At 34.1% G+C, this 144179-nt stretch overlaps 6 protein-coding genes and 1 non-coding gene across 9 annotated transcripts; 2 read left to right on the plus strand and 5 right to left on the minus strand.

Moving 5' to 3' along the window:
• Window positions 1-1362: 1362 nt before the first annotated feature.
• Window positions 1363-7715, minus strand: LOC136031665 (neurotrophin 1-like). 2 transcript variants are annotated; one of them, XM_065711339.1, is made up of 3 exons: window positions 7583-7715; window positions 4001-4251; window positions 1363-1940 (listed from the first exon to the last, which is right to left on the minus strand). In XM_065711339.1, exons 1-3 carry the CDS (start codon window positions 7598-7600, stop codon window positions 1601-1603), a joined length of 609 nt encoding a protein of 202 aa, XP_065567411.1. In that variant the 5' UTR covers window positions 7601-7715; the 3' UTR covers window positions 1363-1600. The 2 variants fall into 2 exon arrangements, with proteins under 2 accessions (XP_065567411.1, XP_065567410.1); XM_065711338.1 differs by lacking the exon at window positions 7583-7715 and adding an exon at window positions 7384-7464.
• Window positions 7716-16404: 8689 nt separating this feature from the next.
• On the minus strand, window positions 16405-16476 carry Trnad-guc (transfer RNA aspartic acid (anticodon GUC)). The gene has a single exon. It is a non-coding gene; the product is annotated as a tRNA-Asp (tRNA).
• Window positions 16477-18318: 1842 nt separating this feature from the next.
• Window positions 18319-24455, minus strand: LOC136031666 (neurotrophin 1-like). Its single transcript, XM_065711340.1, has 3 exons — window positions 24307-24455; window positions 21001-21272; window positions 18319-18895 (listed from the first exon to the last, which is right to left on the minus strand). Exons 1-3 carry the CDS (start codon window positions 24334-24336, stop codon window positions 18556-18558), a joined length of 642 nt encoding a protein of 213 aa, XP_065567412.1. The 5' UTR covers window positions 24337-24455; the 3' UTR covers window positions 18319-18555.
• Window positions 24456-40079: 15624 nt separating this feature from the next.
• Window positions 40080-73072, minus strand: LOC136031668 (neurotrophin 1-like). Its single transcript, XM_065711341.1, has 5 exons — window positions 72989-73072; window positions 68773-68927; window positions 62907-63018; window positions 48785-48927; window positions 40080-40327 (listed from the first exon to the last, which is right to left on the minus strand). The coding sequence occupies exons 1-5, from the start codon at window positions 73010-73012 to the stop codon at window positions 40141-40143; spliced, it is 621 nt and encodes a 206-aa protein (XP_065567413.1). The 5' UTR covers window positions 73013-73072; the 3' UTR covers window positions 40080-40140.
• Window positions 73073-73311: 239 nt separating this feature from the next.
• On the plus strand, window positions 73312-92183 carry LOC136031671 (uncharacterized). The gene is made up of 5 exons (XM_065711347.1): window positions 73312-73403; window positions 78481-79112; window positions 83703-83881; window positions 87318-87444; window positions 90249-92183. The coding sequence occupies exons 1-5, from the start codon at window positions 73386-73388 to the stop codon at window positions 90418-90420; spliced, it is 1128 nt and encodes a 375-aa protein (XP_065567419.1). The 5' UTR covers window positions 73312-73385; the 3' UTR covers window positions 90421-92183.
• Window positions 92184-104962: 12779 nt separating this feature from the next.
• Window positions 104963-112743, minus strand: LOC136031669 (neurotrophin 1-like). 2 transcript variants are annotated; one of them, XM_065711343.1, is made up of 3 exons: window positions 112628-112743; window positions 109991-110413; window positions 104963-105490 (listed from the first exon to the last, which is right to left on the minus strand). In XM_065711343.1, the coding sequence occupies exons 1-3, from the start codon at window positions 112643-112645 to the stop codon at window positions 105029-105031; spliced, it is 903 nt and encodes a 300-aa protein (XP_065567415.1). In that variant the 5' UTR covers window positions 112646-112743; the 3' UTR covers window positions 104963-105028. The 2 variants fall into 2 exon arrangements, with proteins under 2 accessions (XP_065567415.1, XP_065567414.1); XM_065711342.1 differs by having other exon boundaries at window positions 112502-112636.
• Window positions 112744-131020: 18277 nt separating this feature from the next.
• Window positions 131021-138923, plus strand: LOC136031670 (uncharacterized). Its single transcript, XM_065711344.1, has 3 exons — window positions 131021-131117; window positions 133054-133418; window positions 138511-138923. The coding sequence occupies exons 1-3, from the start codon at window positions 131103-131105 to the stop codon at window positions 138845-138847; spliced, it is 717 nt and encodes a 238-aa protein (XP_065567416.1). The 5' UTR covers window positions 131021-131102; the 3' UTR covers window positions 138848-138923.
• Window positions 138924-144179: the final 5256 nt, after the last annotated feature.

The following is a 144179-nucleotide window of genomic DNA, read 5'->3' on the forward strand; positions in this document are numbered from 1 at the left end:
TATTCAGACACAAAACTTCACAATATCGCCTATAAGTAAAGGAAGAAAATACGAGTTTCAATATTAGTCAATTATATTTTGTTTTTACTTTATTAAATGTACTGTTTTGTTCTTATTCATTTATTCTTTCCTTTTTTTTATACTGCTAGCAATTTTCCTACGTAACACAGAGATGCCTAAGTACCATTAGAATCCACAATACTAATTTCATTAAAAAGTAGGGTTGCCAACTTCTTGGTTCATGAATGTGTCCCCTGAATATCCGAAAATCTGTCTTTTTTGTCATTTAATGTGTCAAAAACTAGATGTTTTTCTTACCAGTTGCATTATTGACTAAAGCACCCTTTGTAAACCCCCTTTCATAGCGGCCAGTTAACATCAAACATAATGAAAAATGAAAAAAAAACAAAAAAACAACACATACACCATTCATATAAAGTGACTAGAGTGCGAAAGAACGAAACTCATATAAACATGCAAATTCCTTACTTTGGAGAAAATCGTTTACTTACGAAATCAATGGAAAAATCTAAATTCCAAAAAAAAAACAAGAAAAATCTTGTAATAAATGACATTATTTTACCAAAGCATATATCCAGCAGGGAAATGTTCGGTTTTCTATCATTAACTTACAAAATGTGTCCTATTTGCCCTTTTGTATCCCAAGCTTCTAAATTATGATTACTTTTAGCCTTTTTATGTCATTCTGTCCCGGCACCTGAGAATATGTCTTTTGGGCATAAAACGGGTCCAATTGGCAACTCTGTCGTATAGGAACATGAGAAAAAAAAAGGCTTCACAACTTAATCTTCTATAGTTAATCCATTTTCTTCTTATATCACAAACCACCAGGAATTTTATCACCAGGTCAATGTTTTGTCTATTAAGTTCTTCTTTCGAATCTAAATTATTTAGGAAGTTCTGATTTTTCAGAACAAGACTTGATTTTAGATGAGGAATCCATGGTGCTGAGCCGAAAAAAGTTCAACTTGACTCAACAAGCTTTTCATTTAATTTAATGGTTATTTGACAAGTTTTCTATTTCTATATATAAAAATTTCGAAATGTATTTAAGTGACTTATGAAAAATATTTAAGAAAAAAGTATTCAAAGACATTTTCAAATGCTTAAAAAGTGCTTCAATACGTGTTTAAATGCTGGAATTTAGATACACATACAGCACTGTTTCTTGGATTTAGTTTGAGCCATAGCTATCTGGGAGGAAGGGACAATTTACACCATTATCAAAGGAAATTCTCTTTCTCTAAGAAAGGAACGAAAAAAACAAGCGAAAATTCTCTTGGCAGTCACAAACACCTGTTAACACCTAAATTAATCTAAAACTAAATTGTATATAAGAAGTTGATTTACAATATTTTTAATTCAACTGCGAACTTAATTGAGTTTACAAAAATTGGACATGTAAAAATATACACTTCAAGCACTGCTTTCTTGAAATACCGCCTATTAGCCAAAATCCCAAGGGGATAGCAGAGCAACGATATCCCATTGAGAATTTAGTTTATCACAGAGATCAACGATTATAATATAAAAATAAAGCATTCATAGAATTTGGGACTACATCATTCAGGACTACATCTTAGTGCAAGAAAGCATCGAGGAAGCATGAGCAGGAGGCGGGGAGCTTAAAAGATTCAATGGCAAATGGGAAGTAATAGTCATATGGGTCGTAGACGAGGAAGCGGTGGTAGATATTTTTCTGGATGCATTTTGAGCCATAGCACTCTGGGACAAGAGGACAGTTTTCACCTTCAGCGGTGCACTCTTCAACGCGGACATTCTGGTCGAATTTGTAATAGCGAGCTTCGACTTTGTTGACGACGACTCTCCATTTTCCATCGGTGTTCTTGGCTCTTAGAGGCTGAACATAAGCAGTTGAAGAGGGACACAGGTAGGTTTCTTCTTCAATCTTTTTTAGCCTAGAAATAAGGTTGAAAAAAAAAAATCAGATTTTGCTTCAACAGAAATACTCTTTTAACACCAACAAAATTTTTCACTGAAAGATTTCAAAGAAATTTAGTCCCGTATATATTTGCGATGTTAAAGAAGTGAATCCCCTGTCCCTCCCTGCTCTTTTTTTGCCTTAAAATCGTTTAATGATTGTTTTGTAAATTTTGAGATTTCTGTTTGTAGTCTACCTTTTTTTTAAAGCTAAATTGTGTCTCGTATTTTTAGTCAAAAGACCAAACTTATGCTTGCGTTTATTTGGTTTATTTCCTTCTTGTTTGTTGTATTTTAAGTGTTTTCGAAATGTTCGAAAGGTGTTTACAACCTATTTGTCACATGAATTTTATTAGCAAAGAGATAGCACTAAAACAAGATACGATTTCTGACAAAAAGCGTATATTTTTTTAGTGCCTATGCAATATCGACAAAGTTGTTTATTCTTACTAGGTTCTTGCTAAGAAAATGACTTACTGTAAGGCTCCGTTTAAATCGGCGAGGCGGCTTGTGAGCTGGAGAGTTTGTTTTAATTTGAAAATGCGGGTAAAATAACTGTTTACTTTGGAGGGGAAACAGGAATAAAAATAATAGCCTTAACTATGCTATAGTAGAATACGGTTTATTTTTGTCATTCATCTTACTACTAAAGTAATACCTTCATTGGTATTGCAGTATCTGTATTGGTTGGTATATCCTATCTATATTGGTTGTATATATATATATATATATATATATATATATATATATATATATATATATATATATATATATATATATATATATATATATATATATATATATATATATATATATATATATATATATATATATATATACATTGGTAATATCAATATCTATATTGGTTGGTATAGCAATATTTGGTTTCAAAGGAGGGAGAAGCGTTGTCTCTTCCAATTTTCTTTACGTCATCACTAGGAGACTACCAAGTGAGAGTTAAACGTTATCTCCATCCCTGAAGCAACTATCATATACTAAAAAGGTTCCAAATATCTAACCCTTTGCATATTTTTCTTATTAGTACCTCTTTTTTTTTTATCAAATTTGGAACAGGTCATCCCAGTTGGGACCCTAATGGTAGCAATTCTCTTCAACCCGCTCCTTCTTTGCTCAACCATGCTACTTTTGAGGCTGCCATCGTTACCAAATTGCAAGGGTTTTTTGTTGCAGCAACGGTTACTAGTTTTTGGTACTTATTTCCCGGGAGTACGTGGTAAGGTAGCTTGGGGTATGTGACAAAAAATTAATAATTATGAAAATTTGACCCATTTTCATCAACCATATTCCGATTTTGTCCTAAAATTAGTGGCTTAACACATTTTATAATTTTTCATGCAAGACAATTTTGCAAATTTTTTATTTTTTTTAAGGAACTGAATTTGTTAACTTAAATGCTAAGAATTACACAATTTTAAATGAATGGTAGGCTGTTACCGAAATATTAAAATCAGGGATCGTAATAGGAGGGGACTGAGAATGAATCGCTTGCCTTCTAAATTTTAAAAGAGACTTTCTTTTGATATTTTAAGTTAAAACAAAGCCAAAAAAGACAAAATACATCAAGCAATACTAAAAAATCCCTAACCCCCCTACATTTTTGTGAACTGGTGGCAATATTACACATCCCTAAGAGGCTGTAATAATTGGTATGTTAGTGTAGTATGTTAGTGTATGTTAGTGTAGTTGTATGAACTGTAGGATTTAGTGTAGTGTGGATTTAGTTTGCAGTATGGATTTAGTTTGTAGATTTAGTGGATTTAGTTAGCGGTTTGTAGTTTGTGGATTTTGTTTGTAGTATGTTAGTGTAGTTGTATGAACTATAGAATTCAGAGGAGAACTACGTCCACGCACGTCCTGCTTGACATAAACGTTAACAACCATGAGCAGTTAAAATTTTGGACATGTTTGAAAATTTTAAATACACTAAATATGCATTTCCAATGAAATTGCCTATGGGCATTGGGGAAAAAATTATCACAAACTCAAAATTAACTCAAATTTTATAGGAATTACTTACGTTTCAACTGAGTTCTCAGTATGGACTGCTTGATCCTTGTATAGGGCCAAAACTGCGTCATAGTGGTAATCAAGTGCATACTCCAAATCGTAAGTTGGATATTCAGAATCTTCAAGGCACCAAGGTTTTGTTGTGTTCTTTGAGCATGCTGGAATATCGTCATATTTTTTTTCGTATGGTTGAGGGTGGTAGCCATAAGGACGGTTTGGCTCTGGTTCCGCCAAAGCGGCAGCTGCCACACAGAAGATTGCCTGAAAAAATGTATGATGTAATGGTGCTAAAATATGAAGACGCCTATGAAATGAAGGCTTCTAAAAAGGCTGATCAATAATTGTTGGGCTTAGCACCTTTTACTATGAATTGGTTTCTTTCTAAGCGAAATGCCCCAAATATCTACTTATTATTACTTTGACGTATTATTACGTATTATTTACTTTGAAATGTATAGATGATATTAGAACAAATTATAAATTCAAGAACCTTTTGTAATTTGTGTTATTTGGTACCTTAGATTATTTGTTTCATGAGTTCTGAAGATTGAAAATGACACAATTTTGTGCTCTTTAATTTTATACCATTTTGTATTTTTTCTTTTTTACTTGGTTTCACTTGCTCCTCAAAGGCTTTATTTATGTTAAATATCAAAATTTAGTCTTCAATTTTATTAATGCGAAACGCACTAATGACTTTGAATTGGTATATAGGATATTAGAAAAAAAAATACAAATACAAAAAGCCTCGGTTATTTAGGTTTTTATCGCCCAAAATTTATTTTGTTACATGAGTTCTTAAGATCGAAGATGACACAATTTTGTGATCTTCATTCTTATACTAATTGTACGTTAATTTTTTTTTCTATTTTTGTTACCTGTACTCCTCAAAGGCTTTATTTATGCTAGATATTAAAATTTAGTATTTAGTTCTTTTGAAATTTTTTGAAATTGCTTTACATATTTTAAACAGCAAAATGCTGTAGAAAAAGATGCAACTTTTTTTAAATTCTAAGGAGTGACAAATATCATCTGATATTGCCTTCTATGTCACTGGAATAAGGTTACTGACCTGTTTTTTTTATTAGTTTAAGGAACATGCCTATCAATTGAATATCGGGCTACTAAAATTCTAACTTTCGATTGTGAGAACTTCACTTTCAATCAAATATACTGGCCGAACCACGCATGATACCGACATTTCGCTAGGTGGGATTTACCGTCTTCTGTCAGAACTTACATTTACGGTATAATAGTATACAATCTATACGCACATATCTTGCAGTAGCTATTTAATGAACATGGTAAAATAAGACTGACCGACACCTTTTTGGGTATTAGTGAGTAAAATCAAAGCCCAGAGAAGGAGCTTTTCCCTGGAAAGTGGACTGAAACATTCAAGAACCTTGTCGTCTATTCTATATGTTCTAAAAATTTTCATTTAATTTTTTTAAAAGCTTTTTCTACTATGATTGATCGCTAGTGATTTTAGGCTATTATCATTTTATGCTTGTATGTGGAAACACTGTTGACTACAAATTTCCCGTTTGAAATACATGAAAAGGTGTTATTTGACAAATGGAACACCTGGGTTACCATTACAAATTTCAAGCAGCAAATTCTAGTTAGCCTACGTTTTCGTATTTCTGCTTTGAAAATGGTTAATTTGTTTTGTTGTTGTTGGTTTGTTATTTCCTTATGTCTCTCTATCTTTGTTCTTTGGTTTTCAGTTTTCCACTACTCCACACTGTATTGTCCATTTTCTCAGTACTTCTTATGGGAGGCTATAAATAAATTAAGACTTAAAACACCAAAGACAATGAAGGAGGAATGGGAAAGCCATCCTTGATTTAAAGTCAGGAAATATATTAGTTTTTCACCCCTTACTTCCCTTTTTTAAACATGGCACCTAAAATTTACTAAAAATTTCCAGTTTTTTCAGTTGGCAGTTTTACGTAGACAATTTTACCTGCAAATTTCTGCTAGAGCGCAAATGCGCATCTACTGCTCGAATCAATTCAGTCTCCTTTCGGGAACAGAATGTTAAAATTGTTATTGTTATATCTAGTAACAACAAAATACTTAAATTTGAATTGCTTTGTCCCAGCCGAGCAGCTGAAACAGACGATAATGTAGTTAAAATATATTTGTTGGTTTAGTTCTCATTGCTTTGAAAAAAAAAAAATGTCATTTCTCTGAAATTCAGTTTCTTTTTGAAAGTACCAAGGACTTCAAAACAAAAACATTTTTGCCCTCTGATGCTTCTTTGGTCTACTTACGGTTGAAAACAGGATTTCCTGGAAATTTTATTTTTATGTTTCAAATTATAAATTTAAATGGCAATCTATATATGTAAAAATAAGTTGTATGCATGTTTGTTTTTTTTGTAAAAAGAGGGTTTGCATATGACGTCATTATAAATATATAAGGCTTTGTATATGACGTCATTATAAGATGACGTTACAGACCGGAACATCGGGACACAGGGAATATAAATGACGACCGGGACACTCAAAGAGAAATTACAGACAGGGACACCGGGACACAAATGACGACCGGGACACAGGAAATATAAATGACGACCAGGACACAGGGACACAACTACAACGGGGACGTCGGAAGGGCACAGGGGGGATATATAAATGACGACGGGGACACAGGGAATAGTCGATCAACAATCGCCATCAACAAAGCTCTAGGGCAATCATTAGAAAAATGCGGTATAGATCTGAATGCGGATTGTTTTTCCCACGGAAAATTATATGTTATATGTTCAAGAGTCGGTTAACCTGACAATCTATTACACAACTACAATGGTGCGTAACTAATACGGCGCGTAACGATTTAGCGCGTGGGGGGGCTTGGAGGGGCACGAAGCGCCCCTACCAACTAGTTGTTGGTACACCAACACACCAACAGCTAGTACTAAATATGTGTCAGTGTTGCCACTTTGAATTACGAAAACAAATAAGCAAAACTGATAAGTTAAGTATGGAAATGGTTTTTGTCTATAAAGATTCAAACAACAGCAATATACTGCTTCCCGAAGACAACTACACCATCTCTGGAAAGCTCTACACCATCTCTCTACACCATACTCTTGTAAGCTGCTTGGTGTCATATATTTTTAGCTACTCTTTGCTGATTTTCATCCAAGTTCCATTTTTCAATTTGGTACCCTCTAATACCAGAAACTACATAGGATATTGAGGTCTTTTCATTGGAATTAGAATTTCCGATTTTTCCCTAGTTTTTCGGGATATACAGTTGTATTTGCTCTTAACTAATTCAAATAATCAGATCCTATTTTCACTGTCCTTGGTAAAAAAGGATTCAAATTGGATAGTAAAACGCGCTTAAACTATGATGATGCGTTAAAAAAAAACGGGTAACAAGAAATTTGAATGCCAGGTTACTCCAAGCAAGGAGGATGAATTTGTAGCGCAGATCAAAATACATGGTATATGATATATGTATTTGCATTCTTAGTTGACCAAGAAAACATATGGTCTATTGGGGGGCTCTTTTATAGCCTTTTTTATAGAGAAAATCGTTAAAGTCTGATTGTGCATTAAAATAAATTTTGACTTACAAGAAATTTGAAAGCCATGTTACTCCAAGCCCAGAGAATGATTCTGTGGTGCAGGTCAAAATTTATATATACATTTCTATTCTTAGTTGACCATGAAAATAGTTACACCCATTACAGATCTAAGGAACACTTTATTAAAAATATATGGGTTATGTATTTGGGCACAATGAACATTCATGTTGAGCTGGTCAGGGTGGCTGACCTTGGCCTGGAGTTCAGCAGATACTAAAAAAAGAGAATGTCTTATCAGTGGCCCTTCGTGAAACTCCGACGGGGCTTATTCCACTGATGGACTAAAATCTTTATCAACAATAACTATTTTAATTGGAAATTCGTAGAAATTAAGATGAATGACTGGGGAGTTGGCAAGAAGTGTAATTTTCATTTTCAACCCTTCCAAAACTCAAAAAACAGCTAATCACACTCCTCATTAAAAATGACGTATGTTTGAAGAGGATAAAGTTAGTTGAAGAGGATAAATATACTTTTCAAGTTTGGATTTTTCCCGCATCTACATTGCCAAGGAGAGCTTAAATCCACTGTGCTACCACAGGATTATCATCTCCCATATAGTTTTTAGAGAAATGATGGTGTCTGTGCGTGTGACTCAAACCACCGTTAACTCAGTTTTGTTCTATTCAGCCCATTTAACTCAACCCTCGTTCGACTCAAAACCCGTTCAAACCAACCATCACTCAATTCAATTCAGATCTAACTCAATCCTGTATAATTCAAACCCCTTATAATTCAACCATCAGTCACCTCAACCCAATTCAGCTGAAACCCCGGCAGAAATGAATGCCCACTAAACTCAAACCCATTTAGTTAGACTGCCAAGTAACACACCCATCATTTTACTCAGCCCTTTTAACTCGAGCCCAATGCAATTCAGCCCCCATTTTTATTCAACCCCTGTTTATTTCATCATTTATTCAAACTGGCCTGAGCAGCGCCAAGTAGAAGCTCCAAATTTGCTTCTCACTTCGCTTGATGTTTCCAACCTATTTATGCATGTAGGTATATATTTTCAAAAAAAGCCATCAGGCCATAGGAAAAATAAAACAAACAAACAAAATAGAACATAAACATAACAAAACTAATAAGAAAATTACAAATAAATTAAAAAGAAAAAAAATATTCTGCGATGCCTTAAACATAAAAACGGGCCCAATGCTTGAATAATTTTACAGGATTTAGGCTTTAAGCGAATCAGGCCTTCTAAGGTATTTTGGTAAAGTTATGACGGAAAATTTGTCAAAATCTCATTTAATTAGGACCAACTGAAGGACCAGTTAATGGACACCTTTTTTGGTGGGGCAAACAAAACCCTAATTCTGAGAACCTTGGATAGTTCTGAGAACCTTGGATAATTTCCTTGTAATTCTGAGATCCAGTGACCAGCTAGTGCTGGAAACAAAAGAAAAAGAAGACAAATCTGGGTTTCAATCTCTTTGTCGAAATTGCTAAAATTCAGCTTCATAATTAATTTTACTGTTAAGATGAAAATAAATAGAATGTATCATTAATGATTCACTTGGCAGTTTTTCTAAAGCTTCTTTTTTTCCACTTGCAAAGCGGCTTGAAGGTGGAATATACAAGATGGAAATTGTAAAGGCCAAACAAGGGTTTTCGATCAAGGAGTTGTCAGTGGTAGACTGTTTTTGGTTTCGAGCCATTTTCACTCCGATACTAAAATCCCATTTTGGTGCCATATGGTATTTTATGACAGCGTTGTCCCGTGAAATTACAAAAAAAAAGTAAATTTGAGCATTAGGTTTAAAATGACCTCTTATGGCCGAGGTATGTTCTGTATTTGTATTGTTCTGTATCTGTATGTTCTGTATATGTTCTGTACAACAGGATGTACCTGTTACTGCAAACATAATTCAATTGCATTCGTGCGTGGGCATGCTATGTTGTTTTCACTGTCTTATATAGTATTAAATCAAAAAACAAGTTTTTTTAACTGCAAGTAAGAAGCGACATTAAAACTTGAAACCAACAGAAATTATTTCGTATATGAAAGGGGTTGTCCCTCCTCAAGTACCTTCTTTTCCCTCTCCAACCCTTCAGTAGAAGAGCCATTGGAATTCAGTTTAGCGTAAAGGTTTGTGGGACGGACGAAAGCCAACTTTCTCCAATATGCTTAGGACTTTGCATGTGTAGAGGTTTAAACAGAAACTAAGCACATTTAACACATTTGACATATGGAACATTTATGTTTGTACATTTGACATAGCATTTTACTATGAGGGGGATTAAAGTTAAAAACGGTGAAATGCACAAAATTTGACATCGCGGTATTTCTTTACATCTCAAAACTTCATAAGTTGGCATGGAAAAGGATTGAGCTTTACTGCCGTATACGGTTCCTCACGGCCCAACAGTGCTATTTCATTCCTGAAGTCAAATAATTTTTTTTCCTTCGTGGTTTTATCTTATTTTAATTATATGAAATTTGTTTTAATTATTTTATGATTTTCATCAGCTCTATTTTATAATTAAATAAAAAAAACTATTTTTTTTTAGCTGAAAGTAAGGAGCGATATTAAAACTTAAAACGAACAGAAATTACTCCGTATATGAAATGGGTTGTTCCCTCCGCAATCCCTCGCTCTTTACGCTAAAGCTTTTAATTGTTTTAAAAAGTAGAATTGTGGCAAAGAGTCAAACTTTAGCGTAAAGAGCGAGGGATTGCGGAGGGGACAACCCATTTCATATATGGAGTAATTTCTGTTCGTTTTAAGTTTTAATGTCGCTCCTTACTTTCAGCTAAAAAAAAATAGTTTTTTTTATTTAATTTCTAAACGTTTTTGAATTAATGCATGTTTGGTTTGGCTCTCAGCACATGAATTATTAAAATGAAATTTGTATATTAATTCTTTTTTTGGCTAAATGGCTTTCTCTTAGTTTTGATCAGACGATTTTGAGAAATAAGGGGTGGAGAAGGAGGCCTAGTTGCCCTCCAATTTTCCGGTTACTTAAAAAGGCAACTAGAACTTTTAATTTTTAACGAACGTTTTTATTAGTAAAAAATATACGTAACTTAAGAATTAACTTACGTAACAAAGTTTCATAATCTTATATTTTTATTATGTATACAAGGGGGTTTGTACCCTCGTTAATACCTCGCTCTTTACACTAAATCGTTACACTAATCGTTCTCCTCCTAAATACCTCACTCTTTATGCTAAAGTATTTTTAGAACCCCTCATATGCGTAATAATCTCTGTTCGTTTTAAGTTTCAATGCTACTCCTTCCTTTCATTTGAAAAAACGTTTTCATGTTTATTTTTCATTGTTTTCTTATAGTAATGCTAGAAAATCCTGCGCCCTTTTCATTGAATTTTTCTTCCCCCATGACAGATTCCTCCAAGGAAAGATCCTCCAATATAGCCCCCTCTCCTCAGCCCCACCCCCGAACAAAATAAAATCCCCCTGAAAACGTCTGTACACTTCCCAATAACCATTACTATATGTAAACTCTGGTCAAAGTTTGTATTTTGCAGCCCCTCCCCCAGGGATTGTGGGGGAGTAAGTCATCCCCAAAGACATAGTTATTATGGTTTTCGACTATGCTCAATAAAATGGCTATCTCAAAACTTTGATTCGTTGACTTTGGGAAAAAATGAGCGCGGGAGGGGGCCTAGATGCCCTCCAATTTTCTGGTCACTTAAAAAGGGCACTAGAACTTTTCATTTCCGTTAGAATGAGCTCTCTTGCGAGATTCTAGGACCACTTGGTCGATACGATGACCCCTGGGGAAAAAAAAAACAAAAAACAAACAAACAAATAAACACGCACCCGTGATTTGTCTTCTGGCAAAAAATACAAAATTCCACATTTTTGTAGATAGGAGCTTGAAACTTCTACAGTAGGGTTCTCTGATACGCTGAATCTGATGGTGTCATTTTCGTTAAGGTTCTATGACTTTTAGGGGGTGTTTCCCCCTATGTTCTTAAATAAGGCAAATTTTCTCAGGCTCGTAACTTTTGATGGGTAAGACTAAACTTGATTAAACTTATATATATTTAAAATTAGCATTAAAATGTGATTCTTTTGATGTAGCTATTGGTATCAAAATTCAATTTTTTAGAGTTTTGGTTACTATTGAGCCGGGTCGCTCCTTACTATAGTTCGTTACCACGAACTGTTTGACTCAGGTATGAAAGGGTGCCTTAATTAGCTGGTTCTGCCAAATAATTGCTATTCTGCGAGGAAAGTCTTTTTAAGGGCTTTCTTTTTTGTAAGCAAGTTAGTAGTTGGAAAACAAACTATGATTTTAACTACGTATCTTTGACCCTAATAAGAGAACATGATTTTTTTTTATCATTATTGTTTAACTGAGTAACAATGAGGTTTTCAAAGGCAAATTCTGAGGGGAGTTTAATTTCAGTCCAACAGTCAAATTTTATATCACCAAATGAAAATCATAGAGCCCTTAATGTCTGGAAAATATTCGATTCCTAAATCTATCGGATCAGAGTTAAAAATTTTAGTCAAAAAATTTAAGTTGGGGATATATTTTATTTTATTTAATGATCCATTGAGATATTTACATATAAATTCACTGCATAAAATTGAAATCTTGGTGATTAAGGCTATTTGTCAATTTCATGTTAAGGCCGAATCTTGATAAATCGGAGCCTGCCTCAAGCGGAATAATTTCCCCTGTCGTTTAATATCCGCCTAAGACATGTTTCACATTTTTGGGTGATTGATCAAATATGTCGGGCCTATCACCTTGTTTCATATGCTTTAGAGCTTTTTCAGAAGAAACATATTATTTTGCTTCAAAAGCCTAGAGACCAAAATACGCGTCGAACGCAATGAGGTTTTTTTGAAATTAGAGACTGTGTTGTCAATCTCAATTGTCCGTAGAGTTAGTCGCTTGACGACAACCATATCAGTTAAAACCAACTGTTCTGTCTGTAGCATTAATTGGGGGGGGGGGTCATTCTCCCTCCAAGATGTTTTCCCCTCCCCCAGATTTTGAGAGCTACTTTTTGGTATCTTTGTTGAAAAGTTTGTTTTGGTATTTTCATTGAATAGATGAAGAAAATTCAAAAAGACCCCCCCCCCTAAATTAAAAATGATTTTTTGCCTCCATCCCTCAATACCTCTTTATGTACTGACACTGCTGGTGTCTATTGGCTTCTTAGAAATTTTTTGAAAAATCAACACTTTTTTTAGCCTAATATCTGACTCTGCTGTAGGCTACTACAGAGCCAGAATTCCCACTAGAACCTTTGGCTCTGGCTCATAGAACCTTTTACACTAGTATAACTTAAGATTGCGTTAGGTTATGAAATCTTACGGACCGAAGTTTGTCGGTTACGCAGGCAATGTCAGGTCGACTTGAGCTCTATTCGGAATTTTACGTTATGTATGTTTATGTACAATAGGGGAAAGTTAGCATACCAGCAACAAAATATAGTTTCGGAATAAGGAATGAATTAATTTTAAAAACATATTAATAAGCTTTTCATAGAAAACAGTCCACACTTGTTGACTTTAATTTGCGCTTTACTTTACTTATAATGATAGTCTCATATACCATAAAATTTTCTTTTCCTATAGAAAAGTTTTGATCTAGAAGTAAGATTGTAGATAAATAATTTCTTAGTAAAAACAAACCAATTGTAGCAGTTGAAGCATTTTGATAATCTCCCTAAGGAAGTTCCCTTTCGGGAAAAAATTAGTAATTATGTAGCTACTGATTACTAATTACGTCATTGCTCTTAGTATTACCGAATATTTTGTAACACTCGAACTATTCTAGCATTAAAGCTTATTTTAGAAGCTGATTTCAAACGTTTTTAATTCGACTACAAGTTTCATTTAGGTTTAAAAAACTAAAAGTGTAGCATTGTGCACTGTTGTATTTAGCCAACCAATCAGTGGCGGCAATTTGCCAAAACAAGTCAGATTGGGGTTGGGGCAAAATGTATTTTTGAAAATATAGGGGGGAAGCGAATATATTTTTCAGTATCTTGGGCAAGTGTGTATGGCAATGTTGGTGTTTATGATTTTTTTTTCAATGAAAATACTAAAACAAGATATATTTCAAATGCAGGGGGCCTAGATTTTTAACATCTAAGGTGGTTAATTGCACCAATAAAGACAAGGAAAAGATATGCACTTGAACCTTAATACTCGTATCAAGACTCCTTATACCTGTTATAGTACCTCTGTTACCTATAAGAGACACAGTTATGTTCATAAAAGAGCCAGGCAGGGCCTGTCACTTCTCCTACTCTGTTTATTAATTTTGGACGGACGGGGAAAACGCCTTTCTTCATGTAATTTTCACCGAATCCACATATTGTTTGTCTTATATGCTAATGATATTCTCAACTCGGTTGAGCTGATCTCTAGAATCATTTTCCATTTATTTGATGTACGCTACAATCTTGGCCTAGAATTCAAGTCATAGAAAACTAAGAAGGTTTTTTTTTTTAATTGTTATGGTGATTACCCATCACAGCCTGTTTCCCTTGCTACTTTGGTCATTAAGACCCTTAAACCGTATCTCATACTCGGATTGGCACCTCTATTCGCCACACTCACAGTCTTTTGATCCCTCATTTTTCTATACGAAAATTTGCCTCCTTATCTTTGATTTTTCCAAATAAACTTCATTTCTACCGTTTTTACGTCGCCAGTCTTGGTAACATTGTCACGCTGCCCCATCTTTTTGTTTGTTGGGCCTTTCTGGAAGATAATCCGTTCCTTCTTCTTCCGTTTTGCCAAATATCTGCTTCACATTTTTTGATTCTAGGCGTTTACCCCACGGAAAATCCCCCCAAAGAAAATACCATCCTGGACAATACTCCCCCCCTGGAAAATACCCCGGAAAAAGTCCCCCTGGAAGATTCGTATTTGGACATCCCCTTCCCTCAGAAAATACCCCCCCCCCACTGCAGCAGGGTGGCCTCCAGTCACTTCTGACTAATAAAAAGGATTAGAAATCTCAATTTTCGATCTGATGAGCATCCTCAGAAGTTTATGTGACCATGAACTGTAAGTGTGGATGAGTAAGGGGCAGTTTCCATCCTATAGGAAATAAATTCTGCTCATTTTGGGGTTTAAGGTTACTCTTTACTTTCATAATAACAACGTATGCTGTAATTCCCAGAAATAATCAGGAAGTAGATATAATTTTACATTTTAATTCGTATTTTAAAGTTTCTTTTGTAAAGTCTCCCCCCCAAAAAAATCCTGGTTACGGCCCTAGGAATTGTACATCAATTTCTACCTTCACCCTCCCTCGTCTCTCCCTTAGAACAAATTTTGGATTTATCCGATGGTTCAATGAGAGCTGGGATATTTTGGCATTACAATGCATTGTTTGAGGTATCTTCATCCCTCCCTAACTAAAAAACTATCAGAGAACCTCATTTTAAAAGTTTAAATGCCTTTTTAAGTTGCATAATTTGTAATATGCAGCAAATGACCGTAAAAAGAAAAATGCCAAGACCCCCATGGTTTAGAACCCTTAGTTATTTTATCTATAATTTGTTAACTTTTTTTTCTTGTTCAATATTAATTTATTAGTGTTGCTGTAGCTGCTTAAAGTGAAATTGTTTTTGCTTTCTTTTATCTCTTTTTTATGCCCGGTCCTTTTGCTTGTTTTATTAGACGGGATTTCCATTAACTGAAACTAAATTTAATGCTCGAAAAAGTTTTAAGTAGTTTCTACAAATATCTTAGGAAAAAAGAATTCAAAGAATTCTTTAAATGCTCTTTCCTTTATATTCGTACTTAACTATTTAAGTTTAAATGCTATTACAATACTTTTTCTGTATGTAAGCTTAAAGAAAGAGCCAGGAGCTCAAGTGGCAATTGTGACGAGGTCGGAGCCTAAGATTAGACTCGGTACAAGAGTTATCGATTTGATCGTACCAGCACGTCGAGAACCTAGCACGTCAAGAGGGATTTTTCCAAATTCTTTGCTTCTATCAATTTCTCAATAATTTTCACATGGAAGTTCACAGATTTTCACTCAGTTCATCCATTTTCCTTTCTCCTTTTTTCAAAGTAGTTCACCTCCTTGGAAGCCAAGCGTATTTGTATGCTTATCACATTTTGTTCAAAAGATAAAGTTTTTTGTCCAGCTTTAGATTTTATCTTCTTTAGATTATTTTCTAATCAAATCCTTCATAAGCCAAAGCCCACCAGATTCGACCTTTTCATCTACCAGATACATTTCACTCAGGTTATAGCTATTAAAAGACAAAAGCCAAGAGCTGATATGGCAATTGTGACGAGGTCGGAAGAGCCAAGAGCTAGGAGCTCATATGGCACTTTTAACGAAGTCGGAAGAGGCAAGAGCTCATATGGCACTTGTGACGGGGTTGGAACCTAAAATTAGACTCGGTACTAGAGTTATCGATTTTGCTGTTCTTAGTTTATTGGCAATTATTAAAAAGATAAACTTGCAAATACAGTGTTCCTGTAATCTATTCTTTTTTTTATTGTTTCATTGTTGTATTCTTGTCTAATTTTTCTTTTTGATGTTTTACCTTTTTTAGCACATTTGGAAAAGTGATGAAAAACTTTCAGAAATTAGACTGAAAAAACAGTCCTTTTTAAATGAAAGTAAGGAGCGACATTAAAACTTAACCGAACAGAAATCATTCCGTATATGAAAAGGGCTTTCCCGTCCTTAACATTTCGCCCTTTACGTTAAAGTTATATTGTTTTAAAAAGTAGAGTTGTGACAAAGTCAAACTCTAGCGTATCAAACTTTCATATACAGAATAATTTATCCCAATAACTGTATAAAATGGAATTCTTCATTTAAATTTAACTCAAAAGTCCTCCCCGGCGGGGAATCGAACCCCGGTCTCCCGCGTGACAGGCGGGGATACTGACCACTATACTACCGAGGACATGAATTTTGAACCGCATATTATTTTTTATAACGAATTCTTATCTACAAGTAATTTTTAATAGTGAACTCAAGCGACAAGACTGACGAAAATTTACAACATTCAGTGGCAGCACTCAAGGAAATACAAAAAAAAAGAAAAAATAGTAAAATTCTAGTTAATTGACTTCTTGCTATCTTGGAAAGGGTTTAAGTTAGGAGAATGAAACTTTAAGGGATGGGTCTACAGGCTAAAGTATGTCCTGGGAAGGTGTTTTAAATTACCCACCTCCAATCCTTATCCTTCTTGAGGGCCCTGAAATTTGCCTACATGACAGATCTTTTACCTATCGAAATTTTCACAAAGCCACATTTCACCTGAAATTTCAGTTACTAGTTGCTTTTTCTCTGCCTTTAGTGCTGAAGATGCAATTCCTGTTATTTGAATAGAATTTTGAGCCATATCAATGATGTTTTTTTTTTTTTTCAAAATTTAGAAAATGTATTTGCATATCTTTAAAATCTTATAAAATGGAATTGAGCATGGTTATGAAGCTGAAAACAATTTTGTTGTACTTCAATTAAGCAGAAGATCTATTTTGCAAGGCTCCACTTTTATAACACACAAGTTTTAAAAGGTCATCAAAGGTCAGGGCCCTCTAGAGGGAGAAGAATTAGAGGTAGTTGCTTCAAAATAACCTCCCGGGACATACATTAAAAGTTTCCTAACCCCTGGAAGATCCCTGAAAGTTTCATTTTCCTAACCTAAACCCTTTCTGAGATAGCAAGAAGTCAATTAATTAGAATTTTACAAAAAATATATATATATAGAAGGGAGGGGTAAGCATTTTTCGATTCTTTCTTTAATGAAGACACAAAAATAAATATATTTTCTCGAAGCCTAGAGTTGGGGCTTTTTTTAACAAAAATGCCCAAAAGAAGAGATTATTTCTAAAATATGGAGGAGGCGTAAATTACCTGCTCTCAAGATTTCCGAGTTTTCAAGATTTCTGTTTCCCCACTCCGCCGTCCAATGTTCCCTAATCAGATCCAAATTGAAAATGAAGCATCTGAGACAAGAGATCTTTCTATATGTCAAGTTTCATAAAAATCCGATCTCCTATTCGTAAGATAAATATACCTCATTTTTAAATTTTCCTTCCCTCCAGCCCCTCCAGATGGTTGAACGGGGAAAAAGACTGTTATCAATTCTATTTGTGTGGATCCCTGACACACCTACCAATTTTCATGGTCCTAGCACGTCCAGAAGCACCGAACTCGCCAAAACACTGGAAATCTCCCAACTCCCCCAAAGAGAGTGGATCCGGTCAGGTTATCTGAAAAACGTATCTAGGAGTTGTTCTTTTTCTTCCCACCAAGTTTCATTCCGATATCTCCACTATAAACATTTTCCGAGATTTCCTGTTTCCCCCTCCAACTCCCACCAATGTCGCCAGATCTGATTGGGATTTCAAATATAAGTTCTTAGACACGAGGTCCTTCTAAATATCAAATTTCAATACGATCCAATCACCCGTTCGTAAGTTAAAAATCCCAAATTTTTTCTAATTTTTTTAATTAACCATCCCTCCACCCTAGATGGTCGAATAGGGGAAGAACCTATTTCTACTTTAATCCGGTCTAATCCCTGATATGCCTGCCAACTTTCATCGTCCTAGCTTATCTGGAATTAGTCGAACTAGCAAAACCGGGACCGACCGACCGACGGACGGACAGAAATTGCGATTGCTATGTGGCACTTGGCCGACGGGCAAGTGCCATAAAAAGAAAAAAAACAGCTATCAAAGATTAGAAGTACTTGGTGAGACCTAAATGAATTCAAAACTAAACGTTATATAAGAAATTGATATTCACTATTTTTAATCGACTGCGAGATTGATTGAGGTTCACAAAAATTAGACATATAAAAATATACACTTTAAGCACTGCTTTCTTGAAATACCGCCAGTTAACCAAAATCCCAAGGGGATAGCAGAGAAATAATATCCCATTGAGAATTTAGTCTATCACAGAGATCATAATTTACACGATTTTAATAAAAAAAATAAAGTATACGTAGAATTAGGGGCTATGTCTGAGTTTAATGCAGGAAAGCTTCGAGGAGGCAAGAGCAAGAAGCAGGAAGCTTGAAAGACTCAATAGCAAATGGGAAGTATTGATCATATGGATCGTAGACGAGAAAACGGTGGTAGATATTCTTCTGAAGGCACCTTGAGCCATAGCAGGGTGGCACTAGGGGGCAGTTTTCACCCTCAGCAGTGCATTCTTCAACACGGACATTCTGGTCAAACTTGTAATAGCGAGCTTCAACTTTGTTGACAATGACTCTCCATTTGCCTTCGGTGTTAATGGCACGAAGAGGTAGGACGTAAGCGGTGGCAGAGGGACAGAGGTAGGTCTCTTCTTCAACGCTCTTCAATCTATAAGAAATTTCTTTTTACTAAAACTGAATAATTGGAGGCATTTATTTAAATAGTCTGTTATTGTGCATAGAAGTAATAGATTCGTTGATTCTAAGTAAGCCAGGCTTCATTTTATGCACTTCCTTGTACTCTAATTTATCTGTGAATTTTCTTGAAATTGGCATACTACCATGTTCAGGTGAGAAAAAAAAATTTAAATAGGTCACGACATGAATTCATTTAAGATCCTAATTTTGTGAATAAGATTTTTTATGTGAATGACAGAAATACTTGAAGTAGTTACGATGAATTTTGCTAAAGACGAGTGTTTGTCCTAAATATTTTGAAAAGCACATTACAATATAATTTCATTGTTGAAAATATAGAATAATTTGTCAACATTATTATACAAAAAGGTTTTGCCGAATAAAAAATAAAAATAAAAGTTATTTTTGAAAAAGAGGTTAGAAAAAATATCCTTCGTTTCACCGAGCGAAACTCGTTTCCCATGTACTTCTTTTTACGTATGGATAAGTTCAGTTCAATTAAAAGAGGTCACGTTACTCGAGACTAGTATAAACAGCTGGATAATTTTATAATATATGTGTAGACTATGATACTTTGGGCTAGATTAAGGTGACACTGAGCACACTTTCTAGTTGTTTTCTTGCAAATCATATGACATGAGAGGTAAAGAAAGCTTTTTTATGCAATATTTTTCTCCGGGTTTTGGCACAAAAGACGAGGCATTAGTACTGACAAGGGTGAGATAAGTCACTTTTCACTTTTATTAAATTTACACGACGTTAAGAAAAAAGAGGAAATAGAAGAGCCAGAGGAGCAATTTTAACCATTATTTTTCATTTACTCCACATTTGCTCCACATGAAGATGCTAAGGTTCTTTTTAACGTTAATTTTACTTTGAACCAGCTATACAATGCAAAAAGGATGAAACACCAATTCTACTACATTTTTTAAAGTCTCTACATGTTCTGGGGAGATTAAAAAAAGATCTGTTCCTTACAGCACGAGTTGATACGCTATGCCTACTTGGAGTTGACTTCTTTTCTAATCTTTCACAGATTGAACATCTCAGTAAAATTAGATCCTCTTGCTCCAAAAGTTACCCTAAGATGCAAAAGTCTCCTCCCCGTTGAGCCTATCCTGCCACTATTCATTTCGTGCATCTGACCTTGCATGGAATGTGTACGTCCTCTCATCGCTGGTGCACCAAGAAGCTGCATCACTCCGCTCCAACGGATTCAAAATTGAGCAGGTAGTGCAGCAGCCTCTGGCCACATGATAGAACCCCACAGTTGATCCATGAACGCTTCAACGTGGCGTCTATGTCTGCAAGTACGTGTATAACCCTCCGTCAGAGGAGCTATCGAAGCTCGTTCCTGACAGAGCAAAGCCCTTGCGATCAACTCGCCAAAGTACAGCTCGTCAAGTCTACCTTGAGCGGGGTACTCCCCACCAAGAATATCTCAAAACAAGTTTCGTCTGACGATCGGTCGCCACATGGAATAACTTGCCGGCAGAGGTGATCCCAGAAAATCCTTTCCTTGACACGTTCAAGAGAAGGTACCTGTGAAGCCTGTAATAATAAAAAAAAGAACCGGACTATAAACCTCTGTAACCATATTGATTATTGCATTTCTTTAGTGTCTTTCTGAATGCGACCACATAAAACAAACATTAAAAAAAAAACTTAATTATTTTCAAAAAACTTTATAACATTCTCAGCTTTTGTTTCTCTGTTTTTTTTCTTAATTAAAAAAAAAATAAAACATGAACCACACGTGGAAGGAGTTGGCAGTCCACAGTTTGAAGTGTACCATACATAGTGTAGATAGGCGTAGCGTGGCAGGAGTGAACTCTACCAAAGTGGCAGAAAGAGGGCAGCCCTGTCAATAGACGTATAAGTTAGATGCTGTTGTTCAGGTTCATTAAGAAAAAAAAAGTCGTATCACCTAAGCAGAACTCGAAAAGACCAATATATAATCCCTTTCGCCTCTTTTAATTGATTTGAGCTAGTTCAATTAACTTGATTTTTTAAATTTACTGCTATCTATCTCTCATCCCCCTAGATTCAAAGGGATATTAGCACTAAATGACTTACGTATCTACAGAGTTTTCAGTGTTGACAACTTGGTCCTTGTACAGCCCCAAAACAGCATCATAATGATAGTCAAGAGCGTACTCAACATCGTACTTTGGGTATTCGGAATCTTCTAGGCACCAAGGCTTGGTTGTATTTTTTGAGCAAGCAGGTATCTCGTCATACTTTGGAGCAGGATATTCCTCGTGATGAGGTTCAGCCTTATATCCGTGATTATAGGCAGGTTTTTGGTACCCAGATGCTGCAGCAACAGCAACACCGAGCGCAAAGATCTAGAGTTATACAGATTTCGATAAAATCAGATAGAACGAACTTTTATAAAACATGTATAATAATTTGATGATAAATAATAAATGTAAAAGATAAATAATCTTATTTAAATTGAAGATTAGTTTAACTTTCGATTAAAGAAACACCTTTGGCAGTTTTTTTTTAACTTGTGCCTATTTATAATATTTCTTCAACAAGCTCCTCCTTGAAGGAAGAACTTAGTTAAGTAATTTAAAAAAAAAATAAATAAAGTCAAGCGAGAATACTTGGCAACAGACACAATTATTAATAATTAAATATTAATTTTTTGGAAATTAAAATATTAATTATGAAGTAGGTACAGTGATGTTTGTTAAGAAGGAAAAGATGCCAGAAGGAAAAAAAAGGAAAAAATCATTGAAATGCCCTGAAATGACCTTTACACGAAAATTAGTTTACTTATAAAACATGCTATCCAAACTAAAGAAGACAAATATTAGTCCAGTTCTTGAAAGGGTGGAAGAAGCTCCACCTAATTTGCTACTGATTCAAGGTGAATTTGTTAATGATGAAATAAGTATCACGACTAAATTTGCTGAGTTTTTTTCAAGTGTCGGGCAAAACGTACATGCGCAAGGGTTGGTGAACTTCAATAATGATTTAATGAAAGATGAATTTGTGGATGATAGAGGAATCGTGGAGGCGTCTATTTACTGTGTTAATTTGGCTGAAGTTACATAGTTTTTTCTTAATTACTCTGAAAAATACACATGTTCCTATATGTTACTAAAAAAATATGTCGTCACATTTGAAAAAATATGTAAGTAATATGTTACTATATGTTACTGAAAAAATAGATATGAAAAACAGATCTCCTAAAATTGGATTGAAATGTTTTCCAGGCTCTAAAATATTCTTTCAAGCTGTTTTACGAATCCTTACGTGTTGCTAAAGCCGGTAAGATTTTATTTTGAGTCGATTTTAAACCATGGTCTATTTTAACCTGTAAGAAACATCTATCGACTTTCAATTTTTAGATTGTTTTTTGGCATTGACGTTAACGTATTGTTTGACTCCTTGCCTTGTCAACTTACCAAAATTTTTTGAAGAACAAGGATGATTATCTAAAAGTGAACAAAAAAAGCTTTTTATCTGTCGAACACAGAACGAAGTTATCGATCGAATACAGAACGAGATTATCGATGCCAATTTGGCTACACCATGATGAAATAAATTTGTGTATACTTTATAATCTGAGGCTGTTCAATTGCCGAAAATGCCAAAAACTAATGTCAAAACGAATGTCAAATCAAATTTCAAAACGAACATCGAATCAAAAACGAGTTAGCAACTTAGAATAACGACATTTTTTTCGGCAGACAAATGCTGTTTTTTCTTCTTTTTCTGCTCTTTTCTAATATGTTTCCCTATGGTCTTCCTTTTTGTTTTGCCTTTTTTCCAATAATAAAGGCTTCAGAATGTGAAGCCTAAATATTTGGATTTATATTAATATTCCTTTTTATTTTTTTTTCGAAGTATGTTGTCTTAAATTAAAAGTTTTTCTGGTTTTTATAGTTGGTTTCATACCATGTATAATTAGAAAGGCAGTGTTTTCCAAGATAACATTTGCAAAAATAAATTTTCAGAAAAGTTAATCTACTTTTCGTCCTTTTTCTGCCTTTTGTTTACAAAAAAATTCAGTTTGTACTCTCTATGGTTCATTCGAAGAAGAACCAGTGGGGCTGTGTCTCCTCTTCAAAAAGAGGAAAGCCACTATATAAAAAAACTGGAAATAAATAACTATGTAACTTTAAAAAAAAAAATGTAAAATTAAACGCTGTATAGAACATGGTAATATCTAGTTTTATTTTAAACTTCCATTCTTCCTTCAGAAATTTTTAGGCTGTTACCCCCCTCTCAACCTACATGAAACACACACCCTCCAAATAAAAGGAGAACTGTTTTGTTCAGGGGATTGACAAAATGAAGCTCATGGAAGCATGAAATTAGAAACTAGTGCCACGCACAATTTAAAAGAATATAAACAGATATATATATATATATATATATATATATATATATATATATATATATATATATATATATATATATATATATATATATATATATATATAGCATAAACGGGTTCAAGATTACGCAAGGGAACACATGGTGGTGTATCATCATTCTTGGTAATCAGCTAGATTTTTCAGTCTTTAGAAAATCTCCCAAAAATTGTAAAAAAAACGCGCTGCAAAGACAGTTCTTTATCTTTAACTTCTATATCGGAATTGCGTGAGATTAGAAAACAAATGCATTTTAGCTAAATCTATCTCAAACAAAAATTTGTGCTAAGAAGTGCTAAAGCCGAAAAATTCACGTGGCAGCACTGCTCTTGCTACTATAATTTAAATCTAAAACAAACATTTTACATTACTATAGTTTAAGTTCTTGCCTATTCCTCGTGTCGATTGTTTAGTATTTTCTGAACATATGGCAGCTATTATAGCTAACAGCTTGGAGGAGTTGGTTCTTAGTATATATGATATAGTTTGTAAAAAAAAAAGTCTACTTAAAATAAGTACAACGCCATGAAGTGTAGAATTTAAGTTTTGAGCTATTCTAAAATAAAGTTACTAAGGTAAATCAAAAATATTATTTAATATTGAATAGTGACATATTAGAAAGGAGATAGCAAAAAGTTCCTTATATATCAACTATCAATACATTAAGAGAAAGAGAAATTTATTTTCTTCACATACAAAACCAAAACACATCTTTTAAAAAGGGCTGCCGCACCAAGAAAAACTTAAATATATATTCCATTAAAAATCACAACATAACCATAATCAACTCAAACTTCAAATGATTCTCTCTTATTTAAAAAAAAACAATATTTAACCTCCCCTCCCTTAACAAGAAAAACACAAAACAGCCCCCAAAATCGCCCTATACCACACTCCACAGACCATTAAGACTTGTATTTAATGCGACTAAATTAAAATGAACCTAATGGTTTTTGATTTGGTAGAAACGTGTACAAGAAATGACACTCACCAAAAAATGAAAGTGAAAATGAAATTCCATCCTGAAAAGTGATCTTTTTTAGGATGTCAAAGGAATCGAGACTTGTACTGCTAGCCTATTCTCACAGATTGATGTTTTATATACTCATCATAATATTCCGCCCATAGTTCATCAACCTAAGGAAGTCAAGGACTTTTGATAGGCGTCTTCAAGAAATAATTGCGCTGGAAAATGATAATTGAAGCAAAGAAATATCGGTCAAATCGGTCAAATATCGGTTAACTCAGTAAAGCCTTTGTTTTCGCAAATATCGTTGAACTTAAAAAAAAGCCAGGACAAGGAATTCGACCCCTTGTTTTAGCACAAAAAAAAACTGAATTAGCGGAAAAAAATTGTCAACGAGACAAACATACTTCAAAAAATTTGATTTAAGCAGATCAAGCCCAGATTTTTTGTAAGAAGTAATTTTTTTCGGATACATGCCTCTTTTTATCCCATTTTTAAGGCTATGTTAGGTTGTATGCACAGCCTATTCTATGTCTGATTTCTAGTTCTATAATGAGAGAAAAGGTGAAATTGTTAGGACACGTTCTGCAGATGAAGGATGAGGGATTTCTAAAGATCCCCTTGTCGGCCAACCAGTCATGGCCTAAGGTGGCTTGGTGATGCAGTGAGTTGCTAGTAGTAGTTACAGTATTCTAATACTTTTATTTCTAGGGTGTTTCGTAATAATATGATACAAGCGATTAACAAAAATGACAAATATGAGTTTTTTGAATCGCTTAGAATTTTTGATTCTAGGCCATGTCTTGTAGACGAAGGATGACCAACTTCCTAAGAGCTTGCCCCTTGAATTCCCCCTCCCTTCTTCCTCGATATGACCAAAAGCTATACGCAAAGATTTGCAGGTTTTATTGATTTGCATTACCTTTTGAACTTGTTTCTCGAACACAGTTTGATCATATTTCGAAAAAATACTAATTTGATAAAAAACCTAGAAAATCATCAAAACGTTGTAAATAGCCTCGGCTATATCCAGGCATTCATAAAGGGGGGGGTCAGGATTTATAACTGGAATGCAGTTAAACTGGAAGCGACTCTGAAAGTCCAATAGACATACAGTTTCAGAATTCAATAAAGTAAAAAATTTATTTGTGTATCGTTTAGCTCAGAACAAAAAATGAACTGCTCTGTTTTTAAAGAAACAACAACCGATGAAGTATATGTTTGCACAGGATTTGTTTTTCTTTTCCTATGTTTCGACTTGATGGTACAATACGAAAGGGGGGAGGGATAAGCGTTTTACCCTAGGCTCAGTAATTACCCTCGTTTACCTTTATAATATATATATATATATATATATATATATATATATATATATATATATATATATATATATATATATATATATATATATATATATATATATATATATATGAGCCGAACATGGTCATACAACACAGTATTTGAAAATTCAAATCGCACTTTTGTAACATATTTCTACTCTTCCCTGCTGGCAAAAGCAAGAACTACAAAATAACACAAACTTAAATTAGTCTCCTTTCCTTACAACGTCAATATTATTTATGTATTATAACTATATAATTGATATATATCAATTTATTTTTCTCATTATACCTCCCCCCCTAAAAAAAAACATGCGCTACAATTCTTTCTTTACCACTTCATTAACATATTACACACCTGGGACCTGGCCCCTTTTTAATTCGTCTGCAGAATCTCCGGTAGCTCAAGGGTATTACCTTCAAAAATTTACCTCTTAAATCAGAAAGCAGCTGACTCCCAGCCAGAATATATACAAAATCCTTAACTCGTGTATTGCATACGGAGAAAGAGTAATTTGTATATGAGGCCACCCTTTTGCTTTCAAAAGATTTCTTTCTATTTTTTAATAGTAGGCAATTCGCTCGAATACAAAACCTGGTCCCTAATATCTTGGGTGGTAAATCTAATTTGAAATATTATTCGAAACCAAAATCATCTTTAGACTAGACATAAGACTTCAGCATATCCAAATTCCTTACAGCCTGGCTCCCTCTGAATTCCCTGGATGAATTCTCTCCTAATGTTCTAGAGCCATTAATTAAATACGGTCACATATAGGATAAAGAACGAACAAACAAACAAATAAATTAACACGCATTAATGGTCATCCTTCTAATAAATTAAGTAAAAAAAAAACTAATTTTTTTAGCTGAAAGTAAGGAGCGACATTAAAGCTTAAAACGAACAGAAATTACTCCGTATATGAAATGGGTTGTCCCCTCCGCAATCCCTCGCTCTTTACGCTAAAGCTTTTAATTGTTTTAAAAAGTAGAATTGTGGCAAAAAGTCAAACTTTAGCGTAAAGAGCGAGGGATTGCGGAGGGGACAACCCATTTCATATACGGAGTAATTTCTGTTCGTTTTAAGTTTTAATGTCGCTCCTTACTTTCAGCTAAAAAAATTAGTTTTTTTTTATTTAATTTCTGAACGTTTTTGAATTAATGCATGTTTGGTTTTGGCTCTCCGCACATAAATTATTAAAATGAAATTTGCATATTAATTCCTTTTTTGGCTAAATGGCTTTCTCTTAGTTTTGATCAGATGATTTTGAGAAATAAGGGGTTTTTATTAACGGGTTTTATAAACGTTTTTATTAGTAAAAAATATGCGTAACTTAAGAATTAACTTACGTAACAAACTTTCATAACCTTATATTTTTATTATGTATACGAGGGGGTTTGTACCCTCGTTAATACCTCGCTCTTTACACTAAATCGTAAGTTTTGTCCCAATTCTTTAAGAATGACCCCTGAATCAGAAAGGCCGTAGAATAAATAGTTGAAATTACTAAAAATACTTTAGCATAAAGAGCAAGGTATTTATCTCCTCCTAAATACCTCGCTCTTTATGCTAAAGTATTTTTAGAACCCCTCATATGCGTAATAATCTCTGTTCGTTTTAAGTTTCAATGCTACTTCTTCCTTTCATTTGAAAAAACGTTTTCATGTTTATTTTTCATTGTTTTCTTATAGTAATGCTAGAGAATCCTGCGCCCTTTTCATTGAATTTTTCTTCCCCCATGACAGATTCCTCCAAGGAGAGATCCTCCAACATAGCCCCCTCTCCTCAGCCCCACACCCAAATAAAATAAAATCCCCCTGAAAACGTCTGTACACTTCCCAATAACCATTACTATATGTAAACACTGGTCAAAGTTTGTAACTTGCAGCCCCTCCCCCAGGGATTGTGGGGGAGTAAGTCATCCCCAAAGACATAGTTATTATGGTTTTCGACTATGCTGAACAAAATGGCTATCTCAAAATTTTGAACCGTTGACTTTGGGAAAAAAATGAGCATGGGAGGGGGCCTAGATGCCCTCCAAATTTTTTGTTCACTTAAAAAGGGCACTAGAACTTTTCATTTCCGTTAGAATGAGCCCTCTTGCGACATTCTAGGACCACTTGGTCGATACGATGACCCCTGGGGAAAAAAAAAACAAAAAAACAAACAAATAAACACGCACCCGTGATTTGTCTTCTGGCAAAAAATACAAAATTCCACATTTTTGTAGATAGGAGCTTGAAACTTCTACAGTAGGGTTCTCTGATACGCTGAATCTGATGGTGTGATTTTCATTTTAGGGGGTGTTTCCCCCTATTTTCATAAATAAGGCAAATTTTCTCAGGCTCGTAACTTTTGATGGGTTGGACTAAACTTGATGAAACTTATATATTTAAAATCAGCATTAAAATGCGATTCTTTTGATGTAGCTATTGATATCAAAATTCAATTCTTTAGAGTTTTGGTTACTATTGAGCCGGGTCGCTCCTTACTACAGTTCGTTACCATGAACTGTTTGAAAAAAGTCATTTGTACATTCACGGTAAATGAAGCTGGGGAGATCAAGGATTTTCTTTAGGGGGGGATATAATAGGTTGCTTCCATAAACTTGCGAACAAAGAAATACTCGCAGTTTAAAGGGAACCTCGACAATTATGTGTCGTAGGTATGTAGTGGAAATGGTCGTAAATTTAATCTAAAATCTGGCGAGGGTTAAAGTTCTAATAAATCTGCTGAAATTAAAATGGTATAAGAATATTGATACAAAAAAGGTAAGTTATAAACCTCCCCTCCACCATAAAAAATAAAATAAAAAGCTGTTCACCATCTATAAGAAAATTATGATATTTAATGTTTTCTGCATATTTTTTGGTCTTTGTATTTCTGACCACTATAGCGAGTGAGTTAAGTTTTTTATTGTAAAAAAAAAGGTCTTGAACCATCTTTTGGGATCAGCTACTCTTTGTGACAATTTGTATAGGTCAAACTATTTTGCATGTTGCCTAACTTTGTGGCATCACTTAGTAACTATGATAGTATTATTTCCTCTTCTATTCATTCTAAAAAATTTTCGAATGAAGAACAAAATCTTCAGAAAAATATGAACTCTAATAAAGATATTTGTAGGTATGTGCTTCAAACTAAGTATATGAGTCAAAATGCTCTTTAAAAAACAAATAATTATGTGTTTATTGTCTTTGTATTTGATAGGCATAGATTGGCGATTTAAATTCTCAGGGTTTCAATCTATGGATATTTTCAATTATTTTTTTTTAATCTTGGGATTTTCAGACATTCAATTCAAACGTTTAAATCTCGATGTGCCTGCTGAGCACACAAATAAAATTTGAAATTTGACTCAGATTTAGTATTAAGTGAGAAACTTCCTCTAAAAATTTTGATTTATAAGCCACTAATTGTGGAAATATGATTGGATTAGTAAATGTTTGAAGCATAATCGATGCCATTCCACCAATTCAAACTGAAAGTTCAGAGACACATCTATACCAGCTAGATAAAAAAAAAATAATTATTTGCCTTCTTTTATAAACAATTTTTTGAAAATCTATTCTTCCTAAATAATTACTCAGACCTTTGAACAAGTATTTAACTCATATACCTAGTTCTTACTTATACGTACCTTTCTTAAAGTTCTTAAGAGTTTGGCCTTTATTTTAATGTTTAGGACGAACAGAGGAGGTGATATGTCATATAATGCAGAGCTTTAATTAGATGAAAAGGCAATAGAATCGCCACCATTTACTCACCAAAATCCAAAACTTAAATTAATTATTTTTGCAATTTTCATACATTTACTTTATATTATACAAATCCCCTAAAAAACAACAATGTTGTAAATACCGCCGCGCTTAGCAAAAAAAGCTAAACCCAAAAAACCAAAAAGTTCACCTCAGTACCATAGCGAGACTCGAAAACAAATTTTTGACAGTAAAAAGAAGTAAATATTTTGCTTTTCAGCCCTGTTGTGACAGCAAAATCCTGAAATATCATTTTGACAGCCGAAAGAAGTTAGGATTTTAAATTCCCCCTCCCTGTTATTACGAAATGAAGATTTTTGCCTCCCAGTTGGCTTTTGTGGTAATACGGACAGATTCCCTTGATAAACTTAAATTTAATTAAATTCTTTTTGGCAGTATGCGTCAATAGTAAAATCTAACAGAGGCGGCACAAAGTAACTGAAATCTTGTTTCAAACTTGTTTGCAAAAAGAAACAATCTTAATAATTAAAATCTTATTAAAAACTCAACTATTAAAAACCAATTAAAAAACTTTCGTTCCAACCCAAACCACAGCAAGCGGTCCCAACCACTTATCCACCACTAATTAAGGGGGGCACCCCCCGCACCCCTACTGGATCTGTCACTGAAATGAAGGCTAAAAACCACTGCAGTTGGATTTTCTGATATATTTAATTTATTTGTATAGTTTTCACTTAGATATGTTTTTCGTCCAGATCAAGTTTTTTCAGGCTTTTAACTTTCGATTAGGTAGTTTATGCTTGAAAAATTTTACACATTTGGAATAAAACAGTACGTAGTAACCAACTTTAAAAAGGAGCGACTCAAAACAAAAGTAACCAAAATTCTAAAAAAAAAAGGATAACAAAGGATCTGATAACAAAGGATCTGATAACAAAGGATCTGATAACAATTTATTGCACCAAGATAATCAGTTTTTTTTATGACGATCCCAAATATATAGAATTCATCAAGTTTAATGCTGCTCGTAAGAAATTAAACGCCTAATTTTAAAAATTTCATTAATTCGCCTGACTTTCAAAAAGGGATGAAATGCCCCTAAACAGTCAACTAATCTTCATGAAAATGGCACAATTGGATTCAGCATATTAGATAATCCTATAATGGAGGTTTGAGGATCCTATAAAAAAAAAATGTGGAATTTTGAATTTTTTGTCGGAAGAAAGATTATAGATGCGTGTTTACTTTTCTTTTTCTCAGAGTGATCGTATCCGTATCGAACCAAGAGTCATAGAACTTAGGTAGACGACTCATCCCAATGGAAATTAAAAGTTCAAGTACCCTTTTTGCGCAACCAAAAAGATTGGAGGGCAACTAGTCCCCCCCACGTCCCTTTTTCTCCAAAGACAGCCGATGAAAATTACAAGATAGTCATTCGATTGGGTATAGTTGAAATATTCAGTAACTATGTCCCTGGGGATAACTTGATCTCTCGCAGACCCTGGGGAAAGAGCTAAAAGCTATGCAATTTGCCCCTTAGTTAAATCTAAAATTTGTCATTTGGAAACATTTGGAGATTTTTGGAGGGAACTTGCTGCAGGGGAGTTTCCGCAGGGGGAGAATTGTTATTGGGGAAGAGTTTCCAGGGAGAATTTTCCACAAGGGAGATTGCAATATTGGGACTTGAGGGTGGGATTACAACATATTTTGAGGTTAAACTTTAGCATAAAGAGTGAGAGATGAGGAAGAGCTGGTCTCTTTCATAAATGAGGCAATTTCTAATCGATTTGAGTTTTAATGTTGCTCCTTTGGATCAGTTGGAAAAAAATTGTCTTTTTTGAAGTTTAATCAAGCTAAAAAGCTATTTTTCTTGGTATGTATATTTAAAAAAAATGTCTTATATTTTGGGTTACTGTTAGTGCTAACCTCTCCTAGAGTTCACAACCTCAAAATATTTAACTATAAGGCTATGAAACACACATAAGTAATGTTTTATGAATGCAACATCCTCCAAACTTTTGATATAAAAAATTAAACAGAAAGTACATCTGTACAATTCTAAAACGATTAAAAATCACTTCATATTTCTTCAGAAGGTAAGAGGGGGAGGAGAGAAATATTACATTTATTGAAAACGTTATAGCACTTTATATTGATGAAATTTCTTCCTTTGCAATTCGTTTACATACATTCAAACATGTTTAAAGCACAAGAAGTAGGAGCCGTGGTTTCCCTTATGTATTGAATCTTCAGTTATAAAAATCAAATTAGTTTAATTTAATTACATATATGTTTCTTTACTGAATAGAGCTGAATTGAATTTTATTGACTTTACATTGTAAATGTAAATGACAAACCGAGTATAATATAAACTTGAGTAAAACGGGAAGAGAGGCACAGAAAACAAATAGAAAACGAAATTAAATTGTACAGACGCAATAGACACAATAAAACGCAACAGACACAATAAGAAGTGCCATACATTTAATGGCTTCAAAGGATCATCATGCGGTAAATATTTACGTATTCACATGATTTAGCAGGGAAAAGTGAATCCAAAATCTCATTCCTTTTTCATCCCCTTTCCAAATATAATAATTGCTTCCGGGGAAAATTCTATTTTGAGCCCTTATAGGGGCTCACATCAACCCATAGTTATCAAAATTTAAAAACGTGTTTCTGAAAAACACTTTCCAGTGAGAAAAAAATGTCATCTGTATCTGATCCGCTATTGTAATTATCATTTTCATTAGTCATTAGTCAAGTAGTAAAATGCTATAATGAAAAAAATTGTATTTATTTTTATAAAGAGCCTGAAAAACCTCAAGAAAGGCGTAAAAGCAAAATAAAAAGTAAACCATTGGACTAACCATTCTTGAAAACCCCTAATGGGAATTTTATAGCCTCCAGTTTTAACAACAAGGAACATCACATTTTTTGTATGGGTAGTACTATGTATTCTTTTTTTGTCAAACAGTTCGTGGTAACGAACTGTAAGTAAGGAGTGACACGGCTCAATAGTAACCGAAACTCTGAAAAAAAAAAACAGAATGTATATGAAGAATCGGCTTATTATGCTGATTCAAGATACTCAAGATTCATTAAGTTCAGTTTTACCCATCAAAGGCTACGAGCCAGAGAAATTTTTTTTGATTTTTAAAAAGAGGAAAATATCCCCCTGAGAGTCAATGAACCATAATGAAAATCAAACCATCAGGTTTAGTATGTCAGAGAATTCTAATGTAGAGGTAGAATTTTATAGAATTCTAATGTAGAGGTTTCAAGCTCCCATCTTCAAAAATGTGGAATTTTGCTTTTTTTTGCCAAAAGAAAGATCCCGGTTGTGTGTTTACTTCTTTTTTCCCCAGGGGTGATCATATGGATCCAGTAGTCCTAGAATGTCGCGAGAGGAGTAATTTGAAAAAAAATTAAAATTTACGGTCTTTTTTTGAATAGCCAAAGAGATCGGAGGGCAGCTAGACCCTTCTCACGCTCCTTTTTCACCACAGTAGTTTGATCAAAATTTGAGATATCTTTCTTCTTCAACATAGTCGAAAGGTCCAATAACTATACCTTTAGAGATAATATGGCCCCCTCCCCCCAGCATCCCGTGAGGAAAGGTCCTTAAGATATGAAATTTACCCGTTGTTTACAAATAACACTTGTTATTGGAAAGTATGCATAAATTTTTGGGTTTCGAGAGGGGGAGGGGGATTTTTTTGCTGGAGGACTTTTCCTTAGAGAGTGAAGTTCCTGATTAAGTTTTCACGGAAATTTGTATTGGGAGAATTCGCCAGAATTCCCATACGAAATTATTTTTATTTGTCTTCCTTTCTCTTGGCCGACTCAATTTACATGATGAGATGTTAATGGTAATTGTCCAGGGTAAATTTTTACCGGTATTGAATTGCCTAGAGGATCTTTCCGTGAGGGGGAGGCAAATTTTCCGGCCTTATTTAAAAACAATCAGATATCAAATAAAATAAAACAAGTATTTCAACTGAAAGTAAGGAGCGACATTAAAACTTAAAACTGAAAGAAGTTATTATGTATATGAGAGGGGTTGCCCCTCCTCAATACCTCATTCTTTACGCTAAAGTTTGCCTTTTTGTCACAGTTCTTCTATAACGACTCCCTCGGATAATTAGAACAATAAGAAACTTTTTAAAAGAACTGGAAACTTTAGTGTGAAGAGCGAGGTAGTAAAGAGGATGTAGTCTTCTCATATACCTAATAAGTTCTGTTCATTTTAAGTTTTAAGGTTGCTCCTTACTTTCAGTTAAAAAAAAAAGTTTATTTTCGTATTTAATTGCTAATGGGGCACTGAGACACTATAGAGTTGTTTAAGACTGTGTTTAAAAGCCAATTTTTATATCTAATTAGTTTTTAACTATTTTTTCTATCAACTCATAGTCTTAAAACTGTAGACAAGATAACACATTGTCATTTGGAGCCCCAATAAGGGCTCAAACTGTAATTTGCCCAAGAAGTGATTAATGAACTATGAAAGAGAATAAAAAAGTATCAAATGATTTATTCGCTTTCTTCCTAGCTAAATTTTGTGAATATGTAAATATTTACCCTTCATGCGTATTCATGTATATATAATTTTTTACTTTAGTGTTCATTTTCTTTCAAACTTTTGAAATCCCACCTCATCTCCTTTCATTGGCATTGCATTTCAAAACTTTTCAAAGAGATGCATAAAATTTAGCTTTAAATGCCATCTATTCTTATCTTTACTTCAAAAGCATCTTTTATCGAAATATTATTTTCATTCAAGTAACAGCCAAATAATGGTTTCGTATTGTCATGATTATACAAAAATAATTTTTGCAAAAATTACGTGGCATAATTCTGCTACATAACAATACACAACACCCTGGATGTTCGTTGATTTTGTTATTATCCCCTTCAATGTGTCAGCAGATGGCGACATTAGGGTGTATGATGCTGTATCTCATAGCGGCCCAAGAACTACTTCCCCTATGTAACAGGTTAAAGTGAAGGAGATACTATGTATGCAGATAGTAAGCTCGCCAGAGTTTTTTGTTTCCATTACTGAAAAAGCAAGTCAAAATGGTGCAAAATATAGGAACTATAGAAGCTGGGGTATGTTATGTAGTTTAAGTTGCACCCACCGATTGAAGCAAATTTTATTAGACACTACTCTGCAATAGGTAGTGAGAGAGAGAGAGGGAGAGAGAGAGAGATCGGTATATTTAAAAACTATCGTATCATAGCTAAATTCATTTTTTTTTTTTTTACAAAATCTTACATTTAAACAAAAATCACACACTACGACTCAGCAATAAAAATTGATGTGAAGAAAGGCACAAATGAGTTGGTATAACGATTAGTTCGTAATTTAGGGAGTTCATGTTTGTTTTGTAACCGAGTTCGGCTATTGGGAGGGGCTGGTTCGGGTAGTATTGATCGGTGGCTCTTATTGGCTAGGACGGATGACGTTAAGTACGGAAAAGGATGGATGAGGAGGTTTCTAGTAGTTAAGGGAGTCAACAATTGGGAGACCAAGATATTTCATTTACAGTTCTGGAGCAACCTACTGTCACATCACAATTAACTTTAAGTCCTTCAGGAGCTGGGTTTCAGTCGAAGAGCGCGACGTCTGTCTCTCAGCGTTAAACTAAGATACATCTTTGAATTTTCTCAACTCAGCACGCCAATTGTTTTCAAGCACCAATAATATTTGCCTGGGGTTGAACACAACGTTCGCGTAGGCAATAAGAGATAATGCCTTAGAGATAAAAGGCAATAAGATGCCTTTTAAAGTAAGAGAGGTAACCACTTGGGACTGCACATCCCAAGATTATTTAATTATGCAGAATAAATAAGTACTCATATCCCAAGGTATGAATGTCACAAGCACTGTTTAAGCTTTTGTAACGTTCAATGATTAAATGCCCTTGGTCCATCGAATGAAAAGCACGACTGACATCATAACTTCATAGAACAAGATATACCCTGCTTCTTCAGCATCAACCGAAACCAAAGCAGTGCCGTCTGTGCATGAGCACATCTTATTCCTTCCTGAAACCTAAATTGGTATTTCGGCATTTAACATTCACTACCAAGTTCAGCCATCATCAACTTGTCAAAATTACTGCCAGTAGCTCCTGCCACTGGTCGATATGATGAGCACTCGTTTAAGGCTTCGTTCTTTTTAGAGACAATCGTAAAGCAACCAGTCGAAAATAAAAAAGCGACTATTCGACTAGTCCCGATGTGAAGATTTTTGATTTATGTCACTCTGGATTTGCAAACTTGTATTCTTTGTCTTTTTTGTTTTCAATATTATGTATGTATCCAAACAGCTATGGCTTTCAATAAGTATGTGACAAATGCGTGCTCAGCAGAAATCCTGAACCTTGTGCCCCTCAACGTGAAAAGATAGGTACCCCTAGTATAACTCGTAAATACTGTTGACATTTCATGTTAATGCTATTATAATTCAGTAGAAATGGACAGAAAAAAAATAAAAAAGAGATTATTGTCTTCTACTGGCGAATCTAGGGGGGACCTGGGGGTCCCCCCAGATATTTTCTAACGTCCTGCTTTTCACTGTTTTTTTATAATAAGTTTGTCAATTTGGTCAATTATTGTTGCCCTGGTCACACTAACCCCTAACCATTAAATGATTAACTGAAATACGGTTAAAATGGCGATTATTCCGACCGTTGCCAATAGTTTTCCAAGTATCACCAACTAGTTGGCTATAAGGATGTGGTTACCATGAAAACCTCTAATGTGGCTGAAAATGTGAATCTTATTTGTGACAACCATTTCTTGCTTTTTGGGAAATGCAGATTGCTTGTTCAAAAATGTTGATTCAAATTATGTTTGACTGACTGTCTTAACTGAAGAATCGACTATTTTATGTTACTGCTTTAAAGACCACAGGTTCTTGTATTAAATCTACCTCATCATAAGTCTTCGAAATACTGAGGGTGGCTTGGGATTGAGGTCTTTGCTATTATGTGTAATCTCCTTAGACCTTAGACCTTAGATCCTCCAGAGCCAGGGGTGGCTCATAGGGCGTCTACGAAACCTCGCCAGACATCTCGCAGCTGAGCTGCAGCCGTGACGTCCTCCCACTGTGGTTGAAAAGACAACTCCGCATTTCTCAGGTCTCGGTCGTACTGTCGTCGTAAAGTGTGTCTTGGTCGACCTCTTTTTCGCCTCCCCTTGGGACGCCAATCATATACTGAATTCGGGAGTCGATCCTCTGGCATACGGAGGACGTGGCCAAGGTATATCCATCTCCTACGTTTCAGAAGGTCAGTAACTAATGGCTGACCGGTTCGTCGGCGAACTTCTATGTTGGTGACCTTTTCCTTCCACGATATGTTCAGGATTCTCCTAAGGCACATGTTTTCAAAGGCTAGGACACGTTTCTCTAGCTGGGTGTTTAGTTTCCAGCATTCACTAGCATAGAGGAGGATGGACATCACATTGCTATTCAGGAGGCGGAGCTTCAAGCGCATAGAGTATTTACTACTGCGCCAGACTGGTTTCAACTTGCTAAAAGCCGATGTCGCTTGTCCAATTTTTCTCGTGATTTCGTTGGCTATTTCACCATCGTATTCGATCCAACTCCCGAGATATTTAAATTCCTTGACCTGCTCAATAGTTTTATTTTTGCATTTTAACATGCGTGGGGAGTCACATGTGGCCATACTCTTTGTTTTACTGACATTTACTGCAAGTCCCATTATCTCGGCCTTTTCGTCTATGGCGTCGAGTAGCAGCTGCAGTCGCAGTTTTGCTTCTTCAAGAAGAACAACGTCATCTGCGAAGTCCAGATCAGAGATCTGTCGGCTGCTAATCTTCACTCCAATGCCTGAAGACTGCCGTAGAATATAGTCCATTACAATGACAAACAGAAACGCGGATAGGACACACCCTTGTTTGACGCCAGACATTATCTTGAAGAAACGCGTGTCCCCATTTTCTGTGCGTACACAGCATTCACTATCCTCATATAGTGCGATTATCATTTTGACTAGTTTATCAGGTACTCCGTAATATTTCAAAATCTTCCATAAAGTGTCTCGGTCAACAGAATCGAACGCCTTTTCAAAATCAATGAAGAGTAGGTACAGCTTTTTGTTCCATTCTCTGGACTCTTCCACCATCAGTCTAAGAATGAAAATAAGATCAGAGCACGACCTACCAGGTCGGAACCCATATTGCTCTTCCCTGAGACGTGAGTCTAGGGCTGCTCTTAGGCGTTGTAGTATTACTGAGGCTAGTATTTTACTAGGCACAGACGTTAAATTGATGCCCCTCCAATTGTCACAAATTTGTGCATCGCCTTTCTTGAAGAGTTTGACCAGTATATTTCTGGTCCAATCTTTTGGGACTTTTTCGTTGTTCCAGATGGCCATTAGAAGAGCAGTCCATACGAATATGCAGGCTCGAAGGGACGCTTTTAGCATCTCTGCCGTGATCCCATAGACTCCAGGTACACGTCCATTTTTCAGCTTTTTCACAGCTGTCGTCACTTCTTCCGTGCTGGGTGGGTCAGCACTTACGTCAATTTGTAAAAATGGCGTATCCGGTACTGTTTCTGGATCATCAGGTCTGGGCCTATTTAAGACTTTCTCGAAATGTGAGGCCCATCTCTCGTCAGCTTTCTGTGGATCCGAAATAATGTCTCCATTTTCATCTTTTACATGGGATATACGATTTGTTTTCTTTCCAACTATCTCGTTTGTTAGTCGGTAAACCATTTTTGAGTCTCCTTTCTTTGCAGCTTCTTCTGCAAGCGATGTTTTTCTCTCAATGGCAATTCTTTTGTCTTTCCTGGCACTTCTTTTCACAGCTTTATCCGCTTCTTTGTAGCGGAGCTGTAATTGGGCTTTTTGCTCTGGGCTCGACGTATTCAGGATAAGCGTTCGGGTCTCCTTGCGTTTACTGATGTATTTCCAGGTGTCATCCGATATCCATTCTTCTTTCTTTCTTTTCTTGAAGCCAGGGTTGACCTTCGCAACGTCATGGTACACACTCTTGACTGAGGTCCATGTATTCTCAACATTAAAGTCATTGGTTTTGTCGAGCAGATTTAACGCTTCAAATCCGTTATGTAGAGGATCTTTCAGCTTATCGGTGTCAAATTGTTTATGTGTTGCAGTGTTAGTTTTCCGCTTCTGAGCTTCCAGTTTGATTCTTACTTCGGCTATCATCAGGATGTGATCTGAATTAACATCCGCTCCTCGAAAACCCCTCACGTCACATAGGCTACTTCTCCAACGTCTTGACATGAGGAAATGGTCGATTTGATTCTTCGTTCGGCCGTCGGGGGACACCCATGTGTACTTGTGAATCGTTTTATGGTCGAACATACTACCACCTATTATCAAATCGTTGCTTAGTGCATAATCGATTAGGAGTGTGCCATTCTCATTTATCTCTCCCATGCCATGTGGGCCCAGAACTTCAGGGAAGTACTGGCGGTCTGCACCAACTTTAGCATTTAGATCGCCAACCACGCAGAGTACATCATGCCTGGAAACGTCTTTGGTGACCGAGTGTAGCATGTTATAGAAAGCATCTTTCTCCTCTTCATCAACTTCGTTAGTTGGAGCGTAGCATGTGATGATGGTCATTTTTGTGTGATTTGATACGAAGCGAGCTGTCATTATACGTTCGTTAACTGGGTTCCAGTTTGTCATTGCTTTGTGTGCAAGTGGCGACATCAGAAGTCCTACACCAGCGCGGTGGACGGAAGGGTAACCACTAAATGCCATGACATATCCATCACCGAACTTCTCTAATCCATTTCCAATCCACCTTATTTCACTGAGAACGAGTATATCGATGAGGTATTGTCTCATCTCTTTAAGAACTTGTTCTGTCTTGGATATCTGGTTCATCGTTCTGACGTTCCAAAAACCCATCTTTAGATTCTGTTTCGTAGTCAAAAATCGGTTCCGGGGGCATGCAGGGGGTCGTTATCTGGGGAGGTGATGTATCCGAGGCTGTTGTAGACGTTTCAGTTGCAGTTCTTTTTCCCCTGAGGGTTGCCCCTCAAGGTCCCGGGTGTGGGTTGCAAGCCCACAGCCCAACCCTCCTCATTTGCGGACTTGGGACCGTCATGCTCCCCCGACCTCTGTGAGGCAAGGATCCTTACATGGTTGAGTTAATCTGTAATCTCAAGAAGTATATAAACCTCAAAGGGTTTTAAATGGTAGCTACTGAGATGGATCGGTCGTATTCTTAGATACAATGAGAGGCAGATCTGTTGGAAATGTCTAAGACCGGCTGGAGCAAAGAGTAGCTGCCAATCATGAGGCCACTAGAAACTAAATGGCAAGCTTGGTAAGCTGCACCGACAAATTTTGAATACCACGGATGGGTCCCAAAATGGCTTGGAGCACAGCAAGCTAGCAATTGAAACTTATTAAAGTTAGTTTTTTTTTATGTGCTGTTAACAGATACCAGATAGATGTCAGCCTGGGCTTTCCCTTCTTTTTCATATTTTTTATATTTCATTGACTAGATGGTAAAATTTACTTATTATTTATAACAGTTCTTAGTACATGGCAAATAATATCTAGTTACTTTATGGGGAATCGGAAAAATTTCAGAAATCAGCCTAACCATCAAAACAGGAAGCATTGCTTAATAATCCTAAAAAGGAGGATATCCATAGAATTGACAATGGTTACTTTACTGTTGGAAAAGATACACGTTTGGAAGAATTAATAAAGAAGCTAAAAGAACTAAGTATATTAAAAATAATTATAAAAATAGATTCTTAAAGGCTGCTGTATACCTAGTAGCTTTCGAAGCCACCTTGATAACAAGCGCAACTAGCAGGCAATTTAAATGACTCAATAAAAAATGGAAACTTGTACTCATAGGGGTCATAGGCAATCATTCTGTGATATACACTTTTTTGAAGACAGCGGGTTTCATAGCAGGCTGGAATTTTCGGGCATGGTCCTCCTTCAAATTGAGGCCTGGAAAGAAAACACCTATTAAAGAAGCTTTTGTCGAAGTTTCCTGGGATAGCTTTATTTTTAAATACACACCAACTTCAAACACTAGATACATGTCAGTAGGTTGTCCTGCGTTTAAAAAAATGATATGCGTCAAATTGTGTCAGGCTATTTTGAGGGAGAACATGATTGTTGGTCCTACGATTCATGACCTCTTTCCTTTATTTTAATGAGTCATTTTATGATAAACTTAGCTGTAATTAATTATGTTCTGCCATCTCCATAGTTTTTTCTTGAGTACTTTATAATGTATATAACCAACCCCAGCTCCCCATTGCACTTCCTAGCTGAAGGGCCACGAAACGGAGATCAGCACAATCGGTTTGGACCATAGGGGTCCTGTGTCGTCTTACCTACTGACTTATTACTTACTTTATGCTGTATAAGAGATACTTTCAATGTGATTCCTAGGGATTGCCTAATTTCAATATCGTGTACACCTGAAAACACATGCCACATGTTCCACGAAGTATGTCATACAGATAGAGGACATGTGTTCGTGGCAAAAATTTGCCACTCGCTGTGGAATACAACGTTGCGTGCCGCTGATGGGCCGCTCGTTGCGTGATCCAAAATGTACAACAAGGATTGGAGAGCGGAGAGATCCTTCTGTATTTTTATGTCTATTACTATGTCAAAACCTTGAGAAAAAGGTATATGAAATGATTCGCACATTGAATCGTTTTTGTGAAGCACACCAATATTTTCCTTTGTAAATGTTTCAGGTGGAAAAAAAGTTTGCCAAAGTTGCAAAAGTTGGGTGAAGAGCGTATTAGTTATGTAAGCGCCGTGAAAACCCTGACACTTTGTTCAAAATGAATATGCTTTAAATAACCATACTTACTAATAGTATTTTAAGTATCATACAAGTAAGTACAATTTTAATATATTGTCGAGACAGGAAAAACATGGGAAATTCCAATGTACATTAAGGTTTTTGTGTTGCAATAGCCTAATTGTAAGGCATCGTAAATTTAATGATAGTAGACGAAAAACTTTTGACAATTCCAAATTATTCCTCCCAAATGGAATTTGGAAATAAGTTGCGTTCTAACTGCCGACTTGTTAACATTTACGGGTAATTTAGGTAATGGTCCTGAATCGTCCAATTCTCATATTTAAAGTTGAGTAAATTATTTAAATCAATCAAGGTACTTGTTAATTATTCAGAACCAACTCAAGTTCTTGGTCTGAATTTAAGACTGAGAAAACCAGTTTCATAGCCACAAAGGTAAATGACGGGTGACAGAATGAATTGGAATTATATAATTTGGGCTATTTATTTGCACATTAGAATGTGGGGTGGATGTTGGTAAAGCATAGTGGGTCTACCTTTAAAATGTTTTAGCTACAATTATTCTACATATTATGAAGTAAGAATCGTTTTCCATTTTCACATTGTCCAAATACTTTACCCCCATCCCTCAATGCGTAAATATGTAGCTAAAATTATACAAGTCCAATGCATACTGTCATCCATCATTTATCTTTGTGTTTATGAAACAGGTTTTCTCATATCAAGAACTTGAGTGTGTTCTCAACAATTAAGAAGTGCTATAATCAATTTACAATGCAGAAGCATCCAGAAAGTATCCAGCCCTGCTATTACTACTGCTACCCCTACTCAGCGTAGCGAGCGTGGTCCACATGTGATGCGATCATTTTAAAATCATAACACACAATAATTGACGTATTGGACCAGAGTTCCTGTGTACTCAGAGGCGCCATTTGGGCCAAATCTTGGGGTAGGCATGGGGCATTTGACAGAACTTGAGACTTTTATAATGAATCTAACATACTTTCAAAGTTTACAATGATTAATAGCAAATAGCGTAATTACCCCAAGGGTCGTCAGGTAATTACGCTCTTTGGCTAATGGGCGTGCAGTTAGTTCAAATCATTTGAACAGAATGGACTATGTTGGACATAATGGACAATTATGGCTGGAAAAGGGCCCTTTGTGGTGGAAGCTTGGGCCCACTGGAAAATCTGGGGTTGGCATTTGCCCACCCCTGACCCCCCCCCCCCCCCCAAATGGCGCCTCTGTGCGCACTGTCAAGTGAATGTGCTTGTATGGTGGGTTTTAGAAACTACAAGATCTGTTGCAAAATTGAACCAACAGTAGCTTGAAATGGCTTTTCATAGGATGTAAATGTTTGCATGATATCACTTTCACCTAATCGGAGGTGTTTTCCGCTGATGTAAATTAATTGAAAGGGGAAGTGGTATTTTATCCCTTTAGTCAAAGTGTCAGTGACAGACAATGAAAACTACTCTTTCTCTAGTAAAATCAAAATTCCACGCTACTGTTTGTTCAAATTTGAGATAGATGGTTAAATGTTGAAATAGATTGTCGAAATAATGATGCCGAGAGGTAACACAAATAAGAAAAATGGACCACGTTCCCCACCCTGGTACTATATTTACTCCTATAACGATTAACCCTACCGTAACTTAAAGTAATAGGTATTAGTCATGATAGATATATTAGTGCTATCAATGATTAGTAGATGTATATACTTACCAGGACTAATATATACTAGTGTTACCGCTTCAAGTAGCCGTAGCCGATATTCCTACGATAGCTATTCCCACTGCAACTCGTCCTACTACAAATACACCATACCATGATAACTCATATAAAGATTGTTACTAAATAATGCAATACAGCGCCTCAAAACAGTACTTTAGTCGAAAGGTGGACATGCAACCCAATGTTTAAGTTAGAATTAGGCAAAGCTTTTTACTTTGTAAGGCTGGAAGGTTGAAATGGGAGCCATTGGATTCTGTGGTTCCATAGTATAGGTGATACTCTAACTTCTTTGGAAACTTTTAGGGGCATGCAACACTATTCTTCTTTGCTTTGATTTCTGTCCATTTTAAATATTGCATGGGCTGGGGAATTTTCTATTTATTTTGGGTTATTTTTCATTTTACAGTTTTCTTTTGTTTTGTATTTTCAAAGCTTAACTTCTAACATTAACTGCGCTTTTTTTTCGGTTTAGGGGGGAGAGTTGAGGGGGGGGATTACGTGGGAGGATATTTCCATGGAGGAACTTCTCATGAAGGAAGAGAATTTCAATGAAGGGGGCGCAGGATTTTCTAGCATTATTTGAAAAAAAATAAAAAAATAAATATAAAAAGTTTTTTCCTACTGAAAGTAAGGAGCAGCATTAAAACTTAAAACGAACAAAATTATTACGCATATGAGGGATTTACCTCTTCGTTATACCTCACTCTTTACGCTAAAGTATTTTTAGTAATTTCAACTATTTATTCTATGGCCTTTGTGATTCAGAGATCATTCTTAAGGAATTGGGACAAAATTTAAGCTTTAGTGTAAAGAGCGAGGTATCGAAGAGGGTTAAACCCCCTCATATACGCAATAAAAACTTACGAATATAGAAGTTCGTTACGTAAGTTAGTTCGTAAGTTATGTATATTTTTTACCTAAGAAACGTTAGTAAAAGATTAAAAGTTCTAGTTGCTTCTTTAAGTGATCAATAAATTGGAGGGCAACTAGGCCTCCTCCCTTGCTCCTTTTTCTCAAAATCTTCCGATTAATTGCATTTAACTAATGTGCAAATTTCATTTTAATTATTTATTTGTGGAGAGCCAAGATCAAAACATGCATTAATTCAAAAAGCGTCCAGAAATTGAATAAAAAAAACATATTTTTTAAAATGAAAGTAAGGAGCAGCATTAAAACTTAAAACGAACAGAAGTTGTTCCGTATATAAAAGGGGCTTTTCCTCCTCAACGCCCTGCTCTTTACGCTAAAGTTCGACTCTTTCCCTTAACTCTACCTTTTAAAACAGTAAGAAACTTTAGCGTAAAGAGCGGGGCACTGAGGAGGAAAAGCCCCTTACATATACGGAGTAATTTCTGTTCGTTTTAAGTTTTAATATTGCTCCTTACTTTCATTTTAAAAAACTTGTTTTTTTTATTTAATTCCGTACAAGAGGGATTGCGCCCTCCTTACACTAAAGTTTGACTGTTTGTTCCAACGTTTTTAAAACGACTACTAAAACATAGGGGCTGTTTAATTAAAATAGAAATATTTTTAAAGGGGTTAACAGCTTTAGCGTAAAAGGCATGGTATTGAGGAGGGGGTAACCCTTCACAAACGGAATAATTTCTGTTCGCTTAGAGTTTTAATGTTATTCCTTACTTTCAAAAAAAAAAAAAACTTAATTTCTGTTCCATTTTTAAATAAGGCGGGTAAATCTGGCTCTCCCTCCATGAATTATACACCCCTCATTGGAAACTCCTCCGGAAAAATTTATTCCAACGTGAGATAAAACCCCGTAAATTTCCCTCCAGATAGTTCGATTCTCGCTGAAAATCCCCCTCCCCGTTAAATTTCTTGTGGACGATTCAGCCTGAAAATTATCCTTAGTAAGAATTTTGCATAAGAATTGTGTCAAATGGCCAAAATTTTCCTTGGAAAACTGTCCTCCCCCCGAACTTCTTAACTTAAAGGCCCCTCCCACCGACTTTGGGGGGTCATTTAACCCCAAAAGACATAACTTTTAGATTTTCAACTATATTGATCAAAACTACTATCTGAAAATTTTGATCAGATCACTTTGAGAAAAAATAGGTGTGGAAGGGGGGCCGGTTGCCCTCCAATCCTTTTTGTCACTTAAAAAGACACTATTACTTTTAATTTCCGTTTGAAAGTGCAATCTCCCGATATTTTTGAGCCATTATTTCAATACGATCACCCGAGAGAAAAAAAAAATCAAAAACAAACAGACACGCATCCGTAATCTGTCTTCTGGCAAAAATGTCAAAATTCCGCATTTCTTTATGTAGGAGCTTGAAGGTACGCTGAACCTGACGGTGTGATATTCATCAAGATCCTTTAATTGTAGGGGATGTTTCTCTCCTAATTCAAAAAGCAGGCAAATTTGCTCAAAATCGTAATCTTTGATGGGTAACACTAAACTTTGTGTCATAGCCATTTTATATTTTAAACTAAATAGAGTACGTAGCGACGAAGACCACACTGCCTTTCCATCACAAACACCAAAAACATGAAGAGCAATAGGGAATTTCTCAAGACAGTGGAAAAGAAATTGGAAACACCAAAGCTCTGAATTCTAATATTACTTCTGTTTCTTTTGATTCTGCTTAAAGCAGCCATGTTTTTGAAAATCCTAGCACAAAATACTTTTTGAAGAATCTGCCATTATTAGTAAGGATCTAGGCATAAAGCAAGTAGTTCGAGAAGCAATTGAAATCAGACGTAACCTTAATAATAATATTTCTTTAAATAGGGATTTAGGAGAATGTTCACTAAATGCTCTACACACAAATTTAATTAAAAATGACCTTACGAAATATCATAAAAAAAAACAATAGATATTAACACAGAACCTGCAACAAATAGACCTATGAGATCAGGAGCGAAAAAAGCTAGGCTGGCATTAAAAACATGTTTTTAAATCATTCTCTTTCATTTCAACGAATTGCGTCGTTTCATCACAATTTATTTATCAGTCCTGGTTGAGCTTCGCTGTGGTAAGGATGCTGGGACTGTTTTGAAAAACTGTTCATTTTAGTTTTATTGATTTTATCCTCTTGTAAGTTGTTTCTTTTTATATTTTTCTTTATTGCTGAGGACAGCCCTTGGACATAGGGCCGAAATATTCATTCTAATTTGTTTCCTACTGTCTTGAGAAATTCCCTATTGTTCTTTCTGTTTTTGGTGTTTGTAAAAAGAGTACCGTCTTGAAAAGGACGTTTTAATATTTCCTGTTTATTCCATTTATTATATACGCTTGTACATATTCTGTTTACCCTCCTTTTCAAAAAGAAAAGTTTAAAAGCTTTGAAGAAGTAGATTATCTCCAACGGGCGAAGATATGGATACGACTTTTAGTATGACAGCAACGACATCTGAATCAGAGTCGGCAGAAAGGGCATATTTGTAATTTTTGAGGTAGTTGCGCATTCCAATTTTCAAATTGACACTTTTTTAAGGTAGGGGTGTGGGTTTTGTTTATTTGGGCTATTTTTGCAAGGAAAATAGCACTTTCAGTGCTTTTTCACTTTCATTGCGCCGCAATTTTAAGCCACACATCTGGCAACACTAATTTAAACTATATTTCATTTTGTTTTGTCATAATCAAACAGTTCGTGGTAACGAACTGTAGTAAGGAGCGATCCGGCTCAATAGTAACCAAAACTCTAAAAAATTGAATTTTGATATCAATAGCTACATCAAAAGAATCGCATTTTAATGCTGATTTTAAATATACAAGTTTCATCAAGTTTAGTCTTACCCATCAAAAGTTACGAGCCTGAGAAAATTTGCCTTATTTAGGAAAATAGGGGGAAACGCCCCCTAAATCTTAACGAAAATGACACCATCAGATTCAGCGTATCAGAGAACCCTACAGCAGAAGTTTCAAGCTCCTATCTACAAAAATGTGGAATTTTGAATTTTTTGCCAGAAGACAAATCACGGGTGCGTGTTTATTTGTTTTTTTTTTTTGTTTTTTTTTCCCAGGGGTCATCGTATCGACCAAGTGGTCCTAGAATGTCGCAAGAGGGCTCATTCTAACGGAAATGAAAAGTTCTAGTGCCCTTTTTAAGTTACCAAAAAAATTGGAGGGCACCTAGGCCCCCTCCCACGCTCATTTTTTCTCCAAAGTCAACAGATCAAAATTTTGAGATAGCCATTTTGTTCCGCATAGTCAAAAACCATAATAACTATGTCTTTGGGAATGACTTACTCCCCCAAAGTCCCTGGGGGTGGGGCTGCAACTTACAAACTTCGACCAGTGTTTACATATAATAATGGTTATTGGGAAGTGTACAGTCGGTTTCAGGGGATTTTTTTTGGTTTTGGGGGTGGGGTTGAGGGGAGGGGGCTATGTGAGAGGATCTTTCCATGGAGAAATGTGTCATGGGGGAACAGAAATTCAATGAAAAGGGCGCAGGATTTTCTAAAATTACTATAAAAAAAACAATGAAAAAATAAACATGGAAAATTTTTTTTCAATTGAAAGTAAAGAGTAGCATTGAAACTTAAAACGAACAGAGATTATTACGCATGTGAGGGGTTCTAAAAATACTTTAGCATAAAGAGCGAGGTATTTAGGAGGAGATAAATACCTCGCTCTTTATGCTATAGTATTTTTAGTAATTTCAACTATTCATTCTACGGCCTTTCTGATTCAGGGGTCATTCTTAAAGAATTGGGACAAAACTTGCGATTTAGTGTAAAGAACGAGGTATTAACGAGGGTACAAACCCTCTCATATACATAATAAAAATTAAAGAATATAAAAGTTTGTTACGTAAGATAATTCTTAAGTTACGTATATTTTTTACTAATAGAAAAATTCGTTAAAAATAAAAATTTATAGTTGCCTTTTTATGTAACCGAAAAATTGCATGGCAACTAGGCCTCCTTTCCCATCCCTTATTTCTCAAAATCGTCTGATCAAAACTAAGAGAAAGCCATTTAGCCAAAAAAGGAATTAATATGCAAATTTCATTTTAATAATTTATGTGTGGAGAGCCAAAATCAAACATGCATTAATTCAAAAACGTTCAGAAATTACATAAAAAAAAACTAGTTTTTTTAACTGAAAGTAAGGAGCGACATTAAAACTTAAAACGAACAGAAATTACTCCGTATATGAAATGGGTTGTCCCCTCCGCAATCCCTCGCTCTTTACGCTAAAGTTTGACTCTTTGCCACAATTCTGCTTTTTAATACAATTAAAAGCTTTAGCGTAAAGAGCGAGGGATTGCGGAGGGGACAACCCATTTCATATACGGAGTAATTTCTGTTCGCTCCTTACTTTCAGTTAAAAAAACTAGTTTTTTTTTATGTAATCTTTACAAGCGGTAGAGCTGAATTCGAGTAATTTCTCATTACGACAGCCAACATGAAAACAGAATATAAAAAAAATCAGTTGTTACGGATTTTTATTTTCTGGAGTACCTCTTCAAACTATTGTATATATTTAAAAAATTTTCCCATTAAATCTATATTTGCTATGAGATTTTATATTTGTTTGTAATATGTCGTAAATGTTGAAATATTAATTGTTTATGGACACAATATATTATTGTTTATATTTAGACTAAATATAATAAATTTGTATTTAGTCTCATCGTATTATGAGCAATTTTTTCCATATGATAAGATAAACAAATCAATTCAATTATTATTATTATAGTTTAATTTTTATTTCAACGCTTTGGAATTTGGGAACATTAAAAGACTCAGCAAATGCCATAGACAATAAATTATTATAGGAATTTGGGATGAAGCTCATGGGTCAGAGGTTGGAAAGTCATATTTCTTGTTTCAATTGTCATTGATTGGAGGATAGCTATCCTTCTTTTCATCCCCTTTTTATCCCTATGTATCAATAGGAAATGTTTACAAATTACCTGCATTGTTCGATCCTTATAGTCTGAGTATATTTGCTGTAGTTATCCTCATAGTTGACTATTATTCGCCACTTCCCCTCTGAGTTGATGGCTCTCAAAGGTCTGCCGTAAATGGTGTCACTTGGGCACAAATATGTTTCTTCCTAAGAGAAGGGACAAGTCAGAATACAAATAGATAGATAATAATAAACAGAAATAAATAAGTAATAAGAAACATAAAACCAAACAAATTACAGAATATCCCAATCATTTGTTCACAACTATGATTCTTCCTATGAAGGTGGAAGGATCAGAAACAGAAACTAAAATATGAGATACTTTCGAAAAGAAATTGAAATAGATGGATATTAATAAACAAATTAAATAAAGAATAAGAAATAAGAAAAAAACTAACATGAACTTCAAAAGCATTGGATTTTTATGAATTTCAAATATGCAAATTCACTTTAAGTTTAGAATTAGTTATCAAAAGTTACGAACCTGAAATAACTTGTTTAACTTGTAGATAAAGGGAAAACCCTGAAACAGGGATTGATCTTGATAAAAATTAAACAAAAAATTTTTTTTTAACTGAAAGTAAGGAGCGACATTAAAACTTAAAACGAACAGAAATTACCCTGTATATGAAAGGGGGTGCTCCCTCTTCAACGCCCTGCTCTCTCCACTAAAGTTTGACTCTTTCTCTCAACTCTACTTTTTAAAACAGTAAAATCTTTAGCGTAAAGAGCAGGGCATTGAAGAGGAAATTTGTTACATAAGTTAATGCGTAAGTTACGTATATTTTTTACCAATGAAAATGTTTGTAAAAAATTAAAAGTTCTAGTTGCCTTCTCAAGCAGTCTAAAAATTGGAGGGCAACTAGGCCTCCGCACTCGCTCCTATTTTCTCAAATTTTCCAATTATTTGCAATTAATTAATATGCAAATTTCGTTTTAATTATTTATGTGCAGAGAGCCAAGATCAAAACATGCATTAATTCAAAAACGTCCAGAAATTAAATAAAAAATAAGTTTTTTTTTTTTTTAATGAAGGTAAGGAGTATCATTAAAACTTAAAACGAACAGAGATTACTCCGTATATGAAAGGTGCTTTTCCTCCTCAACGCCCCACTCTTTACACTAAAGTTTCTTACTGTTTTAAAAGGTAGAGTTAAGAGAAAGAGTCGAACTTTAGCGTAAAGAGCGGGGCAATGAGGAGAAAAAGCCCCTTTTATATACGGAGTAATTTCTGGCCGTTTTAAGTTTTAATGTTGCTCCTTACTTTCATTAAAAAAAAACTTATCTTTTTTATTTAATTGTTTGAAGGAGCAATTGTCAGTGCTGCTAAGGTTTCACTGGACTTCAAAACTTACTCATCCCCTCAGATATTCAAAATTAAAGAAGAACTTGAATAATAATGACAATAATAATAAAGTGCTTGAGTTGGATCAAAATTATTTTTTCATTAGAAAATTTTACATTAGTCTGACAGAAATACAATGTATTACTTTTTTGTATAAGAAATTTTTGATGTTTATTAAATTTTCAATTAAATATTCCCCCTCAACCCCTTTTTTCTATGGTCGTTCTGCTGTTTATTAGTTTTTTGCCGTCTTTTGCTTTTTGCTGGGATGTCAGCCCGCTCGTTCTTAATTTTAATTAAATAAAAAAAGACAATTTCTTTTTTTTAACAGCAAGTAAGGAGTGACATTGAAACTGAAAACGAACAAAAATGATTACTTATATGAAAGGAGCTGTCCCCTCCTCAACGCCCCGCTCTTTATTCTAAAGTTTGACTCTTTGTCACAACTCTGCTTCTTAAAACAATTAAAAAACTTTAGCGTAAAGAGTGAGGAGTTGAGGAGAACCCCTTTCATATATGGAATTATTTCTGTTTATTTTCAGTTTTAATGACGCTCTTTACTTGCAGTTAAAAAACTTGCTTTTTTTATTTAATTTCTGAGCATTTTTGAATTAATGCATGTTTTGATTTGACCCACTGAACATGAATAAATAAACCAAAACTTGCATATTAATTTTTTTTTTGCTGAATGGATTTATCAGAGTTTTGATCGAACAATCTTGATAAGAAAAGGGGTGAGGGAGGAGGCCAAGTTACCCTCCAATTTGTTTTTACTTAAAAGTGCAACAAGATTTTATTTTTTTTTACGAACGTTTTTGTTAGTAATAAATATACGTACCTTTCGAATGAACTTACGTAAAAAACTAATATAGTAAGAAACTAAAACTAATATACCTCGCTCTTTACACTAAAGCTTGAATTTTCTTCCCAAATCCTTAAGAATGACCTCTGAATCACACTTTAGCGTAAAGAGCAAGGTATTGTGGAGGAGAGGAACCCCCTTATATGCGTAATATTCAATGTTCGTTTTAAGTTTTAATGCTGCTCAGTACTCCCAGTTGGAAAAAAGTTATTTATTTTCTTATTGTTTTTTTTTTTAAATAGTGCTAGAAAATCCTGCGCAACCTTCACGGAAATTCTCTTCCCTCCTGAAAAACTCCTCCATGGAAAACCTCCCACGAAGAACCATGGAGCTTGAAATCCTACAGTATGGTTCTCTGATACGCTGAATCTGATGGTGTGATTTTGGTTAAGATTCTATGACTTTTAGGGGGTGTTTCCCGCTATTTTCTAAAACATGGTAAGTTTTTTTTCAGGCTCGTAACTTTTGATGGGCAAGACTAAACTTGATGTAAACTTATATATTTAAAATCAGCATTGAAAATTCCGTTTTTAGAGTTTTGGTTACTATTGAGCCGGGTCGCTCCTTCGTTATTACAAATTATTTGATTATATGTTTACTTTCTAATATTTGGGCGTCTGCTTGATGAAACAGCTGATATTGGTAAGTCTGCAACCAAATCCAAATTTGAGGCAAATTTTGCTCTTACCTAAACATTAAGATAAACCTAGAATATAACTATATTGAATTTCCATAAAGGATTCTGCTTGTTCTTGTCCTCTCAAATAGAAAAATCATAAAGAAGCAGGTGTTCAGGTCTTCAAGGTTCAAGCATCGTAAAATATAAAAAAAAAAATTCAAAATAAACCAGAGTTTTAAGGGCAAGCTCCAGATCAAATAAATAGGATATACACGTTTGCTTAATTGTAAGTTTACATTCAGACAGTCCTTTTTTCTCACACTTATTTCTGGCAATGAAAAACAGTTGATAGTTTTAGCTGCAAATAAGGAAGCTATTTTATCTTTATCTTGCACGTGTAAGCAGTAACTTCACTTAAATGCCATGATAAAATCCTTCATGATAATGAATGATAATTAAGTGCAGGGGAATCAATTAGGAAGGAGTTCATATAGTAGGTGTAATTTCTACCCTGTTTTCCCCACCTCCCCCTATATTTAGAAAATTATATTTTTTTGCCATTTTCATTAAATTATGTAATTATTTATTTTCGTTGGAAAAAAAATCGTAAAAAAACAAAGTTGACCCCCTAGAACTTGAAAGGTATATTTTGCCCATTACATCCCTACAATTTTACAGCAAAAACTAATACAAAAAACAGTACTAGGAGCAAAAATTTCCATGAGTACCCCGAAGAAAATGAAGAAATAGCTTACAAGGTCCTCAACAGTCTTTCACCTGCCATGAAATCAACAAACTTTATTATATAATTTGGATTCTCTAAGGAAATTAAGTATGGTCAGTTTTCAGTGAAGTGCTATTTCTTCAGACTTGTACAAATACAATTTATTTGAACCAGTTTTGCATACATTCGGTGCGTAAACTGCGAAGCAATAACTTTTGTTCCTTTTAAGTTTTAACTCTGGTCTGTACTTCTAACTTCTATCCAGCTTTTTTTTTTGAAAAATCATACGTTGTGTCTTTTTATATTAAATAAAAAAAACAAGTTTTTTTAACTGAAAGTAAGGAGCTACATTAAAACTTAAAACGCACAGAAATTACTTCGTATATGAAAGAGGCTGCTTCCTCATCAACGCCCCGTTCTTTACGCTAAAGATTGACTCTTTCTCTCAATTCTTCTTTTTAAAACAGTAAACAACTTTAGCGTAAAGAGCGGGGCGTTGATGAGGAAGCAGCCTCTTTCATATACGAAGTAATTTCTGTGCGTTTTAAGTTTTAATGTAGCTCCTTACTTTCAGTTAAAAAAACTTGTTTTTTTTTTATTTAATTTCTGAACGTTTTTGAATCAATGCATGTTTTGATTTTGGCTCTCCGCAGAGGAATAATCAAAACGAAATTTGCATATTATTTTTTTTTTGGCTAAATGGCTTTCTCATAATTTTGATCGAATGATTTTGAGAAAAAAAGAGCGGGGGACGAAGCCTAGTTACCCTCCGATTTTTTGGTTAAATAAAAAGGCAACTAGAACTTTTAATTTTTTACGAATCTTTTTATTGGTAAAAGATTTACGTAACTTATAAATTAGCTTACGTAAAGAACTTTTGTATTCTCATGTTTTTATTACATATATGAGGGGATTCGCCCCTTCGTCAGTACCTCGCTCTTTACACTAAAGCTTAAATTTTATCCCAATTTATTAAGAATGACCCCTGAATCACAAAAGCCGTAGAATAAATAGTTGAAATTACTAAAAATACTTTAGCGTAAAGAGCGAGGTATTAGAAGGAGATGATCCCCTCATATGGGTAATAATTTCTGTTTGTTTTAAGTTTTATTGCTGTTCCTTATATCCAGCTTAAAAACCTTTTTCACATTTATTTTTTAATTATTTTTTTTTAAATAATGCTAGTAAATCCTGCTCTCCCTTCATAGAAATTAACTTCTCCCATGACAAATTCTCGATGGAAAGTTCCCCCAGCATATCCCCCTCTTCTCAACCTTTCCCCCCAACCAAACAAAATCCTCCTGAAAACGCCTGTATACTTTCCAATAACCATTACTATATGTAAGCACAGGTCAAAGTTTGTAACTTGTTGCCCCTCCCACGGGGACTTTGGGGGAGTAAGTCGTCCCCAAAAACATAGTTATAAGGTTTTTCGACTAGGCTGAATAAAATGGCTATCTCAGAATTTTGATCCGTTGACTTTGGGAAAATAATTAGCGTGGGAGGGGGCCTAGGTGCCCTCCAATTTTTTTGGTCACTTAAAAAGGGCACTAGAACTTTTCATTTCCGTTAGAATGAGCCCTCTTGCAACATTCTAGGACAACTGGGTCGATAAGATCACCCCTGGGAAAAAAAAAAAAAAACAAAAAACAAAAAAACAAATAAACACGCATCCGTGATCTGCCTTCTGGCAAAAAATGCAAAATTCCACATTTTTGTAGATAGGAGCTCGAAACTTCTACAGTAGGGTTCTCTGATACGCTGAATCTGATGGTGTGATTTTCGTTAAGATTCTATGACTTTTAGGGGGTGTTTCCCCCTATTTTCCAAAATAACGCAAATTTTCTCAGGCTCGTAACTTTTGATGGGTAAGACTAAACTATATGGGTAAGACTCCATTTTTTAGAGTTTTGGTTACTATTGAGCCGGGTCGCTCCTTACTACAGTTCGTTACCACGAACTGTTTGATTTATGAGTAGGCTACAAAGAACAAACCTTAAAAAGGATCTATATTTAACTTAGGTGATCTCTATAAAAAGTTATGTGCCTGAGAGTCTTTGCCTAATTTTGGAAAAAGGATGTAAATGCTCCCAAAAAGGCAAGTGAGCATGATTAAAATCACGCTATCAAATAAAGAATTTGCTGAGCTTTGATCAGATGAAAAGCATCTGAAGCTTTTCAGAGACATTTATACACAGTGATGGCGTATTTGTTCCTGAAAAATTACGTGTTTCATATTAGATAAATGCACAATAATAAATGCATTAATTTTTAAAAGTTGATTCAGCGATGTTTAATAAATCATTGTACAGTAATTTGAAATTGCGCACGAGCAATTATGAAGGAGGGTTAATGGGTCATTGTGTAGGTGGAGGCGGAGGAGGTGCTTGATGCCTCAAGAATTATATTTTAATGCTCAAATGGGCTAGCTCTCTAGGGTCCTCCAAACGACAAAATAATGAAACCTGGCAGGGGGACGTAGAACTTGATTTCAAATCTGTCTTCATGCATGAATGTCGTCAGAAAAAGGACCAAGAGCAGTTAGATTAACACTTAAATGAAAATACCGGAATTTTGTTTATTTTTCTTTTATATCACACACCTGGTTGTAATAAAGCATAAGTAAGGAGCATTCCCTGCTATTACTAAAGTAGCTCCAAGAAAAGAAATTTTGATTAACAATATATGTATTAAAAGTATTAGGATTATTTCTTAGATATAAAACTCACTAAGATTGATTTTAATTACCAAGAGTCATGAGTCTGAGAAAAAGGGAGGAATGCTTTCAAAAGACGAAGTGATTTGGAGGATAATTAAACCTTCGAAATTTAGCATATAAGACAACTTTTTTGTAAAGATTTCAAGCCCTTATCTAACAGAAATGTGACATTTTATTTTTCTTGAGAAGAATAGTCACGGATACGTATTTATTTGTTCATTTATGTGTTCTTTTTTCTCGAAGAGTGATCTTATCAAACCAAATGGCTCTAGAATATCAGAAGAAGGCACATTAGAAAGCAAATTGAACTTTTATAATTACCAGAAGATATTGTGCCAAAAAGAGAAGTATTTTCTACAATGTTGTGGCGTGAATAGACTTTTTAGCCCAAAGGGTGCCGAAAAGCCATCGAGGAAAAATCCTGAGATAGCCAATCAAATTAAATATACTACAAATTAAATATACTATCAGTGCGTAATTAAATAAACTACGCACTGAGCTTTCCAGTCTTAAACTTCAAAGATAAACTTCAGTTTAAACTTCAAAGACAGGAATACTTCACGCTTCCTTAAGATCCAAGTTCTTCATTAAAATGATTAAAAGGTTTTTTTCCAACTGAAAATAAGGAGCAACACTAAAACTCAGAAGGAACAAGATTATTCCATATATGAAGTGATTACTCCCTCCTTAATACCTTGCTCTTTACACTTAAGTTCTTAATATTTTTAAGAAAGGATTTCTACTTCAATTAAATGGCCCTTGTGTTTAAAGAGTAGTTCTTAAAACAATGGAACAAACAGTCAAACTTCAGTGTAAAGAGTAAGATGTTAAGGAGGGGGCAACCCCTTCACATGTAGAATTTTCTTTGTTCGTTTTGAGTTTTAAAGTTGCTCCTTATCTTCAGTTAATTTTTTTTTTAAATTTAATTTCTTATCGTTTTTCTGATAATGGTGGTAAACCTAGCTCACCACCCATGAAAAATTCTCTTGAAATTCCTCCTTGGAAAGTTCCTTCCCCATAAAATACACATCTCTGTAAAAAAAATTTCCAGACAATCCCATGTTTCCTGATAATTCACCCCCCCCTTAAAATTTCTTGCAGAAGATTCAGCCTGAAAAATTGTCCTTGACATAATTTCATTTGCAAAAGAATTTAAATTCTAATTGTTTTTCGATCGTTCCAGATATTCCTCTCTTCCGTAAAATTCTTTTTTGGAAATCTAAATACGCAGAAAATTCCCCTTTCACGATACCCCCAGAACATCTCCACATGCAAAAGTGAATAGGCAGAGACAAATCAGAAAAATAGAAAGAGTTTTTTCTACAGGAATTATGTCAAATCGGCCCTGTGTAAAATCTCCCTCGGAAAGCTCATCCCTGGAAATTCCTCCATACGAAAAATCATCCTCATAAAAACCAATCCTGAGCACATAATCTCCCCTCCTCCAAAAAATGTCTGCATAATTCCCGATAATAAATACTATACGTAAACAATGGGCAAATTTTTAAACTTAAAGACTTATCCCCTGGGGATTGGGGGTTCATGTTACCTCCAAAAGCATAATTTTACAGATTTTGTCACCATGCTAAGCAAAATTACTGTCTTAAAATTTTGATCGGACATTTTTTTGGCGAAAAGGTTGTGGGAGGGGGGCTAGTTGCCCTACAATCTTTTTGGTCGCTTAAAGAGGGCATTAGAACTTTTCATTTTTGTTCAAATGAGCTCGATGTTTTAGGACCGTTAGTTCAATACAATCCCCCGGAGAATAAAAAATACACATACATCCGTGATCGTTCTTCTAACAAAAAAAGAATAATAATAAAAAAAAAAAAATCCACATTTTGGCAGATAAAAGCTAAAAACCTTAGCATTAGGGTTATCCAATACGCTGAATCTGATAATATAATTTTCCTTAAGATTCCTTGACTTTTAGGCGTTGTTTCTCTCCTTTTTTAAATAGGCAAAATTTTCCAGGCCTCATATGCGTAACACTAAGCCTAATTAATCTTATGTATATAAAATTAGCATAATAAGCCGATCCTTTTGGTATATTTACTGATACAATACTTCCTTTTCTTGAGTTTCGGTTACTTTTGAGCCAAGCCGTGTCGCTCCTTACTTACAGTTAGTTACCACAAACTGTTTGAACATTTAATTTTTGTTTTAAAGCTTCGCCTAGCTAAGTTTATTAATTTTCAGCTAAATTAAAATAAGTAGATTGGTATGTAATTTGGCAACAGACATTATGGAGTAGGGTCAGTGGACCTTTGTGTAGGGGAAGGGCGGTGCATGAAGCCTCAAAATTTTTATTTTGCCCCCAAATTGTCTAACTCATTGGAAGCCTTCAAATACATATAGAAAGAGGTTTTGCGGGTAAAGAAAGTTAATATCCAAAAAAATTTGTTGGGCTACACCTTTAATTTTAGGGCTGAAGAGCGATGGCATCAATCTTAATGCAGAAAATATTTTCTATTTATCGTAAAAAAATTGTATTCACATGCCTGCAAGCATAGAGGTGGAAAGTGAGGCAATATCATGTTATATACTTTTTAAATGCCTGTAAATATACATGGAATAATTTCTGTTCGTTTTAATTTTTATTTCGTTCTTTGCTTTCATTTGAGGAAAAGTCTGAAGGCGCTAAAAAAGTCAACACGAGTCTTGGTTAAAACGACACTTTTAATATAGGCTTTACTTTTCACCTCTCTTAAGCCCCCCTCCCAACAAAAAGTCCAATTTTGTCAAACAGTTTGTGGTAACGAACTGTAGTAAGGAGCGACCCGGCTCAATGGTAACCAAAACTCTAAAAAATAGAGCTTTGATACCAATAGCTACATTAAAAGAATCGCATTTTAATGCTGAGTTGAAATATATCAGTTTCAACAAGTTTAGTCTTATCAATCAAAAGTGATAAGCTGATAAAATTTGTATTATTTTAGAAAATAGAGGGAAATAACCCCTAAAAGTCATAGAATCTTAACAAAAATCCCACCATCAGTTTCAGCGTGTCAGAATACCATGATGTAGAAGTTTCAAGCTTCTATCTTCAAAATGTGGAATTTCGCATTTTTTGCCAGAAGACAGATCACGGATACGTGTTTATTTGTTTTTTTTGCATTCTTTTTTCCCGTGGATGATCGTATCGATTCAGTGGTCCTAGAATGTCGCGTGAGGGCTCCTTTTAACGGAAATTAGAAGTTGTAGTGCTTTTTTAAGTGACCAAAAAATTGGAGGGCACCTAAACCCCTCCCACGCTCATTTTTTCCCAAAGTCACCGGATCAAAATTCTGAGGTAGCCATTTTACTAACCATAGTCGAAACACCTAAAAACTATATCTTTAGGGACGACTTACTCCCCCACAGTCTTCGTGGGAGGGGCTGCAGGTTAAAAACTTTGACCAGTGTTTACATATACAAATGGTTATTGGGAAGTGTATAGACGTTTTCAGGGGAATTTTTTGGTTTAGGGAGAGGGGAGTTGAGGAGGGGATACGTGAGAAGATCTTTTCATAGAGGAATTTGTCATGGGGGAAGAGAATTTCAATGAAGGGGACGCAGAATTTTCTAGTATTATTAAAAAAAATGAAAAAATAAATATGGAAAGTTTTTCAACTGAAAGTAGGGAACAGCATTAAAACTGAAAACGAACAGAAATTATTATGCATATGAGGGGTTTACCTCCTCTGAAAAGTTTGCTCTTTAAGCTAAAGTATTTTTACTAATTTCAACTATTTATTCTACGGCTTTTGTGATTCAGGGGTCATTCTTATGGAATTGGGATTTTTTTTCCCAATTACAGAAAAAGAATTTCTCAAAATCTTCCGACTAAAACTATGGGAAAGCCATTTAGATGAAAAAATTAACATGCAAATTTCTTTTTAATTATTAATGTGTGGAGAGCTGAAATAAAAACATGAATCAATTCAAAAACGTTCAGAAATTAAATGAAAAAAACAAGTCTTTTCAACTAAAAGTAAGGAGTAACATTAAAACTTAAAACGAATAGAAATTATTCCGTATATGAAAGGGGCTTTTTCTTCTTCAACGCCCCGCTCTTTACGCTAAAGTTTTATTGTTTTAAAAAGTAGAGTTAACAGAAAGAGTCAAACTTTAGCGTAAAGAGCGGGGCGTTGGGGAGGAAAAGCTCCTTTTATATACGGAATAATTTCTGTTCGTGTTAAGTTTTAATGTAGCTCCTTACTTTCAGTTAAAAAAAAAACTTGTTTTTTTTTAATCACACAAAGAGTCCACGGATTATATTAAAGTAGGTATCTCTGAGGAAATGCAGACGCAAACTGAATTAAAAAGAAAAATCATATATGAAAATCCGAAAATTTTAAAACTGAAAGACATTAAAAGAATTTGAAATATATAGTGAATATAATTTACGGAAGTCCATGTTACTGTTACTGCAATATGTATGCCACGGCGCTGCAAAGAATTTGTATCATCTTTTAAGACAATAAAGTTTGATAAATTTGGCTTCTTTTTTTTCGATTGAATTTGGCTTCTTCTTTTTGATAAATTTTGGCTTCTTCTATAAATTTGGACTTTTCGTTTTAGGAGAACGGGTCATTTGAATTGTATCTTTGTAAACAAAACAAGATTCAAACAAGAAAATTATCCAAATTCAAAAGGGTTGTGCCCTGTTTTTGTCCCCAAATGACGGGCCTGAGATCAATGTTAAAATTAATGATCGCTTCATGAAGACCTTGCTGGAGAAGGATGAACAAATGAATGAAGGCCCTCCAGAGCCATTTCTGATGCATAGGACGTCAAATCGACGTTTCAGTTGCGGGGTCTTTTTTACACGGACAAGTATCCAGGTTGTCGCCTTGGCGGGGAAGAGACACAGTTGTTTGTACCATATGGCACTAAATGATGGCACTATGCAGATTTCGAAGTAAACTGCTAGTCATGCTAGTTAGTAGACGATTTATGAGCAAACACAGAACTCACTGTGATATTGACGTTCGTCTCGTGTTTTGCCTAAATTTACTTGTTTTTGAAAATGGGGAACATAAAGTTTTTTGTCTAGATTTTTAAACCATTGAAAAAGCTTTCATATAATTTGTATTTCTCAGTATTTTCACCCTCTTTGGGTGGGTAAAAATTAATTGATATTTGGCAAAAAATGACAGAAGTGCTTCTTTGCAGTAGTGCTCTGCACTACTGAACTGCACTTTGAACTGCGTTTCGAGTATTGAACTGCTTGACGATTTTCAAACAGTCCGATTTGGTGTTGATATGATTTGCCTGCTATTCCCTATGGCCTGTACGTGTTCTGAAAGTAACAAAGGATGATGGTGTAAATAGCAGTGTAAATGGGACATTTGACAGAACTTGAGACTTTTATTATTAATCTAACCTACTTTCAAAACTTTATATTTTGCTATAAGGATCATTAGGAAATAGTAATATCTGGAAAGAGTCTGGTATCATTTGAAGAGTATTTTCAATTAGCAAAAACAGTCAAGAATGTCAAAAATATTTTGAAAAATTACAGCATTTTCCTGGCACTTCAATTCAACTTTTTAATTTACAAACAAGAACATAACAACTAAATTACTAATAACTGCCCCAACAACGATACAAAAAAGTACTTGTGACGGGGTAGCTACTTACATTTTCTAAGCAAATAATTAATGAAACTAACAAATTAAATTAATTAAATGAATATGCTACGGCTAGAATTCGAAATATAGCTGAGATGGATAACCTAAAAGTTTTGGCTAGGAATGTAATTATTCAAGGCTACAGTCCAATTTTCGACAGGATTTAACGGGAGTTGAAAGTATATAGATGACAAACTTCAAATCAGGAACTTGACATCAAACTTGATGACATTACTGAAGAAAGACTTGCTAGATTGTCTCATATTCAACAGTCTAAAACAGAAGCCTGGAGCTGACTTGAAATCAAGTGTCTTCACAACTTCTATCTTCAAAGATGTACAGTACTGGTTTGTCCGAAGAGACATTTCTAGTCTATTTGCTTCAAACTGAACCAACCTCCTAGTAGTTCTAGCGTTGGATTTGCACCAGTAATGGTTAAGTGCCATACAGAAACAGCAAGAAAAATATTTGCAAGCAAGGCTAAGTTGTTGGTTTCTGGTACGTTTGGGTCGGAATAACTCTCGAAACGACATCGCAATATTTTGAACTCTTCAAGGAATCGGTTTGGAGTGAAGCATGTATGAACAGAAGAGGGAGAAATATGCTTAAGAGATTACCCGGAGAGCCCTCTGGACGAAAAATAAAATGTCCACCGGAATGCGTGCAGTCTATTATTTCGTAGTCATTTCCTAATTTTTTTCCATGACTCTTTTCTTGAGTTGATCTTTCTTTCTTTTTTTCTCTCTTAATTTTTATTTAATTATTGGTCACATTTCTTTTTTTTTCTTCTTATTCTCTTGTATGGATGTTATTTATTTACTTCCTGTTCGGTTGATCTTGCTTCATCAATACTTGTTGAACTGATGCGCCGACCTTTTATCTTGAAGAAGTTTTGTCGGTAAATATAGCAAGCGATAGAGAGAGACCCTGATTCATCCCAAATAAGTAGTAGTACATAAGTTAAAGCCCCTGGTTTAAAGCTCTGAGAAGTTGTCTTAGTGTTTTGTTGTTTGTGGAACTGTCATTTGACAACTGGGTATAAGGATATGGTGCAATCCTTGAAGACTCTAACGGAAAAAAAGATTTTTTGGTATGTGTGAAAGTTTTTTTTTTTAATTAGAAAGTTCTCTTTAGTTGAATTCGTTTCAAAATTATGATTTGGAGGTAAGAAACCATGTATTACTTCAGAGAGGGGGAATTGCATGTTTAATAAGGAAGTCTCTGAATTATCAAGTGAGAAATGATATGGAAGTATGGGTTTAGGTATGGAATTTAGAAGTTAAGTTCGGGGGGGGGGAAGTCATTATTCTTGTTATGTATAATCCTGGCAGAGCCAGTTGGGATGACTTTTCACTTGGTTTGGAAGAACTGATGGTGAGGTGTCTCGTGCCAGATTTGATTTTGTCTTGGATTTTTAACCTATAGGCTGCTAATGATCTTTTCCGTTTAGAATCTATTCGGTACACGTCTAAGAAACCACTCAGGGACTTTGTCGACAATATATCTGTGGGTTCGAAGATTTTAGTCAGATTTACGCTAATTTTGGCTCTCTACCCTTGCTCAGATATTTACCATTTATTGGTGCCGTTCATGTTAGGTGAAAAAGTGTGATTTCGACAAAAAAAGGCAGAGACCCGTGAGTTAGAAAATAAAATCTATGAAATTTTGGGGAAGATTTAAGTTGCATTAGCTTGGAAGATGATTTAAATATAATATATGATGCTTCTAGTGCATTTGATGGTATGCTAGAAACTATTCAGCCAGTACAGGATATGACGTGCCCAATCAAACTTGTAAAGCTGAAAAAATACACCCAGGAGGCCTGGGACTACTGAAGAAATACTTAAAGCGTATTGCCTTAGAAATAGACTTTATCAGGACTATCCATTACTGAATGTATATGTAAGCTTGAGTAGTTCAAAGCAGCTCGGAATCATATCAACTCAGTGAGAAGAAAACCAAAGAAATAATATTTTGCCAATAGACTAACAGGCTAATAGATCTTTATATAACAATATAAAGGTAATACAAAAGAGACTTGGAAGATAATTAATACGTCACTAATGGTATGTTCAAGCACTTGGTATGAGCTCTAACTTAAAATAAAGACCAAAAGTTTATACCATCTTTATTTCAACATTTTTAATATTGAAGTAAGTGAATATCAAATACTTAGATTTATCATTTATTGGATTCTTTGATCATTTAATGTTTGAATTTTGAATAAAATATTTTAAGCTACCTTTATGGTTTTCAGCCCGTCTACTGAATCTATCGTTCCTTGGTCCAGCACATCAGCATACAACTGGTCAAATTTGGCAAAATGCTCTTCTATAGCTTTCTTTACTTCATAGCTTAAAAACGAAAACAAGATTTAGCCTAGCGTAAAATAAGATTACTAAAACACATTTCTCAGCCAATTTAATAGTGAGGTTAAAATAATATGTTAACAAAGATGTTGCCTAAGAATTACCTCTTAAAGCTGACTTAAAGTTTAACATATTTGACATCCAGACATATTTGACACATAAGAGATACAATGCATTTCCAGCAAAGCGGCATTTTAGCCCAATCCTGAAATAGCCCAGCGTAAAACAAGATTATCAAAACAAAATTTTCTGGCGAAATAAGGAGTCAACAATGTTGTCACCTAAAAATTATATGTCTTGGCTACACCAAATTTTTTAGCCATCTCTTCATTTCGAATTGTTTTGTTTTTTTACCAAGTAATATAACGAAGATGAGTTAAGATTTTTTAATTTATTATTGTTTTTTTTATTATTTTATTATTACAATGTTTATTTTATTATTAAGCATGCTAAATTTCTCCTTAAATTTCCGACCGTGGATGCATTGCACCTCTTATTAAGAGTCGGGTGGAGTACTTAAAGTCAGTCAAGATGAGTAGCCTTGCCTTTGTGACTCGTCTTTAAATACCTGTGCTGTGTGTATGCATATAGTATCTCAGTTTTTGTTCATTCCTCTTGTTTTTGTTATGTGTAGTCTTTCATCGATACAGATCCTCCAGAATCAGTTGCACCTGAACAGGATCGTCCGTATTGGAGGTGAAAAGACGCATCTCTCTCAAGGCTGAATCAGCGGTAGAAGCAATAAAGTCTTATGGATCACTTGCCAAGCCAAGATTCTCTGAGCTTTCCAAGCTGAACTCTTCTCAGAGCTTTCCAAGAATATCCTCTAAAAAAACATGGATACCAGGAAAAGATGCCATTTAATTTTCAATGGTTTGCAATATTTCTGAAATGGTTTAAAAGATCTAGTTTTAGCTTTGAGGGAGTCCTGGAAAAGGAGGGAGTCAAGTCTATTGTAAATTTAACTTAGCAAAGGGGGAGGGAGTAGATGTAAACTTAGACATACTATTAGTGTCCAGTTCATCAATTTGCCATGTCTGCAGTATCTTTGGAATGGTTTGGGAAGTAGAGTTGAAACTTTTAAGTACAGCTGGACAAAAAGGGAAGATGAGGGAAAGGGATCTCAAGATTAATTTTAGGGGAAGGAATAGGCTGACCAATTTTTTGACAGCCCATCTACTCAGCCTGTGTTTGTCAAGTAGATGATGATTTATGGCTTGGTGAAAAGTTTGGGGCTATATCAGAAGACGCTATTTGCGTCTTCGTCATTAAAAATACAGGATCTGCAATAATATTGGAGAGAGATATTCAAACTTCTGGTGTCTTTCTTAGCAGTCAAAAGTAATTGGCAAGCGACTAACCTCCCTGTAGGGCCCTTTGCTGCACTCATCATCCGTTCGAAAGTTTGAGATAGCTACTGTTTTTATAGTCGAAAGGCTAAACAAATATACCTCCAGGGATGGCATGACCCCCACAGTCCCTAGAGCAAGGGCCATGTATTACGTAATTCCCCGTATAAGCAATTATAATGAATTTTGATATCAAACTTCAAACAAATAGAAATTACTACAAAAAAGAGTAGGGATAACGCCCCATAAAATTTCCGATCGTCAGAGGATCATTCTTGCTTTACTAAATTAAATAAAAAAAACAAGTTTTTTTAACTGAAAGTAAGGAGCGACATTACAACTTAAAACGCACAGAAATTACTTCGCATATGAAAGAGGCTGCTTCCTCATCAACGCCCCGTTCTTTACGCTAAAGTTTGACTCTTTCTCTCAATTCTTCTTTTTAAAACAGTAAAAAACTTTAGCGTAAAGAGCGGGGCGTTGATGAGGAAGCAGCCTCTTTCATATATGAAGTAATTTCTGTGCGTTTTAACTTTTAATGTCGCTCCTTACTTTCAGTTAAAAATACTTGTTTTTTTTTATTTAGTTTCTGAACGTTTCTGAATCAATGCATGTTTTGATTTTGGCTCTCCGCAGAGATTTGCAGAGAATCAAAACGAAATTTGCACATATTTTTTTTTTGGCTAAATGGCTTTCTCATAATTTTGATCGAATGATTTTGAGAAAAAAAGAGCGGGAGACGAAGTCTAGTTGTCCTCCGATTTTTTGGTTAATTAAATAGGCAACTAGAACTTTTAATTTTTTACGAATCTTTTTATTGGTAAAAGATTTACGTAACTTATAAATTAGCTTTAAATTAGCTTATTTAAAGAACTTTTGCATTCTCATGTTTTTATTACATGTATGAGGGGATTCGCCCCATCGTCAGTACCTCGCTCTTTACACTAAAGCTTAAATTTTATCCCAATTCATTAAGAATGATCCCTGAATCACAAAAGCCGTAGAATAAATAGTTGAAATTACTAAAAATACTTTAGCGTAAAGAGCGAGGTATTAGAAGGAGGTGAGCCCCTCATATGGGTAATAATTTCTGTTTGTTTTAAGTTTTATTGCTGTTCCTTACTTCCAGCTGAAAAACCTTTTTCACATTTATTTATTTACTTTTTTTTAATAATGCTAGTAAATCCTGCTCTCCCTTCAAGGAAATTTTCTTCTCCCATGACAAACTCTCGATGGAAAGTTCCCCCAGCATATCCCCCTCTTCTCAACCCCTCCCCCAACCAAAAAAATCCTCCTGAAAACGCCTGTATACTTCCCAATAACCATTACTATATGCAAGCACAGGTCAAAGTTTGTAACTTGTTGCCCCTCCCACGGGGACTGTGGGGGAGTAAGTCGTCCCCAAAGACATAGTTATAAGGTTTTACGACTACGTTGAATAAAATGGCTATCTCAGAATTTTGATCCGTTGACTTTGGGAAAATAATTAGCGTGGGTGGGGGCCTAGGGGCCCTCCAATTTTTTTGGTCACTTAAAAAGGGCACTAGAACTTTTCATTTCCGTTAGAAAGAGCCCTCTTGCAACATTCTAGGACAACTGGGTCGATGCGATCACCCCCGGGAAAAAAAAGAAAAAAAAAACAAATAAACAAATAAACACGCATCCGTGATCTGCCTTCTGGCAAAAAATGCCGAATTCCACATTTTTCTAGATAGGAGCTCGAAAGTTCTACAGTAGGGTTCTCTGATACGCTGAATCTGATGGTGTAATTTTTGTTAAGATTCTATGACTTTTAGGGGGTGTTTCCTCCTATTTTCTAAAATAACGCAAATTTTCTCAGGCTCGTAACTTTTGATGGGTAAGACTAAACTTGATGAAACTTATATATTTAAAACCAGCATTAAAATTTGATTCTTTTGATGTAACTATTGGTATCAAAATTCCATTTTTTAGAGTTTTGGTTACTATTGAGCCGGGTCGCTCCTTACTACAGTTCGTTACCACGAACTGTTTGATAGGAACCTTGTTCTAAGTCTTCATCTTGTAAAACTTTTTGTTTTGGCTGTTATGTAACTATCATTGCGTAAAGTTTCTTCTTGCTGCTACAACTAATCATGCAGAGAAAAAAGTGGAAGCTTTGCCGGTTTACACAAACTGAACGATTACGTCACCCAAATTGACTGTATTATATATTCGTGTGTTTCGAAAGTCGACGGGATAGTACAACCGTTTAGTGCCGTACAAATATTAGGCAGCTATCAAGATTTCTTCATTGCCTAAAATTCTCCTTGTTGCTACACTGAATCATGAAGTGAAACAAGTGGAGACTTTTCCGGTTTACACAAACTGAATGCTGAACTGAACGATTACGTCGCCCAACTTTACTTCATTATATATTCCTGTATTTCAAAGATCGATGGAGTAGTAACACCGTTTAGTGGTGTAAAAATATAGAATAGTCAGAATATATTAAATTAATTAAGGAAAGTATTGTTTCTTGAATCAGAAACAAAAAAAGATTTTATTTATGCGTGAATAATTAAACAAAGGGGTAAATACAATAATTTAAGATTGCTAGTTGGTTATATTCTCCCGTAGGCAAAACAGTTAAATGATAATTTTTATGTGATTACTTTTGGAGAATTTTAATAATAAACAGATTAACACAAAACTTCTGTTTTTATCTGTTCAATATGTATACATTCTTTTAAATTCCTGTCTGGTAACAAGATATTAGGGTTATATCTTTGCACTATTTTAATCATTCAATTACTCTTTTTTATCCAGTTTACTGTCAACTAACGGTAGTGTTTGCCTTTTGCTACCGCAATCAGCAAATTTATATATTTTAGAGTTAATATATTTCACTCATGTTCTTTGTTTTAAATGTTGAACCCACTAAGTGCTAAAACTGTACTGAACGCACTGAACATCTTTTGCATTGAAATTTCAGCTCGCACATTATCCTAGTTTTTTAATACGTAAATTAAGTTTCCTGTTAACAATTTTTAAAAATCTGATTTCATTTTTAGTGTCCATCGTACTTTTCTTCTTAGCAGTATTAGAAAATAAAAATTGATAAGATTTTCAGGAATGAATATCATTATATACCTGGGTTGTAGCGGTAGCTAGCAGCCTAGTAAGAGACCATCACATCTCATACTAAGAAACACAATAGCCCTTAAATTCTAAAAAAAAGAGCAGATCGAAACATAAAGTGTACTATTAGAATCACCTTCTCTGAAACCCTTAAGTAGGAAAATAACAGTTCATTGGCTTTGAATAACGCAAAAAATCCATAAGCTTTAAAAGCAGGTAAATTTGCTTAAACTACGATATTCTGCATCGACGGCATCTTTTTTCTTTTCCTGCACAGCTATTGGCGAACTTGAACGTCAAAGAAAACTGTTTAAATCTCATTTCGAAGGAAATTGATGTATTTAAAAACCTTTTTTAATTAAAAACTGGGTTTTAAAATATGTATATATATATTTTTTTTTAAATTGACTACTTTCTTTAGTTCTCTTCAGTAATCTTTATTGTTGTGGTGATTTCCAGTTGCTGATTTGTTGTTGCTGCATTTTTGAAATATAACTACTCTGCTCTTCAAAATACAAATTTTCATTGAAGTGTAAATCAGAATCAAGCCGTTTAGAAGTTTTGACTCCGTTTAGCAGTTTAGAAGTTTTGAGGGACGGGGACATGTAGCACCACAAGTATTTATAAACCTTAATTAGCCCTGAGATATAATTTTTATTGTACTGTTGTTGATGTTATGACAGATAAAAACATCCTGCTCGAATTTTTTTTTAGCAAGGCGTAAATGTTTGCTCTTCTCCTATTTGTGGTGATTTCTGTTTGGTTCAAGTTCGATTTGATTATTCATAGTATTTGTGTTCTTATTTAATCATTAATAGTCATTTCTATTATTTAAAGTCTTAATTATTATGGGAATTCATTTCTGCTCGTTTTTGGTTTAATAAAGCTGTTTGGTTTCCTTTGAAAATATTCTTTTCTAGAAAAGGTTTAAGTTATTTAATAATTAGCAGTATTGATGGACAAAAAAGCCAGCAATCTATGGACATTTAAAATCCGAATTTATAGTAGGTCTAGCTGGTACTTCTAGAACTGAGCTTGAAAAATTTAAGTGGAAAGACATTGGCTCTCTCATGTGAACTATGATCTTTCAGTATGTGTAAAGAAGACTTGCAGAAAAAAAAATTGACTAAAATGTTATAATATTAAAACGAAAATGAATTTTCATTGCGTAACTACTTACGTAACTTCGTAATGTAACTACGAACGTAACTTGAAACTAAGAAACAGAACTAATGTGACTTACTGAAAATGGTAATCTTAGAAGTTAAAGAATGAAATCAATGTAACTTACTCTGGGTACTCATTGTCTTCCAAACAGAAATTCTCGTTTGTTTTTTTCGCACAGCTTGGTACTGCATTATAATCATGGTTTCCAGGCTTGTGACCCTTGTCTTGATACTTGGGGTCTCCATTGGCAGTAGAGATTACCAAAACTACCAAAACAACCTGAAAGAAATTCTCTTTTAATGTAGTTGTATTGATTCCTTTGTGTTCTTTGGGCGATTGGTGAAATGATTGATTAATTTATTGATTAATTTATATTATTAAGAAATAATTTGTTCAATTTCAAAAATCATTTTTTTTTGTACAAATGACATCATGTACAATCTCATGGGGAAAACCTCACCACCTTCGCTAAGACAAAAGATAAGAGACGGAAAACAGCCCTTGGCTTATTCATAAGAATTTCAAGACATAAAAATGACCTTATAATGATAAATAATAAATTAACATACTACAGTTTTTTTTCGCATCGTGAGTGAAGAAATTTAATAGATCTATGAAAATAAAACTCCATGTGGGTCTAGTGTGTAATCTTTCTCTCATTTTCTCCTTTTCGATACTTGAGGTTTTCTATTTAAAAAGTTTTAATTAGAACAACACATTAGAAACACAAACACACGCACACACACACATATATATATATATATATATATATATATATATATATATATATATATATAATGTGTGTGTGTGTATATATATTTATATATGTATGTGCGAGTGTGCGTATAGTGTTCTATATGAGGGCTGTTGGGGGGTTCTCGGCTTTTATCACCCCCACAGAATCAATTTTGAATAAATTAAGTTTATTTGGAAAAACAAATACGCTAAATACCTATTTTTATAAACTTTACCTGCAATGATTAAACCCTGATTTAATTTGTGCTTAAGAGTGTGGTAGCCTTTGTCAGATTAAGGGTGTCGCTCTGGGTGTATTATAAAAAGTAAAATAATTATAAATTAAAACCAGTTTTTTTCAAGTAACAGTAAAATTCATTGTTAAAACAAACCAAAAGTATTCTGCATATGAAGAGGGCTGCCCCTTCTCAACCGTGGCTCTCTTTATTTAGGTTTGAATTTTTGTCCCTAACGCTTTATGAACAATAGCTGCAGAACAAAGCAAAATAAAATGGAATAGAAAGCACAATCAAAGAGTTTGTTGTGACAAACTGTAAGTAAAGAGCAATCCGACTCAATAGTAACCGAAGCTTTAAAAAATGGAATTTGATACCAATAGATACATCAAAAGAATTAGACTTTTATGCTGATTTCAAATAAAAAGTTTTATCAAGTTTAGCCTTACCCTTCGAAAGCTACCAGCCTGAGCAAATTCGCCTAATTTTCAAAAAAAATTAGGTAGCACCCCCTAAAAGCAATAAAATCGCAATGAAATTCACACCGTCAGATTCAGCGTATCAGAGAATCCTACTTTAGAGCTTTCAAGTTTCTATCTGGAAAAATGTGGAATTTTGCATTTATTTTTGTCAGAAAAAAAGATCATAGATGCGTGTTTTTCCCATGGGTGACCGAATCGACGGAGTGATACTGAAATATCACGAGAGGGTTCCTTCGAACATAAATTAAAAGTTCTAGTGCCCATTTAAGTGGCCAAAAAATTGGAGGGCAACTAGCCCTCTCCCATACTCATTATTTCTCAAAATTACCCGATCAAAATTTTGAGATCTAATAATCTAATCGAAAAATCTAATAACAATGTCTTTAAGGAGGAATTAATCCCGCAGAGTCCCGAAGGAAGGGCAACAAGCTATTAGCTTTTCCCATTGTTGAAATATAGTATTGGCTATTGGGAGGTATACGGATGTCTTTTGGTATACGGATATATTTTTCTGATGGGTGGAGGTCGGGGGCTATGTGGAATGATCTTTCCTTGGAAGAAGGGAATTTTCTGTGAGAGGGTGCCAGATTTTTTAGTATTATGTAAAAAGGATCAGAAATTAAATAAAAGAAAAACAAGTTTTTACAACTGAAAGTAAGGAGCAACATTATAACTGAAAACAAACGGAGATTACTACATATGTTAGTGGGTTAACCCCCTAGTCAATTCCTCTCTCTTTACGCTAAAATTTTAGTTCTTTCGAAAGGGTTGTTTATTCTAATTAAATGGTCTTTGTGGCTCAGGGTTTATTCTTAAAGAATTAGAACAAGCTTCAAACTTTAGTGTAAAGAGCGAAGTATTGACAGGGGATGAACCCTTCTCATGCGCAATAATTTCTGTTCGTTTTAAGTTTTAATGTTGCTATTTGCTTTCAGTTTGGAAACTTATTTTTTTATTAATGTGATATCTAAAGATTGGGAGAAATTACTGATCGCATTGGCTTAAATCAATCTTGTGCATGGATAGTTTAAAAGGCACTCGGTTGCACATTTACTACGCTCATAAATACTTTCAGCATAGCTCATTAAAACTTTAGAGTAAAGAGCAGAGGACTGGGTTGAGGGTGGCTCCACTTATAATCTGTCCATTTGAAGTTTCAGGGTCGATTCAATTACCCTTAAAATCAGGAGGCTGATTTTGGATGAAAAAAACAACGTAAACAGCACTACTATAAATAATTCTAAGCATTTAAGGATGAAGTATGACTTTTCATTGTGTAAATACATTTTTCAATCACCAATTGTGTGGAAAACGGATCTAAAACATATGTTTTGTTTGTGTTTGTGAAAACAAAACAATTTGCAGCTACATACGCCCTTATAAAAATCTCCTGTTTTTTTCTATTTTCTAGAATTGTTTTAAACCAAATTTATATTAACCCACTTCTTCTTGTTTTTACCACCCCATACCCCCTCCCGTCAACAAAAAAATTATTATCAACGTACCTGTTAAAATTTTGATAATCTCTCTAATAATTGACGATTTAATCTGTAAGTTCTAAAAGACGTGTAAGTATTACTAAATTTTTGCTTCATAGTGAAATAAAAACTTGCATTACTTTTAATGAGTAATTGTAGTTAATAATTGGATATGTCGCTTGCTTATACGTTTTACGAACTATATTCTTCTTTCAAACAGTTCGTGGTAACGAACTGTAGTAAGGAGCGACCCTGCTAAATAGTAACCAGAACTCTAAAAAACGGAACTTTGATACCAATAGCTACATCAAAAGAATCGCATTTTAATGCTGATTTTAAATATATAAGTTGTGTCAAGTTTAGTCTTACCCATCAAAAGTTACAAGCCTGAGAAAATTTGCCCTATTTTAGAAAATAGGAGGAATCACACCCTAAAAGTCATAGAATCTTAACAAAAATCACACCATCAGATTAAGCATATCAGAGAACCCTATTGTACAATTTCCAACTCCTATCTACAAAAACGTGGAATTTTGTATTTTTGCCAGAAGACAAATCACGGATGCGTGGTGTTGCTTTGTTTTTTTGTTTGCTTTTTTTCCCCAGGGGTAATCTTATCGACCCAGTGGTCCAAGAATTTTGCGAGAGGGCTCATTTGAACGGAAATAAAAAGTTCTAGTGTCCTTTTTGAGTGACCGAAAAAATTGGAGGGCACCTAGGCCCCCTCCCACGATCATTTTTCCCCAAAGTCGTCGGATCAAAATCATGAGACAGCCATTTTATGCAGCATAGTCGAAAAACCTTATAACTATGTCTTTGGGGACGTCTTACTCCCCCACAGTTCCCGTGGGAGGGGCTGCAAGTTATAAATTTTGACCAGTGTTTGCATATAGAAGTGGTTATTGGGAAGTGGACAGATGTTTTCAGGGGGATTTTTCGGTTGTAAGGGGGACTGAGAAGAGGGATTTATGTGGGGGGAAGCTTTTCATGGAGGAATTTGTCATGGGGGAAGAAGATTTCCATAAAGGGGGCGCAGCATTTTCTAGCATTATTTAAAAAAAAAACAATGAAAAAATAAATATGAAAAAGTTTTTTTTTTTCAACTGGAAGTAAGGAGTAGCATTAAAACTTAAACGAACACGTTTACGCTAAATTTTTTACTGTTTTAAAAAGTAGAGTTGAGAGAAAGAGTCAAACTTTAGCGCAAAGAGCAAGGCGTTTAAGAGGGAGCAACCCCTTTAATATACAGGGTAAGTTCTGTTCATTTTAAGTTTTAATGTCGCTCCTTACTTTCAGCTAAAAAACTTGTTTTTTTTTAATTTAATTCGAGAAAGGGATCACATAGACTAGTTTTAGATTACTAATTATCACTTCATAATGATAAGACACAAAAATTTGTATAAACTTACTTTAACTGACAATGTAAGCACCATGTTTATTGCTAAACTAAAACAAGGTAAGATCAAACTTCAAACTTAAAACAAAAGATTTCCTTGAATAAGTTTTGTATAACAAAATTGAAAGTAATAACCTCTCGATTAATAACCTGTAGTAAATTAACTGATTATATCACCCTATTTCCGCATATCTCGCACATTATGCGCAAATAAATTAATAAAAGTGTCAAAATTAATACCGCAACTTTTATTTTATTTTATCCGAATATGATGGGAATAAGCAAAACAAGGTTAAACGGTCATTTAACTTTAAAACGTCCTTGCTTTTAAGAAGTGATATTTTCAAACTTTTTAGTAAATTAAAATAGTCTATATTCTAGTTTAGTTTATTACAGAGAACGGAGTAGAAATGATTCTTATTAAATTGGTAAATATTCACTCTAGTTTTAGAAAGTATACATGTGAATTTCGAATAAGCTTCTTGAAAATCATCCGAAACACATATGCCTGAGACACAGTTCCTGTCGAGGCTAATACTTTTAATGAAAAATTCCCTGTCTTAACTTCCCTATGTGAATTTAGATTTATTGTTCGTTACAATAATGTTAAACACAATATAAATTAGCATTATAGATTCATTCTAAAGTTATTCTTCATAGAATTGTCTAAGAACTAATGGATGTTGTGCAGCACAAAGAGCATAGGTAGCTTACAAGAGCGTAAACTTGTGTCAGTGTCAACCAAAATTCACCAATGCCATCTAGCGTTTGGTGTTTCCTGGCATGTTTTAATGCAATAACACGATAAAATTCGCACAATTCGGATGATTGAAAAAATCAGTGCAGCAATTGGTGTCTGATCTCAGTTTCTGAAAAAAAAACATAAACAATTACAAAGCTTGAGAAACCTGCTAATAAACGCCAAGCAGTAGATGCCGTTGGTGATTTAATTTGTTGACACTAGTGGCTTTTCCCACTCTTATAACTTGACCCTACCATTTGAAGTAGCAGTCATTTAATTAAAACAGTACATTAAGGAGGATTCATACACACCGTGATTTCACACAAGAAACATTCTTTTTGGCCATTACCGCACGTTCGCTATATTTTGTGGTTTGTTTTTTTAAACAGGTTGTGTTCTTTTGAATTATGTAAAGTTTCTCAGTATGTCGTGAATGTCAAGAATTCTCCTTTCGAAATATGTCAAGTTGTCAGTTTTCTAAATTTCAAAATGTGTTGAATACATAATTTAAGCTTAATCTGGATATAAAGTTTTTTCCAGCTTTATTTATAAAATGGAAACGATCTATATTAAAAGGATATTTTATCTTTGAAAACTATTCTTGTAAAAGTAGAATCTATTCCAAAAATGGTGTCTTAAAAAACACAAGACTAAAATCGTTAAAGAAAAAACAAAGGGGAGTAATGAGGGATGAGAGAGGGGCAAGATCAATGTCTACACATATTATTATGGTAAAAAATATGCATAAATACAATCTAGTTATAACACAACAGGTGCATTATTTAATCCATATAATGTTAAATTAGGTTTTCCTAAAAATTTTTGGTGCATAAATAAATCTTTGATTTTGAACATATTTTTTAGTTATAATAAGAGTCTTGTTAAGACACATAACATGCAGAGATTATTTTGAATATTCGGGTGACCACTATCAAGGCCGTATCCTGTTCGTCTTAAGTTTTAATGTCGCTCCTTACTTTCAGTTAAAAAAAATAGTTTTTTTATTTAATGTTTGAACGTTTTTGAATTAATGCATGTTTGATTTTGGCTTTCCACGCATAAATTAATAAAATGAAATTCGCAGATTAATCCTTTTAGGCTTAATGGCTTTCTCTTAGTTTTGATCAGACGATTTTGAGAAATAAGGGGTGGGGAAAGAGGTCTACTTGCCCTCCAATTTTTCGGTTACTTAAAAAGGTAACTAGAACTTTTAATTTTTAACGAACGTTTTTATTAGTAAAAAATATAAGTAACTTAAGAATTAACTTGCGTAGAAAGCTTCTTCTACCTTATTATATTTTTATTATATATATAAGGTGGTTTGTCCCCTCGTTAATACCTCGCTCTTTACATTAAAGCTTAAGTTTTGTCCCAATTATTTCAGAATGACCCCTGAATCAGAAAGGCTGCATAATAAATAGTTGAAATTACTAAAAATACTTTAGCATAAAGACCGAAGTTCTTAGGAGGAGAAGAACCCCTCATATGCGTAATAATCTCTGTTTGTTTTAAGTTTTAATGCTACTCCTTACTTTCAATTCAAAAAACTTTTTCATGTTTATTTTTTTATTGTTTTTTTATGGTAATTCTAGAAACTTCTGTTACCTTTTCATTGAATTTTTCTTCCCCCATGAAATTTTCCTCTAAGGAAAAATCCTCAAACATAGCCCCCTCCCCTCAACCCCCCCAAACTAAAACATCCCCCTGAAAATGTCTGCACACTTCCCAATCACCACTACTGTATGTAAACACTGGTCAAATTTTGCAACTTGTAGCCCCTTCCCCAGGGACTGTGGGGGAGTAACTCATCCCAAAGATATAGTTATTATGGTTTTCGACTATGCTGAACAAAATGGCTATCTAACAATTTTAATCCGTTGGCCTTGGGAAAAAATGAGTGTGGGAGGGGGCATAAGTGCACTCAAATTTTTCGGTCACTTAAAAAGGGTGCTAGAACTTTTCATTTCCATTAGAATGAGCCCTCTTGTGACATTCTAGGACCACTTGGTCAATTCGATGACCCCTGGAAAAAAACCCAAATAAACACGCACCCGTGATCTGTCTTCTGGCAAAAAATACGAAATTCCACTTTCTTGTAGATAGGAGCCTAAAGTCTTAGAAACAGAGTTTTCTTATACGCTGAATGCGATGATGTGATTTTCGGTAAGATTCTATGACTTTTAGGGGGTGTTTCTCCCTATTTTCCAAAATAAGGCAAATTTTCTCAGGCTCGTAAGTTTTGATTACAAAGACTGAATTTGATGAAACTTATATATTTAAAATCAGCATGAAAAATTCGATTATTTTGATGTATCTTTTAGCATCAAAATTCCGTTTTTTTAGAGTTTCGTTTACTATTGAGCCAGGTCGCTCCTTGCTACAGTTCGTTACCATGAGCTGTTTGATTATAACGAAATTAGTAGGTAAATAGTTTAAAAAAGTTATCTAAACAAGTCAACTTTTAAAATATAAGATTAATGTTCAATCAAGGACTTCGATCTTTTAGTTATTAAATAAAAACACTAATTTTTTTAGCTGAAAGTAAGGAGCGACATTAAAACTTAAAACGAACAGAAATTACTCCGTATATGAAATGGGTTGTCCCCTCCGAAATCCCTCGCTCTTTACACTAAAGCTTTTAATTGTTTTAAAAAATAGAATTCTGGCAAAGAGTCAAACTTTAGCGTAAAGAGCGAGGGATTGCGGAGGGGACAACCCATTTCGTATACGGAGTAAATTCTGTTCGTTTTAAGTTTTAATGTTGCTCCTTACTTTTAGCTAAAAAAATTAGTTTTTTTTTATTTAATTTCTGAACGTTTTTGAATTAATGCATGTTTGGTTTTGACTCTCCGCACATAAATTATTAAAATGAAATTTGTATATTAATTCTTTTTTTGGCTAAATGGCTTTCTCTTAGTTTTGATCAGACGATTTTGAGAAACAAGGGGTGGAGAAGGAGGTCTAGTTGCCCTCCAATTTTTTGGTTACTTAAAAATGCAACTAGAACTTTTAATTTTTAACGAATGTTTTTATTAGTAAAAAATGTACGTAACTTAAGAATTAACTTACGCAACAAACTTTCATAATCTTATATTTTTATTATGTATACGAGGGGGTTTGTACCCTCGTTAATACCTCGCTCTTTACACTAAATCGCATTCTTTAAGAATGACCCCTGAATCAGAAAGGCCGAAGAATAAATAGTTGAAATTACTAAAAATACTTTAGCATAAAGAGCAAGGTATTTATCTCCTCCTAAATACCTCGCTCTTTATGCTAAAGTATTTTTAGAACCCCTCATATGCGTAATAATCTCTGTTTGTTTTAAGTTTGAATGCTACTCTTTCCTTTCATTTGAAAAAAAAGCTTTCATGTTTATTTTTCATTGTTTTCTTATGGTAATGCTAGAAAATCCTGAACCCTTTTCATTGAATTTTTCTTCCCCCATGACAGATTCCTCCAAGGAAATATGCTCCAACATATCCCCCTCCCATCAGCCCCACCCCGAAACAAAATAAAATCCCCCTGAAAACGTCTGTACACTTCCCAATAACCATTACTATATGTAAACACTGGTGAAAGTTTGTAACTTGCAGCCCCTTCCCCGGGGATTGTGGGGGAGTAAGTCATCCCCAAAGACATAGTTATTATGATTTTCGACTATGCTGAACAAAATGGCTATCTCAAAATTTTGATCCGTTGACTTTGGGATAAATTGAGCGTAGGAGGGGGCCCAGATGGCCTCCAATTTTTTTGGTCACTTAAAAAGGGCACTAGAACTTTTATTTCCGTTAGAATGAGCCCTCTTTTGACATTCTAGGACCACTTGCTCGATACGATGACCCCTGGAAAAAAAAATAATAAAAATAAATAAATAAACACGCACCCGTGATTTGTCTTGTGGCAAAAATTACAAAATTCCACATTTTTGTAGATAGGAGCTTGAAGGAAATTTTTGAAGGAGGAGCTCTGATGGTGTCATTTTCGTTAAGATTCTATGACTTTTAGGGGGTGTTTGCCCCTATTTTCTTAAATAAGGCAAATTTTCTCAGGCTCGTAACTTTTAATGGGTAAGACTAAACTTGATGAAACTTATATACTTAAAATCAGCATTAAACTGCGATTCTTTTGATGTAGCTATTGATATCAAAATTCAATTTTTTAGAGTTTTGGTTACTATTGAGCCGGGTCGCTCCTTACTACAGTTCGTTACCACGAACTGTTTGATATTTGACTTCCTGATGATAGACATTAGGCTTTATCTATTGACATTTGGGAGACAGACCTTCCATTGGGCGATGCATAACACACAAGTGTATAGCAAATTTAAATTTCCCAACACATTCCATATATTTTCAAACCATGCCCGTATTCAGGGGAGTTAAGGTGCTTAGCCCCCCTCACCTCTCCAAAACGCTTGTTTGACTTGTAAAAACATGAATATAAACGACTTTGTGTTGTTTAAAAAAAATTTAACCCTTCGAAAACATTCTTTTTTACCACCCCCTCCCCCCCCAACGAAAAAAAATCCTGGAAAGTGCCCTGATTCAAATATATTCAATATACATCCACATAGATATCCAAACATATTCAAACAATATAATAGGTATCCAAACTTTTTCTATCAGTAGGCTCTACATTCGGAAACATAAAAAATATGGCCAAAAATATTCCAAAACTCGTTTCTGGAATTTTTACTTATGCTTTTTTTTTTGTAGAATTGTACCGGAATTTTGTTTTCCTGAATATTCTTTCTTTTACAGGCCTTTGTGTGTATATCTGTGGTCATAGTTAGATGCAAAACGCCAGAAGGTTCAACAGAAAACTACAAAGTAGACGAACAAATGAAAACCGAGCCATCGGATTACACCTATTCCAAAGAAGCACCATATGACACCCCAGTCTATACGCCAAAATATGAGTCCCCAGGGTACTCAAAACCTGGTTATGATTACACAACGGAAAAATATAGAGCAAGTTACAAGCCAGAATATAACTATAAAGATAAATATAATAAGCCAGAATCATCCTACGGCCCCTCCGTCTATAAGCCAAAATATGAGTCTAGCTATAGTAAACCTGGTTATGGCCATACAACTGAGAAATATGGATCAAGCTACAAACCAGAATATAAACAAAAAGGAAAACATGACCATAAGCCAGACAATCACAAATATGATCACAAAGAAGATTATGTATATAAATCAAAGAGTGACTCTGGGTACAATTCGAAACCTGGGTATAAGCCTCACTCTGAACATAAACCATCATATAAGGCAAGCTATGGCGGCTCCAGTGCTTATAATAAACCCTCATATTGTGATCCTACTTACGCTCCCGCTTGCGCTAAGGACAAAGGCGCAATATTTTGCTTTGATGATTATGAATATCCAAAGTAAGCTTTATATTATTGCATTATAGGCTTTTGAGAGACAAACAGTTAAAGTGATATATATATATATATATATATATATATATATATATATATATATATATATATATATATATATATATATATATATATATGTATATATATATATATATATATATATATTTATATATATATATATATATATATATATATATATATATATATATATATATATACATGTATATGCGTATATGAGGTGTATTTTTTAATTAAGATCCGTTTGAACATAAGTACACAACGAATAATTATTTAATAAAAGTAAATTTATTTCAGAAAGTGCATACTTTACTCATTTTTCAACATAGTTACCAAGTTTTTTGAAACAAGTTCTTTATAAGAACTTGCCGCAAGCTCTAATAACCAGGAGTTTGCTGCTGTTTTTACGTTGTCGTCTTCTTTTTAGCAGTTGCTACTAAGGTGGCAACGGGTTGGACGGTCATACTCAAATTTTGTCAACAGAACATGGAATAGTCGCCTTTTGGGCTTTACTTATGTTACATTTACAGTATTATTAGCTTTTCTGGCTATTTTAATTTTCCTTCTTTCCCATCTTATGGCTATTATCATTATTCTGATCGTATTTCGTCTAACTATAACGTCGAACTAATTAAGAAAATAGCCTACTGTAAAGGCACATCTAGTCTCTTACTATTGAAGATTTCAAACTTACATACAATTTTATTAATACTTATCCTTCCACTGTAAGCATGACTTGGAATAAGAATTTGAATTTTATCAAGGGAAATAACAAATCAATGAAAACAGCTAAAAACCGAAAATAAACAGAAGTTAAAAAAAAATTCATGCAGTAAGACAGAGCATTTTTCTGCTGTCTTTATTGTCATCTTTTATTAACTGAAAAAAACAAGTTTTTTCAGCTGAAAGTAAGAAGCAACATCAAAACTCAAAACGAACAAAAATTATTCAGTGACGAGGGAGTTGCCTCTTTCCTCTATACCTAGCTCTAAACACTAGGTTTTTAACACTTTAAAAAAAGTCTCACTTTAAAGAAGTTTAATTTTAATTAAACGTCCCTTGTGTTTCAGGAGTCGATCCTAAGAAATTGAGACAAATAATTTAAGCTTAACCTAGGGGATGTGGAGGGGGGCAATCCATTCGTATACTGAATAGTTTCTACTTACTTTTTTTGTTTAATGTCAACGCCGGTAAATCCGGCTCGCCCTCCAAGAAAAATTCCCTCTTCTCACAAGAAACTCCTGATGAAATGTTACACCCACCTAAAATACACCCCGACCCCATAAAATTTCCCCCGACACTTCCATCCCCACAGAAAATTCCCCCTCCCCCTTAAAATTTCTTGAGGATGATTCAGCCTGAATAATACTTTCATTTGAAATAGTTTTAATTTCCAATCGTTTTTCTGATCAGTGCAACCTCCCCCCTTCCTTGGAAATATTTTCACGGAAATTCAAACCCGCTGAAAATCCCCCCGCACAATTTCCCTGGAACACTTCCACATACAAATTTGGTTGATAGCTACATCAAAAGAATCGCATTTTAATGCTGATTTTAAATATATAAGTTTCATCAAGTTTAGTCTTATCCTTCAAAAGTTACGAGCCTGAGAAAATTTGCCTTATTTAGGAAAATAGGAGGAAGGATCTTAACGAAAATGACACCATCAGATTCAGCGTATCAGAGAACCCTACTGTAGAAGTTTCAAGCTCATATTTTATCTCATATTTTTGTCTGCCCAAGCTCCATGTTATTTTTCATTATTTTATCCTTCAAGCAACCAAAAATTTTTGAAATTCACTTGTAAGTTTCGAAAATACTCTAAGCTTAGAAGATTAATTTTCATTAAGAGCCACAAAGGATGGAGTATATTGCAACCAGGAATGTTGATTCACGAAAAACTATGGGGAGGAAAACAAGGATTTTCAACTGTTTTTTAGTGAAGATACAAAAGAAAGTGTTTTTCTCTTAATCGGGGAGAAGAATTTATACACAAGTAGCATCTACAAAAATGTGGAATTTTGTATTTTTTGCCAGAAGACAAATCACGGGTGCGTGTTTGTTTGTTTGTTTTTTGTTTTTTTTTCCCATGGGTCATCGTATCGACCAAGTGGTCCTAGAATGTCGCAAGAGGGCTCATTATAACGGAAATGAAAAATACTAGTGCCCTTTTTAAGTGACCAAAAAAATTGGAGGGCATCTAGGCCCCCTCCCACGCTCATTTTTTCCCAAAGTCAATCGATCAAAATTTTGAGATAGCCGTTTTGTTCACCATAGTCGAAAACCATAATAACTATGTCTTTGGGGATGACTTACTCCCCCACAATCCCTGGGGGAGGGGCTGCAAGTTACAAACTTTGACCAGTGTTTACTTATAGTAATGGTTATTGGGAAGTGTACAGACGTTTTCAGGGGGATTTTATTTTGTTTGGGGGTGGGGCTGTGGAGAGGGGGCAATGTTGGAGGATCTTTTCTTGGAGGAATCTGTCATGGGGGAAGAAAAATTCAATGAAAAGGGCGCAGGATTCTCTAGCATTACTATAAGAAAACAATGAAAAATAAACATGAAAACGTTTTTTTCAAATGAAAGGAAGAAGTAGCATTGAAACTTAAAACGAACAGAGATTATTACGCATAGAGGGGTTCTAAAAATACTTTAGCATAAAGAGCGAGGTATTTAGGAGGAGATAAATACCTTGCTCTTTATGCTAAAGTATTGTTAGTAATTTCAACTATTTATTCTATGGCCTTTCTGATTCAGGGGTCATTCTTAAAGAATTGGGACAAAACTTACGATTTAGTTTAAAGAGCGAGGTATTAACGAGGGTACAAACCCCCTCGTATACATAATAAAAATATAAGGTTATGAAAGTTTGTTACGTAAGTTAATTCTTAAGTTACGTATATTTTTTACTAATAAAAACATTCGTTAAAAATTAAAAGTTCTAGTTGCCTTTTTAAGCAACCGAAAAATTGGAGGGAAACTAGGCCGCGTTCTCCGCCCCTTATTTCTCAAAATCGTCTGATCAAAACTAAGAGAAAGCCATTTAGCCAAAAAAGAATTAATCTACAAATTTCATTTTAATATGTGAGGAGAGCCAAAACCAAACATGCATTAATTCAAAAACGTTCCGAAATTAAATAAAAAAAAAACTAATTTTTTTAGCTGAAAGTAAGGAGCGACATTAAAACTTAAAACGAACAGAAATACTCCTTATATGAAATGGGTTGTCCCCTCCGCAATCCCTCGCTCTTTACGCTAAAGTTTGACTCTTTGCACAATTCTACTTTTTAAAACAATTAAAAGCTTTAGCATAAAGAGCGAGGGATTGCGGAGGGGACAACCCATTTCATATACGGAGTAATTTCTGTTCGTTTTAAGTTTTAATGTCGCTCCTTACTTTCAGCTAAAAAAATCAGTTTTTTTTTTATTTAATTCAGTATAGGAATTTTGTCAAATAGTGAAACATTTCCCATGGAAGGTTCACCCTCGGAAGTTTCTCTCCCCGCAGAAGATACTCCCTATGAAAACCACCCTAAGCATAAAATCCTCTCTTCTCGCACAAAAATATCTGTAAACTTCCCAGTAACAGTTATTATCCGCGATAAAATGGACCATTTCCTCAAGCGCTGTGGGAGCCAATGTTACCCTTAAAAAGACAGTCACTGTATCTTTCAACAACGCTGAACAAAATGTTTATCTCAAAATTTTGTTCAGAAAACTTTGGGGGAAAAGGTGATTGGTAGGTGGGCTAGTGGCCCTTAAGTCTCTTAGGTCTCCATCTTCTAAGGACCATTCGGGACTAAAAATATTTAAAGGCCACTAGTCCCTCAGCCACGCTGTTTTCTGATCAAAATTTTGAGATAACCATTTTGTTTGAATCATGAATCTCATATATTTGGAACCATCATAATAAGATAATTCTTTTCATGTATCTACTGATATTAAAACTCTGTTTCTAGTGTTTTGGTTACTGTTGAGCCGAGTCACTCCTTACTTACAATTTGTTGCGACGAAATGTTTGACCACGTTTAACCTACTCTGTTTCTTACTCCAAAATTTCCTAATGCCAAAAAAATTTAAAAACGTATAAAAAAAATCTATCTCGGTAAATTAGGCTCAAAAGGCTTTTATTGGTACTGGAGAGATTCAATCATCTATTGAATCATTTTAAGTATCAAGTAATAAGTTGTTTTAACATTTTGTCCTGTTTTTCGTCAATATATATTATATATAAATAGGAACACTGTGCTTAAGTAAAATATACTCAATTATACAGAAAACTTTAATTACATAGGGAATCAGTATAATTAATAAGCAAGAGGTTCTTTGAAAGTTTATTATAAGAATGCTAAAATATATAAAAAAAAAACATTGAATGCAAATAAAAACAATCTTATAAGAGAATGGAAAGGACCAAACAGCCGGTAGGCTTATTCATCCAACCTGGAACTCAACTTAATATAAGGCCTTAGTAAATCAGTTGCACTGAACATTAGGGAAATCTTAGGGACCCTATACCAATAAGGCAGGTATCGAAGGTATTTAAAATAAATTTTACCTTTTTTTAACTTAAGGTATGAAATTGAGGCAGCTATAGAAAAGGATTATGAATTCATCAATAAGTATTCTGATGTTGCAAGTCAATCAGCTGATGACCTTGTGGACACCATCGATAGCTACCAAGAAACAAAATTCAATTACGATTTTTTTCACCCTGATACGTTCGACAAAAGTCATTGGTCTGGACCTGAAGGTACATTTTTCAAAATACTTTGTTCTAAAATTTGGTTTTTATAAGGGCTGTGGGGGAGGGGAAGACCATGCAAGACAGCATATATTCTAGGTTGTATCTGTGTTTATAATTATTATGGTACTTTTTTATGACGGAAAAATTAGCGTCACTTCAATAAAATTTCTTTTTCTTAGTTATAATAAGAAGTTTATATTTGCTATATTTTAAAAAGATTTCAGAAGTCTCATATTTTTGTCTGCCCAAGCTCCATGTTATTTTTCATTATTTTATCCTTCAAGCAACCAAAAATTTTTGAAATTCACTTGTAAGTTTCGAAAATACTCTAAGCTTAGAAGATTAATTTTCATTAAGAGCCACAAAGGATGGAGTATATTGCAACCAGGAATGTTGATTCACGAAAAACTATGGGGAGGAAAACAAGGATTTTCAACTGTTTTTTAGTGAAGATACAAAAGAAAGTGTTTTTTCTCTTAATCGGGGAGAAGAATTTTTTTTCTGATACTTCAAAGAAAATACCAAAAATAAGAATTTTCCAAATTTAATAGGACTCTTGGCACTCTTGGGTACAACTGCATAAGATAGATATGCTCGCCTCTTAGCTACTGTATATCCAAAAGTAATTAGACACTAAACATGCCATAAATAATTAAAAATATTGGCAGAAACTTTAAAGAAATCAAGAACACGTCTGAAAAGAAATGATTGATCGATGGTAATGAACAAGCTGACTTGGAAGCGAAAATGGCCGCCAGTGCAGACATGGAAATAATGCAAACAACGACAACGACAATACTATTCCAGATAGAAGACATAATACAGCAGATAAAACAGTTTAGCTTTGAAGAAAATAGAAACCTCTCTGGAAAACTTTGAATTACAAAGAAGACCAGAAGAAAATATGAAAATAAGTTATATGAAAGTTTATCAAGAGAAGAAGAAAAATTGCATTTCGACTTAGGTCACAAGATGCAGCTACAAGATCATATCTTTCTCGTTTCTATGGAGAAGATCCGAATTGCATCTATTGTGGTCAGATAGATACCTTAGCACACCTCATCATCCATTGTGTCCGCACAGAATGCTACTGGACAGACATTAGAAGGTTTATGAGAGAACATTGAATAAAACTATGTGAAGAATTACTCGGAGGAACATTAACTGAAGAGCAATCGGTTGAAAGTATAAATTCAGTTTGTGATTTTTTTTTAGATTGATTGATAGAAAAAGGACGTAGTAAACTTTTCGCAACGAATTGTGAAATTCCAATAGTGGAAGTGCATGGATCCTAAGGCGTTAAAACACAAAGGGGGTCTTTTGGTGATTCACTTCACTTCAAAAGAAATGATTGATCATCTAATCTATAAACAAAGATCCACCGAATCTGAAGATCCACAAAAAGTGTTGAATCTTACTGTAATAAATAATAACAAACTGGAATTTAAATAAAAACATTTCCTGATCTAATACAATATAACTAGTACTACTATTACAACTATAATTTAACAGCACTTAACTATTATGTCTTCTAGCTGCATCTGCAAGATCCTCGGCAATTTCATCCATGACCTCCATTTCACACCTTCTTAGTTCATATATTGATTCTTTCTCCACTTCCCATCTTCCACGTTGTCAAATTTTAATCACTCTAGTTTAGTATTCAACTGTTCTAGGAAAGTTTTTTCTCTCTCAAATTCCCATCTTGGAGTCAACTAGCATCATAGCCTCATGGTATACAGTTACCCTCCCAAAATTTCACATCCCTAGACACCACTAGATGGTGATCTTTACTCTTAACATTAATAATAGCAATCCTATACATACCAGAGTATCTTGTATTGATCCTGCCATTCTTCGGTTACTATTACATAATCGATAAGTTTTGATGTCTTACCATCACGTGAATAACATGTTAACATGTTGGCCATTTTATGACCAAACACCGTATTCGTTATAACTAGATTGTTATACCTATAAAATTGCAAAAGTCTGTAGTCATTACTGTTTCCTTTTCCTACACCAAATTTACCTAAGCTAAGGTACCATTTATCCCTATTTCTTCTAAACTGGGCGTTAAATATCCTAGTAAAACACCATGTTTCTACTTAGGACCTTGTCTATTTGCTCCTGTAACTATAAGTAAAATTCATCTGAGTGACTAGTATCTACGTCAGTCAGTTCTACAGGAGCATATACTACTATAACTGATAATCTGAACTCTTTAGTCATAAAATGAGCAATTAGTATTACACTATTAATCATTTCCCAGCCTAACCAAGACTTGGCACCTTTCTTATTCATCATGAATCCTACCCCATGTCTATATGCGCTATCCTTCCTGCTTGAGTAAATAAATTCAGTGTCACATAATTTTATGCTTCCTACCCCTGGGATATAAATTTATGAAACTCGTCATAAGTCCAGTTCAAATCATCTGAATTCGTCAGTCAAAATGTTGATACGATAGTTATTTTTTACGTCGTAACATTCCAAGTTCCAATGTTCATCTACTTTAAATTATTGAAATTATTTTGGCCTTAGGAAAAGTAATTACGGATTGCTATACGTAGTTACTATAGTAATTACGGAGTGCAGAACGAAGACCAAAATATATTCTTAAGTCTACATCGACGCGCTTAAGAACCAGACACCAAGAAGTTCCTGGGACATCCAGTATGAATGGAGGCCTCGTGAAATCGTGTGTCCATCTTGGTCACAACATGGTTTTCAGCACTTGGCGAAGCTCTTCTATGAACAAGAGTTGAAATCGTGCACAGACAGTCTCAAGCCTAATACGTCCAACTCATCATATATTCATGCCTACCAATATTATGCTACTGCGGGAAGGCAATCCATGATAGATAAATTAGCTAGAAAGAGGCTTTTCATCACAAAAGCGCCCGTAAAAACAGACTGAGCCCAGAAGAATTGACCAGTAATCAGAATCTCATGTGAATGCTGTGTCATTTGCTAGACAGTAATTTCCTTGAAAAGGGCCACTTTTCATGTGGGAATATAGTTGACCGCAAGCTCCCCAGTTTCACATGTACCCTGAAAAAGGTCAGAAATATATTACAGAGAATAAAATACATTAAAAAAAATTTAGAGTAAGAAGTAAGTCCTTGAAATTGAAATGGAAGATTCGAAGATTAGGTTTACTGTCAGCAGTTTCCTCCGATACAGATTGGTACAGGGATACAGGGATACAAGGATACTGTTTGGTCATCCGTTTTCCATTTATTTTGGCTTTTATTTAGAAGGAACACTTTATGATGGATAAGGAGTTGATTTAAATAAGGTGAAACTGAATGAGAGCTGAGTTCAAATGGTCGAGTGGAATGAGTATGAGTAAAGTGCATGATCTTTAGGCTTGACATTTAAATTCAATTACTTTTGACACACCCTGTACAGTAATTCGATCTAATTTCTTTTTTTTAAGGATACATTTGTCCTTCCTCAGTCGGGTATGTTCAACCATTCCGAGCCAGAAATGCTGTGGGCCAATGGCGAGTTATTGTTCAAGATGTTAAATATTATACCCAAACTATAAGGACAGAAGCTTGCAGGTAATATGCCAATTTACAGATTTTTCATCTGCAGACTTTAATTTGCAAAACTTGACAAATTAATTTGCAAAATCTGGGTTTTCGGGAGACCACAGCCAATAGTAAAAACAACTTGCTTAAAACAACTAATTAAGTTAAAATCAAGTAGTTGCAGCCATCAAGCCATGGCTAATTGCAAAAAAAGCTAACACAGATGGTCCAAGTTAATGAGAGGCAAATCTGGCATAAGGAATTTTTAGGATTGTATAAAAATGATGACCTTTCATTTGTTGATAGATAAGCCTATCTATCGTTCGTCCATAAGTCATTCTTAGGGTAGATTTTAGGTAAATAGTCATAAAGCTTAGGGATTAAATATTGCATTGACTTTGGGTTGACGCGTAACGGACAGCGTCCACTGGTCTTGTACGCAAAATCTAGGACTGAATTTGCTTGGACTTAGAGTTTAAGCTTGATTCAACTTGTTTTCTTTTAACAAAATAAATCTTTTAACTTAACTTTTTTTCAAAATTGCAGATTCTTGTAAAACTCTTTAAAAGTTATTTAAAAAAATTATTTAAAAATTCATTTAGAAAAATTATTTTTAAAGTGTGCAAGCTTATTTTAATAAAATATAACTAAAGCCAAATTAAGCAGCTAAAACCAGTATATTCGGCAGATTTTTAGTACTTAAGACCTAAAACACTGTTCACACGAAATATTTAAGAAATTTACTAACATTTAAAACTTGTTTGAAATATATATATATAAAAAATCACACAAATGCACATTAGAACGTGACACTAAATATAATGTTTAAGTGCAACATTAAAATGTTATAAATGTAATATAACATTAAAAATAAATGTAAAATATAGGTTGAAGAAGAAAGGAACTAGACGAAGATTTCTTCTTTAAATTTTTAAAGATTGAACTGATGTCCTTTACAAAAAACACATTTTTTTTTAAAATTGCTATCGAGAAGGAACAAAATTGATTCTTGTTTATGTTTACTTTAAATGTGAATGATTAAAAAGGGGGTTTGTAAATATAAATTACAAGTATGATTGAAAAAGATGAAGTATAACTAATATAAAGTAACATAAATACATTTTTCTGGAACACAATAAATACTAGTAGGTGATTCCCAGGAATATGCTCATCAAGCAGCGTGTGGTAAGAGATAGCTCAGGGCCATTTTCTCTAAAATTTTTACATTTATGCGAATTTTTTTTATAAATATTATGTATATGACGTAAATTATTCACTTTTGAGTTTTACCAATTTTGTCCCTGCCTAATACCGTATCACTCCCTGAAATAAATTCTGCTATACGAGCTTCAAATTCGTTCAAATGGTTCAGAGAAACGGAGTCCAAAAAACTAACCTTTGTGAAAACGCTGCTCTACAACTTAAAAGTAAAAAATGAAGTCTCAATTTAAAGGCAGTTAGGATAAAAAAAATTTCAATGGGAAATTCACAAATGTTTTATCCCAAAACATGTAAGCCAATATATGTAATTTGTAATTTGGATCATTTAAGAAACGGAATTTCAACATCCAAGGAAGCAGGTTAGAGGAATTAAATTGTTAAAGGTTTTTTGTGTCCTTCACAAAAATTCTTGGACTAACACAAAATTCTTAAGGCCTACTATGTTAAATTGCTTTGAGGTGTTTTTAACTGAAATTCTAGTAACCGGAAAACTAATTTAGATTTATTAAAAAAAAAGAAAATAGGAAAATAATCTGAATCATCAAAATCCTGAATAAAACCTGAAAATATTAATAGTAGGACGTTTTTATATTTGTATATCTTAGCAAAGCCTTTCTTTAAGGTATATATACCCTTCTAAAGAAATATAATTACTTTAAGTGCTAACTCACTAATGCTTCAGCTGTACCTGGCGTTTAATTAGTTGTCCAATTAATTTTTAAGAGACCTATACACCAATTCTTGGTCTTAAAATTAAACCTGACATAAAAATCAATTATTTAGAATATAAGAAGTTCGTATCTACTTAACTAAATAAATATATCTATTAAATAAACGTCTGCGGTAAAAAAGGCTACTGCGACAATTTTATTTATTGTTAAATTTACTGTGTTACTTGTTTTATTTACTCTGTTACTTAATGTTCGAAAAATGACTGTGCACAGAATATTGTGACAATAGGTTTTAGCAAAGACTTATAATTTAACAGCAACAGAAAAAATGTAAAGATATTGAATAAAAGTAAAAAACTCTTTAAAATTTTTATCAATATTTACTATATCATTATTACTAACAATTTAATTACTATTCCAATGATTAGAAAGTAATTAATTATTTTATTAATTTGTAATAGCGCTATTAATTAGTTTGTAATTTTGCAGTAACTAACTTTTTGCAGTAAAAGTTTTTTACTGCAAAAAGTTTTTAACTTTAAAAAAAAAGTTTAAAACTTTTTGCAGTAAATTTTGCAGTAAAAGGCAGGTGCAGCTCACTAGCACTATGTTAATTTTTAATAATTATCACTATTTTTCGTATACTTAAAAAAGATAATTTTTCAATTAGTCAATGCATGATTGTTGTTTAATTTTTAGGGCACACAAACATAAGCTGCTATTTTGTGGCACCCTGTTTCAAAAACAGTTATACACCCAGTCAGATTTTTGAATATAGTAATTAATAGTATTTCATAATCCAAAAACAATTAAAAGAAATCGATAGCATTAAATTTCATGTTGGAAAGAGCTGCAAAATTGCACTTTTAATCTTAATTAATGTATTCCCATATCCATTTATTTATTACTATTCTAGTTTTTAAATTCTATGCTTTTTTTAAGGGATCCAGATACTGACTGCCGCCTTGTTGCACCCTGTTTTAAAAGTAGCTGTACACAAAAGCACATATATGAACGTCTCCTATCTTGGGATCCATGTAACCCTGACCAAGGCCTCTTCGTAGACGTATTTAAGGTGCCATCAGCGTGTTCCTGTCATGTGCCGGAGTATTAAGCAAAAACAAATAATCTATTGATCCATCCTTTTTCTTTTCTTCAATTCATAATTGATTTTTTCATTATTCTACAAAATAACATCAAATATTATTCTTCTCCCTCTCTATTGTTTTATCTCCATTGCTCTGTCACTCTCACTTGCCCCTCCACCCATCCTCTTATAATTGCTTTAATTCTTAGTTTTTCGATTATCTGACTCACCAAACTTAGAGAAAAAATAAATAACTACTCATGATTTGACAGCAATTTAGTTGTGCACAATCCTCCAAACATCAAAGGATATAAGGACAATCCACAAAAAAATAAAAAAATAATAATCCCACTTATTTGCAAATTTCAATAAAAAGGGACTGAAAAAAAATAGTTATACAAATTTTATAACAGTAAAAAAGAACTAGGAAAGCTTCTTATCTCTCTAATAGAAACAGATTGTAAAAAGAAAAAAAAAATGAGCATTTTTATATATTTTTAACTCACGAATTTATATGTTTCAAGAACCATAGAATGAGAAAATTTTGCATTTGATATTCACTTTTCTAATTTATTGATAACTTTGCCGTGCCTATGAATAAGAAAATACTTCTTGGGTCACAAATCTATATTTTTTCAAGAATAAAAAAAAAAAAATACATTTGAGATTCAAAACTCCAGTTTCAAAACTACTTTTAATGAATCAAACTGATTTATTTAAATTTGTTTGGCGAACAATTCAAGTTAAAAAAAAGTTATGTCTAAATACTTCCGCTTTTCTCAAGTTTAAATGTTTGGCTCTTAATTCAAGTTTTAATATTGATTAGTGATATAATTCTAATAATATTATTAAAAAAATATCACTACTACTTTAATATATTGTTACTTTAATATATTTTAATATATTTTATATATATATATTTTTTAATATATCAATCTATTTTAATAATTTACTTTAATATATTTTTGCGGCTACTTCAATATATTGTTATTAATGTATTATTGATATAATTATAATCAATAATTATATTATCAGTGGTAATATATTATTCTCCGGTGAAAACTGAAAAATAAACCTTTAGTTTCAAAAAATAAAATTTGATTAAAGATCGTAGCAAATTAAATAAAACATGTCGGTTCTTCCAAGTGGAAACGTATTACCTTCAGCAAGAAAGCAGGATTTGATTTTGAATATATTTGCCAATGTTTCTTACTTCTATGCAGGGTGACGCCTTAGAAATTTCGGAATCAACTTTTTTTCTCATTTACTTCATTTTTTATTCAAAATGTAGTTTTGCTGTTATTCTTCAAGCACCCTCGGAACATAAGAAATTTTAAGGTGATAACCTCCCTTTTCTACATGGCGGTAGGGTGACAATTTTAGTACCTTAGTTTATTACACAAGGGGTGGGTGCAAGTCCAAAAATACTAAAAAGGGATAACTGATTTTTTACAATCGTAGTAATCTTTAGATTTTGATGGGGCACAAGAAGAACGAGCAAGAATACATTTTGATTTTAGGTAATCAGAATTTGTGTAGAAAACCAAAAAAAAAAAAAATTGAAAAGAAAAATATGTCAGAAAGAATCTAAAATTAAAATTATTATCATTATTTCATCTGTCATCTGTCCACTAACTTTTGTTTTATTTTGAACTTTTTCACCGATCAATTTTTGAAATCTTGTCGTCAAAGCAGCTTCCGTAATCTACGCTAATAAAATCTTTCAAAGTAATTAGATCTGCTTGTATTTTATCACAATTAGTATTTTTTTAAATAAAGCATCACGAATATATTTGTTGTTTTTTTTTCAGCTATTGCAGTTTTTTTGCCATAAGGTGATGACTATATCAATAATGGGTATTTATTTTTGCGACAGGCAGGATATAAAAGAAAATAAATATAGGTTGCGTTCCTTTAGTTCCATGTGGTGCGATCCCATCCAAGCTTTACGGGTTAAGGTGATAGATTGTCAAACATAGTACTTTTTGGCCATCCATATGGGGCCAAACGAAAAGCTTGTCGTCCCCAAATGGAGTGAAAAGACATCATAAGTAAGGATATTCAGAAAATTGGAACTTTGTGGAGGGGTAAAAAGCAAAATCTGGTGGAGAACGAGCATACGTAGTTATGCTAATCTCAGGTGGCTTGATAATGCAATTATTTTCTAGTAGTAGCATTTGTAATAAACAACAATGTATTTTAGAACCTGATTTGTTTCAAAATTTTCTGTATGAAGTTTCAAGCCAGTATAAAGAATAAAAGTTTTTGAATCACGATTACTACAATTAGTCCCTCGGTGAAGACTAATTTTCACATTAATCATTCCTTGACAGCTCGGTTACTCTTTTCTAGCCCTTTTACATCCGGGCTAAAAAGGGGGGCTCTAAATCAGTTAGATAAGAAAGAGAAAGTCGAATCAAACATTGAAAAGAGATGTGCTATAATTTTTAATACGGATAAACAGTTTGGTTAGAGAATTCCTTAGTAGAAGAGATCGGATCCGGCTGAGAGAGCTAAAGACTATCAAACAGTTCGTGGTAACGAACTGTAGTAAGGAGCGACCCGGCTCAATAGTAACCAAAACTCTAAAAAATGGAATTTTGATACCAATAGATACATCAAAAGAATCGCATTTTAATTCTGGTTTTAAATATATAAGTTTCATCAAGTTTAGTCTTACCCATCAAAAGTTACGAGCCTGAGAAAATTTGCGTTATTTTAGAAAATAGGGGGAAACGCCTCCTAAAAGTCATAGAATCTTAACGAAAATCACATCATCAGATTCAGCGTATCAGAGAACCCTACTGTAGAAGTTTCAAGCTCCTATCTACAAAAATGTGGAATTTTGCATTTTTTGCCAGAAGGCAGATCACGGATGTGTGTTTATTTGTTTTTTTGTTTTTTTGTTTTTTCTTTTTCCCAGGGGTGATTGTATCGACCCAGTTGTCCTAGAATGTTGCAAGAGGGTTCATTCTAACGGAAATGAAAAGTTCTAGTGCCCTTTTTAAGTGACCAAAAAAATTGGAGGGCATCTAGGCCCCCTCCCACGCTAATTATTTTCCCATAGTCAACGGATCAAAATTCTGAGATAGCCATTTTATTCAGCTTAGTCGAAAAACTTTATAACTATGTCTTTGGGGACGACTTACTCCCCCACAGTCCCCGTGGGAGGGGCAACAAGTTACAAACTTTGACCTGTGCTTACATATAGTAATGGTTATTGGGAAGTATACAGGCGTTTTCAGGAGGATTTTTTGGTTTGGGGGAGGGGTTGAGAAGAGGGGGATATGCTGGGGGAACTTTCCTTAGAGAATTTGTAATGGGAGAAGAAAATTTCCATGAAGGGAGAGCAGGATATAGGCTACTAGCATTATTTAAAAAAAAACAATTAAAAAATAAAAGTGAAAAAGCTTTTTCAGCTGGAAGTAAGGAACAGCAATAAAACTTAAAACAAACAGAAATTATTACCCATATGAGGGGCTCACCTCCTTCTAATACCTCGCTCTTTACGCTAAAGTATTTTCAGTAATTTCAACTACTTATTCTACGGCTTTTGTGATTCAGGGGGTCATTCTTAATGAGTTGGGATAAAATTTAAGCTTTAGTGTAAAGAGCGAGGTACTGACGATGGGGCGAATCCCCTCATATATGTAATAAAAACATGAGAATACAAAAGTTCTTTACGTAAGCTAATTTATAAGTTACGTAAATCTTTTACCAATAAAAAGATTCGTAAAAAATTAAAAGTTCTAGTTGCCTTTTTAATTAACCAAAAAATCGGGGGGCAACTAGGTTTCGTCCCCCGCTCTTTTTTCTCAAAATCATTCGATCAAAATTATGAGAAAGCCATTAAGCCAAAAAAAAAAATATGTAAATTTCGTTTTGATTATTCCTCTGCGGAGAGCCAAAATCAAAACATGCACTGATTCAAAAACGTTCAGAAATTAAATAAAAAAACAAGTTTTTTTAACTGAAAGTGAGGAGCGACATTAAAACTTAAAACGCACAGAAATTACTTCGTATATGAAAGAGGCTGCTTCCTCATCAACGCCCCGCTCTTTACGCTAAAGTTTTTTACTGTTTTAAAAAGAAGAATTGAGAGAAAGAGTCAAACTTTAGCGTAAAGAGCGGGGCGTTGATGAGGAAGCAGCCTCTTTCATATACGAAGTAATTTCTGTGCGTTTTAAGTTTTAATGTCGCTCCTTACTTTCAGTTAAAAAAACTTGTTTTTTTATTTAATAGCCAAAAGAGTTCATAGGAGGACCATGGAGGCGAACACGATTATAACTCAAGGAAATGGTATTATTTGAGGGATAAGAGACTGTTATTGGCTTCTTAAAGTTGACAACCTTATATTTATTACTAAACTAAGTCTCTATTTCCACACTGATAATTACCACAAGTTAGCTTAAGAAGCTTCCGTCTGATTTTCAGCCACCCTATGAAAACTGTGATTGAAGTCATTTTAAGAGGCCACCCTCTCAAATAGCTTCAACTACAATAGGCTTAAAACTATGTACAGAGCCACAAATCCCAGAGCAATGACCGCAAAATACTCCTGGTACATTCACTAAAAGTTTTAATTGATTGAATTGAATTAATTAAGCCGGCTTGGAACCACTACCATCTAGATACCTAAGGATGGTACGGCTCACGAGTGTAGAACGACATCTGATGTAATTATTAGGTGGATAGCCTGTTTATAGGGGACAGGTATGCAGTTATCTACATCAAGCAAACTATATATACCGGCAGAAAATTTCATTTGAAGGAATCATATACGAGTCAAACTGGACGTCATCTAAATCAGAGTATTCATAAAATCAATACCATTGGTGTCCTGATAATAGTGACGCAATAATGACTTTTATATGCGAATCCCTCCGAATTAAGTATCCCTCCGAATTTTAATTACGACACTTTTATCATCAGCTTCTTCCAGGCCCAGGTGCTTGTTATGTAATAGGGAATGTTTTAACTAATTTTATCCAAAAATGACTTTTACCTAAGAATAATTCTACTTAATTTTACCCAAGAATTTTTGCCTAAGGGTTTTTTCGAGTGTTTAAAAAACCTTCAGGGTGCCCACAAAATCAGGATTTCTTTGAATGTTTTTAAAAAAAGAACTTCATATGCCTGCCAAGTCAGGATATCTTTGCATGTTATGTAACAGAGTTTGTTTGTCAGGTAATAGCTTTTGCCTACTTTTGAATCTTACGTAGTAAGCCTAGGACTTGTTAGAGTCCACTAGTTAAACGAGTAATCCCTGGTTGTAACTGAGGATACATCCACGTGAGATGTTACGTAATGACAATGAACATGTGGGTTGTTACATAATACTTAATTAGATTTCATTTTCTTTCGAGGTATTTTTCTTTTTTTCTCAAGGAACCTTTATAATCTAAATACTTTTGTCCGCATTAGGATTCAAATACAAGACCAAATATTTGCCCCCATGACCAGACTAGAGCCTTGACCATCTGGACCAAAAATTGTTGATAATGTTTTGATTCGGCTAATACTTTCAACGCTATAACTTGTTGAAAGTAAGAAAAATTCCCCATCCCCGCTTGCTAGAATGAATAAAAGGATTGCATGCTCCCATATGAATGCAATTATTGACCTGCTGGGGGGGGGGAATTGATTACTAGAAATTGCTTACATTCGATATGCACCTGCATGTTAAATAATGCTTTAGAGGATATTATCAGATAATACTTGGGCCTGTTCATAACGCATTATTTAGTAATAGAGTCTTTTACTCTATTGTAACTTGAATGTGCTATCAGAGATGAAATAAAAGCAAGAGTATCGCTATGGTTAGAACATAGTACACCTTCATATATGATTAAAAGTATTTTTTTCCTCTTCACTACACAGAATTTAGCACTTATATTAAAAACAGTCCTGAACGAGCATACGTATGTAAATAGGCTTCAAGATGTTACATAGCACTGGCTTTAGATATCTCACTGCATAAATTATTACCTATCGAAGTTTTATCCTGGAGCAAGAATTCTCAAAGATAAAAACTTTTATCGTACATACAAATTTCATTAATAAAACAAACTTACAGGGATTATTAAAACCAGAAAAAAACAATTAAAACACCACAAACAAAAAACGAAAGGTGAAAAAAGCTTATAAAGGATAAAATATAATAAAAAAGAACCATGAGCTAAAGAAAGCTGGGTACCCTCACAACCATTTCCAGGGAAGGTTGTTATTAAAGTTGTTATTAAAGTTGAAGGTTGATAAATTGAAACCATATTAAGAGGTATTTCTGAGAAGTTTTAATGAAATTGGCATCATTTTTGATGCCATTTTTGATGACATTTTTGCATTTCTGCAAAAATTATTGAGACGGTTATTTCTGAGACGTTTCAATAAAAATGCCAATACCACGCTTCTTTGAGCCAAGGCTATGCATATTTCACGCCACCGTGACAATTTGTGGCTGCCCCTCTAGCATTAGATATTTCATTACGTGAATGATAATGTATCTAAGTTTTATCTTGGAACAAGAAATTTGAAAGATGCGAACTTTTTTCGTATATGAATAAAAACAGATTTACAAGTCTAATTAAAACACAAAAAGCAACTAAAAAACAACAAATGAAAAAAACAAAAGGCAAAAAAACTTACAAAGGATAAAATATAAACAAAAAGAACCACGAGTTAAGAAAAGGTGGTAACCCTAGCAAGTAATTCAAGTGGGGGACCTAGAAAGCAATCTCACCGGCCCCCTAGCAATCAATCTCACCAGTACCTTAGCATCCAGTTCCACCAGGCCCCTAACAACCAACTTCATCGTTCTCTAGTAACCAATTCCACAGGCAATGATAAATGTAAGACCATGAATATCCACATCACCGTGACAATATGTGGCTAGCCCACCTTAGCAAGCAATTCCTCAGAAGGGGTGGTCTTGACGAAAATGCATCGTTTCTATTGCTCTATTGGATTTTTGCATTCGGTTATTTTGAGATATTTTAATGACTATGCCACGTTTCTTTGAGCCAAGACTATGCATATTCAACCCACCGTAACAATATGTGACTGCCCATCTCTAGAGTTAGATATTTTATTACGTAAATGATTTTGTATCGAAGTTTTATCCTGGAACAATAAATCTAAAAGACATGGTGATGTCTTTATGGTGATGTCAATATGGTGAGAGGGCTTATTGGAATGGAAATTAAAAGTTCTAGTGCCCTTGTTAAGTGACCACACAGATAGGAGGGCAGCCTAACCCCCTCCCCACCCCTTTTTTCCAAAAAGTCATCTGATGAAAATCTTGAGATAGCCATTTTGATCGTCATAGTTGAAAGGCCCAATAACTGTGCCTTTGAAAATAACTTGACCCCTCCCCCCACGAGCCCCAGAAGGTCTTTAAGTCATAGAATTCGCCCTGGGCGGAGGGGGCTATCTTTCTGCTGGGGGTTTTTCCACGAGGGAATTTTCAATGGGGATGGAAGTTTCCAGGGAGTAAACTTGTCAAGGGAACTGTACAGGGGGGAAATTTGTCAGAATTCTTACACAAAATGCTTTTTAAAAGTCTTGCTTTATCTTTTCCGTCAAAATTTTACACGTTGATTTGTTAAGATTAATTGCCCAGGATAAATTTTCACCGGGATTGAATTATCTAGAGGATATATCCGTGGGGAGGCGAATTTTTCTGTGCTGCTGGGGCCAGATTTCCTGGATTGCTTAAAAACGATCAGATTTTTAAATAAAAAAAGAAGATTTTATCAACTGATAGTAAGGAGCAACATTAAACTTAAAACAAACAGAAATTATTACGTGTATTAGGGGATTGCCCCCTCCTCATCACCTTGCTCTTCACGGTAAAGTTTAAATTTTGCCCCAATTCCCTAGGAACGACTCTTGAACCACAAGGGTCGTTTAATTACAACAATAGGAAGTTTTTATAAAAGTAATAAAAAACTTTATCGTAAAGAGATAGGTTTTGAGGAAGGGGAATCCCCTTCACACACGTAAGAATTTGTGTTCGTTTTAAGTTTCAATATTACTCCTTACTTAAAGTTGAAAAAATTTGTTCTCTTTTAATTTAATCTACTTAAGAACTGATACCAAAATTGTTGTTTTTAGTACTATATCATGCCTTCGGATGGTAAAATTGATAAAAAGAACGTAGGTATGAGCAATAGCTTTCAAATAGAACATTAAACGTTACTGTAAAAGTTCCAGTAGTTCAATAGCCTAAGACCTTCCACTTAAGACGTAGCCCCATAAGTGCTGTTTTTAGTTCCATTTGGATCTTGTTGATGATGGAATTTATAGGAAGGTCGTAGATACAAGCAATATCTTTTATTTGAACTACTAAAAATTTGTCTAATATGCCTGCATTATAATTACGTCCAACAACAATACGACCATACTGATATTGATACGTCTGATACCATACAGCATACACCCCTTTCCCAAGGGATTATGGAAGGCCGTTTTGGCTGAGTGGTTGGCACGCTGGCGTGGGAATTCTGTGTCCAAAAGGGAAGGGGTTCAATCCCAGTTGTGACCAGTTATTTAGTTTGGGCCAGAGTCGACCCAACTCTAAATGGGCACCTGGATAAATCTGGGGAAGGAAAGCGGGAAGGGTGTGTGAAAGCACAGGATGGTTGGACCCCCCCCCCAACGCACTTCCTGGCTGAAGGGCCATGAAACAGAGATCAGCACCACCGGTTTGAGCCTTAAGGGTCTAGTGCCGTCTTATTTACCTTTTACTTTTTTAAAAGGGAGTATGGAGGGTCATATCATCACCAAAACCATAGATATTGGACCTTTGAACTATTTTGAACAAATTGGCTATCTCAAAATTTTAATTGGGTAGCTTTGGGGAGAGAAACTTTAAGAGGGGGAGGGGGCTAGTCACCCTCCAATCTTTTTGTTCACTTAAAAAGAACACTAGCGGATGTAATTTCCGTTCAAATGAGCCATTAAACATCTCTCTATCATGTTTTAGTCATTTGCTAGCTCTGGTGGAAAAAAAGGAAAAATTAAAGGAGACATCAGTGCTACCCATGAATTAAATAAAAAAAGAACTAATTTTTTTAGCTGAAAGTAAGGAGCGACATTAAAACTTAAAACGAACAGAAATTACTCCGTATATGAAATGGATTGTCCCCTCCGCGATGCCTCGCTCTTTACGCAAAAGCTTTTAATTGTTTTAAAAAGTAGAATTGTGGCAAAGAGTCAAACTTTAGCGTAAAGAGCGAGGGATTGCGGAGGGGACAACCCATTTCATATACGGAGTAATTTCTGTTCGTTTTAAGTTTTAATGTCGCTCCTTACTTTCAGCTAAAAAAATTAGTTTTTTTTTATTTAATTTCTGAACGTTTTTTAATTAATGCATGTTTGGTTTTGGCTCTCCGCACATAAATTATTAAAATGAAATTTGTATATTAATTCTTTTTCGGCTAAATGGCTTTCTCTTAGTTTTGATCAGACGATTTTGAGAAATAAAGGGTGGAGAAGGAGGCCTACTTGCCCTCCAATTTTTCTTTTACTTAAAAAGGCAACTAGAACTTTAAATTTTTAACGAACGTTTTTATTAGTAAAAAATATGCGTAACTTAAGAATTAACTTACGTAACAAACTTTCATAACCTTATATTTTTATTATGTATACGAGGGGGTTTGTACCCTCGTTAATACCTCGCTCTTTACACTAAATCGTAAGTTTTGTCCCAATTCCTTAAGAATGACCCCTGAATCAGAAAGGCCGCAGAATAAATAGTTGAAATTACTAAAAATACTTTAGCATAAAGAGCAAGGTATTTATCTCCTCCTAAACACCTCGCTCTTTATGCTAAAGTATTTTTAGAACCCCTCAAATTCGTAATAATCTCTGTTTGTTTTAAGTTTCAATGCTACTTCTTCCTTTCATCTGAAAAAACGTTTTCATGTTTATTTTTCATTGTTTTATTATAGTAATGCTAGAGAATCCTGCCCCCTTTTCATTGAATTTTTCTTCCCCCATGACAGATTCCTCCAATGAAAGATCCTCCAACATAGCCCCCTCTCCTCAGCCCCACCCCCAAACAAAATAAAATCCCCCTGAAAACGTCTTTACACTTCCCAATAACCATTACTATATGTAAACACTGGTCAAAGTTTGTAACTTGCAGGCCCTCCCCCAGGGATTTTGGGGGAGTAAGTCATCCCCAAAGACATAGTTATTATGGTTTTCGACTATGTTGAACAAAATGGCTATCTCAAAATTTTGATCCGTTGACTTTGGGATAAAAATGAGGGTGGGAGGGGGCCTAGATGCCCTCCGATTTTTTTGGTCACTTAAAAAGGGCACTAGAACTTTTCATTTCCGTTAGAATAAGCCCTCTTGAGAAAAAATAAACACGCACCAGTGATTTGTCTTCTGGCAAAAAATGCAAAATTCCACATTTTTGTAGATAGGAGCTTGAAACTTCTACAGTAGGGTTCTCTGATACGCTGAATCCGATGGTGCCATTTTGGTGCCGATGGTGCGACTTTTGATGGGTAAGACTAAACTTGATGAAACTTATATATTAAAAATCAGCATTAAAATGCGATTCTTTTGATGTAGCTATTGATATCAAAATTCAATTTTTTAGAGTTTTGGTTACTATTGAGCCGGGTCGCTCCTTACTACAGTTCGTTACCACGAACTGTTTGAAAAAGATGATATGCCCTGGTGTTCAAGGTGGAGGACCGTAGTTGTCCTACGGAAGTTTTTCCACCATGCTGATTCCAATGGTACACTTTTTATTTTGATCTGGCGCCAATCTCAAAGGGTTTAAGGCTCTTTTTCGAAATCGCCATAGATTTCTTTTCGGACTACACTTTTACTTTTAACATTAACTGAAACAATAGTTACCATTCCTGATTCAGTGTCAAATCCGAAGTTTTTATTCCAATTGGCAGTTTTTTTCAAAACGAGTTTTCAGTTTTTTGTTACTATGGTTCTTTCTTTAACTAGTTGCTGTGGTTCGTTCTTGTAGTTCGTTCTTTACTAGGTTGCAGCTATTGCTGTGACAATGATGAGTCTGCATATTAGGGGTTACCACACCAGGTTGGCTCTGTTAATGTGTATAATGTTACAAGACTCCCTTTGTACAATTTGGGTCACCATTACACCAGGCTGCTCCTTGCTTACGGTTTGTTCCTACGATCTCTTTGACTTGCTTTATATACTTGTCATCAAAATCTGAACAGATTGGATCTATAGCCTACGAAAACTGATTTTATACATTTTGATTTATATACTTTATGTTCTCGCCAAAATCTTAATAGGTTTAACCTTTGTTCCATGAAAATTCACTTCATTTTGGCCGCTAATTATTCTCTTTTGAATCCTATGATTTTTGTCATTTATGACCAATTTTTGAAGTTTGAACTTTGAAATGATAAGGGTTGAACTAAACCGAACCTTGTCACATCGAACAGAACACATCTTGACAGCGAAATGTATTTATTGTGGAATTGAACACGAATTCACTTCAACCGATCGATCTAACCATGAGTTTTATTTTTGTTGAAAGATTTTAAATCCAAGCTAAATGTGTAGGAACTTGCACTAGTGTCGACGAAAAAACGTGAAGCTTGGCAGTTTTTCATTGTAATAATGAGAATAGTCAATTTACTTAGCGTAATTGGTAAAATTAGGGTAATAATAAGGGTCTGCTCTTAAGTCCTGACAAAAAAATGATTACAGAGCTTGAAAATACCAAGCGTCGCCAAATGCTAGATGGCGTTGTTAGTTTTTTTTTGTCGACACTAGTGCAAGTTCCCACTCTTATATGCTACCAATACTCTTTGGTTCAGCCCATATAAATGAAACTATGCTTATAGACAAAAATTTAAAAGCTTCAATCCAGAGTTTGAATATAGAAGCAGACATTTGCGGAGGTACATTCCGTCTAGGAGTCAGACAATTTTCCAAAGAAGAATATTTGAGGACGGCATTTGTTATTTTTTCATTATATTATAATTTTTCATAGGATATGCATGTTTTTAGTTAATTTCAATTGCACTCAATGTCTCTGAAGGGTGTTCCTACGGCAGCAAAGAAAAGTGTATGAACCAGGGCACGTTTTTGTTTCATATAAGAAGTTCAAAATACTTGGATTTGGGGCACAGGTATAGAACAGAGCTGAAGAGAGAGACGTTTAAAATTTGATAAAATAGTAAGTGACTATTTTCACATAAGATTCTTAAAACGATACGAAATTGTCAATGAGATGGGAGTGCAACATCAACTAATAAAACCTTTCATGGAAAGAAAAATGCAGCTTAGGTCAAATATAGTTGCCAAACGCTATAGCGTTGGTTATTCTGCCTTTTGGCGCTAGCGTCAGTTTCCTACCTTATAACTTTCTCATTTTTTCGTTATTTTTTATTATTATTATTTTGCGCTAAAGACGATCAAACGGAAGTATTGACCGAAATATTTGTATTGCCCTTAACCTTTCACAAAGTCAAGAAACAGTTTTGCCGGACAACTATAGCAGGAACAAGAAAATGGACTGAATGCAGAGAAGACAGACAATTTATATTTGGGTCATATTATATATAAATATGGCCTATGGCCTATAAACAGGCCATAGATGTCGAACCAGAGTTGCTACTACGGCTATTCCTGACAACCCATCACAGCACCACGCTTCCCAACGCCATTGGATCCTCCTCCCTAATCTATCAAACTGTTTTTTCCTTATATCCTCCCAAGATATTCGATTTCCACCTCATGATTTCTACCTCATCTGAGGGGATAGTGTTCTTTATTTGTCATGACTTAGATTATAGGTTTTACATATATGAAAAAAAGAATAGGATCATATCCTTATCAGCTAGACAAGAGCATAGAAATTAATCCATTGGGAGGGATCATTTTAGAGAGGAATACAACTTAAAAAGCACTTAACTATGTGATATAGAGCGTATAATAAACGAACACATAAAAATGCAATAGACAAGAGATTAGATTAGAGGCCAGACAGAGATAGACAAGAGATGCAGGAGGCCAATCAACGATGGAAGATTGAAGCTGTCAAACGAAACACCCATTAAGGCACTATATTTATATAATATATATAATTAGATCCCAACGCAAGACCTACGCAAAATCGAACACGTCAGACCGTTTAAAATGGCACAGAACTTGGAGATCCTCTGGTCTTTTAAATTATCATCCCTGTCTGAGCAGCTTGTGTCTCGCTCGCTGCGTTGGTATGGTCATCTTCTTTGCCTAGCCATTGATACACCTGCTGAACTTATCTTGGCTTCAATACAACCACAAAAAACTGGAAACTCTCCAAAGGTAGATCATGCACAAGCTGGACGAACGTCGGATGTGGTTGACTCACAATTAGGAACACCAACCCCCAATGGAGCTCGAGCCCTCACCTTAGATAAAACCTTCTGGAGACGCCTAATGGCACCAACGTCTGGTTCCCTCTACGGTGGTGATGTTGCCGATTAAGAGCTTTAAGTTAAAGTAAGTCAAGACTAGCAAAGAGACTTAATACCCCAACGCAAAAAAAGTACTCAGGACTATCTTACCCCATCAAGTTCATAAGAAATTTCTCGAAGGCCATGATTGGCGGGTACAATGCTAATATATTTATTTTAAAGGACTTCTAATAAGTAGATACAGTGCACTGTCGTTAAGGCTAAGTGCTACCATATTTTAAATTAATTTTTAGGGAACCATAGGGATGCCGGTTGTTTTCTCTATCCACAAGCAACAATTAAATCTGTTAAAGACCTTTAAGCCCCCACTCTGTAAAAAAGATAATTTCATAAACCACATATGCCAGCCATAATATAAAGAAAAAACGATAAAAAAATGTGTTTTTTTTAAGTGTGTGTTGTTTTAGTTTTCTTTGTCTTTTCACACTTTTTTTGGCATTTTCCCTGAAATATTTTTTGTTCGCACTAAAGAAAAGAGGCGTTTGTCCTCCCAAAATATTAGCTTTGATTTTAATATTTTTGTTTTGCCTTAAAAAACACATTTTTAATCTTTTTTTTTTCTTTATACCACTCTCTAAAAAAAACTACTGACCATAGCGGTACAGAATGGTACGCAAATGGTCGAATGTTATTACTTAGGCGTTTAGACTTTTGGAAAATTGTGTCATACACTAAATATATGTTAAATTTTGCTGATTAACAATCTAGATTCCAGGTGTTTGGTTTTAATCTAGACTCTCAATCTAGACAATTAATCTAGACAGTCGATTTAGTCACGTTAATGAAAAGGGAGAACGATGCAATATATTATGTGTGTAATATATTTCCATTATACACTTTAGCTACTGTAAGTTTAAATCTTTGAGACCATACCTCCCCCCAAAATGAAATCCTCCACTCCTAAAATCTCATTCCAAAAATGAAATCCTAATGCTGCTACCCAGTTTTCACATTATTTGCTCATTTGTTTGCTGTTTTCTTTTTGTGTTTTTAATATTCCCAAAGCTTGAATCATTCGAATTTTTCAAATTTCTTGGGAGGTCCCTCCCTTCATCAAAATGAAGGAAGCATAATATGTCTACATATACAAGTCATGAAAATCACTAGAAATACTTTACTTTATCAGAAAATCAATACAAAAATAGGTCTTTTATTTCATTTGTAGATCAATATGGTATGTGACAGGAGCAAGCTGAAGGAAGTCTGTAAATATCAATAAACAATCCTTTGTAGGTATCACATGGATCAAAAGACAACATTCTGTGATAGACATACTTCTGTAAACACTGACTTTTGTAGCAAGGGGCGATGGTTCTGCAGTCACCACCAGGGAAAAGGCAAGTTTCCATTCTCTGGGTTTGCGTGTAGTAGAGGACATCTTGAACAATGACACGCCATTCACCATTGACATTCCTTGCGCGTTTTGGACGCGCATAGGTAACGTCAGAGGGACAGATGTAGCCTTCTGGGCCAATCCAGTGCGTCTTATCAACTAGAGGACCACTGTAGTAAGAATAGTCAAATGCTTCTTCTTGGTATCTAGTAAGACCATCAACAAGGTCGTCAGCAGACTGCTCAGGAACATCGCTGTACTTCTTCCCAAGGTAATAATCTGCTTCAATTGCCGCCTAACATCAGGAATAACAATAAATTAGATATAGTCTATGAATAATATACGACTATAAGTAATTCAAAAAACGGTAAGAACAGTCAGGACCGTATCCAGAATTTTTGTTTTTTTTTTTGGAGGGGGGGGGGGGTACAAAAACATCTCCTTTCAGGAGGGGTACAAAGCATACCTTTAAAAACGCATCAAAGTTTTTTTATATTCATTTTTGTTGCGTTTTACGGGTCGGACAAACATCTTTGGGGGGGGGGGGTCAAACCCTCTAACCCTACCCTAAATAAGGCCTTGAGAAGAGTACAATGTTAAGGTTCATATCATGAAACCGAACCAGAGGCCAATTCTATGTAAATACGTACTGATATTTTGAAAGTTCAGGCTTAAGGACACCAATCCAAAAAAATGTAGGAGAAAGTGACATTTTTTTTGTTTTTTTTTTCTAAAAGGAAGATACAAAAAATAAATATTTTTCAAAACCTAAAAGACATTTTTTTCCCTTTATTTCTTTGATGAAAACATCAAATTGAACGATTTTTATCAAAATATAAGGGGCAATTACCGAAACACCTCCTTCCACCATTGGTACTTCTGTCCCTACTACTATAATATCACTGACAAAGACCGTATCCAGGTGGTTTGACCACCCTATTCGAAATGCAACTCGTAAAAAACTTTGTAGAAATGTATAAAAACACATTTTGATGCATCTTTTAAGTTTTATAATTTCTTTTCCCCCTCCCCCCCAGAAAACATACCTGTCCCCCCAGACAAAATTCTAGAAGGGGCCTTGTCAGAGACCAAAACACTTTTTTCCCTTTAATATCCTTTTGTCTTGTTGTTCATTTCGGTTTATCCTGATTTTATTATTTAATGCATATTATTTATAGACCGTGTTTCTCAAGAAGCAATTTTATTTTAATTTGTTCTTTGTGTTTTCTTTTTTGGTAGCATTCTTTTAATTCAGGTACACAAATTTAACGTGTTATATTCATTTGAAACACGCCTTTTTTAATAAGATTTTTATTATTTCCATCAAATTTTTTCTATATTTCTTATATAGTATTTCAGAGGGTTTCTAGCGTGTTTTGAGGGTTGTTGTTTCAACCCATGTAACTTTTACCTTTGTTCTGTTGTAGTTAGCTATTCTAAGAGAGTTATACCTATATCATTTAATAATAAAAAAAAAGAATGAGCTCTCACATTTTTCACTATGAGCCATGTATCAATTTTTTTTTTTAATATATTAAGAGCAGAAATAAAAAATTCTAAAATTTCTAAGGACCTGCAGTCCATTTCTGACCAGGCGAGCATGCATGTTTTTTTTAGGGGGGGGGATAATAAAAGAAATACTTTCATTTGATTATTTGAATAAAAATGCTCTGAAATACGCAAATAGTTGAGTTTTATGAGGAGGTGGAGTAGGCCCCAAGAACTCCTCTTCTTTATAGAGCTATTCTAAGAGAGTTATACCTATATCATTTAATAATAAAAAAAAAGAATGAGCTCTCACATTTTTCACTATGAGCCATGTATCAATTTTTTTTTTAATATATTAAGAGCAGAAATAAAAAATTCTAAAATTTCTAAGGACCTGCAGTCCATTTCTGACCAGGCGAGCATGCATGTTTTTTTTTAGGGGGGGGGGGATAATAAAAGAAATACTTTCATTTGATTATTTGAATAAAAATGCTCTGAAATACGCAAATAGTTGAGTTTTATGAGGAGGTGGAGTAGGCCCCGAGATCTCCTCTTCTTTATAGGTCCATCTCTGTGACATATACATAGTATGCGTATACAGCTCTTGCAAAACACAATTACATTGTATCGAAAATTATCGTAGGCTATGACACTCAGTCACACTTATTATCTAGGAATACATTTGTTACGCAAAAGTAAGCAAATTAAAGCAGTAACAATAACCTTGATAATTTTCTCACAATTTGTTGTGGTTTACAAGGAATTTTTGAAATAGTTCTCTTTGATAAATGACAGTTTTTAAAACTTGAACAATTCTAGCTTTAGATGACCTTGAAAAGTTACGGAGAAAAAAGTTGGCCGGACGCAGACGTCATTCAGAAATTAAAATTTGCTAAAATTCATTAAAACTTATGAAATAAATAGCTATTTAAAGCTATTTAAATAGTCAATTTAGTAATAAAGAAATAGTTCTTAGACAGCTTAACTGCAGCAAATCAAAAGGCCTTATGTTACGTTGGACAAGTTTCTCAGTTGAGCAGAGCAACTAAAAAGTGTGCTTTCTATGTTAATGATTAAACAAAACTTTTCGAAAAAAAAGTTTTCTTAAAAAAGTAAAGTATATATTAAACTGAAGATCAGCAGAAGTAAATTCCTATAATAATTTAAACATAAAACGACTTGAAATTACTGTTAAAGAATAAATGAGCCCCAAACGAACAAAAATAACACACATAATCATAACAAACAAATCGAGAACAGGTATTGATATAAATAAATGAACAAATTGTAAACTGTAGTACTCTAGGAACTGACCGTGGCGGCAAACCTGCCCACGAGTAAGAGAAAATCAGTATCGATTGTAACAGACTAGTGACTCATTTTAGAAAGCAAACAAAAAATGAAAAAAATTTGTCTAAATGGCAGAAAACAGTCAAATCATCTGGAAAATAAAGAAAAGTGTGGAGTAAATTTCAAATTAATTTTTGTTAAATAAATTTTATACAGTTTTTTTTATACTTGATGGAAACTAAGGTTGTAATAATCCAAAACGACTTATGTGACACTATTTGCTAAAGACATACTAATAATCCACCTAAAACCCGAATGCACTCAATCGATTGGTATATTCAACAGTCCTATATTTTATTCGTGTCCCAATAAAATCAAGAAATTTTATTTTTCCTAAAATGTAGGCTATTGTAACTCCTTTTGTAAGACACTGAAACAATTGGAATTCTGAGCTTCTAATATCGGAAATGTGTTTTTATAATTTTAATAGTGAAATATACATCTGCTAAAAACAGTTATCAGCAATAATAAGCAAAAACCAAACCGCACTTTTCAGATTTTCCACTCTCCTTTAAATTTCATAATATATAATTTATTACCTTTGATTTACTGCATCTGACAAGTGCGCTATTAGAAACACGTTTTTCAAATTTAATAAATATTTTTGATTTCAAATTATATTCAACCCAATTTAACTTAATCTAACGAAATTTAAATTAAACTAAACTCAAGTTAAAGTTTTTACATGACTTTACGAATTTCTGTAAGATTTGACAACGGATTATTCATTTCAAGTGTCAAATTCAGCAGATAAATTCGTGTAAGGATTGAAAGTGTATTTAATTGAAATAAAAACGATTTTTCATATGACCCAGGGTTCAATCCCAATTATCGCAGGGCTGACGCAAGGACCTTTGCAGTCAGAAACGTTGTCCATTAACAGGAGAAGAGAGAAACAGAATTGTATTTATACTAAAACCAGATGATTAGAAAAGGATAAAGACAAGGAATACAAATAAATATAGAATGTATAATAATATATACATGATACAAATACATAAGAAACACGAATCAGTCGCATGCGGGAAAAATAAAAGACTTCAAAAAGTCCATAATTAGCAAAAAAAGCAAAAACAACAACAAAACAATTGTTTTCAGCGAAAAAATAACAATACAGGGTCTAAAAAATAACAATACAGGGTCTATTGAACACTTGAGATTATAGCCAAAGGCTGTATCCAGGAGGGCTAGGGGTTAGAACCCCCTCCCCGCGGAATGTTTGTTTTACTTGTAAAAACGTAACAAGAATTCATAGGAAAAATTTTGTTAATGCGTTTGTCAAAGTTTTTTTTTTGTATATTCTCCCCCTCCAAATCCCTCATCCGAAAATAAAATATTGGATACATCCCTGCTATTACCACTAATTCATTGTTCAACAGGAGTTAAAAATTTATGTTCCTCGTAAAAAAAGATGTGTTTAAATATGTGTCCTTTCTGCATTTAGTGATTTATATCAGCACTAGAAAATTTGAAGCCTATTGGGTTGCAATAGCTGGATTGTTTTCTGTAGCTTTGGCCAAATCTTCACCGTACTTCTACATTTGAATCAAAATATCCCTAAGGTGGATACAAAATAACGTCGTACAGTTTTCTGTTTTCTAAATGGCATTTTATCTTCCAAATTTAAGTTTTCTTTGGATTTAGTTTCTACATATTTATTTGAAATATTCAAATAAGTTTCTCCATATTTTGAAAATTTTCAAGATTCAATGAAATCTTTCAATAGCTTAAACGTAACTAAACTCGAGGCCAAATTTTTGTTTTTGTAAATATGGCTCGTTATCATTAAAAACAAACATACACACTGACCGTTTTCTAGAAAGTGGCCTTAAAAATGTGCGATTTTAAGCTAATGTTAGAAAAAGCTTTGCAGGTTTCACTTTGACAGAAGTGGTGTTAGATATCAAGGCAAAGGATTAGAACAATAGTTCACAAAGGTGTAAAAACAGGTTCTTACTTTGATTTCATATTCTGGATATTCGTAATCTTCTAAGCAAAAGTTTGTCCCATTGGTTTCACACTTTGGTGGAAGTTTAGGATCGCAATAGTCAGGCTTTCCATACGGCTTTTCATAAGAAGACTCGTAGGCTGGCTTTCCATATGGCTTCTCATAAGAAGAGTCATAGACTGGCTTTCCATATGGCTTCTCGTAAGAAGGTCCATAACTAGGCTTTCCGTACGATGGCTTTCCATGAGCAGGGTACTTTTGGTCATAGGCCGAATGCTGTTCATGGGGGTATTTTGAAGGGTATGGCTCATGCGGCTTAGGTGCGTATGGCTCTCGATATGCTGGCTTCTGCTGTGGGCGATATGGATCAGCTTCAGCCTTTGCATCTGCTTCAGCTCGTGCAGCCGCAGCTGATGTAAGAAGGAGAACGGCCTATAAAGAAACATTTTCTATTCTGAACATTTCTAATTTAATATAAGAACAAAACAAAGAATGAGAAAAATATTAAGAAAAAGGTAAAACGAAATCTTTACTTGTGTTTATTTTTCAGTTTGGATGTAATGGAAGACATTGGATATAAGGAAGACAGAAGGAGCGCGTATCCCAAGATTCCCCTCCTTTATTTTGGAGAATACCTCTTTGTGGGGGATATTTACTTTGAAAATTCCTTGTTTGGTATTTTCATCGAAAAATCGAAAGAAACGACAAAACATCTCCCCTAGATTTAAAAAATATTATTTGAAAAAATAAAATATTTTATTATAGTTTTATAATCTTAAATGATAGAATTTAATTTTCATGATAGATTTAAAAAATAAAATATCAAAATATTATTATTTAAAAAATATTGAAATACTCTTTTTATTCAGTATGTCTTACATTCAAAAGATTAATTTTTTCTTTTCTAGTAAGTATAGCTTTTGTCCACACATTTTTTTTTAAATATACCGTCTGTTTTTGGAAAAAATACACCTACATTATATTACCGTATTATACACTATACAATATAAATATACATATACTATATTATATACACGTAAACATACACTATATTATACTATATAGTATTATACTCATACTATTTAGATACAATATAATATATACTTACATAATTGGAGACCTAAGTTTCAGATGTATCCATTCACCGAATTTGATTTAAGATTTAGCCTAATTTTGACTTTTTTTGGGAATAATCTAGACTTGCTTATTTAAAAAGAAAGTTCTCGTACTTTGCCTTTTTCTGGCGCGTTCTAATTTTTCAATAAGAAAACCTGAAAAGCAAAATTCAAAGCATAATCCTATAGATGGATAATGCTGAATTTCAGCTATCGAATGATAGCAAAATGTTCATCTTAAGTTGAAACATTAACCATAAGACTGCGGAAAGATAACATACCGAAAATTTGCGATGGGACCATAAACCATAAAACCATTTGTTAATTTTCGTGATTCATTTTTGCAAGCCAGTCTTACCATTTTTATTGATGAAAAGACAAATAGTTGTGTCTCTTTAAACCGCTTTAAGCTGGAGGCTTGTGCCAAATAAATTTAATTCTGCTGCTGGTTGGAGGTCCTTTAGTTTTGGCCCCTCCCCAAAACACCCCCTTTTTAGATTTTTCTATATTTTACGATTGTTTCACATGTTTTGAGTGATCTGACGGGCACTTCCTCACTTCCAACATTTGAGAACCTTCACCGAATAAATTCTCGTTTACGTGCCTGGACGCAATTACTCACAAAAATCCGAGACCCAGTTTGTTTAGATTTTATCTTCATTTGTTGTTTTTTAAGATCAAAACATTCGAAGTCGATCTTTTTAACAAGTGAATGAATTAGACCCATAAACAAGGTCAAAAGACGCAATTTATACCACGTTTTACTTAAGTTGTATTCCCTGGATGTCTGTCTTTCGCCAATAAAAATTTGAGACGATTATTTCGATCCCTTCCTCCATTCGATTCGGCTCAAAAGTATTATGCAGCTTTGATCTACATTTTAATATTCTGATATATTTGAATCTCAAAAATGCTTAATTATCCTACAATTTAGTTCATTATTTCAGAAGAAACATAAGTTAATATATCTTTCTTGTTCTATTTATTAAACAAAAGCGGCTTGGCGCAGCGGAAGCACGTTGGGCCCATAACCCAGAAGTCGAAATCACTGACTCTTAATTTTTTTCTAAGAATTTAAGAGAGTTCAACAAATATCTAATAATATTTTTAAACCACATTTAAAAATAGATTAAAAAAGGGGAAAATAAAAATATCGGTTTTAAATAATGCTCTTAATATACATACTTCAAAACGTGGTGTGCCTTTAAAATAGTTGGATATCAATAGGTATTTGACTGAAAAGACGCGGCACGTTTTGAAATATGCATATCAAAAATATTCTTTAGAATAGAAAATTTTATTTCTCCCTTCTTAGACCATTTTTAAAACGTTATTTTCTTGAGATTTTTACATAAAATATTAATCGAAAGTCAAATAATCCAGAGAAAGGAAAAATGCAAAAAACCTGTCTCTCTGCAACATCCTTTTGCACATCAGTTCTTACTTTATAAGCGAAAGACATTAAACAAAAGTCACTAAATATATACACAATCACAAGGTAAACATGCATTTTTTGACTATTCCAACATACCAAATACAAATTAGCCATATTAACTCAATGTAGCCAGAGAGCCAATTGATACGATATTCATGCTCACTGCAGACTTTTTATGTAGAAATTATCCTTGTACGCAGAAATGATTTGCCGCCCCAAAAAAATAAAAAAAAAATTGCCAGAGTCGAAAAATAATTGAACCGATACGAAGCTAAATTCTGCGGTTTCTTCTTTTGCTATGAAAGATAAAAATGATATGGTTATATCAGGGTCAATGTAACACTTAATAATGCGGAAGATAATTTATTTATTTTTTTTTACAATTTATTAACTCTGTAGTTTTGTACCCTCTTGGGGGGGTCCAGAGCGAATGAAACAATAAGAGCATGAAACAGATATCATAATTTACACGCTATTGTGAAATATAATTTATTTACTTACTTATTTTTAACTTTACACAATATTCTTACGTGCGACCTCATAGGGTTCAACGGCGTTTAAGGCCATTTATTGATGTTAGGAAAATTAAAAATAAATGTGAAAGTGAAAAAAATTCTTATGATGCAAATTGTGATACAAGTTGGCTATATAAGCTTTAATAATACTATTATCATAAATAATGACAAGATTTACTTTCGTAATATTCTTATAAAGTCTCTACATTAAAGTCAAACAAAATCTTTTGACTGTAAATGTAATAAACCATTTTTCTTGGTAATTTCATCAATAAAAAAATTACCTGGGAAGCCAATTAAAAAAGAATCCAGGAAAACAAAAGGTTACAATTAGTATTTTTATTTTTCGTTTAAAGACATCAGTTTCCTCAATTACATACATTCATAATCAAGTTAATTTGATACAAGATTTACATTTGCAATTATTCTATAAGAATATTGTTACAAAACTGTGGGTGCCGAAAAGTAATGGTAGGATAATACATCCCAGACAAGGGCAGATCTAGAAAAAATTTTGGGGGAGGCACTGGACCAAGGGTGCCAATGTGACTCGAGATGGGCACCAAAATGACAAGTTTATTTCAAAAAAGGTTAAAAAGAACGGAATAAGGGTGCCAGAAAACACAATCTGAAGATGAAGATCTAGCAAGCAACTTTAATTATATGATTAATTTTTCCTGAAAACGAGGTTTATCTTATAATTTTATGGCGAAATGATTCGTAAATTAAAAGTTTCATGTCTGAATCTCTAACAGATCAAGAGCAAAATCTTGGGCGTGAAGGCCAATGGACCAAAGGCGCCAATGTGACTCAAGGTGGGCACCAAATTGACAAGTTTATCTTAAAAAAGATTAAAAAAAAGAAAAAGAACGGAATCAGTGTGCCAGAAGTGTCTTGAGGGGAGGGTCAGCGCCTTTGACCCCATAGATCTGTTCCTGGCCTAAATTTATTTCAACTCTTTCATTCATCTAATTTCAACCTAATTAGCAATATAGTTAAAATAAATAGATAGATAAATTTATTCACACGAAAGGCCTATTGTGCCATTCCCTATTTAATTAGTCACAAAACTAAAATTAATGATTTTGAGGATGGAGGGGGTTTATTATTAGTCAAAAATTACCTTTAGATTTCCAGGTGTTTTCGGATATTTTACCAAAATATCCGGAAATATCCTTCGATCCCCTTGTATATTCAGCCATCAGTCTTCGCCTCTTATCCATTCTGTGCTCGTGTCCAGATTTTTTATTTTCATCCATTCTAACTTTCAGCTACAAGGCTACTATTCAATATGTCATTGTTAATAGACAAATAGCTATAACTGTGTTACCACGTTTATGAAACGTGTTGAAGATACCACTTTTACCTTCAACAAGTATCTCCATTTTTGTGAAATAAGGGAAAGTTCCATGTTCGTACACAAATCTTTACAGCAATCAAAGATTTTTACACCAATTTGGCAGATATCCATACTGAACCAGCCGAAGATAAATAATTTTTGTTCGGTTTAAGTTTCAACTTTGCTCTTTCCATTCATAGGAAAGCTTTGCTTTCTGTTGTTAATTGGGTAAATCACCTACTAATAATTGATCAAATTGACAAGTTTACTTAAAAAAAGAGTAAGAAAAGAAAAGAGAACGGAATGCGAATGATGGTGCCAGGAAAATCTTGGGGGGCCTTAGTCTCCTCTTGACCCCCCCCCCCGGGGTCCACCCCTGGTCCCACTTATACATTATTGGCATAACCGGTTATTATACCATAAGCCTTTCACGTACTTATTCAGGTCATGACAATTATATAAATAAATGTTTTAGGAATACATCACAGGAATACATCATTCAAGTAATCGGTTACAATCCATGTAACAATTTGGGTAGATGACCAACATATTCATGTTAGGACATGATTAATAGACGTTCATGGAGTAACAGGGCAGACTTTCTATACTACAGAGGGTACATTACTGTTGCATACTACCATGAGAACTTCATTTGTATACATACCAGAGGCCCTAGCAACCAGCCATAGCAACTAGATCTAATATAAGGCTGGATTATCATCATCTTCGTGGGAATGAGTGCTTATATCAACACTTATTTTAGAAGGAAAGTACGGTTATCCATATCCCAACCATCAAGGCCCCAAATGTCCCTCCTCAACCCAGCTTTTTGCCCCCTTTTTACACTTATTTTCTTAAGTTTATTTTTTTGACAGTAATTTTTTCAACTTTTTTCATTTCTTAAAATAGAATAAAATATATTTAAAACAAAAAAAGTCACTTGTGATAATTTCGAAAAATAAAATGAATAAAATGCGGATATGGTAGTCGTGATTTTTCTTATTAGAAAAACAACGTTTATAGTGACATTTTTTCCTGATTTTTTTTATTGGGAGGGGTACGCATAAAGATGAACTTAATAAAGTTGTATATATTTCAAGCGACAATACGACTGCCCTATAAAGCTATACAATAAAGCTTTTTGAAGAGTATTTCTTATTAAAGGAGATGCAATTAGTTGTATATATTTTAAGAAATGATACGACAGCCCTATGAGGAAAATGATACAATCAGTCTTTTTAAAAGTATTACTTAGTATTGGTGTATATATATAGTCAAAATTAGAAAAGTCGTATATACTTTAAGCGATGAAACGACAGCCCTATGAGGGAAATGATACAATAAACCCTTTTGAAAAGTATTGCTTAGTATTGGGGCATGCATAAACTCAAAATAATGAAGTCAAATATGTTTTAAACGATTATGCAACATCCCTATGAGGGAAAAGATACAATAATGCCTTTGAAGAGTATTGTTTAGTATTGGGGTTTGCATAAAGTTGAAATTAATGAAGTCGTCTATATTTAAGGCAATGACCCGTTAGCCCTATGAAGGGAATGATACAATAAAGCCTTTGAAGAGTTTTGTTTTGTATTGGGGTATGCATAAAGTCAAAATTAGTTAAGTTGTATATATTTTAAGTGATGATACAATAGCCCTGTGAGGGTAAATAATGCAATAAAGCCTTAATTGGTGACGGAGTATCAAAAAATTAATAGAAAAGCACTTTTGCATACACTTTTGACTAAAACAAACTCAGCTACTTGGTAAATTCCAAGCCTTTTCATTAAAAAAATCAATAAAAGCTCCTTTGCATGGAATAAAACACAGTTAGTAGGTAAATTCCAAGTCATTTAATTGGTGACTGGGTATAAGAAAATTAATAGAAAATCAGTTTTGTATGGAACAAACTCAGCTAGTAGGTAAATTCCGAATGTCTTTGTCACTGACTGAGCATCAAAAATCTGATAAAAGCAGTTTTGACTACAATAAACTGAGGCAGTTTATTAAATCCAACCGCCTTAGTTGCTGACTGAGTATCAAAAACCTAATAAAAGCCCTTTTGACTACAGTAAACTCAGCTACTTGGTAAATTCCAAGTCTTTACATTGGTAACCGGATATCAAAATATCAACAGAAAGGTAAATTTGCATGGAAACAAACTGAGCTAGTAGGTAAATTCTGAATATCTTAAATTGCTGACTGGGGATCCAAAATCGAATAGAAGCTCTTTTGACTACAATAAAGTGACGGGACCTGATAAATTCTGAGTGCTGCAGCTACTGACAGAGTGCCGAAAAAATTAATAAAAGTACTTTTGCTTACAACAAACTCAGCTTGTAGGTAAATTTGGAGTGTCTTAGTTCTTGACCGAGTACCGAAAATTAAATAAAAGCACTTTTTACTACAATAAACTAAGGTGTTTGATAAGTTTTGAGCGTTTTAGTTTCTTCATGCGTACTGAAAAATTAATAAAAACTCTTCTGACTACAACAAACTCATCTACTGAGTGAATCCCAACTGGTTTAGTTTCTGGATTAGTACCAAAAAATAATAAAAGCACTTTGCATGGAACAAACTCAGCTAGTAGGCAAATTCTGTATTTTTAATTGGTGACTGAGTATCAACAAAAATAATAAAAAGCACGTTTGCATACAACAAACTAAGCTAGTAGGTAAATTCGGAATGTCTTAGTTGCTGACTGAATAAAGAAAATTTAATAAAACTACAATAAAACTACAAAACTTAATAAACTACAATAAACTAAGGTAGTTAATAAATTCTGAGTGTTTTATTTGCAGGATGAGTACTAAAAAATAATGAAAGCACCTTTGACTAAAACAAATTCAGCTATTTGGTAAATTCCGAGTATTTTAAATGGGGACTTAGCATCAAAAACAATTGACAGAAAAGCACTTTTGCTTGGGAAAAAACTAAGATAGTAGGATAGCTTTGAATTTTTTACTCCTGACTGAGAATCAAAAATCTAATCAAAGAACTTTTGACTACTATAAACTGAGGCGACTTGATAAATTTTGAGTGTTGTAGTTACTGACAGAATACCAAAAAATTAATGGAAAAGTACTTTTGCACGGCACAAAATCAGCTAGTAGGTAAATTTCAAATGTCTTAGTTGCAGACTGCGCATCAAAAATTTAGTTAAAGCACTTTTGAGAACAATAACCTGAAAGAGTTTAAAAACTCCAAGTTTTGTAGTTTTGTAGCTACTTGGTAGATTTCGAGGCCTTCAATAGGTACTGGGTATCAAAAATTTAATATAAAGCCATTTTTGCATGGAGCAAACTTAGATAGTAGGTACATTCCGAATGTCTTAGTTTCTGATTGAGCATTAAAAATCTAGTAAAAGCACTTTTGACTACGATAAGCTGAGAGGAGCTCATTAGTTTCGATGATAAATTTCGAACGTCTTAGTTGATGAGGACGCATCAATCAAAAATCTAATGAAAACCCTTTTGTCTACAATAAACTGAGGGACTTGATAAATTTCGAATGTTGTGGGTGTTGAAAGAGTACCAAAAAATTAATAAAAACACTTTTGACTACAACGAATTTAGCGACATGGTAAATGTCAAGTCTTTTAATTGGTGACTGGATATTTTTTAATAAAAGCCCTTTTGCATGGAAAAAAACTCAGTTAGAAGGTAAATTCTGAATCTTATCTGGTGTCTGAGCGTCATAAATCATTAAAAATCACTTTTGTATATAACAAACTCAGCTAGTAGGTAAATTCGGAATTTCTTAGTCGCTGACTGAGCTTCAAAATTCCAATCAAAACACTTTTGACTACAATAAACTGAGGGGACTTGATAAATTCTGATTGTTTTAACTTCTGGCAGGGTGCCCAAAAAACACTTTTGACTGCAACAAACTGAGATACTTGGTAAGTTTCCTTTAATTGGTGACTGGGTATCAGGAAACTAAAAGAAAAGCACTTTTGCATGGAACAAGCTCAGATAGTAGGCACATTCTGAATGTGTTAATTGCTGGCTGAGGGTCAAAATCTAAGAAAAGTGCTTTTGACTAAAATAAACAGAGGAGACTTGATAAATTCCGCGTGTTATAGTTGCTGACAGAATACCAAAAATTAATAAAAGCACTCTCGACTACAACCGAATCAGATACTTGGTAATTTCCAACTCTTTTAATTGGTGACAGCTTATTAACAAATTTGATAATAACACTTTTGAGTACAATAAACTCAGCTAGTAGGTAAATTCTTAGACTCTTTATTTGGGAACGAGTATCAAAAACAAATAAAATAAAACCATTTTTGCATTAAACAAACTCATCCAGCAGGTAGATCCAGAGTGTCTTAATTGCTGACTGAGTATCAAAAATTTAGTAAAAGCCCTTTTGATTACAATAAACTGAGGTAGTTGATAATTTATAGGTGTTTTAGTTGCGGGTTGAGCATAGCACTAATATTAATAAAATATTAACAAAAAACCACTTTGATAAAAAGCACATATTAGTAAAAGCACTTTGGGCTATAGTACACTTAGCTACTTGGTTAATTCCAAGTCTTTTAATTCATGTTTGATTGTAAAAATAATAAAAGACGCTTTTGCTTAGAACAAACTGAACTAGTAGGTAAATTCTAAGTGTCTGAGCAGCTGACAGAGGATCAAAAACTTAACAAGAGCACTTTTAACTACAATAAACTAAGGGAGTTAAGAAATTCTGAGTGTTTTAGTTGTTCACTAGTTGCCCTTTTGAGTTCAATTAACTCAGCTAGCTCGTAAACTCCCAGTGTTTAAGTTACTTAAATCATATAAATAAAAATTTAACAATAGCACTTTTGAGCAAAACAAACTCAAACACTTGATAATTTCCTATTGTCTTATTTGCTTACAGACTATAAAATTTTAATCAAACCACTATCGAGTACAATATACTCTGGTAGTTGATATATGTCGTGTGTTCCAATTACTAGCTGAAAACCAAAACATTAATAAAAACATTTTTTAAACTGCATCAAACTCATCTATTAGGTAAATTCCGAGTGTATTATTTGCTGACTGAATATCAAAGATTTAATAAAGGTACTTTTGTATACAATAAACTCGAACAGTAAGTAAATTCTTTGTGTCTTAATTGCTAACTGAGTATCAAAAATTTAATAAGACTTTTGACTACAATAAACTCAGGTAGTTGATTAATTCCGAGTGTTTTAGTTGCTGGCTGATCACCAAAAAATTAATAAAAGCACTTTTCACTATAACTAGCTCAAGTACTTGGTAAATTTCAAGCTTAAACGGTGATTGAGTATGAAACAAATAACAAAAAAACACTTTTGCATAAAACAACCTTAGTTAGTAATTAAATTCCGAGTGTATTTGCTGCTGATTGAGCATAAGAAATTTAACAAGAGCACTTTTGACTACAATAAATTGATAAAGTTGATAAATTCAGAGTGTTTTAGTTGCTGACAGATTATCATAAAAAATTTAATACAAGCAATTCTGAGCACAGCCAGCTCAGCTAGCTGGAAAATGCCGAGTTTTTTAGTTACTGACAGTGCATCAGAAAATTTAATATTAGCACTTTTGAGTACAACAAACTCAGATAACTGGTAAATTATGAGTCTTTTAATTGGTGACTGAGTATGCAAAAAGGAAATAAAACACTTTTGCATACAACAAACTCAGCTAGTAGGTAAATTCCAATTGTCTCATTTGCTGGATGACTATCAAAAACTTAATAAAAGCTCTTTTGAGCGCAATAAACTCAGGTAGTTGATATATTCCGAGTGTTCTACTTATTAGCTTAATAAAAAAAACTGATAAAACCACTTTTTAACTGAAACCAACTTATCTACTTGGTAAATTTCTGAGTCTTTAATTGTTGATCGAATACCAAGAAGTTAATAAAAAGTACTTTTACAAACAGCAAGCTCAACTAGTAGGTAAATTCCGTGGGCCTTAGATGCTAACTGAGCATAAAAAAATAATAAATGTACTCTTGACAGCAATAAACTAAGATAATTGACAGATTTCGAATGTTTACACACAAAGGACACAAAAGCATGAGGATACGTTACATTAAGGAAACTACTTTTCAGTTAGGATCGTCTAGGTTTGGTTAGCGTGGCCGGCCACACTAACCTAACCTAAAAATCCCTAACTTAAAATTGGTTAACTATCGGTAATGAAAACATTCGTAATTTACAAGCTAGCTGATATTGTTGAACTCAAAAGTGCTTTTATTAATTTTTTATGATGCTCCTTCGTCAACTAAAAAACGCAGACTCTATCAACTCCCTCGGTTTATTTTAGTCAAAATTGCACTTATTAAATTTTGATGTTCAGTCAGCAACACAAAAATACGAAATTTGCCTACTAGCTAAGTTTGTTCCATGCAAAAGTGCTTTTTTAATTGTTTTTTTTATACTCAATCCCCAAGTAAAACAATCGGAATTTACCAAGTAGCTGAATTTGAATTGGTCAAAATTGTTTAAATTAGTTTTTTGGGGTACTCAGCCAGCAATTAAAACACAGTAAATTTATCATCTGCCTGAGTATATTTTAGTTAAAAGTGCTTTTATTAATTTTTTATACTCACTCAGCAAATAAGACACTCGGGATTTACCCGAGTGCTTTATTTAATTCTTTTATGCTCAGTCACCAATTAAATGTCTCAAAATTTACTAGCTAGCTGAGTTTGTTGCACTCAAAAGTGTTATAATCAAATTTTTTGATAAGGTGTCACCAATTAAAAAACCTGGAATTTACCAAGTAGCTGAGTTTGTTGTAGTCAAATGAATTTTTATAAATTTTTAGTTATTCTATCAGCACCCACAACACTCGGAATTCATCAAGTCCCCTCTGTTTATTGTAGTCGAAAGTGCATTTATTACATTCCAAAACTCAGTCACTTTATTTGGTTCATTTGGAATATACCTACTATCTGAGTTTGTTCCATGCCAATGTTCCTTTCTATTAATTTTTGATACCCAGTCACCTATTAAAAGACTAAAAATTAATCAAGTATCTGAGTTTGTTTTAGTCAAAAGTACTATTATTATTTTTTGGTTCTCAGCCACCAGCTAAAACACTCAGAATTTATCAAGTTCCTTCGTTTTATTGTGCTCAAAAGTACTTTTATTAGAATTTTGATGCTTGATCAGCAACTTGGAAAGCTCGAATTCACCTACTAGCTGAGTTTGTCGTATGCAAATAAAGAAAGCGGTTTTTTTATATACCCAGTCACCACTTTAAGGACTTGGAATATACAAATTAGCTGAGTTGGTTGCTGTCATAGGTGCTTTATTAATACTCCTTGGTACTCTATCGGCCGCTACAACAATCAGAATTTATGAACTCCCTCAGTTTATTGCAGTCAAAAGTGTTTTTATCACATTTTTAATGAACGGTCAGCAACTAAGACATTCAGAATTTACATTCTAGTTGAGTATCTTCAATGCTATAGTGCTCTTAAATTATTTATTTGGTGTTCTGTCAGTAAAAACAACACTAAGAATTTATCACGTCCCCTCAGTTTATTTAAGTCCAAAGTGCTTTTACTAGATTTTGATGCTCAATCACCAACTAGGACATTCATAATTTATCTGCTATCTGAGTTGGCTCCTTGCAAAAGTGTTTTTCTGTTAATTGTTTTGACACCCAGTCACCAATTAAAAAACTTGGAATTTACCTACTAATTGAGTTTGTTCCATGCAAAGGTGGTTTAATTAATTTTTTGATACCCAGTCACTAATCAAAAGACTTATAACTTACCAAGAAAATGGGTTTGTTGTAGTCACAAGTGAAATGTTAATTTTGTTGGTTCTCTGTTAGCAATTAAAAATCTCGTATTTTATCAATTCCCACAGTTTATTGCGGTCAAATGAGTTTTTATTAAATTTTTGATGCTCAGTTAGCAACTAAAACACTCGGAAATTAAGTACGAGCAAAGATTGTTCGTGCAAAAGTGCTTTTCTGTTAAATTTTTGATACTCAGTCACCAAAAAAGGCTTTATTACATCATTTGCCTCATAGGACTTATGTATCATCACTTAAAATATACATGAATTTATTAATGTTATCCCAATACTAAACAATACTCTTTAAAAGGTTTTATTGTATAATATCCCGCTTAGGGATGTCGTATCATCGTTTAAAATATATTTGACTTTATTAATTTCAAATATTAATATTAATTACCTTTAATTATTTTAAGGGTTTATTGTATCATTTTATGCATACTCCAATACTAAGGAATACTCTTCAAAAAACTTTATTGTATCATTTCCCTCATAAGGCTTTCTTGTCATCGCTTAAAATATATACAACTTTATTAATTTCAGGTTTATGCATAGTCCAATACTAAGCAATACTCTTCAAAAGGATGTATTGTAACGTTTTCCTCATAGGGCTAGCGTCTCGTCACTTGGAATATATACGACTTTTTCAATTGGCCCCAAAAAATTATAAGTAAAAAAAAGAAAATAAAATGTCACTTCAAACATTGTTTTTGTAATAAGAAAAATCAAGACTAACATGTCTATATTTTTGAATTTCATATTTCAAAAATATCATCAGCGATTTTTTTTTTGTTTTATGTATATTTTATGCCATTTTAAGACATGAAAAAAAGTTAAAAAAATCGACACGTAAGAAAAAAAATTTAATGTAAAAAAAGTTAAAATAATAATTTTTTTAAAAAAGAGCAAAAAAAGGGAGCAAATGATTGGGCAGGGAGGGGTATTTGGGGCCTTGGAGGTTGATACATGGATAACCAGACGTTTCTCCTAGAAGAAGTGTTGATATAAGCACTCATTCCCATGAATATGATGATAATCCAGGCTTATATTGGATCTGGTTGCTATGGCTGGTTGCTAGGGCCTCATGTATGTATGCAAATGAAATTATTATGACATGAATATGTAGGTCTTTCACCCAAATCGTTACATGGATAGTAACCGGTTGTGCGAATGATTTATTCCTGTGATCTATTTCTAAAAAATTTATTCATATAATTGTTATGACCTGAATATAGGTCAAAGGCTTTTGGTTTTGTAACTAGTTATGCTAAAGAGGTACACGTCTGACGTATTATCCTTCTGCTACTCCTAAAAAAAGTTAAAACTATGCTTTTGTTAATACAGAATAGGCTAAAGGGGATGTCTTGTATTTCATGATAATGTGACTACTACCATTAGTATTAACAACACACTGCGGCGCCAAGCCACCGGAACTCTACACAAATGCTCACACTCCTCTCTCAACCCATTCTATTCAAAGATTCCCCAAGGTACAGATCTCTATACCCTTCCAGGGTTCCAGGGGTACAGCTCTAGCATTTATAGCTGGGGGGCAAAAGGGGTCTAAATCCGGAGATTAAAGGGGCACGGGCTATGTAATAATTTTTTCACCGTATTTTTGGTTGAAAGTGCCCCCCTTACCCCCAACCGATAATGCTGCTTCTATTTTTACCTTTTCCCACGAGCCTCCAATTTCCTAAGAGAATAATTTAGAATCTCCTTTCATCCCATTTGGTTGGCCCAAGGTGGAAAGCCAAAAAAAGCAGCCCTCGACAATCGCTCATCCTTTATCGGTAACATTTGGCCTAGCCATCCTAAGTTCCTAACATCTCTTTTATTATAGCAATAAAAGTTGGGATTGGGCCCCATTTTTCGTATGACTTATTGTTTGACATACAGACAGTCAAATGGGCATGTAAGACTATCTTTAGACAATTCCACTAGAAAACAATTAACGAATCTTCCACTGACTTTTAAAGTTGTTTCATAGCCACACTTGGCCACTATTATAACAGTGGTTTCCGAAATCCCAATCTTTATTCACAGATTTATCTTTCTATTTTCCAAAACTCTAAGATAAATAATAGACTTAAAGTCTATCATTTAAGACATGTTTAGAGTAAAGGATGGGGTGTCAACTAAAGAAAAGTGATTCTCTGCTTAAAACTTATTGTGCTTTTCATTCAGCCTCATCCTCCACGCCATATCCTTGGTTCACACAATTTATACCTCTTTGGGAATGGATAAGAGGTATCGTAGCTCAGGGTGATTTTAAGCATGGGAGTGACTTGACGTCAAAAGTGAAAAAGAAAAGATTTGTAATTACCTGGTTGCCAAACTATGCCTTATAGAGACTCTCGAAATAGCATAAAATAAAGGTTTAGTTTTGAGTAATTATATGAGATTGTCTAATTAAAATTTTGAAGTCCTTAGGGGTTTTATTAGCAGGGGCTGCAAAAATGTTCTGTATGGATTTGTCAAATAAAATTATATTATCATTCGTGCTTATACATTACTTGTAGTGAGTTGAATGGCTATGAACAGTCCCATACATTGGAAATAGCCAAAAGTAAAGGACTGAGGGTAGTATCACTAGTCAGAAATTAAAAAAAAAAAAATTGAATCACAGAATTATTAAAGCATTATTAAAAAGAACAAAGAAAAAGTAAATATAAAAAAGTTTTTCCAACTGGAAGTAAGGAACAGCATTAAAACTTAAAACAAACAGAAATTATTATTCATATGATGGGCTCACCTCCTCCTAATACCTTGCTCTTTACGCTAAAGTATTTTTAAGTAATTTCAACTATTTATTCTACGGCTTTTGTGATTGAGGGGTCATTCTTAATGAATTGTGACAAGTTTTAGCTTTAGTGTAAAGAGCGAGGTACTGACAAGGGGGTGAACCCCCACATATATGTACTAAAAACATGAGAATACAAAAGTTCGTTACGTAAGCTAATTTATAAGTTACGTGTATCTTTTACTAACAAAAACATTCGTTAAAAATTAAAAGTTCTAGTCGCCTTTTTAAGTAACCAAAAGATCGGTGGGCAACTAGGCTTCCTCCCCCGCTCCTTTTTTATCAAAATCATTCGATCAAAACTATGAGAAAGCCATTTAGCCAAAAAAAAATAAATATGCGAATTTCGTTTTAACTATTCCCTGCGGAGAGCCAAAATCGAAATATGTATTGATTCGAAACGTTCACAAATTAAAAAAAAGAAACAATTTTTTTTAACTGAAAGTAAGGAAAGACATTAAAACTTAAAACGAAGAGAAATTATTTCGTATATGGGAGGGGCTGCTTCTTCATCAACGCCCCGCTCTTTACTCTAAAGTTTTTTACTGTTTTAAAAAGTAGAGTTGAGAGAAAGAGTCAAACTTTAGCGTAAAGAGCGGGGCGTTGATGAGGAATCAGCCCCTTTCATATACGAACTAATTTCTGTTCATTTTAAGTTTTAATGTCGCTCCTTACTTTCAGTTAAAAAACTTGTTTTTTTTATTTAATCTTGACAAAAATCACACTATCTGATTTAACATATCACGGAACCCCGCTGCAGAAGTTTCAAGTTCCTATCTAAAATAACAGAGAATTTTCTCTTTTCTGACAGAAGAAAGATTACGGATACGTGTTAACGGAAGTTAAAGGGTTTAGTGCCCTTTTTAGGTAACAAAAAGATGAGAGGAAAGCTATCCCCTCCCATTCCACTTTTTCCCCAAAGACATCCGATCAAAAATTCGAGATAGCCATTAGGTTCAGGCTTCGCAATTTGACCATGGTTTACGTCTTGTATTCATTATTGGAAATATATACAAAAAATTTCCACATGGAAATTTCATGGGGTGGGAGGACTTTACACAAGGAACATTTTTAATTGAGATAAAAGTTTCCAGGGGATGCTCACAACTAAAGCACGACCATGTTCCAGAACAGAATATTCCCCGACAGCTGGAGAAAAGCAGCTGCAACAATGTTGGTTGAGGAGGCTAAAATGATGAGAAGAAAAGATCCTGATGACGACAAGTCCAGCCACTTTTCAGGTGATGGTTTCTAAGAATTTTCAGAAGATGAGAACGATTCATCACAGTCTACTCTGCAGTTAACAAAGTAAGAGGTTTTGCAGTCTTTAGGGGACAAACAGAGGGACCATTGCGCTCTTAAGGATTACTCTCATGTGCGGCAAGTTTTTCGTTTTACAACTGCGTATTGCCATCTTCAGCTATTGAAAGACTTTTTTCAACCGGAGAATCCATTTTGTCTCTACGAAGGAATTTTCTATGAGACCTCAGGTTTGAGCGCTTAGAAGTGCTAAAAGCAAATTACCAGTACCAGCATCTCCACCAGAAGACAAATCCTTAACCTTGAGCAAGGGAGGCTTCACTTTTTTCAATGTTTCTTGACCTAGAACAGTGCAGTTCTGACTAAATGGAAAAAGAAAAAAAAACCCTTGAAGAATTCCTATAACTACCTAGAATCCCGTAATTAGTTACTTTGGCAGACTTTTGGATGACTTTCGTTAAGTGGATACATGTGGCACTGTTACTGTTTAAAACTAACTAACGTTCAAAGAAGCGGAGCTCTACTGTCTTTCGTTTTAATTATTTGTTTACACTGCATTTTGCATTTATTATACGACTTTGTTTTATTTTCGTTATACGACTAGATATGACTGAGCTAGAAATGGGTCTAGTGGAGTTGTACTTAAGTAGTACTTGAAGTACTATTTAAGTATAAGTTCTGTACTTAAAACTCATGTACTGCTTAAGTACAATTATGGTCTGGTACTTAATGCTTGATACTTAAGTACAAATTTGAAGTACTTTTCACTACACTGCTTCTTACTTTAAGTTGAAAAAAATTAATTAAAAAAAATCTAATCTGTTAAAAAGAAGTAAGTTATCTTAACTTTTTAATTGCACTCTCTTAAGGACCTTGATATTTCACCGTGTAAGAAGTTCATTACAGTACATTATGATTGCTCTGCTCCAGTCGAAAACTGATCATCCAGAACCCAAATAGCGTCATAAAAATCACTAGGTTATTACCACGGTCACATTAGCTATTAGCTTTTGTATTGAAAAAAGGGAAGCTATAAGCGTGAAATAGTATACAGAAACAGAATTTTATAAGACATATATATATATATATATATATATATATATATATATATATATATATATATATATATAAATCTTAAGATTTTCATAATTTAAAATGAATAGTCAAGCTTAAGAAGAGCATATATTACCACAGACAGGAGTAGGGATAGTAGCTCCTAAGCATTCGAACGCTTAGAATGTCATTTGCACAGAACCCAAAAAGATTTGTGTTTCGAGCAGTGCGTGCAGTGTTGCCACCCAGTGAGAAAAAACACTAGATTTTAGTGATTTTATGGTTGATTTAATGATTATATTCAATAATCTAGTGATTTATTTACTGATTTAACGATATTTTTGCTTAGGCAAAATAAAAACCACTAGAAATAGTGATGTATCACTAGGAGTGGCAACACTGAGTTTAGTGACACTGAGTGGCAATACTGTTTCTAATGATTAATATTGGAAATACTAATAGTAGGATTAATGCATTCCAAGTATTTTAAGGCTCAAAGCGTCACTCCGGCTTAACTGAAACCAATTTGTATTGTATTTTTTCTATTCCCCCCCGCCTTCGTTTCTTCTTAAAACCACTAATTGGCTTGAATGTCATTTGTATTTCATTGAAGACGATATGTACTTTGAATGTAGTTTTTATTCGTCAAAACATCACCAACAACAATAAAACAGACACTCAAACCCCCACTGTACAAGTTTGAAGATCCTATCTACGAAAATGTGGAATTTTGTATTTTTGCCAGAAGACAGATCGCGGATGCATGTTTTTTTGTTTTTTTTTTCAGGGGTGATCGTATCGACCCAGTGGTCCTAGAATTTTGCAAAAGGGCTCATTGAAACTGAAATTTGTGCTATTTTTACGAGACCAAAAAATTGGACGGCACCTAGGCCCCCTCCGACGCTCATTATGTTCCCAAAGTCATCGGATCAAAATTTTGTGATAGCCATTTTATTCAAGATAGTCGAAAAACCTTATAACTATGTCTTTGGGGACGACTTACTCCCCCCAGTCCCCGTTGGAGGGGCTGCAAGTTACAAACTTTGACCAGTGTTTACATATAGTAATGGTTATTGTGAAGTATACAGACGTTTTCAGGGGGATTTGTTGGTTGGGGGAGGAGTTGAGAAGAGGGGGTTATGTGGAGGGAATTGTCTACGGAGGAATTTGTCATGGAAGAAGAAAATCTCCATGAAGGTGACGCAGAATTTTCTAGCATTATTTAAAAAAAACATTGAAAAAATAAATATGAAAAAGTTTTTCCACTGGAAGTAGGAAGTTGCATTAAAACTTAAAACGAACAGAAAATATTATGTATATAAGTGGTTCGTCTCCTCATAATACCTCACTCTTTACGGTTAAGTATTTCTAGTAATTTCAACTATTTATTCTGCGGCCTTTGTAATCCAGAGGTCATAAGGAATTGGGACAAAATTTAAGCTTTAGTGTAAAGAGCGAGGTATGGACGAGTGGGAGAGCCCCCTCATATTTTTAACAAAAACATATAAATATAGAAGCTCGTTACGTAAGCTAATTCGTAAGTTACATATATCTTTTGCTAATGAAAACGTTCGTAAAAAACTAAAAGTTCTAGTTACTTTTTTAAGTAACCAAAAAATTGGAGGGCAACTAGGCCTCCTCTTCCACTCCTTTTTTCTAAGAATCATTCGACCAAATATATTAGAAATCCATTTAGCCAAAAAAATAAATATGCAAATTTCGTTTTAATTAAACAGTTCGTGGTAACGAACTGTAGTAAGGAGCGACCAGGCTCAATAGTAAACGAAACTCTAAAAAACGGAATTTTGATGCTAAAATATACATCAAAAGAATTGGATTTTCATGCTGATTTTAAACATATAAGTTTCAGAAGTTTTGTATTTTTGTAAAGTTTCGTATTTTTTCGCCAGAAGACAAATCACGGGTGCGTGTTTATTTGTTTGTTTTTTGTTGTTTTTTTCCAGGGGTCATCGTATCGACCAAGTGGTCCTAGAATGTCGCAAGAGGGCTCATTCTAACGGAAATGAAAAGTTCTAGTGCCCTTTTTAAGTAACGAAAAAATTGGAGGGCACCTAGGCCCCCTCCCACGCTCAATTTTTCTCCAAAGTCAAAGTTAATAATTAATGTGTGGAGAGCCAAAATCAAACATGCATTAATTCAAAAACGTTCAGAAATTAATTTAAAAAACTAGTTTTTTTAACTGTAAGTAAGGAGCGACATTAAAACTTAAAACAAACAGAAATTAATCCGTATATGAAATGGGTTGTCCCCTTCTCAACGCCTCGCTCTTTACGCTAAAACTTTTAAATGTTTTGAAAAGTAGAATTGTGGCAAAGAGTCAAACTTTAGCGTAAAGAGCGAGGCGTTGAGGACGGGACAACCCACTTCATATACGGATTAATTTCTGTTCGTTTTAAGTTTTAATGTCGCTCCTTACTTACAGTAAAAAAAAACTAGTTTTTTTTTAATTTAGTTATTCATCTGCGGAGAGCCGAAATCAGAACATGCATTAACTCAAAAACGTTCAGAAATGAAATAAAAAAACAAGTTTTTTTTAACTGAAAGTAAGGAGCGACGTTAAAACTTAAAACAAACATAAATTACTCCGTGTATGAAAGGGGCTGTTCCCTCCTCAACATCTCGTTCTTTACGCTAAAGTTTGACTCTTTCTCTCAATTCTACTTTATAAAACAGTAAATAACTGTAGCGTAAAGAGCTGGACGTTGAGGAGGGAACAGCCCCTTTCACACACGGAGTAATTTCTGTTCGTTTTAAGTTTTAATGTTTGAAAACTTATTGAAAACTATAGTATTTATTATAAAAACGAAAAGGAAGAAGAAATAACCGGAAAAATCTAATATTATTTGTGACACAACCTCATATTACTTGACCTGGCTTAATTGATTAAATCTTTGATAGTTTACCCTTACTGGGTTTTTTTCGAGACCTGTATGGTAGGTAAAGAGATTATAAGCCTTTTCGGACGATAGGAGGCAATATTTTCGGGACACCAGTCGACTAACAGTACAGAGCTGCCAGTACGGTACAATTGTACCGTTTTACAACGGTAAATAAACGGTAAACGTATGGTAGGTAAAGAGATTATAAGCTTCTTTGGACGATAGGAGGCAATTTTTTCCGGAAACCAGCCGGCTAACAGTACAGAGCTGCCAGTACGGTACAATTGTACCGTTTTAGTATAATTTAGAGATCCTAGTGCAATTCGGTATATTCAAATTTTTTTGGGAAAAATCAAATTTTCCGGTACATTTTGGTTTTATTTGCTCTCTGAGTCGGATAGCTTCTAATTTCTATATTTCTTCTAAGTTCTAATTTACCGAAAATTGTTTTTTTGTTTCGTCAAATTTTGACCTGCTGTTCCGATGCTACAAATTAATCTCTTATGGAAAATTTTAGCCAGAAAACTGGTGCAAATTATTTTAATGCGTTGACAACACTGTACCAGTGCTTAAAATAGGATTACATGGCGAGCAGTGAAGAACTCCTCTAATCCTTGGCTGGAACAAAAAATACGATTATGGCTTAAATTCCTCTGCCCAATCGAAATTTTATCAATTTCCCATCCACTTAAAAAAAAAAAAAAAAAAAAAAAAACCTGGCTGCATCTAGCAGAGTGATCAAAACCAAAATTTATGATGAACAAACTTGATCAAGCAGTTCAAGGCCATTGTCATGGTGGTTAGCAATAATTACTGTATTTTTTTGGTACCTGAATATGTAATAAAAACGAGCGAAGGATATAGGTTTATAGTTAGTTTTTGATAAACAGCTAAAGTCTAAGTAGTTACAATTTGAATATGTTAAAATATTTTGTAAGTTGCCATTTTACGCATTTAATTACAGCAGATTTAAGTAAGAAAACATTTCAGTTAAAGCAAAATGTCAGGTAGATCTTTCAGACAGTTGAGGATTTCGTATCCCTAGATCAAACTTTCTTTTTTTCTTTTTTCAGGATTGCATAAAAAATTCAGTTGTTATTAGATTTTTTCTATAATCTATCCAACCATCCTAGGGTAGAACTATGGTAGATAGCCATAGAACTTAGGGATGATCAGGGTTTTTGGTTTGACTCATGACGGACAATGTCCACTGGACTTGTATGCAAAAGGTGGGGGGACTGAATTTGATTGGAATTTGCGAAGAAGTGACTTAAGCCTAATACAAGGCTGAAGGCCTCGACCGAGTCCGTTGATTTTTGAATCAAAATCAAGTTGCCATCAAGCCACTAGCCAATTGGAGACAAAGGCCAAACAGGTAGTCTTATTGAGAGGCAAAGCGGGCATAAACCTTTTGAGGATTGTATGAAAAATGATGTCACTTTCATTTGTTGTACAATATTGCCTATCATCCATCCATCGATCCATCCTAGAGTCGAACTAAGGTAGTTAGCCATGTCGACTGGACTTGTATGCAAAACGGGGGGACTAAATTTGCTTGGACTCACAGGCGAACACGTGACCTAAGCCTAATAGGCTTGCCCGCTTTGAGTCTCACGTGGAATACCGTGTTTTAGGATCAACGCATAACAGACCAATCCCCTGGACTCGCAGGAAAACCGGGAGACCTATAGTTTTCCAAGTATTTTGGTAAACAGCACGGGTAAAGCCACCTGAGACCAACATAGCTACACACTCTCTTCCTTCATTGCAATCTAACCAATGCCCCTTTCTTTACACCCTCACAAGAAGTATTAATTTTGGTCTTCTATATTCAATTAGAATGAGAAAGTTCCCAGCTTTAGATTTATTTACCGAAAGTAATGTTTCGGTTACCTAGCTTAATCATTTGTCTCTGATAATTTAAGAAGACTTCCAACTTGTGGTACATCAAGAACAACCACTTCAACTCAAGAGATTAACTTGTTTTTGTGGACCCCAAACTTACGAATCAAATTTTTCCTCGATTCTAAGTCAACTTTTCCAACATCTACTAAAATTTTTTTATTAAAACAAAAAAGATAGTATATTTTTTCATGTTTAGATAATAATATAAGAAGTTTTTTTCGTCTAAGGAGACAGCATTGTAATTTATTTCGTGGGTGGTAAATAAACAAAGGTTTTTCACTACTTCCTTTCCTCCCCAAAAATTTAGTGTTTGCGCGAGGAGACTAAAATGCAGCACCTCCTTTTGCATTAATTATTGAAGGTTTGGATTATTGGATGTTAAAATTGGATAATTGGAGGAATTATTGGAGGTTAATATTTAATTGGAGGGTTAAAAAATGGTTACATTTTACCTATTTTTTGTCCAAAAAAGCTACCTAATAGAGTCACGATTAATTAAATTTTGATTGTTGTTACAAAAATCTATCCATATTAGGTACACATGGTAACTTATTAGGAGAGGACGCCTTAAGTAAAAAAAAAAAAAAAAAAAATAAATCAACTCAGCAGAAGGAAAATTAATAAGAAGTCCCAAATTATTTGCTATAGCGAAGCTCAGGAAAAGATTCATGGCTCATCCTTATCTTCTGTATGTACCTAGTGATTTTTTTTTGTCAATAGTTTCTATTGTTGTTTCTATTGTTCACATTGTGTATATAAAATATAACTCTTCTTCTTATAGGCAATTTTAAGTTTTCTTTAGTATCTATTTTTGATAAGAAATAGTAAATTATGGTTAGAGTAATAGTTGTTCTTTTTGCTTGAACATTTTATTTACAAATTCATTGGACACAAAAAAGCGCATTTTAATAATATTCTCAGTTATCAGATTTTATTTACTAGATTCCACCTACTTTTAATCTAGGTAACAGCAGCTTGTATTACTATTGCCCTAGCAGCGGAAACTGAAGATCAGATCACAGCTGAATCTGCCAACGCAAATCCATCAAGATATAAGCAACAGGGCCACCACCGGCCAGGCTATCAGCAACCAAGTCATTATCAGCCAGGTCACCATAAACAAGGCCATCATCAACCAAAATATGATAATAAATACCCAGCAAAGTATGAGGATGCTCCAGCCTGTGCCAAGCTTTCAGGAAGACCTTGGTGCCTCGAAGATCCTGAATATCCAACTTATGAGATTCAAAAAGCCCTTGAAGAGCACTATGACGCGGTTTTAGCCCTTTATAAGGATGTGGAGCTTGATACAAAGAACTCTGTGGAGGGGTAAGCTCTTAGATTTGTTCATGGGCGTCATTTGGGGGGACAAGGGGGCAGTTGCCACCTTCCAAAAATTTGGAGAAAAAATTATTATATAGCCAATGCTCTTGACTATTTGGATATGGACCCCTCTTACCCCCTCCCCAATATAGATTCTAGAAATACGCCACTAGATTTATTGATAAACAAAATTTTATAGTCAGAGGAGTTTTTCCAAGACTCAACTAAATCTTGTTGCCACCAATGAAAGGTTAAGATGTAAAGACCGTATTTTATGGAGGAAGAATGACTGATTGCCAAAGATCACGCTGGGGAAAGAACATTGCTGAGGACTAGGGACAAAAGAAAGTTAGGGCCTCCCCAAATTGGGTGGGAAGAGGATCATGACAAGGAATTTAAAATACGTTAGAACTTTATGTGAGGGGGTAAAGAGTGAGGCTTTGAATATATTGGGGTGAAGGTGGATCCTGCACAGCTTTGGTGGCCTTAGGTGGCTTAGCAATGCAGCGACTTGTAGTGGCAGTAGGTGTAGTAGTTCTGAGTAGCTTATGTGAAGTGCTGCCAAGTTTGACGTAATATTTTTCTGGATAATGAGTTGGAGTTTTTGGTCAAAAAAAACTTTATTTGTGTTTTGGCTACGGTGGTTTAAAAGGTAGTATGCACCACAGCATAAATTAGTAAAAAAAAATTTGGCCAAAATTTAGTAAAATTGGCAACGGTAATTTAAAAGGTGGTCTGCAGCGCAACATAAATTATTAAAAATTTTCTGTTCTCACAACCTGTTTTATGTGTCAAAATTAAGAATTTAGAAGAAAAAAATACTTTGGTGTTCTTAGGTTAATATTAATGAATTATCTTTTATACAAGAAAGACCAATATATATTTTCAAGCACAATATTGATAGCCAATTTTCTTGAATAGGAGATCTATTAAATTTTGACGAAATTAATAAGTCCTATATATCTTGAATTTTTGTTTTAGTATGCCGCATCTTGTATTTGTGATGCATTGCACCGTAGTGTTAGGTCTCTAACAAGCTGAGCAGCTGGATCAAAGGATTGTCTGAGGTGATTCCTAAAAAAGGCTTTCTAGTATGAACAAACAATTGACTGAATGATTGTAATAAAATACAAGAATCTGGATTTGATCAAGTTATCGAGCATATTTTTCCAATAAAGTGCTACTGTACATATAATGGACATATGCGTGCAGTATTCTGACGAATATTGCACTTAGCACCTTCTCAATTACTACAACGGAGTTTAATCATTGCATTCATAAAAGAAAAAAAAAAACACCATTCACAGAAAAATTAAACGAAAAATTTATTTACTTTTATAGATTAATACAAATTGTTTTGTAGTTGAAATTTAGATCCTTATATCCATGGATGCCTTGAGCTTTTTATCTTTTGTTTATATTTTTGAAGAAAACGGCAAAGTTATATTATTATTCTCACTTCCATGATATCATCCCAAAAACTTCTTTCCAGGCTGGTTGGGCAATTAGGTTTTGGTAATTAAAAGTGTGACATACGCCGTTTTTGTATAGATAGATAGATAAGTGTATATTAAAGCCAAACATACAGCCATGAACACATACAATAACATAAAAGAAAGACACAAATAACATAAACTTTGATCAGCGATCATCATAAAACACTTAAATGAAACACTGCATTAACCTAACTGTTTTTGTATATTTCCTGAAGATTTAAAACAAAGAAAATAGTTTATCGGCTATCCTCCGCTCTGGAGGATGAGACTAATGGGGATAAAAGGAACATATTCTAAACCAAATTTTAATGCTGTTTACAGTGGTGAAAATTTATTTAAATGTTCCTAGCAAATTTAAAACCATTATATTTTGTTGAGTATATCTCCTTTTTCCTATAGATAAGAGGATCCTCCTCTGTCAAAAGTATTCGTAGTGAATTCAAAGTTAATATACTTTTGGTGTACGTCCCCTTTTTCTTAACAAAAAAAGACAAATACCATAGCTCTGTACCATAATACCATAGCTCTATAAGATAACGCTCTTTTGTCAAAACTGGTGTATAAATCTTTTTTTATCTTCGTAACGCTAAGAGACAAGACAATTCTAACCGTACTGTTTGATTCTTCGCGCTGATTTTACCCACAACACATACATAACTTATTTTTGACCAAAATGGCAAATGTCACACTTTTAATTATCACTGCTGAATTGATTGTGCAGTGTAGAAAAAGAAACAGTTATAAATGCGAATTGGCTAGTTCACGTCCTCCAAGGAGCTAAGTTCGCTGATTGGCCTCCGAATAGCTAAACGGTTTGAAATAAACATAGACTTTGAGAAACATTTAACAGGTGAATAAACCATAAGTCTAAAATAGAAAGTGATTTAACTGTCTAAATATACAAATTACCTTTTTAGGTTCTTAAGAGGCAGCAAAATAATGCTGGTTTAAGTGCAAAGAGGTGATACAACAAGTACCGATTATCTAATATTTTGACCTACATTGTTGCATATGTTTGCCTATTTAGACATATTCAATCGAAATATTCACCAGTTTTCTAAATAGAGGAATAGGTGTGGCCACTTTTCGCAGCCGATTCGGTAGGATGACACAATGATAAAGAAGCTATGCGGGGGAGAGAAATATCAAAAAACAATTGACAGATATTTGGTGAAAAAGTAATCTGTCAGAGCAACTGCCTCTCAGCCTTTTTTATGCTCTATATAAGAATTTTAGATGTTAAAGACTCCTCCCCCTGTGACTTATAATTGTAAGTGTTAGATTTTAATTCATGTGAACATCGCCCTCTTGACCATTAAAACTCTAATATATTGCTCCTCACAGATCCCTCCCTTTTATGGAGTTTTCCCCACGTGACTAAACAAGGGTCTAGACTAGAAGTAGGAGTAAAAAACAGTCATCTCTTGGAATTCAATATGTTCATGTATGACTTTTTTTGTCTCTTATGGAGCGTAATTTTAACAAACAATTTTCTAGAGTTGTAATTTAGATTATATCTTAGTTTGGTTTTAAGCTAAAAATAGGCTCGTTAGAAGAACTATAAGATTTCTGTAAATTACTGACCAAAACTAATTGTTCGTACACAGCTCTCAAGGTAAGACAATTACCATTTTGATTTCAAAAGCTCAAAATTACAACTACTTCAGAACTTTAGAATAGGACTCGTAGTCCGTTTGGTAAAAAAAAAGGAACTCCTGAGCCCTAATTACCACGAAACCCTTTTTATCATTTTTATCTCTTTGTTGTATTGTTCATTGTGTGTTTTTAATGCGTGTATTGTGTATTTTGTAAAAATTAGCAAAATTGGCTACGGTAATTTAAAAGTTGGTACGCAGCACAACATGAATTAGTAAAATTTGTTAGTGAAAAACCGTAGAAATTAGAAAAATTGGCTACGGTAGTTTAAAAGGTGGTATGCAGCACAACATAAATTAATACAAATTTTCTGTTCTTCACAATCCGTTTTACATGTCAAAATTAAGAATTTAGAAGAAAAAAATACTTTGCGGGATTAATTCATTATTGAAATACTTTGGGGTATTAATTCATTCTGTTCATATATAGCTAGACACGCATGTGAAGCTCAAAATTACAACTACTTTTGAATTTTAGAATAGGACTCATAGCGCATTTGGTAAAAAAAACAAAAACTCCTGAGTTCTAATTACCACAAGACCCCTTTTATCATTTCTATCTCTTTGTTGTATTGTTTATTGTATACTAAAATTGCGCGTACTGTGTGTTGTGTAAAAAGTATCGAAATTGGCTACGGTAGTTTGAAAGGTGGTATGCAGCACAACATGAATTAGTAAAAAAATTTTGTAAGAAACAGTAGAAATTTGTAAAAATTTTCTGTTCTTCACAATCCGTTTTACGTGTCAAAATTAAGAATTTAGAAGAAAAAAAAATACTTTGCGGTATTAATTCATTCTTGAAATACTTTGGGGTATCAATTCATGTCATTCTGTTCATATATGGCTAGACATGCATGTGAACCACAAAATTACAACTACTTCAGAATTTTATAATAGGACTTGTAGTGTATTTGGTAAAAAAAAAAAAAAAGAAGAAGAAAAATCCTGATTCCTAATTATCATCAAACCCTTTTTATCATTTCATCTCTTTATTCCATTGTTTATTGCGTGTTTTCAACGTATTGTAATTTCATTTCACTGCTAGACTCATATAAAATTTATTAGGTGTACACATATTATTTATATTTTTGGTTAATAGTTCAAGTGGGCCCAATATTTTTCTTGCCTGCTTTTTTCGTAATTTATCAGGGTTTGAACCAATTTAATTATTAAAAATTATTTTATGTCTATTTAAAATAAGCTTTAGTAATAACTATACTATTTAGTTGATTTACAACGTCTTTTGTAAATATAGATGGCATTGAAACAAACAAATTTTAGAAAATCAATTTAAATAAATCTGGAGTAGTTTCATCTATCTGATGAATACAACGGTAAAATATTTTGAGGATTTGCGCCAGAAATAATAATAATTCTTTATCTTAACAAAATTTGAATAAAAACCAAAAATTTAATTAGAGAAATTATTATTGTTCAGGATATTAGAGCGGTAGTGATTTCTCTAGATTTTAGCCCTCCATACTTCAATAAATATTACCTGTTACGCATTTTATTGCCCAGGGACACTGATAAAAAAAAAAATCCATTCTCTAGCCCATATAAATGAGGGGCTTCTGACGTCTCTATATTATCAATATTTCTAAGACTTTTAGAAACATTTCTTATAGGTTCTGTATATTTGTCTGTGTCTACTGTTATTTCTTTTACCCTGTTCCAAATCCCTCAAAATAAGTCCTGCAAAATAAAAATCTAACTATAGATTACTTGGTGCCTTTGTTTTTGCCTTACCATAAATGAATCTTTTTCTGTTTTGTAGTATGATTCCTTATTTTTTACATAAGATTCATAATTCTTTTTTCAAGCTTATACTCCTCCAGAATGTGTTATTGATTAAAGTCTGGTAGGTATTAGGATAAAATAATTGTTGTAAAAGAAAAGAGAATTATGGCACCATACAAAATTATTTATTGTTCTTTTCTGTTTTAGCCTTTATGATATAAGAGATGAAACATATCTTTGCCCTTCTTCTACCAATTATGTTCAACCCCTTCGAGCGGTCAATTCAGAAGGCAAATGGAAAATCATCGTCAACAAAGTCGAAGTCAGATACTACAAATTCGACCAGAACACACGAGTTGAAGAGTGTGAGGCCCCTGAACATCCTTGTCCACTTGTCCCAGAATGCTACGAGTCAAAGTGTGTCCAGAAGAATATTTATCATAGATTTCTAGTTTATGACCCATATGACTATGACTATCCTTTCTCTATCGAGTCTTTCAAACTTCCGTCTGCCTGTTCATGCTTTCTAGCTGCTTTCTATTGATTTAAAGATAAGATATAAAAATTATTTTTGTACTTCCATTTTGAAAATATAAATAAATAAATTTTCTATCACACAATTATTTGGTAGTTCACGTGGAGAACCATTGTCGATAAAATCAAAGGTCAATACAGCCTATCAACCAAAACACCGGCTGAGGAATGCACAGCTCTTCACCTCTTACGTTCAACATGAACAAATCAGTTCAAAAATCAACTGAAAATGACGTGAAGGGGGTAATAATCAGCTGAAGAAAACAATATTTAGTTAATTAATAACTGCATAATTTAATTAAAATCAATATCCATTGTAAATTGGCGTCCTACTCCGAACTATTATCATTGATAACCGTAAGCTTATTGTCTTGCTAGATAAAAGGCCTTTTTAGATATAAAGTATTACAATGATCGAAAAATACAAACAACCACCAGAAATCTAACAAGAATGATGGCAATCAATCAGGTAATAGGGAAAAAGAAAATAGGTAAGAAAAGTTAAAAGTAAAAAGAAATAAGGTAATAGGAAAAGTGTGTGTTTTTCGTTTAAACTACCGGCTATCACCTGTAAGTAAATTGGATTTTTCCAAAAGTTAAATGCTTTAATACATATCAGGTATTTGCAATCGATCAATCACAGAAGGATATTTGAATAGAGTGTTCGCCTTTGCTTGAACGGCTGGGTATCACCGGTTAGTGACTGGAATTCCCACAAAGTTTAATACTTCGTAACACATATGGGGTGCTAGTTCATTGTAAAGCTTGAAACAAATTTGCTAATCAATCAAAGGTTACAATCAATCAGGTAATAGGGAAGGATATTTTAATAGAGTGCTCGCCTTCACTTGAACGGATGGGTATCAAACAGTTCGTGGTAACGAACTGTTGTAAGGAGCGACCCGGCTCAATAGTAACCAAAACTAAAAAAAATGGAATTTTGATACCAATAGTTACATCAAAAGAATCGTATTTTAATGCTGATTTTAAATATATAGGTTTCATCAAGATCAGTTATACCCACCAAAAGTTAAGAGCCTGAGAAAATTCGCCTCATTTTAGAAAATAGGGAGAAACACCCCCTAAAAGTCATACAATCTTACGGATAATCACACCATCAGATTCAGCGTATCAGAGAACCTTATTGTAGAAGTTTCAAGCTCCTATCTACAAAAATGTGGAATTTCGCATTTTTTGCCAGAAGAAAGATCACGGATGCGTGATTATTTGTTTTTTTGTGTTTTTGTTTGTTTTTTTCCCAGGTGTGATCGTATCGACTGACTGGTCCTAGAATGTCGCAAGAGGGCTCATTCTAACGGAGATTAAAGTTCTAGTGCCCTTTTTAAGTGACCAAAAAATTGGAGGGCCCCTAGGCCCCCTCCCACGCTCATTTTCCCCCAAAGTCACCGGATAGAGTTAAGAGAAAGACTAAGTTTTAATATAAAACGAACAGATATAACACATATAAAACGAACTTTGTAACACATATAGAATACTAGTTCTTTGTAAAGCTTGATACAAATTGATTAAATATAAAAATTTCACAATGTTTTTAAGATGCCATATTTTCTATTTTGTCAACATCGTAGGATGCTACGATAATGGTTTTAGTTCGACATACCAAGATGTCACTAGGTATACATTTGCCAGCGAGAAATCATCGCGGAGATCCTTTTTAGGGGGCTGTGGATCCAACCAAAGCCACGGTGGTGTCGATCAGCCTGAGTTATTATTAGTTTCAACAAATAGTTTGTTCACTATTAGTTGGTGGTTATTTGCCGTCTGAAGAGTTTCGAACTGATTTAGGACTGTTTTATTTATCTTGTCCGGTTCTGTTTTATACTGGATTCTCATCACGATACGTTAGGCGTGGGTAAGGCTAATTATCATGTTCGTTAGTAAGCTAGTCAGAAACTGATTTTAGTGCTTATGGATCCTTAGAAAATCTTTTACTGGTGGCCCAGAAGAAAAAAGCTATGAGTTTGTAAAAACAAATCTTGTCTGAAGTGTCTTTTACATAAATAAAACGAATGCAAGTCAGTCTGCTCATTCGGTCGTCAAGAGGTTTGTGAGCATGCTTTTCGGAAAGTTTTAGGTGCTATTTTTTCCGAATATTAAAAGATTTAATTTAAATTCAATTTCAAATCTGTAGCCCTGCTCACCTCCCATCTACACAAGGACTTGCTTTTTTTTGGCTGGTCCTGTTTAGATAACTGGACATCAAAGCCATAATTTTGAGTAGCAAATTACAGACAGAAGATTTGCACCTACTACTTGTTCCATTGATTCCAATAGACATACTAGTCGAATTTAAATAATTACACGACCCAATTTTTCAGTGACTGTAAACAAAGGGCAAGGGAAGTCACTGCAATCGTGTGTAATAGATTTGGAGAGTCCTCACATCTCAGACATACTACTGCATTTGGCCAATTGATGTCTGGGTAAAACCTTTTGATTTATTTACGTACACACAAGACGTAAAACTCAAAATATTGCATATTCGAAAGCATCAAACAGTTCGTGGTAACGAACTGTAGTAAGGAGCGACCCGGCTCAATAGTAACCTAAACTCTAAAAAATGGAATTTTGATACCAATAGTTACATCAAAAGAATCGCATTTTAATGCTGATTTCAAATATACAAGTTTCATCAAAAGCTATACCCTTCAAAAGTTACGAGCCTGACAAAATTTGCCTCATTTTAGAAAATAGAAAACTTTTAGGGAGAAAATACCCCTTAAAAGTCATACAATCTTAACGAAAATCCAACCATCAGATTTAGCGTATCAAAAAACCTTATTGTAGAAGTTTCAAGCTCCTATCTACAAAAATGTGGAATTTCACATTTTTTGCCAGAAGACGGATCACGGATGCGTGTTTATTTGTTTTTTTTTCCCAGGGGTGACCGTATTGACTGAGCGGTCCTAGAATCTTGCGAGAGGGCTCATTCTAACGGAAATTAAAAGTTCTAGTGCCCTTTTTAAGTGACCAAAAAATTGGAGGGCACCTAGGCCCCCTCCCACGCTCATTTTTCCCCAAATTCACCAAATCAAAATTCTGAGATAGCCATTTTATTCACCATAGTCGAAAAACCTAATAACTATGTCTTTAGGGAGGACCTACTTCCCCGCAGTCCCCGTGGGAGGGGCTGTAAGTAGAAAACATTGACCTGTGTTTATATATAGTAATGGTTACTGGGAAGTATACAGACGTTTTCAGGGGGATTTTTTTGGTTTAGGGGGGAGTGTTGAGGGGGGGTACGTGGGAGGATATTTCCATGGATAGACTTCTCATGGCGGAAGAGAACTTCATTGAAGGGGGGCGCAGGATTTTCTAGCTTTATTTAAAAAAACAATGAAAAAATAAATATGAAAAGTTTTTTCTACTGAAAGTAAGGAATAGCATTAAAACTTAAAATGAACAAAAATTATTACGCATATGAGGGGTTTACCTCCTCCCTATACCCCACTCCTTACACTAAAGTATTTTTACTAATTTCAACTCTTTATTCTGCGGCCTTTGTGATTCGGAGGTCATTCTTAAGGAATTGGAATAAAATCTAAGCTTTAGTGTAAAGAGCAAGGTATCGACGAGGGTTGAACCCCCTCATATACGCAATAAAAGCATACGAATATAGAAGTTCGTTACGTAAGTTAATTCGTAAGTTACGTATATCTTTTACCAATAAGAACGTTTGTAAGAAATTAAAAGTTCTAGTTGGTTTTTTAAGTAATCAAAAACTTGGAGGGCAGCTAGGCCTCCTCCTTCGCTTCTTTTTTCTCAAAATCTTACGATTAATTGCAATTAATTAATATGCAAATTTCGTTTTAATTATTTATGTGCGGAGAGCCAAGATCAAAACATGTATTAATTCAAAAACGTCCAAAAATTAAGTAAAAAAAAGTTTTTGTAATGGAACGTAAGGAGCGACATTAACACTTAAAACGAACAGAAATTTCTCCGTATATGAAAGCGGCTTTTCCTCCTCAACACCCCGCTCCTTATGCTAAAGTTTCTTACTGTTTTAAAAAGTAGAGTTAAGAGAAAGGGTCAAAATTTAGCGTAAAGAGCGTGGCGTTGAGGAGGAAAAGCCCCATTCATATACGGAGTAATTTCTGTTCGTTATAAGTTTTAATGTCACTCCTTATTTTCCGTTACATAAACTTGTTTTTTTATTTCATTTTTCCAAATAAAAAACCGGAATTAAAATAAACAAACTTCATTGTATTGTTTTAATTTTTAATTTAGTGCGTCCTTGGATTTCCTTTCATTTAAGGTTGCAGTAACACGCAAAGGGTAAGCTGGTTGATTATCATAGGTAGCGTAATGGTATTGCATTAAGTAAAGAGTGATGTGGGCACAATATATTTTTTATTTATTTGTTATTTATTTTTTATTCTACACCAAGGCACTTTATAAGAGAAGGAGTTGTCGTGAAAACTTTGAAAGGGGCTCATCTGAGTACCATTTTTAAGAGTCGGAGTGATGGAGGGCAGCTAGCCTCCCACCTCACGACCAATTTTCACGAAATGCATCCGAAATAAGTTTGAGATAGCCATTGGTACAAAAACAATGCAAGGATTACATAATAAGGGCTTTAGGGTTGACACAACACCCCGAGTCAACGAGCAAGGGGTGTAACTGATGCCCCAAGGGTTTTAAGGAATGGGTGGTTTTTTGAACTTTGGAGGAAGCTCATTTGATTGGAAATTTAAAGTTCTTGTTCACTTTTAAGAGTCAAAAATGAGAGGAAAAAGAAGAGTCGAAAGGGTATTCGCAAGAAATGCAATGGTTAATATCAGAAATCTGAAGACTTAGTTCTCCAATTTATTCAATTGCTGCTTCATTTTTTTGATTGAATGAAATTTTCTTTTATTTCTCGGTTGTTCGTTAGTATCCCGTGATGTCAGTTCGTATTTGTTTAGATTTTGTTCAAATGGTGGATATTGGCGATTAACTCATTTTTTGTTGTTGTTAGGTATTTGATTTTGATTCTTTAAATTTTTGGTCTTTTATTGAACTTTATTTTTTTTCGTTTTTTTCATTGTTTTTTTTTTGTACTTTCCTTGTTTGTTTTTTAGTTTTTGGTTTTTCCTTGACCTTATTATTATGTTCGCGCTGAAGAAGAGAGGTGGTTGTTCTCTCGAAATATGCGCTTTCTGTGTTTTCTTCAGCACTTTCATTTGGTTTTTATAAACCCTATTTTTGACCGTTTTCTTTCTCTGTGTAATGACAGGCCAATGTGGTTTAAAAGATTATATTCTAAGGACGCTATATTTGAGATTTCTGGGCATGTTGTTGGGGATGTTCTTTTGAACAAAAATAAAATATACAATCAT

The sequence above is a fragment of the Artemia franciscana genome, chromosome 10 (assembly GCF_032884065.1).
Source record: "Artemia franciscana chromosome 10, ASM3288406v1, whole genome shotgun sequence".
Classification (NCBI taxonomy): domain Eukaryota; kingdom Metazoa; phylum Arthropoda; class Branchiopoda; order Anostraca; family Artemiidae; genus Artemia; species Artemia franciscana.

What these genes read in the sequence shown, in the direction of transcription:
- LOC136031665 (XM_065711338.1), bottom strand. Translation starts at nt 7,449, where the DNA reads ATGTATTTTGATCTGCGCTACAAATTCATCCTCCTTGCTTGGAGTAAC. An exon ending in ACCTGGCATTCAAATTTCTT is followed by an intron (nt 4,252 to 7,383) that starts GTTACCCGTTTT and finishes ACATTTTTTCAG; the next exon opens with GCAATCTTCTGTGTGGCAGC. An exon ending in ACTGAGAACTCAGTTGAAAC is followed by an intron (nt 1,941 to 4,000) that starts GTAAGTAATTCC and finishes CCTTATTTCTAG; the next exon opens with GCTAAAAAAGATTGAAGAAG.
- LOC136031666 (XM_065711340.1), bottom strand. Translation starts at nt 24,336, where the DNA reads ATGGAATTTCATTTTCACTTTCATTTTTTG. An exon ending in ATTTTCACTTTCATTTTTTG is followed by an intron (nt 21,273 to 24,306) that starts GTGAGTGTCATT and finishes GTATAACTCTAG; the next exon opens with ATCTTTGCGCTCGGTGTTGC. An exon ending in ACTGAAAACTCTGTAGATAC is followed by an intron (nt 18,896 to 21,000) that starts GTAAGTCATTTA and finishes AATTTCTTATAG; the next exon opens with ATTGAAGAGCGTTGAAGAAG.
- LOC136031668 (XM_065711341.1), bottom strand. Translation starts at nt 73,012, where the DNA reads ATGGTGCTTACATTGTCAGTTAAA. An exon ending in TGCTTACATTGTCAGTTAAA is followed by an intron (nt 68,928 to 72,988) that starts GTAAGTTTATAC and finishes AATTTCTTTCAG; the next exon opens with GTTGTTTTGGTAGTTTTGGT. An exon ending in GAAGACAATGAGTACCCAGA is followed by an intron (nt 63,019 to 68,772) that starts GTAAGTTACATT and finishes TTCGTTTTTAAG; the next exon opens with CTATGAAGTAAAGAAAGCTA.
- LOC136031671 (XM_065711347.1), top strand. An exon ending in GATGATTATGAATATCCAAA is followed by an intron (nt 79,113 to 83,702) that starts GTAAGCTTTATA and finishes TTTTAACTTAAG; the next exon opens with GTATGAAATTGAGGCAGCTA. An exon ending in TCATTGGTCTGGACCTGAAG is followed by an intron (nt 83,882 to 87,317) that starts GTACATTTTTCA and finishes CTTTTTTTTAAG; the next exon opens with GATACATTTGTCCTTCCTCA.
- LOC136031669 (XM_065711342.1), bottom strand. Translation starts at nt 112,606, where the DNA reads ATGCATGTTTACCTTGTGATTGTGTATATATTTAGTGACTTTTGTTTA. An exon ending in AGGATGTTGCAGAGAGACAG is followed by an intron (nt 110,414 to 112,501) that starts GTTTTTTGCATT and finishes GTTTCTTTATAG; the next exon opens with GCCGTTCTCCTTCTTACATC. An exon ending in ATCCAGAATATGAAATCAAA is followed by an intron (nt 105,491 to 109,990) that starts GTAAGAACCTGT and finishes TCCTGATGTTAG; the next exon opens with GCGGCAATTGAAGCAGATTA.
- LOC136031670 (XM_065711344.1), top strand. An exon ending in ACAAAGAACTCTGTGGAGGG is followed by an intron (nt 133,419 to 138,510) that starts GTAAGCTCTTAG and finishes TTTCTGTTTTAG; the next exon opens with CCTTTATGATATAAGAGATG.